General features: G+C 37.2%; 7 protein-coding genes and 1 long non-coding RNA gene across 15 annotated transcripts; 3 read left to right on the top strand and 5 right to left on the bottom strand.

The window, feature by feature from the left end:
* Positions 1–45,363: 45,363 nt before the first annotated feature.
* Positions 45,364–52,357, bottom strand: LOC110775948 (uncharacterized; the record flags this gene model as incomplete). Its single annotated transcript, XM_056832046.1, has 5 exons — positions 45,364–45,583; positions 48,126–48,302; positions 49,908–49,993; positions 50,680–51,166; positions 52,177–52,357. Coding segments are annotated over 3 exons (687 nt in total), but the record flags the coding sequence as incomplete, so codon positions are not given.
* Positions 52,358–63,322: 10,965 nt separating this feature from the next.
* On the top strand, positions 63,323–65,219 carry LOC130463026 (uncharacterized). The gene is made up of 3 exons (XM_056832041.1): positions 63,323–63,478; positions 64,442–64,666; positions 64,748–65,219. The coding sequence occupies exons 1-3, from the start codon at positions 63,323–63,325 to the stop codon at positions 65,021–65,023; spliced, it is 657 nt and encodes a 218-aa protein (XP_056688019.1). The 3' UTR covers positions 65,024–65,219.
* Positions 65,220–67,728: 2,509 nt separating this feature from the next.
* On the bottom strand, positions 67,729–78,565 carry LOC110775949 (uncharacterized). Of its 5 annotated transcripts, none has more exons than XR_008926352.1 (8): positions 78,265–78,565; positions 76,600–76,728; positions 76,250–76,360; positions 76,070–76,171; positions 75,237–75,431; positions 69,443–74,093; positions 69,272–69,339; positions 67,729–69,122 (listed from the first exon to the last, which is right to left on the bottom strand). It is a non-coding gene; the product is annotated as an uncharacterized lncRNA (long non-coding RNA). The 5 variants fall into 5 exon arrangements; XR_008926353.1 differs by having other exon boundaries at positions 71,859–74,093; XR_008926351.1 differs by having other exon boundaries at positions 69,272–74,093.
* A 19,183-nt stretch (positions 78,566–97,748) lies between these two features.
* On the bottom strand, positions 97,749–98,465 carry LOC110775950 (spermidine hydroxycinnamoyl transferase-like). The gene has a single exon (XM_021980544.2). The coding sequence runs from the start codon at positions 98,463–98,465 to the stop codon at positions 97,749–97,751; it is 717 nt and encodes a 238-aa protein (XP_021836236.2).
* A 2,037-nt stretch (positions 98,466–100,502) lies between these two features.
* Positions 100,503–102,520, top strand: LOC110775946 (metacaspase-9). The gene is made up of 2 exons (XM_021980541.2): positions 100,503–100,964; positions 101,680–102,520. The coding sequence occupies exons 1-2, from the start codon at positions 100,613–100,615 to the stop codon at positions 102,303–102,305; spliced, it is 978 nt and encodes a 325-aa protein (XP_021836233.1). The 5' UTR covers positions 100,503–100,612; the 3' UTR covers positions 102,306–102,520.
* Positions 102,521–106,671: 4,151 nt separating this feature from the next.
* LOC110775945 (protein kinase STUNTED) lies at positions 106,672–111,844 on the bottom strand. Of its 2 annotated transcripts, XM_056835120.1 has the most exons (9): positions 111,569–111,844; positions 110,341–110,584; positions 110,094–110,249; positions 109,614–109,935; positions 108,990–109,243; positions 108,745–108,895; positions 107,810–107,943; positions 107,292–107,421; positions 106,672–107,176 (listed from the first exon to the last, which is right to left on the bottom strand). In XM_056835120.1, exons 2-9 carry the CDS (start codon positions 110,344–110,346, stop codon positions 106,794–106,796), a joined length of 1,536 nt encoding a protein of 511 aa, XP_056691098.1. In that variant the 5' UTR covers positions 110,347–110,584; positions 111,569–111,844; the 3' UTR covers positions 106,672–106,793. The 2 variants fall into 2 exon arrangements, with proteins under 2 accessions (XP_056691098.1, XP_021836232.1); XM_021980540.2 differs by having other exon boundaries at positions 110,341–111,844.
* A 213-nt stretch (positions 111,845–112,057) lies between these two features.
* Positions 112,058–116,917, top strand: LOC110798742 (uncharacterized). Of its 3 annotated transcripts, none has more exons than XM_056835117.1 (14): positions 112,058–112,264; positions 112,876–112,975; positions 113,082–113,246; positions 113,374–114,120; positions 114,209–114,346; positions 114,451–114,528; positions 114,656–115,162; positions 115,258–115,373; positions 115,493–115,685; positions 115,785–115,874; positions 115,982–116,134; positions 116,211–116,314; positions 116,400–116,478; positions 116,574–116,917. In XM_056835117.1, the coding sequence occupies exons 2-14, from the start codon at positions 112,880–112,882 to the stop codon at positions 116,685–116,687; spliced, it is 2,580 nt and encodes an 859-aa protein (XP_056691095.1). In that variant the 5' UTR covers positions 112,058–112,264; positions 112,876–112,879; the 3' UTR covers positions 116,688–116,917. The 3 variants fall into 3 exon arrangements, with proteins under 3 accessions (XP_056691095.1, XP_056691096.1, XP_056691097.1); XM_056835118.1 differs by having other exon boundaries at positions 112,060–112,264; positions 113,082–113,207; XM_056835119.1 differs by lacking the exon at positions 113,374–114,120 and having other exon boundaries at positions 112,108–112,264; positions 113,082–113,207.
* A 7,378-nt stretch (positions 116,918–124,295) lies between these two features.
* On the bottom strand, positions 124,296–127,159 carry LOC130463015 (protein FAR1-RELATED SEQUENCE 5-like). The gene is made up of 4 exons (XM_056832030.1): positions 126,990–127,159; positions 125,892–126,859; positions 124,591–125,732; positions 124,296–124,505 (listed from the first exon to the last, which is right to left on the bottom strand). The coding sequence occupies exons 1-4, from the start codon at positions 127,157–127,159 to the stop codon at positions 124,296–124,298; spliced, it is 2,490 nt and encodes an 829-aa protein (XP_056688008.1).
* Between the last annotated feature and the right edge of the window lie 9,654 nt (positions 127,160–136,813).

The following is a 136,813-nucleotide window of genomic DNA, read 5'->3' as shown; positions in this document are numbered from 1 at the left end:
AAATCAACTCAGATTAGTTTAATAGTTAACGCATGTCCCTTCAATTATTTATGCTGAGCTAGTAAGGATATCCTGCCTCTGGAGTTATCGACGAGCGAAGTACTCCTCTCGGTAGTTACAGTCCCCCGAACCCTCAATCTCTACCTTGCGGGTGTATGTTGAGAGATCCCCACACCAGGGATCACAAGGGAACCTACGGCCGTCGTGGTCAAACATAATTGCACTCCCTTTATGTCATGATAACCGGGTTTTGTCAGTTTTTCTCATTGTCGTTAAAAACTGAATGGCGACTCCTATATTACTAGTCAATTGGGTGTAAACTCACAGGAAATCCAATTACACTTGATTGAATAAAAAGAATCGTCACACCCACGAGGGACGAGGTCACGCATTAGCCTCGTGCTTTTTCGACCCCCTCACAGTGGCGACTCCACTGGGGATAGTGAAGGAAATACTCGTGCTTGTAGGTAATCAAAATAGCCGAAGGGTGAAACGATCCTACCCCGCGTTCATTTCCCCATCAAGTTGGGACGACCTGAAAATCAGCATATTTATGTGAACGGGCAGAACATCATAACGAATCTCGGCTCCCTCGGGAGTTGGGACTAAGGATACCTTTTATCGCCAATAGGGGGGTGCATACGCCGCGCATGTTGCCCACTCGGTACTTGGCAGGTAGTACACCTATCCCGAACCCAATCGCTCGCTCATTAGGTCCCTCTCGCCTGCATGCCCCCTTGGCTTGCACTTGCGGGTTGGCCTCTTGGGCGAAATTCGTCTGTTGAAGACACTACCTCGACCGGGGCATGTGTTGGATCTACGATAGAAGCGGTACCAAGCCAGGCGCAAATACTACCCATAAAAGCCTATCATAAACTACGTGACATATTTAATTTTCATATCCATGTTTGTAATGTAGTTATGTGTAGCGAACTATGTGACTATGTTATGATTGTGCGTACGAATAATGCTAGACAAACAATGTTAGAAAACCAACGACTTTAAAAAAAATTACCCAAACATTCATAAACCAATTGGCCAAAGAGTTATACCAAAATACGTGTTCCACAAACCCGAACGATCGCCACAAAAATAAGCGACGCTCGGGATGGCCTGTAACGAATCCCACAAACGCTGCACAACGCGTAAAGGACGTTATAAGGCAAGCACGCAAAATTAAAGTCGAAAAAACAAAGTATACGCAAACAGAAAACGAGAACCAGCCAGGGACGCATTTTCAACGCCCCTGGCTGGGCGCCGAAATTTCTCACGCCCACTGCTGGGCGATGAAGTTGTTGCCTGGCCTTTTGGTCAGGCACAGCAGCCTCGGTGCCCGCGAATGAAAAAATATACGTAGCAAAAAAAAAAATTTCGAAAAAAAATTTGCTGCGAGGGCGTATGAAAAGGCACTCCATTCTAAAAGCGACTTATAAAAAATTAAATAACTCTTTGTGTCGTTGTTAGGCCTCCTACGACGACGATGTGCGGCACCCAAAAACCGAACATGCCAATCAAAATAACTTTGAATGTTACATGGGAAAAGTATTCAAAAAAAATGATGTTCGAATAAAGTTTTCAAAAAATAATGTTCAAATAAAAAATAAATAAATCCGAGTCTAGACTAGGCTATGCCACAGTACAATCCAAATCCTAAGTCTTAGTTGTCTTATCCATAGAATCGGTCCCAATGCTTGGTGTCGTTCTGAAAGTTAAAAGGTTAAACCATGTTGAGTCTCCCTTCCTAACATTTAAATCAATAAAGCACCCATATGTAATTTTCATCCCTTACTAAGAATTTACGGCCTCAATACTCTCCCTCACCAATAAAAAGAATATATTATAGTATTTGCAAAATGGAAACGGTCACATTCTGGAAATCATTCCCCCATAGTCGCACAACCCCCAAAGTGAACCTAAGGTGCTAATACCATTGGCAAAGAAAAAATTAATGCCCCCAAGGCTCATAATCACATTGGGTCACGACTATCATAGTCCTCTCGAGTCACTCGCTCCTTGAAGTACCCCTAAGTACGGACTAAAAGATTTTCCATGAATGCAACATGACGAACCATGAAAATACCCAAATCGGCATGCCATAAGGCTACCATGGGGGTAAAAGCAATACACACTAAGAGGGAAGCCGCACTAATGATTCTAGTCTTGCAAAAATAAAAATTCGATCTCCCCAACTAACTACCTTGCCAACATTAAACAAAATGGCGCATGACAAATGAACACCCAAGGGTTAAAATCTAAAGTGTCAACCAACGAAAGTTATGGTCCAATTAAGCCTAAGTCTGAGAGTCGCTTGGTCAAGTATTATAGGCTTACGCCATGTCATTATTTTGAGTCTAGGCCACCTCCTTATATTCATACACGGGTTATAATCATAAAGATTAATGAAAGTTTGAGTCTAAATCACAACTTCCAATTAAATCCCGAAAACTGTAAAAATTATTTTCGATGTAATTCTTTCGTTAAACTTCAATAAGGTAAAAACAACATTTTAAATCTACGCTATTTGCACATTTTAAGAAACGACTAAATACGCTTGCAAAGTAAGACAATTAAAAGGTCCACCCTAGGCCTACTGAAATTAAAGGTCCACCCTAGGCCTACTAAAATTAGAGGTCCACTATAGGCCTACCAAACGAGGCTCACTCAGTCTCACCTCGTGACTCAAAGACCACAACCATTTACCTTTTAGCCCAAATTGATTGAAGGATTTATGTTGGGGAGAAATCCCGAGCGAAAAGAAAAAAATAGAAAGAGAAAAGGGAGAGCGAAAAGAGCGAGCCATGAAATACTTAGCCCGTACCTCCCAAAGTGCGAAATTTACCTAAGTAAAAGAAGGAAAAGAATTGAGTCAACCAATCCAAATCACAAAGTTCTACGATGTCTACCCTTTCCAATCCTTATGTTCTTAGACGCCTTCGCTCTGAGGTCCCTTTTCAGCTCATTTAACCCATCCATGTTCTCATTGCCATGACCCAAGAAACCATTACCTCAACTCTTGTTTTTGAACTTGTTATCAACCGCAAAGCACGCACGGCTATTGACACGTGCGTCATGCCCATCATTTACAAAGTCCAAACCTGCTCTTACACCACCATTAGCATAATGACCATATAACTGGTTTGGATACGTCCTGTTGATATACCCTTGAGTCGTCCCTATGCTACTCGTTGGCCTTGATTGATGTAAACTCGTGACACTAGCCTGAGGCCGTAAAATGTGAATCCTAGCAGATGTAATCCTCATGCTTGACCAATACCTACACAAATTATCCCATCTCATTCAACCCATCTTTCAAACCTTCTTAAGTCACGAGTAAAAAAGAAGACAAATGAAAAGTACAAAAAATAATAAATAATAAAAAAGTAAACTTTGCAAAGCGCCTTTAAAAGTTCTTCTAAAAAGAAAAAGAAGCATTTAGCGCACCAAAAAAGATCCGCCCAGAAGTCATTTTCAGCGCCCAGAGCTGGGCGCCGAAATCTTTTAGTACCCCTGCCTGGGCGCCGAATCTTTCTGCCTGCTAAATTTTGTCCAGAAGTGCTCGTCATTTTATCCGCACATGCACGGAAAAATAACGAACACTTGGAGGGGTACAGCACGTATACGTACCACCAAAAAATACATGTACTCAAAAAAAATATATAAAATAAATTTTGGCAGCAGATTTAAATAATAATAAACTTCACTTATTCTACCATTTCAAATAATATGTTTCCACCTCGGAACGTACTTGTTTAAAATCGGCATTCTAAGAAACCATTTTCTAGGCTAAGAACTACGCAAGACCTGATTCCAAATTAAATCTATTTAAGGCGGATACGTAGGCAATCCATGATTCGGTCCAACCAATATTAAAGCCTATAGAAAAACAAGAATAAAAATAGAAGTCCCTTATTGAAATTTAATTACTTGCAATCCAAGTCGAAAGAAAAATTGAAAGCACGAAGAAGAATCCAAGTCATCAAGATGCCAAAATGAGCACACATCGAAAAATAATAAAGGGCACGTACCCTTGCCAGAAGGAGCACTCTCACTCCTAGGCACTTAGCCAAGACTCAAAAGATCGCTTTGCCTCAATTAAGTGGGGGGTAGCGCAAGCGTCCATGACCTCTAAAGTACTCGACTTGACCCTCCCTAAAGCGAACTAACTCACTTAAAGACTTTCTTTCACCACTAGACACAGTCATGATCGCCAACAAGTAGTAAAGGCAGTAGGCTTGCAATAAAGAGAATTGTTCTACGGCATTGCCCCATCGTTCCTTCCAACTCAGGGCACCCGTTCATGGTAATTCAAATACTTGCGAATCCCCTTTGAAAAAAAATCAGACATTGTCAATAGGACTTGGCACTTAACCAAGGCTCACCCTACTCAGACATATGACACAGACATCTAAAATCGAAATTTAAAAAGCATCGTTAATGGGAAGACATAATAGCAACTGGGGGCTAAAAGATTGAAATGAAAGAGATAGGGAAGGAACTAAGTATACCTTGACCTTTTATACAGACATACACCAAGTAAATCTAAGTCAATTTGAAAACGGTTTATATTCCCGCAATTTTGGAAAAGATGGCCCTAAAAGCCTAAAACATATGCCAAACGGGCACAAGTATATATATCTTGACACCTGCACCCTGGCTTCCAGCAAATCCTTAGACAGCATTCCAAAAATCGTAACAGTATTCTGATTCACTCATGTAATCCTGTACGAACCCTTCTATAAGTCAACCTACTTAGGACACCTCGGATTGTACACAGTAGGACTTGGATTTTAAATAATTTTCAAATGATTTTTAAAAGACTTTTTTGAACATAATAAAGTGTCGTTGGTTTAAGCTAAGTATGTGTTTATCTCAATGTTTCAAGTAAGTCAAAGGCTTTCCAAATATTATTATGGGTAAAGAAAGGCACCTAGATTTTGGACAAGGCACACTTCAACATGTGACTATCTTGACCATGGCAATGTCGCACAATACGACATTTACAAGAGAAGCAGCAAAATCACTACTCGAACATACCTCGCACTAAACGAGTCTGGTTCAAACTATTCATGATCCGTGTCACCATGAATGCATAAAAACGTATGCAAAGCATTATAGCACCAAGCCAATCCCGTAGCTACAATTGGAGGCTTGAGAAAAACACTCTAAAAATGCTCGAAATGACGATTTTATCGCAAATTCTCGATGCTAATGCTATACATCATAGGGGCACAATCCTAAGCTTTGATCGTGTAAAACAAACCTTAGAATGGCTACAACCCCTCCCAAATTCTAAGCGCTACTAGAATATATAAAGTCACCCCACTAACAAGGGTAACTGAAAATCGCGAGTCACCAAAACTCCGATCAAACTACTGCACATAACGCTCGCCCTACAAGCGTCCGTTACACAGTCTAAGTCGTTCCAAAGCAAAAGCGAAAGAAAAAAATCAAGAAAGAAAAAACTGTCGAAATTCTGCCCAGAAATCAATTTCAACGCCCAGAGCTGGGCGCCGATATCTTTAACGCCCCAGCCTGGGCGCTGAATCTTTCTGCTAGCCAAGTTTTGCCCAGATATAAAAATAAGAAAGAAACACCTATGAATCCTCGCATCGAACGAAGTAATAAGCCGTGCAAACCCACGCAGAAGGTGCTACACTTGTTCGAGCATCTGAACGAGGCGTGATGAAGTACTCCAATGCAAAAAATAATAATGATATCCCAACACCTGGAGGAATGTTCTAAGATACGCTGTTAGGCCACACAAGCCTACGTCGCACCATAAGTTCAACCATCCCACGGTACAAGTCTAAAAAAGAGAGAGTAAGGCATATTGCACTAACACGGGCACGACCAAGAGCATGTGTAAAAGAGGCAAAGACTACTTATCGCCCAAATTCAAAATGCAAGCCACACGACTTCTACATTAAGGATTAAAGGTAGCAAAACATTACCTACCACGGAAGGGATAGCTCGCACCTACACGAGCGGAACCCCAAGGCATCTTTCTCGAAAGAACCTACAAAAATTGTACGCCAAAGGGAAGCATCCCAACATGCATATTTGGGGGCTCCAAGCTACGAAACGACCATAATAAAAAAAAAGTCTCAAAACAAATGTTTGAACGATCGAAAGGGCACGATGCTTGAGCCCACTTCATGAATGGGCCTGAACCCTATCAAGCTTCTAAGCAAACTATTCAAAATCAGTCATTGCTCAAAAAAAAAATATGATTCAAGCAAACTGATTAATGGACCGCACACAACGGCCATTCTATGAACGCTCGTTCGCACATACATATCATCATTCCAAGTATCGAACATTCACGAACGCGTTCAAAAGGAAAAATATACAACAACAAGAGCGGTCAAAGTCTTACGCCTCAAGGTATGTTCCTCGGGCCATATAGACTCGCCTGACTATTGCAATAACTGTACACCTTAAGAGCAACAGCTCCTTTAAATAATCGCCCAAAAGCGATAAACACCGTAGTCCACAAATCGGCTACGGCTTCTCGAGAAATCATCATGATCACTCAGCTCATTGTGATCTCTAATAAAATTCTACGTTCCAAAAATAAAGAAAAACAAAAGAGAAGAGAATACGTAGAATCTCTAAGTAAAATAAGCGAACGGAAAAGAGGCAGATCTGCCCCATAATCAACTCCGACGCCAAAACCCACGCCTGACTTTGGGCGTTGAAGATTAATCCCACAATCGTTCTAAGCTAAGAAATGGCGAACGAATAAGGAAATAATAAACACCTTTGGTCCACTATTAGGCTACGGTTTCTCGAGAAATAATTATTCAACAATAAGTGGTGATCTCAAATGAACGGTTCATTCCAAAAAAGAATCTCTAGACGAAAAGAAAAAAAGAAAGCGAACGAACAAGAGGCCAACTGTGTCACCAAGAAACCTCGCCAGAAATCATTTTCAGCGCCCAGCGCTGGGCGGCGAAATCTTTAACGCCCAGGCGTGGGCGCCGAAAATAACCCCAGGCTCAAAAAAGGCCCTAACTTCTATTAGGCCCTGCCGCATCCATTCGACTCAAAAATTGCCGATTTTCTTACTGAAAGTCGCACCTCACGACTTTGTCAAGAGTAGCACACCACTACGAAGATCGCTCGCACTTACGAGCACGATCCCAAACACAATTAAGGACATTACAAAATGCGTATCCCCAAAGAACCTCTTTGACAAGAACTGACCGCCAAGCACGAGTGCTTGGTGGCTCGAAAGAAAATATATATTTCAAAAGAAAGTGTGCAAAGTTAAAACAATATTCCCAGACTACACTGTACGAAGTCCCGTGTTTGGATAACCTCAAAAGATAAAACCGGATTACGACCTCAAGACAAAGGTCGCCATTGATACTTATACATAATCCCCTAATCAAGGACCCAGGTAGTGGCAAAATTGAGCCGAAAAGACTAGCTCAAAACCATGAAAAGGTGATGACCACGAGACTATGGTCCATCTAAACACATTGTCAACCCACATTCAGGTTGCAACTAAATCTGAGCATCCCTCAGAAGAATTCGCTCCTACAAGAATGAATAAAAAGAAATTCTCAATAGAAATCACAAGAAAAAAAATGAAATAGGGACTTGCCCACCTCAATCAGGCAAGATCGAACCACGCGAGTTCCAAATTAAAAAACGAATTCAGGGACGTCCACCCCCAGCGGACAGGGCTCGCCCACCTTTAGCGGGCGGGGTCTGCGTCACTAGCCGCGCAGGTCCTCAGTTTTCGAAAATGAAAAGAAAATAAAATCTTCAAAATAAAACAGGCTCGCCATCTTCAGCCGGCGGGGTCTGCGTCACTAACCGCGTAGGTCCTCAGTTTTCAAAATATGAGATCTTCAAAACACAAACAGGCTCGCCATCTTCAGCTGGCGGGGTCTACGTCACAAACCGCGTAGGTCCTTATTTTCAAAAAGCACAAACAAATTTCAAAATATATTCGTCCACTTCTATCGGACGGGGTGTCCACCCTTAGCGGACAGGTTCGCCATCTTCAGCCGGCGGGGTCTACGTCACAAACCGCGTAGGTCCTTATTTTCAAATTTCAAAAACAGATTCGTCCACTTCTATCGGACGGGGTGTCCACCCTTAGCGGACAGGCTCGCCATCTTTAGCCGGCGGGGTCTGCACCACTAACCGCGCAGGTCCTTAGTCGCTGCAGCGATAACTTTTTCTGGTTTTCCCTTTTCCAAAAATTAAAAGGATTGGTTTTCCGTTTTTCCAAAAAAGAACGATGTGCTGGATTTCCTTCGTTTTACGTCCCATAAAAACAAGGGGGTTTTCTCGTTTAGCTAGCCCTGAAAATGAGAATCTTTAAAAACATTTTTACCTCGTGATTGGGCTTGGCCAGGCCCAATTACACTTTATAGCTTTGATTTCGAAAACACCTGTAGCTACTCCCAATGACAAAGTGAGGGAGTTTCTACGCCTCTTTAGATACTTCCAATGACAAAGTGAGGGAGTATTCTATACTATCCGTTGACAAATCCCAATGACACGTGAGGGATATGTCGACACTTCAAGTGATGACCCTTAAATCAAATGTTATCACTCGGGGGCTCGTGAGACCCTACCCAAAATAGGTCACTATGGCTTGTGCGACGCACTCCGTCTAATGCTTTGACCATCGTCTTACTCCAAGAATCAGTCAAAGTGGGGGCTAACTGTATACAGCTACTTTTGTCCCCATTCCCGAAAGGGAAAGGTTCGATGATGAAAGCATAAATCTCCACTTGACAACGCATCTCCTAAAAAATAACGAATCTCAATTCCCCTTTTCATTTCACCCGAAACCTGCTATTTATAGAAACCTGCTAAAAATAGTAACTGCCGTAAAGGGTAGCTTCTAAAAGTGGCAAGTCATAAAAGATAGAAACCTGTCAGAATTAGGTGTTGCACTCCAACGTAAATCCTAGATGAGATAGAAAACTGCGAGAATCCTATTCCTAATATGATTCGGAAATAAGAGTTATGTATTAATTAAAATCCTAACGAGCCTAGAGTTCGTAACGGGCCCAGACGCATTCCGTCATGAAATTGATACGCACTAAAAGACTTGATTAAGTCTCAAACACTACGGATTTCAGGAATCCGAATCTGATTAAGAAAACAGCCCAGACCCTATTTTCAACGCTTGGCTCTGGGCGCCGAAATCTTTGGCGCCCAGGCCTGGGCGCTGAAAATACCTGGGTACGTGTTTTTTCCTAATTCTTCGTGGATTAGAGTTCTGCAATTCTATCTTTCCACAAACTCTTCCCTATAAATACAGCCCCAAATTCAATGTGAAACACACAACACACAATTATATTCTGAGTATTGACTCCAACCCTTAGCCTAAGCCTCACGCTGCGAAACTGTTCACGCGTTCTGTCGCAATCGATCCATAAATCGAACAGAACGTATCCTGTCCCATAATTGAGATTCGTTAAATAAAAAGGAGAAATAGCAAAGTCAAAGTGGTTATTTTCTGAGAACCGTGACGGACCTCTCAAGGGTGCGTCGTAATGTGCCCCTTCTCGATGATTTAATTGCTTTCCTCGCCCTTTTTATGAACTGTTAAACTAACTAAATCTGATTGTTCTATCACGCCTAACAAATATAATATTTTTGGGAAATTGGATTATCATGCTAGGTCCCTTAATGCTATTTAAATCAGATAATCGCGATCGATCTAGTATTATATGTTGCATATTGCTAAAATCAACTCATATTAGTTTAATAGTTAACGCATGTCCCTTCAATTATTTATGCTGAGCTAGTAAGGATATCCTGCCTTTGGAGTTATCGACGAGCGAAGTACTCCTCTCGGTAGTTACAGTCCCTCGAGCCCTCAATCTCTACCTTGCGGGTGTATGTTGACAGATCCCCACACCAGGGATCACAAGGGAACCTACGGCCGTCGTGGTTAAACATAATTGCACTCCCTTTATGTCACGATAACCAGGTTTTGTCAGTTTTTCTCATTGTCGTTAAAAACTGAATGGCGACTCCTATATTACTAGTCAATTGGGTGTAAACTCACAGGAAATCCAATTACACTTGATTGAATAAAAAGAATCGTCACACCCACGAGGGACGAGGTCACGCATTAGCCTCGTGCTTTTTCGACCCCCTCACAGCGAGCTATCCCTTCCATGGCAGGTAATGTTTTGCTACCTTTAATCCTTAATGCAGAAGTCGTGTGGCTTGCATTTTGAATTTGGGCGATAAGTAGTCTTTGCCTCTTTTACGCATGCTCTTGGTCGTGCCTACATTAGTGCAGTATGCCTTATTTTTTTAGACTTGTACTGTGGGATGGTTGAACTTATGGTGCAACGTAGGCTTGTGTGGCCTAACGGCGTGTCTTAGAACATTCCTTCAGGTGTTGGAATATCATTTGCATTAGAGTATTTCATCATGCCTTGTTCAGGTGCTTGAATAAGTGTGGCACCTTCTGCGTGGGTTTGCACGGCTTATTACTTCGTTTGATGCGAGGATTCGTAGGTGTCTCTTTCTTATTTTTTTATCTGGGCAAAACTTGGCTAGCAGAAAGATTCAGCGCCCAGGCTGGGGCATTAAAGATATCGGCGCCCAGCTCTGGGCGTTGAAAATGATTTCTGAGTATATTTTGACAGTTCTTATCCTTGATTTCTTTCTTTCGCTTTTGCTTTGGAACGAGGTAGACTGTGTAATGGGCGCTTATAGGGCGAGCGTTAGGTACAGTAGTTTGATCGGAGTTTTGGTGACTCACGATTTTCAGTTAGTGGGGTGGCTTTATATATTCTAAGTAGTGCTTAGAATTTGGGAGGGGTTGTAGCCATTCTAAGGTTCGTTTTATATGATTAGACCTTAGGATCGTGCCCCTATGATGTATGTATAGCATTAGCGTCGAGAATTTGCGATAAAATTGTCATTTCGAGCACTTTTAGAGTGTTTTTCTCAAGCCCCAATTGTAGCTACGGGATTGGCTTGGTGCTATAATGCTTTACATACGTTTTTTATGCATTCATGGTGACACGGATCATGAATAGTTTGAACCAGACTCGTTTAGTGCGAGGTACGTTCGAGTAGTGATCTGCTACTTCTCTTGTAAATGTCGTATTGTGCGACATTGCCATGGTCAAGGTAGTCACATGTCGAAGTGTGCCTTGACCAAAGCGAGGTGCCTTTCTTTACCCATAATCATATTTAAAAATCTTTTTGACTCACTTGCAACGTTGAGATAGACGCATACTAACTTAAACCAACGGCACTTTATTATGTTCGAAGAAGTCTTTAAAAATCATTTGAAAATTATTTAAGATCCGAGTCCTACTGTGTACAATCCGAGGTGTCCTAAGTAGGTTGACTTATAGAAGGGTTCGTACAGGATTACATGAGTGAATCAAAATACTGTTACGATTTTTGGAATGCTGTCTAAGGATTTGCTGGAAGCCAGGGTGCAGGCGTCAAGATATACTTGTGCCCGTTTGGCATATGCTTTAGGCTTTTAGGGCCATCTTTTCCAGAATTGCGGGAATATAAACCGTTTTCAAATCGACTTAGATTTACTTGGTGTATGTCTGCACAAAAGGTCAAGGTATACTTAGTTCTTTCCTTAGCTCTTTCATTTCAATTTTTAGCCCCCAATTTCTATTATGTCTTCCCATTAATGATGCTTTTAGATTTCGATTTTAAATGCCCGTGTCATATGTCTGAGTAGGGTGAGCCTTGATTCAGTGCCAAGTTCTATTGACAATGTCTGATTCTTTTTCATAGGGGATTCGCAAGCATTTGAATTACCATGAACGGGTGCCCTGAGTTCGAAGGAACGATGGGGCGACGCCGTGGAACAATTCTCTTTTTTTTGCACGCTTACTGCCTTTACTACTTGTTGGCGATCATGACTGTGTCTAGTGGTGAAAGAAGGTCTTTAAGCGAACGACTTATGTCTAGTGGTGAAAGAAAGTCTTTAAGTGAGTTAGTTCGCTTTAGGGAGGGTCAAGTCGAGTATTTTAGAGGTCATGGACGTTTGCGCTAGCCCCCATTCAATTGAGGCAAAGGGATCTTTTGAGTCTTGGCTAAGTGCCTAGGAGTGTGAATGCTCCTTCTGGCAAGGGTACGTGCCCTTATTATTTTTCGATGTGTGCTCATTAATTTTGGTATTTTGATGACTTGGATTCTTCCTTTGACTTAAATTTTTCTTTCGACTTGGATTGCAAGTAATTAAATTTCAATAAGGGACTTCTATTTTTTATTCTTGTTTTTCTATAGGCTTTAACATTTTTGCAAATTGGTTGGACCGAATCATAGATTGCCTACGTATCCGCCTTAAATATATTTAATTTGGAATCAGGTCTTGCGTAGTTCTTAGCCTAGAAAATGGTTTCTTAGAATGTCGAATTCGATAAGTATGTTCTGAGGTGGAAACATATTATTTGAAACGGTAGAATAAGTGAAGTTTATTATTATTTTAATCTACTGCTTTGCCGTACGCCAAAAATTTGTTTTATATATTATTTTGAGTACATGTATTTTTTGGTGGTACGTATATCTGGATACGTGCTGTACCCCTCCAAGTGTTCGTTATTTTTCCGTGTATGTGCGGATAAAATGACGAACACTTCTGGAAAAAATTTGGCAAGCAGAGAGAATCAGCGCCCAGACTAGGGCGCTTAAAGATTCCGGCGCCCACCTTTTGGCGCTGAAAATGATATCTGGGCAGATTTTTTGGTTTTGTGCCAAATATTTGTGAATCTTTTTTGCGCGCCAAATGTTTTTTTTTCTTTTTAGACGAACTTTTAAAGGCGCTTTGCAAAGTTTGCTTCTTTTTTTTTTTTTTTTGTATTTTTCATTTGTTTTCTTTTTTATTCGTGACTCAAGACGGCTTAAAAGATGGGTTGAATGAGATAAGTTGTATAGGTATTGGTCAAGCATAAGGATTACATCTTCTGGGACTCACAATTTGCAGCCTCAAGCTAGTGTCATGAGTTTACATTAACCAAGGCCAATGAGTAGCATGGGGACGGCTCAAGGGTATATCAACAGGATGTATTCAGACAAGTTGTATGGTCATTATACTAATGGTGATGTAAGAGCAGGTTTTGGAAATAATGGGTATGACGCACGTGTCAATGGCCGTGCGTGGTTTGCGGTTGATAACAACTTCAAAAACAAGAGTTGAGGTAATGGTTTTTTGGGTTATAGCAATGAGAACATGGATGGGTTAAATGAGCTGAACAGGGACCCCAGAGCGAAGGCGTCTAAGAGCATAAGGATTGGAAAGGGTAGACATCGTAGAATTTTATGATTTGGATTGGTTGACTCAATTCTTTTCCTTCGTTTACTTGGGTAGATTTCGCACTTTGGGAGGCACGGGCTAAGTATTTCATGCCTCTTTTCGCTCTCCCTTTTCTCTTTCTCTTTTTTCTTTTTGCTTGGGATTTCTCCCCAACATAAATCCTTCAATCAATTTTTTGTTTGGGCTAAAAGGTAGATGGTTGTGGTCTTTGAGTCACGAGGCGAGACTGAGTGAGCCTCGTTTGGTAGGCCTATAGTGGACCTTTAACTTTAGTAGGCCTAGGGTGGACCTTTAGCTGTAGTGGGCCTAGGGTGGACCTTTTAAATTGTCTTACTTTGCAAGCGTATTTAGTCGTTTCTTAAAATGTGCAAATAGCGTTGATTCAAAATGTTGTTTTTACCTTATTGAAATTTAATGAAAGAATTACATCGAAAATAATTTTTTGCTTCTTTTTCAGATTCCAGTTTCTCTGATTTTAACTGGAAGTTGTGATTAATTTTTCTGATTATAGCCCGTGTATGGATACAAGGAGGTGGCCTAGACTCAAAATAATGACGTGGCGTAATCCTATAATACTTGACCAAGCGACTCTCAAACATAGGCTAATTGGACCATAACTTTCGTTGGTTGACACTTTAGATTTTAACCCTTGGGTGTTCATTTGTCATGCGCTATTTTTCTTAATGTTGGCAAGGTAGTTAATTGGGGAGATGGAATTTTTATTTTTGCGAGACTAGAATCATTAGTGCGGCTTCCCTCATAGCGTGTATTGCTTTACCCCAATGGTAGCCTTATGGTATGCCGATTTGGGTATTTTCATGGTTGGTCATGTTGCATTCATGGAAAATCTTTTAATCCGTACTTAGTAGTATTTAAAGGAGCGAGTGACTCGAGAGGACTATGATAGTCGTGAACCAATGTGATTATAAGCCTTGGGGCCATTAATTTCTCTTTGCCAATGGTATTAACACCTTAGGTTCACTTTGGGGGTTGTGCGACTATGGGGGAATGATTTCCAGAATGTGACCGTTTCCATTTCGCAAATACTATAATATATTCTTTTTATTGGTGAGAGAGAGTATTGAGGCCGTGGATTCCTAGCAAGGGATGACAATTACATATGGGTGCTCATTGATTTAAATGTTAGGAAGGGAGACTCAATATGGTTTAACCTTTTAGCTTGCAGAACAATACCAATTATTAGGACCGATTCTATGGATAAGACAACTAAGACTTAGGATTTGGATTGTACTTTGGCATAGCCTAGTCTAGACTCGGATTTACTTGAACATTTATTTTTTCTTGAAGACTTTATTCGAACATTTTTTTTGAATACTTTGCCCGTGTGACATTCAAGGTCGTTTAATTAGCATGCTCGGTTTTGGTGCCGAGCATTGTCGTCGTAGGAGGCCTAACAACGACACAAAGAGTTATTTATTTTTATTTTTTAGTCGCTTTTAGAATCGAGTGCCTTTTCATACGCCCTTGCAGCAATTTTTACGAAAAGTTTTTTTTGCTACGCGTGTTTTTTTTTTGCGCGGGCACCGAGGCTGCTGTGCCTGACCAAAAGGCCAGGCAGCAACTTCAGCGCCCAGCTGTGGGCGTGAGAAATTATGGCGCCCAGCCAGGGGCGTTGAAAATGCGTCCCTGGCTGGTTCTCGTTTTCTGTTTGCGTATACTTTTGTTTTTGCGACTTTAATTTTGCGTGCTTGCCTTATAATTAACGTCCTTTACGCATTGTGTAGCATTTGTGGGATTCGTTACGGCCATCCCGAGCGTCGCTTATTTTTATGGCGATCGTTTGGGCTTGCGGAACACGTATTTTGGTATAACTCTTTGGCCAATTGGTTCATGAATGTTTGGCCAATTTTTAAGGTCGTTGGTTTTCTAGCATTATTTGTCTAGCATTATTCGTACGCACAATCATAACATAGTCACATAGTTCGGTACACAAAACTACATTACAAACATGGATTAGATATGTCACGTAGTTTATGATAGGCTTATGGGTAGTATTTGCGCCTGGCTTGGTACCGCCTCTATCGTAGATCCAACACATGCCCCGGTCGAGGTAGTGTCTTCAACAGACGAATTTCGCTCAAGAGGCCAACCCAAAAGTGCAAGCCAAGGGGGCATGCAGGCGAGAGGGACCTAATGAGCGAGCGATTGGGTTCGGGAAAGGTGTACTACCTGCACAAGTACCGAGTGGGAAACATGCGCGGTGTATGCACCCCCCTATTGGCGAAAAAGGTGTCCTTAGTCCCAACTCCCGAGGGAGCCGAGATTCGTTATGCTGTTCTGCCCGTTCACATTAATATGCTGATTTTCAGGTCGTCCCAACTTGATGGGGAAATAAACGCGGGGTAGGATCGTTTCACCCTTCGGCTATTTTTATTACCTACAAGCACGAGTATGTCCTTAACTATCCCCAGTGGAGTCGCCACTGTGAGGGGGTCGAAAAAGCACGAGGCTAATGCATGACCTCGTCCCTCGTGGGTGTTGTGAGGGGGTCGAAAAAGCACGAGGCTAATGCGTGACCTCGTCCCTCGTGGGTGTGACGATTCTTTTTATTCAATCAAGTGTAATTGGATTTCCTGTGAGTTTACACCCAATTGACTAGTAATATAGGAGTCGTCATTCAGTTTTTAACGACAATGAGAAAAACCGACAAAACCCGGTTATCGTGACATAAAGGGAGTGCAATTATGTTTGACCACGACAGCCGTAGGTTCCCTTGTGATCCCTGGTGTGGGGATCTCTCAACATACAACCGCAAGGTAGAGATTGTGGGTTCGGGGGACTGTAACTACCGAGAGGAGTACTTCGCTCGTCGATAACTCCAGAGGCAGGATAGCCTTACTAGCTCAGCATAAATAATTGAAGGGACATGCGTTAACTATTAAACTAATCTGAGTTGATTTTAGCAATATGCAACATATAATACTAGATCGATCGTGATTATCTGATTTAAATAGTATTAAGGGACCTAGCATGATAATCCAATTTCCCAAAAATATTATATTTGTTAGGCGTGATAGAACAATCAGATTTAGTTAGTTTAACAGTTCATAAAAAGGGCGAGGAAAGCAATTAAATCATCGAAAATGGGCACATTACGACGCACCCTTGAGAGGTGCGTCACGGTTCTAAGAAAACTAACCACTTTGACTTTGCTATTTCTCCTTTTTATTTAACGAATCTAAATTATGGGACAGGATACGTTCTGTTCGATTTATGGATCGATTGCGACAGAACGCGCGAACAGTTTCGTAGCGTGAGGCTTAGGCTAAGGGTTGGAGTCAATACTCAGAATATAATTGTGTGTTGTGTGTTTCATGTCGAATTTGGGGCTGTATTTATAGGGAAGAGTTTGTGGAAAGATAGAATTGCAGAACTTTAATCCACGAAGAATTAGGAAAAAACACGTAACCAGGTATTTTCAGCGCCCAGGCCTGGGCGCCGAAGATTTCGCCGCCCAGAGCCAGGCGTTGAAAATAGGGTCTGGGCTGTTTTCTTAGTCAGATTCGGATTCCTGAAATCCGTAGTGTTTGAGACTTAATCGAGTCTTTTAGTGCGTATCAGTTTCATGACGGAATGCGTCTGGGCCCGTTTCGAACTCTAGGCTCGTTAGGATTTTTATTAATACGTAACTCTTATTTCCGAATCATATTAGGAATAGGATTCTCGCAGTTTTCTATCTCATTTAGGATTTATGTTGGAGTGCAACACCTAATTCTGACAAGTTTCTATCTTTTATGACTTGCCACTTTTAGAAGCTACCCTTTACGACAGTTACTATTTTTAGCAGGTTTCTATAAATAGCAGGTTTCGGGTGAAATGAAAAGGGGAATTGAGATTCGTTATTTTATAGGAGATGCGTTGTCAAGTGGAGATTTATGTTTTCATCATCGAACCTTTCCCTTTCGGGAATGGGGACAAAAGTAGGTGTCTACAGTTAGCCCCCACTTTGACTGAGTCTTGGAGTAAGACGATGGTCAAAGTACTAGACGGAGTGCGTCACACAAGACATGGTGTATGTGACATGTTTTGCTGATAACATTTGACTTAAGGGTCATCACTTGAAGTGTCGACATATCCCTCACGTGTCATTGGGATTTGTCAACGGATAGTATAGAAACTTCCTCACTTTGTCATTGGAAGGATCTAAAGAGGCGTAGAAACTCCCTCACTTTGTCATTGGGAGTAGCTACAGATGTTTTCGAAATCAAAGCTATAAAGTGTAATTGGGCCTGGCCAAGCCCAACCACGAGGTAAAAATGTTTTTAAAGATTCTCATTTTCAGGGCTAGCTAAACGAGAAAACCCCCTTGTTTTTATGGGACGTAAAACGAAGGAAAATCCAGCACATCGCTCTTTTTTGGAAAAAACGGAAAACCAATCCTTTTAATTTTTGGAAAAGGGAAAACCAGAAAAAGTTATCGCTGCAGCGACTAAGGACCTGCGCGGTTAGTGGCGCAGACCCCGCCGGCTAAAGATGGCGAGCCTGTCCGCTAAGGGTGGACACCCCGTCCGATAGAAGTGGACGAATCTGTTTTTGAAATTTGAAAATAAGGACCTACGCGGTTTGTGACGTAGACCCCGCCGGCTGAAGATGGCGAACCTGTCCGCTAAGGGTGGACACCCCGTCCGATAGAAGTGGACGAATCTGTTTTTGAAATTTGAAAATAAGGACCTACGCGGTTTGTGACGTAGACCCCGCCGGGTGAAGATGGCGAACCTGTCCGCTAAGGGTGGACACCCCGTCCGATAGAAGTGGACGAGTCTGTTTTAAAGTTCGTTTGTTTTTTTTGAAAATAAGGACCTACGCGGTTTGTGACGTAGACCCCGCCGGCTGAAGATGGCGAGCCTATTTTGAATTTGAAGACTTTATTTTTCGAAAACTGAGGACCTGCGCAGCTAGTGACGCAGACCCCGCCCGCTGAAGGTGGGCGAGCCCTGTCCGCTAAGGGTGGACGCCTCGCTCGCTGGAGGTGAGCGAACCTGAATTCGTCTTTTCGATTTGGGATTCGCGTGGTTCGATCTTGCCTGATTGAGGTGGGAAAGTCCCTATTTCATTTTTTCTTGTGATTTCTTTTGAGAATTTCTTTTTATTCATTCTTGTAGGAGCAAATTCTTCTGAGGGATGCTCGGACTTAGTTGCAACCTGAATGTGGGTTGACAATGTGTTTAGATGGACCATAGTCTCGTGGTCATCACCTTTTCATGGTTTTGAGCTAGTCTTTTCGGCTCAATGTTACCACTACCTGGGTCCTTGATTAGAGGACTATGTATAAGTATCAACGGCGACCTTTGTCTTGAGGTCGTAAACCCGTTTTATTTTTTGAGACATCCAAACACGGGACTTCGTACAGCGTTAGTCTGGGAATATTTTTTTAACTTTGCATAATATATATTTTCCTTCGAGCCCTCAAGCACTCGTGCTTGACGGTCAGCTCTTGTCAAAGAGGTTCCTTGCGGATAAGCATTTTGTAATTTCCTTGATTGTGTTTGGGATCATGCTCGTAAGTGCGAGCGATCTTCGTAGTGGTGTGCTACTCTGGACAAAGTCGTGAGGTGCAACTTTCAGTGAAGAAATCGACGATTTTCGAGTCGAATGGATGCGGCAGAGCCCACTAGAAGTTAGGGCCTTTTTTGAGCCTGGGTTCATTTTCGGCGCCCAGGCCTGGGCGTTGAAAGTGTTGTTTGGGCTGGTCTTTTGATGACACAGTTGGCCTCTTGTTCATTCGTTTATTTCACTTGGAAGTTCTATGTATTCTCTTCTCTTTTGTTTTTTCTTTATTTTTAGAACGTGATGATTTTTTTTGAGAAGCCGTAGCCGATTGGTGGACTACGGTGCTTGTCGCTTTGGGGCGATTATTTTAAGGAACTCTTGCTCTTAAGGCGTACAGTTATTGCGATAGTTGGGCGAGTCTATATGGCCCGAGGAACATACCTTGAGGCATAAGACTTTGATCGCTCTTATATTTTTTTGAACGTGTTCGTGAATGATGATATGTATATGCGAACGAGCGTTCATAGAATGGCCGTTGTGTGCGGTCCATTAATCATATTGCTTGAATTGTTTCATTTTGTTTTGAGCAACGACTGATTTTGAATAGTTTGCTTAGAAGCTTGATAGGGTTCAGGCCCATTCATGAAGTGGGCTCAAACATCGTGCCCTTTCGATTGTTCAAACATTTTCTTCGAGATTTTTTATTTTGCTATGGTTGTTTCGTAGCTTGGAGCCCCCAAGTATGCATGTTGGGATGCTTCCTTTTGGCGTACGATTTTTGTAGGTTCTTTCGAGAAAGATTCCTTGGGGTTCCGCTCGTGTAGGTGCGAGCTATCCCTTTCGTGGTAGGTAATACTTTGCTACCTTTAATCCTTAATGTAGAAGTCGCGTGGCTTGCATTTGGGCGATAAGTAGTCTTTGCCTCTTACTCTCGGTCGTGCTCGCATTAGTGCAATGTGCCTTACTCTCTTTTTTAGACTTGTACCGTGGGATGGTTGAACTTATGGTGCGACGTAGGCTTGTGTGGCCTAACGGCGTGTCATAGAACATTCCTTCAGGTGTTGGGATATCATTTGTATTGGAGTATTTCATCATGCCTTGTTCAGGTGCTTGAATAAGTGTGGCACCTTCTGCGTGGTTTTGCTCGGCTTATTACTTCGTTCGATGCGAGGATTCATAGGTGTTTCTTTCTTATTCTTATATCTGGGCAAAACTTGACTAGCAGAAAGATTCAGCGCCCAGGCTGGGTCGTTAAAGATATCGGCCCCCAGCTCTGGGCGTTAAAAATGATTTCTGGGTATAATTTGACAGTTTTTATCCTTGATTTTTTCTTTCGCTTTTGCTTTGAAACGATGTAGACTGTGTAACGGCCGCTTTATAGGGCGAGCGTTTATGTGCAGTGGTTTGATCGGAGTTTTGGTGACTCGCGATTTTCAGTTACCCTTGATAGTGGGGTGACTTTATATATTCTAAGTAGTGCTTTAGAATTTGGGAGGGGTTGTAGCCATTCTAAGGTTTGTTTTACACGATTAAAGCTTAGGATTGTGCCCCTATGATGTATGTATAGCATTAGCGTAGAGAATTTGCGATAAAATCGTCATTTCGAGCATTTTTAGAGTGTTTTTCTCAAGCCTCCAACTGTAGCTACGGGATTGGCTTGGTGCTATAATGCTTGGCATACGTTTTTATGCATTCATGGTGACACAGATCATGAATAGTTTGAACCAGACTCGTTTAGTGCGAGGTATGTTCGAGTAGTGATTTTGCTACTTCTCTTGTAGATGTTGTATTGTGCGACATTGCCTATGGTCAAGGTAGTCACATGTTGAAGTGTTCCTTGAATAAAAGCTGGGTGCCTTTCTTTACCCATAATCATATTTCGAAATCTTTTTGACTCATTTGCAATATCGAGATAAACACATACTTAGCTTTAAACCAACGACACTTTATTATGTTCGAAAAAGTCTTTGAAAATTATTTAAAAATTATTTAAAATCCGAGTCCTACTGTGTACAATCCGAGGTGTCCTAAGTAGGTTGACTTATAGAAGGGTTCGTACAGGATTACATGAGTGAATCAAAATACTGTTACGATTTTTGGCATGCTCTCTAAGGATTTGCTGGAAGCCAGGGTGCAGGCGTCAAGATATTACTTGTGCCCGTTTGGCATATGCTTTAGGCTTTTAGGGCCATCTTTTCCAGAATTGCGGGAATATAAACCGTTGTGAAATTAACTTAGATTTACTTGGTGTATGTCCGTACAAAAGGTCAAGGTATACTTAGTTCTTTCCCTAGCTCTTTCACTTCAATTTTTTAGCCCCCAGTTGCTATTATGTCTTCTCATTAATGATGCTTTCAGATTTCGATTTTAGATACCCGTGTCATATGTCCGAGTAGGGTGAGCCTTGGTTAAGTGCCAAGTCCTATTGACAATGTCTAATTTTTTCAAAGGGGATTAGCAAGCATTTGAATTAGTATGAACGGGTGCCCTGAGTTCGAAGGAACGATGGGGCGATGCCGTAGAGTAATCTTTTTCATTGCAAGCTTACTGCCTTTACTACTTGTTGGCGATCATGACTGTGTCTAGTGGTGAAAGAAGGTCTTTAAGCGAACGACTATGTCTAGTGGTGAAAGAAAGTCTTTAAGTGAGTTAGTTCGCTTTAGGGAGGGTCAAGTCGAGTACTTTAGAGGTCATGGACGCTTGCGCTAGCCCCCCATTCAATTGAGGCAAAGCGATCTTTTTGAGTCTTGGCTAAGTGCCTAGGAGTGTGAGTGCTCCTTCCGGCAAGGGTACGTGCCCTTATTATTTTTCGATGTGTGCTTATTATGGCATCTTGATGACTTGGATTCTTCTTCGTGCTTTCAATTTTTCTTTCGACTTGGATTGCAAGTAATTAAATTTCAATAAGGGACTTCTATTTTTATTCTTGTTTTTCTATAGGCTTTAATATTGGTTGGACCGAATCATGGATTGCCTACGTATCCGCCTTAAATAGATTTAATTTGGAATCAGGTTTTGCGTAGTTCTTAGCCTAGAAAATGGTTTCTTAGAATGCCGATTTTAATCAAGTACGTTCTGAGGTGGAAACATATTATTTGAAACGGTAGAATAAGGTAATTTTATTATTATTTTAATCTGTTGCTTTGCCGTAGGCCAAAATTTTGTTTATTTGTTTTATTTTTTGAGTACATGTATATTTTTTTTGGTGGTACGTATATCTGAATACGTGATGTACCCCTCCAAGTGTTCGTTATTTTTCCGTGCATGTGCGGATAAAATGACGAGCACTTCTGGACAAAATTTAGCAAGCAGGGAGATTCAGCGCCCAGGCTGGGGCGCTAAAGATTTCGGCGCCCAGCGGTGGGCGCTGAAAATGTTTTCTGGGCGGATCTTTTTTGGTGCGCTAAATGCTTCTTTTTCTTTTTAGAATAACTTTAGAGGCGCTTTGCAAAGTTTGCTTTTGTATTATTTATATTTTTTGTACTTTTCATTTGTCTTTTTTTTTTATATTCGTGACTCAAGACGGTTTGAAAGATGGGTTGAATGAGTTGATAAGTTGTATAGGTATTAGTCAAGCATGAGGATTATACCTGTTAGGACTCATAATTTGCAGCCTCAAGCTAGTGTCATGAGTTTACATCAACCGACGCCAATGAGTAGCATGGGGACGGCTCAAGGGTATATCAACAGGATGTATTCAAACAAGTTATATGGTCATTATGCTAACGGTGGTGTAATAATGGGTTTGGGCTTTGGAAATAACGGGTATGACGCACGTGTCAATGGCCGTGCGTGGTTTGCGGTTGATAACAAGTTCAAAAACAAGAGTTGAGGTAATGGTTTCTTGGGTTATGGCAATGAGAACATGGATGGGTTAAATGAGCTGAACAGGGACCCCAGAGCGAAGGCGTCTAAGAATATACGGACTGGGAAGGGTAGACATCGTAGAACTTTATGTAGTGTTTGTGGCATAATTTGGATTGGTTGACTCAATTCTTTCCTTCGGTAAATTTCGCACTTTGGGAGGTACGGGCTAAGTATTTCATGGCTCGCTCCTTTCGCTCTCCCCTTTTTTCTTTCTCTTTAAGTATTTCATGGCTCTTTTCGCTCAATTCTTTTTTCTTTAAGTATTTCATGGCTCTTTAAGATGGTTGTGGTCTTTGAGTCACGAGGCGAGACTGAGTGAGCCTCGTCTGGTAGGCCTATTGTGGACCTTTAATTTTAGTAGGGCCTAGGGTGGACCTTTAATTTTAATAGGCCTAGGGTGGACCTTTTAAATTGTCTTACTTTGCAAGCGTATTTAGTCGTTTCTTAAAATGTGCAAATAGCGTAGATTCAAAATGTTGTGTTTACCTTATTGAAATTTAACGAAAGAATTGCACCGAAAATAATTTTTTTTGCTTCTTTTCAGATTCCAGTTTCTAGGGTTTAATTGGAAGTTGTGATTTAGACTCAAACTTTCATTAATCTTTCTGATTATAACCCGGGTATGAATACAAGGAGGTGGCCTAGACTCAAAATAATAACGTGGCGTAAGCCTATAATACTTGACCAAGCGACTCTCAGACTTAGGCTAATTGGACCATAACTTTTGTTGGTTGACACTTTAGATTTTAACCCTTGGGTGTTCATTCGTCATGCGCCATTTTGCTTAATGTTGGCAAGGTAGTTAATTGGGGAGATCGAATTTTTATTTTTGCAAGACTAGAATCATTAGTGCGGCTTCTCTCTTAGTGTGTATTGCTTTACCCCAATGGTAGCCTTACGGTATGCCGATTTGGGTATTTTCATGGTTGGTCATGTTGCATTCATGGAGTGAGTGACTCGAGAGGACTATGATAGTCGTGACCCAATGTGATTATAAGCCTTGAGGCCATTAATTTTATTTTTTGCCAATGGTATTGACACCTTAGGTTCACTTTGGGGTTGTGCGACTATGGGGGAATGATTTCCAGAATGTGACCGTTTCTATTTTGCAAATACTATAATATATTCTTTTCATTGGTGAGAGAGAGTATTGAGGCCGTGGATTCCTAGCAAGGGATGACAATTACATATGGGTGCTCATTGATTTAAATGTTAGGAAGGGAGACTCAATATGGTTTAACCTTTTAGCTTGCAGAACAACACCAAGTATTAGGACCGATTCTATGGATAAGACAACTAAGACTTAGGATTTAGATTGTACTTTGGCATAGCCTATTCTAGACTCGGATTTACTTTTTATTCGAACATTATTTTTCTTTAAAAACTTCATTTGAACATTATTTTTGAATACTTTGCCCATGTGACATTCATAATTATTAGCATGTTCGGTTTTGATACCGAGCATTGTCGTCGTAGGAGGCCTAACAACGACACAAAGAGTTATTTATTTTTTTATAAGTCGCTTTTAGAATCGAGTGCTTTTTCACACGCCCTCGTAGCAAATTTTTCTCACGAAAAGGTTTTTTTTTTTGCTACGTGTTTTTTTTTTTGCGTGGGCACCGAGGCTGCTGTGCCTGACCAAAAGGCCAAGCAGCAACTTCAGCGCCCAACGTAGGGCGTGAGAAATTCTGGCGCCCAGCCATGGGCGTTGAAAATGCGTCCCTGGCTGGTTCTCGTTTTCTGTTTGCGTATACTTTTGTTTTTGCGACTTTAATTTTGCGTGCTTGCCTTATAACGTCCTTTACACGTTGTGCAGCGTTTGTGGGATTCGTTACAGGCCATCCCGAGCGTCGCTTATTTTTGTGGCGATCGTTCGGGCTTGCGGAACACGTATGTTGGTATAACTCTTTGGCCAATTGGTTCATGAATGTTTGGGCAACTTTTAAGGTCGTTGGTTTTCTAGCATTATTTGTCTAGCATTATTCGTACGCACAATCATAACATAGTCACATAGTTCGCTACACATAACTACATTACAAACATGGATCTGAAAATTAAATATGTCACGTAGTTTATGATAGGCTTCTATGGGTAGTATTTGCGCCTGGCTTGGTACCGCTTCTATCGTAGATCCAACACATGCCCCGGTCGAGGTAGTGTCTTCAACAGACGAATTTCGCTCAAGAGGCCAACCCGCAAGTGCAAGCCAAGGGGGCATGCAGGCGAGAGGGACCTAATGAGCGAGCGATTGGGTTCGGGATAGGTGTACTACCTGCACAAGTACCGAGTGGGCAACATGCGCGGCGTATGCACCCCCCTATTGGCGAAAAAAGGTATCCTTAGTCCCAACTCCCGAGGGAGCCGAGATTCGTTATGCGGTTCTGCCCGTTCACATTAATATGCTGATTTTCAGGTCGTCCCAACTTGATGGGGAAATAAACGCGGGGTAGGATCGTTTCACCCTTCGGCTATTTTGATTACCTACAAGCACGAGTATTTCCTTCACTATCCCAAGTGGAGTCGCCACTGTGAAGGGGTCGAAAAAGCACTAGGCTAAAGCGTGACCTCGTCCCTCGTGGGTGTGACGATTCTTTTTATTCAATCAAGTGTAATTGGATTTCCTGTGAGTTTACACCCAATTGACTAGTAATATAGGAGTCGCCATTCAGTTTTTAACGACAATGAGAAAAACTGACAAAACCCGGTTATCGTCACATAAAGGGAGTGCAATTATGTTTGACCACCACGGCCGTAGGTTCCCTTGTGATCCCTGGTGTGGGGATCTCTCAACATACACCCGCAAGGTAGAGATTGAGGGTTCGGGGGACTGTAACTACCGAGAGGAGTACTTCGCTCGTCGATAACTCCCGAGACAGGATACCCTTACTAGCTCAACATAAATAATTGAAGGGACATGCGTTAACTATTAAACTAATCTGAGTTGATTTTAGCAATATGCAACATATAATACTAGATCGATCGTGATTATCTGATTTAAATAGTATTAAGGGACCTAGCATGATAATCCAATTTCCCGAAAATATTATATTTGTTAGGCATGATAGAACAATCAGATTTAGTTAGTTTAACAGTTCATAAAAAGGGAGAGGAAAGCAGTTAAATCATCGAAAAGGGACACATTACGACGCACTCGTGAGAGGTGCGTCACGGTTCTCAGAAAACTAACCACTTTGACTTTGCTATTTCTCCTTTTTATTTAACGAATCTCAATTATGGGACAGGATACGTTCTGTTCGATTTATGGATCGATTGCGACAGAACGCGTGAACAGTTTCGCAGCGTGAGGCTTAGGCTAAGGGTTGGAGTCAATACTCAGAATATAATTGTGTATTGTGTGTTTCACGTCGAATTTGGGGCTGTATTTATAGGGAAGAGTTTATGGAAAGATAGAATTGCAGAACTCTAATCCACGAAGAATTAGGAAAAAACACGTACCCAGGTATTTTCAGCGCCCAGAGCCAGGCGTTGAAAATAGGGTCTGGGCTGTTTTCTTAGTCAGATTCGGATTCCTGAAATCCGTAGTGTTTGAGACTTAATCGAGTCTTTTAGTGCGTATCAATTTCATGACGGAATGCGTCTGGGCCCGTTACGAACTCTAGGCTCGTTAGGATTTTTATTAATACGTAACTCTTATTTCCGAATCATATTAGGAATAGGATTCTCGCAGTTTTCTATCTCATTTAGGATTTATGTTGGAGTGAAACACCTAATTCTGACAGGTTTCTATCTTTTATGACTTGCCACTTTTAGAAGCTACCCTTTATGGCAGTTACTATTTTTAGCAGGTTTCTATAAATAGCAGTTTTCTATAAATATCAGGTTTCGGGTGAAATGAAAAGGGGAATTAAGATTCGTTTATTTTATAGGAGATGCGTTGTCAAGTGGAGATTTATGATTTCATCATCGAACCTTTCCCTTTTGGGAATGGGGACAAAAGTAGGTGTCTACAAATAGATATTATGTTTATTTTATCATGATTAGTTACCATATGTTTATTTTCTTCAACAGTACTTGTATGTTTTATATAGTTACTATATGTTTGAAATAGTTACTATTTTAATTTATTATGTTCTGTGTATGTTTTTGATGTTATTCTATATTTTTAGTGATAGAGTTACTATATTATTATCACACCAACTATGTCTGCAACTATGTGACTAAATGACCATCAATAATATTTATAGGTATGATATCTTGTATAATAGTAAATATATGTTTGATATAGTTATTATGTATATTATAATGTTCTTTCTATGTTCTTTGTTGTCCTCTATGTTATTATTAATAAGTGTTACTATGTGATGATCATATTAACTATATGATCATAACAATAACTATATATGCAACTCTGCTAATATATGACTATCATTAATATTAAAATATACTATATCATGTATAATAGTAACTATATGTTTTTAATAGTTACTATGTTATCATTTTGTTTTTTTTATGTTCTTTTTTTTTTGTCTCTATGTTATTAGTAATAAGAGTGACTATATTATTTTGATAGTAACTATATGACTATAACAATAACTATATTTGCATTTCTGTGAATATCTTACCATCATTAATTCTACGAGTTATTGTATGATGCATAATAGAAACTATATGTTTTACATAGTTACTATGTCATTTTTTCACACTTAAAGGTTTAATTATTAACTTAGTTTATATATTATTAATTCAGAAATACAAAGATGATTCATCTAGAATTGAAGTCGTGCGAAAAATAACTTTTGCAAGGAAAACAAAAGCAGGAGAAGAAGAAGAAGAAAATTCTGACAAAAATGAAAACCAAGGACGTGGTAGAGGAAGGAGAGGACCCGGACGTGGAATGAGAGGACGTGCTACTATTTTTTGAAAGAGTTAATAGTAACTATAGAATAGAAAGAGTTACTATATGATATAGAAGAATAACTATTTCTATACAATAGAAATATTTACTATATAGCAGTCAATATCTTTGTGTATACATTATTAAGTAATTGAATTCTTATAAAAATGACATCAAAAAGTTGTTGTATGACTATTAGAGTAATTATATTACATACAAGTACAACTATATCAACTTAACAGTTACTATATGATATTCGCAGTAACTATGTCGCATATATTAATAATTATATTGTTAAAATTTACTATATGACTAGTAGAGTAACTATATTGCATATAAGTAAACTATATCAACGTAAGAGTTACTATATAGGCCGCAGATTTTTTGGATCACGTAAACATTGCTTGTCCATGTCATCTTTAAAAGCTGTAAAATACCTAAAATATCCTGGTCCACACTAATAATATCGTGGACCTGGTCCATGCAAGTGGGATTGACTGTTCTTGGGTATATTTTTAAATTATGGTAAAATTTTCGCCCATAAATGTTAAGTATAAACCCTAATTTTATTTTCCCCTAAATTAGTGATTTTTAGATCGTAAATTGATTTTAAAAATAATTTAGATCTGAAAATTTGTTTAATTGGGAAAGGGAATATAATTTTATGTTAAGTGGCAGTTTTTAAAAATTATTGGATTAAAATTTTGATTAGATTCGTTAATTTTAATCATCACTTAAACCAAATTTGATAATAATCTGAAATTTAAATATTTAGAACAATTTAAAATTTTGGATAGGATCATCAAACATATTCAAATTTTCGTTGATATTGATCGTTCGTTAAATTTTAATGTTGTTAGCCAAGATTTATAAATTTCTCAAAATTGGATTGTTAGAAAATTAATTAAATCACCCACTTTGTTATTTTTCGAAAAACAAAACGATTAATTTTGTTAATTTTAAGATAAATAACGTCATGCAAATAACGTTTCGTGAAATTAAAAATTATTTTTTTTGGTTAATTGGCTCGTATGGCATGAGCCAAAGGCGCATAACATGGGGTGTGCGGCGTGTGTGACTGGGCGTAGCCCATGCGCGCTGCACTCCGCATCATTGGGCAGCAACGCGAGGCAGCCAGCAAGCAAGCTGGGCGTGCCAGCGCGCGCTGGCCGAAGCAGCGAGCAAGGCAGAAGCGATGCCTTGGCTTAGTGACGAAACATCGAGCAAGCAAGGCAGCAGCGCTGGCCATGGCTTGCGAGCAGCGACGAGCAAAGCAGCAACAGCAGCAGCTAGTGTAGCTGCGGGCTGTGCGCTGTGCTATGCGAGGGAGGGGCGATGCTCCTCGAGGCCTCATGTGGCACGCAATGCACTAGGCGGCATAGGGCTGGGCGCAAGCCTAGCCCATGTTGCAAAAATTGCTATTTTGCTTCGTTTGGGCTTTGAATTTAATTTTTGCATGAAATGGGTAACAGTGGATTTTTTATTTATTTTATTTTATTGGACTTGGGTCGGGCCGTAAGTTTAAATATTTAAAATTAAATTATCCAAATTAAAATATTGGTTTTAGTGGGAGCCATTTAATGACATTAAATGAAATAATTAATTTTAATTATTATCGTAGGGCACAATTATTTTAATTAAATTATATTTTGATTAGAATAATTCTAAGGATTAATAATTCGGAATTGATTAATCTTTTAGGACGCGTTTTACGTGAACGTGATTTTTAAATAAATCATGTAAATACTTGCATATTTATTTGGGCCATTCGTTTTAGGACACGAATGGATGAATGCATAGAAAATATTTTACGTATTGCAGGTATTCAAGGTGACTGGTATGGCCAATCTAGGATAGTTAAATACAGTATGCATACAGTTTTATCTTTGAATGTAAAGTTTTAAATATGGTCTGCGTACCATTGAAATTGAAATTTTGATGTAATTATTTAATTATTTCAAGTATTTCTAGGAAATTTAGAACTTTAAGTTAGCTTTTGAATGAAGTTCAAGACGATGCCAAGCTAACAAGGTGAAGAAGATTGGATGATTCAAGACAAAGTTTTGGGCCATACTAGTTCACCAAAATTAAATTTATGCACTATATATATTGTGAATGAATGTATATTATGCATGAATGTTGTTTGTATGTTTGATTACATTTACTTCACTAAATAATCGAACCAACATAGAAACAACTAGGTCCAAAGTTATATTGAGTTTATAATTGCCTTCCAAATCAAGCACTTACAAAAATCTAAGGATCTATGGTAGTAGGTTTCCGCCAAAGCGAGGTGCTATTTTAGTTGACTTAGATGGTAAGGTATCCCAAAGGAACACGTTGATTGTGGTTGTAACTCAAACAACAATGGTGTGAGGGGGTCGAAAAAGCACGAGACTAATGCGTGACCTCGTCCCTCGTGGGTGTGACGTTTCTTTTTGTCAAATCAAGTGTAATTGGATTTCCTGTGAGTTTACACCCAATTGACTAGTAATATAGGAGTCGCCATTCAGTTTTTAGCGACAATGAGAAAAACTGACAAAACCCGGTTATCGTGACATAAAGGGAGTGCAATTATGTTTCACCACGACGCCCATAGGTTCCCTTGTGATCCCTGGTGTGGGGATCTCTCAATATACACCCGCAAGGTAGAGATTGAGGGTTCGGGGGATTGTAACTACCGAGAGGAGTACTCGCTCGCCGATAACTCCAGAGGCAGGATATCCTTACTAGCTAAGCATAAATAATTGAAGGGACATGTGTTAACTATTAAACTATTCTGAGTCGATTTTAACAATATGCAACATATAATACTAGATCGACCGCGATTATCTGATTTAGATTGTTTTAAGGGACCTAGCATGATAGTTCAATTTCCCAAAATATTATCTTTATTAGGCGTGATAGAACAATCAGATTTAATTAGTTTAACAGTTTATAAAAGGGCGAGGAAAGCAATTAAATCATGGAAAAGGGACACATTACGACGCACCCTTGAGAGGTGCGTCACGGTTCTCAGAAAACTAACCACTTTGACTTTGCTATTTCTCCTTTTATTTAACGAATCTCAAGTTACGGGACAGGATACGTTCTGTTCGATTTTTGGATCGATTGCGAAAGAACGCGGGATCAATTTCGCAGCGTGAGGCTTAGGCTTAGGGGTTGGAGTCAATACTCATGATATGAATTGTGTCCGTTTCACGTCGAATTTGGGGCTATATTTATAGAAAAGAGTCCGTGGAAAGATAGAATTTTAGAGCTCTAATCCACGAAGAATTAGGAAAGAACACGTCCCATGTAAGTTCAGTGCCCAGGGCTGGGCGCCGAAGTTCGGCGCCCAGAGCCAGGCGTTGAAAATAGGGTCTGGGCCGTTTTCTTTGTCAGATTTGGACTCTTAGAATCCGGAGTGTTTGAGACTTATTCGAGTCTTTTAGTGCGTATTAACTTTATGGCGGAATGCGTCTGGGCCCGTTACGAACTCTAGGCTCGTTAGGATTTTAATTAATACGTAACTCTTATTTTCGAATCATATTAGGAATAGGATTCCTCTCGCAATTTCTATCTCATTTAGGATTTATGTTGGAGTGCAACACCTAATTCTGACAGGTTTCTATATTTTATGAATTGCCACTTTTAACAACTACCCATTACGGCAGTTACTATTTTTACCAGGTTTCCATAAATAGCAGGTTTCTATAAATAGCAGGTTTCGGGTGAAATAAAAAGGGTATTGAGATTCGTTATTTTATAGGAGATGCGTTTCCAAGTGGAGATTTTATGTTCTCATCATCGAACCTTCCCTTTCGGGAATGGGGACAAAAGTAGGTGTCTACAGTTAGCCCCCACTTTGACTGGGTCTCGGGATGAGACGATGGTCAAAGTACTGGACGGAGTGCGTCACACAAGCCATAGTGTAGGTGACTTGTTTTGCGAGGGTCTTACGAGCCCCCGAGTGATAACATTTAACTTATGGGTAATCACTTGAAGTGTCGACATATCCCTCACGTGTCATTGGAATTTGTCAACGGATAGTATAGAAACTCCCTCACTTTGTCATTGGAAGTATCTAAAGATGCGTAGAAACTCCCTCACTTTGTCATTGGGAGTAGCTACAGATGTTTTCAAAATCAAAGCTATAAAGTGTAATTGGGCCTGACAAGGCCCAATCACGAGGTAAAAAATGTTTTTAAAGATTCTCATTTTCAGGGTTAGCTAAACGAGAAAACCCCCTACTTTTTATGGGACGTAAAACGAAGGAAAATCCAGCACATCGTTCTTTTTTGGAAAAAACGGAAAACCAATCCTTTAATTTTTGGAAAAAAGGAAAACTACTCACATCGTTCTTTTTTGGAAAAAACGGAAAACCAATCCTTTAATTTTTGGAAAAAAGGAAAACTACTCACATCGCTTTTTTTTTGGAAAAACGGAAAACCAATCCCTTAATTTTTGGAAAAGGGAAAACCAGAAAAAGTTATCGTTGCAGCGACTAAGGACCTGCGTGGTTAGTGGCGCATACCCCGCCGGCTAAAGATGGCGAGCCTGTCCGCTAAGGGTGGACGCCCCGTCCGATAGAAGTGGACGAATCTGTTTTGAAGTTTGTTTGTTTTTTTTTTTTTGAAGATAAGGACCTACGCGGTTTGTGACGTAGACCCCGCCGGCTAAAGATGGCGAGCCTGTTTTTTTGTTTTGAAGATTTTTTTTTTCGAAAACTGAGGACCTGCGCGGTTAGTGACGCAGACCCCGCCCGCTGAAGGTGGGCGAGCCTGTTTTTGTATTTTGAAGAATTTTGTTTTCTTTCAAGGGATGCTCGGATTTAGTTACAACCTGAATGTGGGTTGACAACGTGCTTAGACGGACCATTGTCTTGTGGTCATCATCTTTCATGGTTTTGAGCTAGTCTTTACGGCTCAATTTTGCCACTACCAGGGTCCTTGATTAGGGGACTATGTGTAAGTATCAACGGCGACCTTTGTCTTTGAGGTCGTAATCCGGTTTTATTTTTTTTTTGAGTTTATCCAAACACGGGACTTCGTACAGCGTAGTCTGGGAATATTGTTTTAACTTTGCATACTCTCTTTTGAAATATATATTTTCTTTGGAGCCCCCAAGCATTCGTGCTTGACGGTCATTTCTTGTTGAAGAGGTTCCTTGGGGATACGCATTTTGTAATGTCCTTGATCGTGTTTGGGATTGTGCTTATAAGTGCGAGCGATCTTTGTAGTGGTGTGCTACTCTTAACAAAGTCGTGAGGTGCGAACTTCAGTAAAGAACTCGGCAATTTTCGAGTCGAGTGGATACGGCAGGGCCCTATAGAAGTCAGAGCTTTTTCGGGCCTGGGTTCATTTTCGGCGCCCAGGCCTGGGCGCCAGAAATAATTCACGCCCAGGTGGGGCGTTGAAAATGTTGTTTGGGCTGGTCTTTGATGACACAGTTGGCCTCTTGTTCGTTCGCTTATTTCACTTGGAGATTCTACGTATTCTCTTCTCTTTTTTTTTCTTTTTTTCTCAGAACGTAGAATTTTGGAGATCGTAATGAGTTGAGCTGATTTTCAGCGCCCATGGCTGGGCGTCGGAATATCTGGCGCCTGGTCCTGGGCGTTGAAAGTTCGTCCCAGGCAGGACTCTCTCGTGATGATTTCTCGAGAAGCCGTAGGCGATTGGTGGACTACGGTGTTTGTCGCTTTGGGGCCTTTATTTAAAGGAACTGTTGCTCTTAAGATGTACAGTTATTGCAATGGTCGGGCGAGTCTATATGGCCCGAGGAACATACCTTGAGGTGTAAGACTTTGATCGCTCTTATATTTTTCCTTTTGAACGTGTTCGTGAATGTTCGATACTTAGAATGATGATATGTATGTGCGAACGAGCGTTCATAGAATGGACGTTGTGTGCGGTCCATTAATCAGTTTGCTTGAATCAAAATTTTTTTTTTTTGAGCAATGACTGATTTTGAATAGTTTGCTTAGAAGCTTGATAGGGTTCAGGCCCATTCATGAAGTGGGATCAAGCATCGTGCCCTTTTGATCGTTCAAACATTTGTTTTGAGATTTTTTTATTTTACTATGGTTGTTTCGTAGTTTGGAGCCCCCAAGTATGCATGTTGGGATGCTTCCTTTTGGCGTACGATTTTTGTAGGTTCTTTCGAGAAAGATGTCTTGGGGTTCCGCTCGTGTAGGTGCGAGCTATCCCTTTCGTGGTAGGTAATATTTTGCTACCTTTAATCCTTAATGTAGAAGTCGTGTGGCTTGCATTTTGAATTTGGGCGATAAGTAGTCTTTGCTTCATGCTCTTGGTCGTGCCCGCATTAGTGCAATATGCCTTACTCTTTTTTTTTAGACTTGTACCGTGGGATGGTTAAACTCATGGTGCGACGTAGGCCTGTGTGGCCTAACAACGTGTCTTAGATAATTCCTCCAGGTGTCGGGATATTTTTTTTTTTGTATTGGAGTACTTCATCACGCCTCGTTCAGGTGCTTGAACAAGTGTAGCACCTTCTGCGTGGGTTTTCACGGCTTATTACTTCGTTCGATGCGAGGATTCATAGATGTTTCTTTTTTTTGTTTTTATATCTGGGCAAAATTTGGCAAGCAAAGAGATTCAGCGCCCAGGCTGAGGCGTTAAAGATATCGGTGCCCAGCTCTGGGCGTTGAAAATGATTTCTGGGCAGACAGTTTTTATCCTTGATTTTTCTTTCGCTTTTGCTTTGGAACGACGTAGACTGTGTAACGGGTGCTTATAGGGCGAGCGTTATGTGCAGTAGTTTGATCGGAGTTTTGGTGACTCGCGATTTTCAGTTACCCTTGTTAGTGGGGTGACTTTATATATTCTAAGTAGCGCTTAGAATTTGGGAGGGGTTGTAGCCATTCTAAGGTTCATTTTACACGATTGACCTTAGCATTGTGCCCTTATGACGTGTGTATAGCATTAGCGTCGAGAATTTGCGATAAAATGATCATTTCGAGCATCTTTAGAGTGTTTTTCTCAAGCCCCCAATTGTAGCTACGGGATTGGCTTGGTGCTATAATGCTTGGCATACATTTTTATGCATTCATGGTGACATGGATCATGAATAGTTTGAACCAGACTCGTTTAGTGCGAGGTACATTCGAGTAGTGATTTGCTACTTCTCTTATAAATGTCGTATTGTGCGACATTGCCATGGTCAAGGTAGTCACATGTTGAAGTGTGCCTTGACCAAAAGTTAGGTGCCCTTCTTTACCCATAATAATATTTAGAAATCCCTTTGACTCACTTGCAACATCGAGATAATGGTTTCTTAGAATGCTGATTTTAAACAAGTACGTTCGAGTGGAATCATAATGTTTGAAATAGGGTGAAATAAGTCAAGTTTATTATTATTTTAATCTGCCGCTTTGCCGTAAGCCAAAAATTTGTTTTATATTTTTTTTCGAGTACATGTATTTTTTGGTGGCACGTATATCTGAATACGTGCTGTACCCCTCCAAGTGTTCGTTATTTTTCCGTGTGTGTGCGGATAAGATGACGAGCACGTCTGGACAAAATTTTGCGAGCAGAGAGATTCGGCGCCCAGGCTGGGGCGTTAAAGATTTCGGCGCCCGGCTGTGGGCGCTGAAAATTATTTCTGGGCGGATCTTTTTTGGTGCGCTAAATGCTTCTTTTTTTTAGACGAACTTTTAAGGGCGCTTTGCAAAGTTTGCTTTTTTATTATTTATTATTTTTTGTACTTTTCATTTGTCTTCTTTTTTATCCGTGACTCAAGACGGTTTGGAAGATGGGTTGAATGAGATGGGATAATTTGTATAGGTATTGGTCGAGCATGAGGATTACATCTACTAGGACTCACAATTTGCAGCCTCAAGCTAGTGTCATGAGTTTACATCAACCAAGGCCAATGAGTAGCATGGGGACGGCTCAATGGTATATCAACAGGATGTATCCAAACAAGTTATATGGTCATTATGCTAATGGTGGTGTAAGAGCAGGTTTGGGCTTTGGAAATAATGGGTATGACGCACGTGTCAATGGCCGTACGTGGTTTGCAGTTGACAACAAGTTCAAGAACAAGAGTCGAGGTAATGGTTTCTTGGTTTATGGCAATGAGAACATGGATGGGTTAAATGAGCTGAACAGGGGCCCCGGAGCGAAGGTGTCTAAGAATATAAGGATTGGAAAGGGTAGACATCGTAGAATTTTATGATTTGGATTGGTTGACTCAATTCTTTTCCTTCGTTTACTTGGGTAAATTTCTCACTTTGGGAGGTACGGGCTAAGTATTTCATGGCTCGCTCTTTTCGCTCTCCCTTTCCTCTTTCTCTTTAAGTATTTCATGGCTCTTTTCGCTCTCCCTTTAATCTTTCTCTTTTTTTCTTTTTTGCTTGGGATTGCTCCCCCTTTTTACTTGGGCTAAAAGGTAGATGGTTGTGGTCTTTGAGTCACGAGGCGAGACTGAGTGAGCCTCGTCTGGTAGGCCTATAGTGGACCTTTAATTTTAGTAGGCCTAGGGTGGACCTTTAAATTGTCTTACTTTGCAAGCGTATTTAGTCGTTTCTTAAGATGTGCAAATAGCGTAGATTCAAAATATTGTTTTTACTTTATTGAAATTTATTCCAATTTTCGGGATTTAATTGGAAGTTGTGATTTAGACTCGAACTTTTCATTAATTTTTCTGATTGTAACCCGTGTATGAATACAAGGAGGTGGCCTAGACTCAAAATAATGACGTGGCGTAGGCCTATAATACTTGACCAAGCAACTCTCATACATAGGCTAATTGGACCATAACTTTCGTTGGTTGACACTTTAGATTTTAACCCTTGGGTATTCATTTGTCATGCGCCATTTTGCTTAATGCTGGCAAGGTAGTTAGTTGGGGAGATCGAATTTTTATTTTTGCAAGACTAGAATCATTAGTGCGGCTTCCCTCTTAGTGTGTATTGCTTTACCCCAATGGTAGCCTTATGGCATGCCGATTCGGGTATTTTCATGGTTCGTCACGTTGCGTTGATGGAAAATCTTTTAGTCCATACTTAGGAGTATTTCAAGGAGCGAGTGGCTCGAGAGGACTATGATAGTCGTGACCCAATGTGATCATAAGCCTTAAGGCCATTAATTTTTTTCTTTGCCAATGGTACTGACACCTTAGGCTCACTTTGGGGGTTGTGCGACTATGGAGAAATGATTTCCAGAATGTGACTGTTTCCATTTTGCAATACATAATATATTCTTTTTATTGGTGAGAGAGAGTATTGAGGCCGTAGATTCTTAGCAAGGGATGACAATTACATATGGGTGCTTATTGATTTAAATGTTAGAAAGGGAGACTCAATATGTTTTAACCTTTTTATTTGCAGAACGACACCAAGCATTAGGACCGATTCTATGGATAAGACAACTAAGACTTAGGATTTAGATTGTACTTTGGCATAGCATAGTCTAGACTCGGATTTATTTATTTTTTATTCGAACATTATTTTTCCTTGAAGACTCTATTTGAACATTATTTTTTGAATACTTTGCCCATGTGACATTCAAGGTCGTTTAATTAGCATGCTCAGTTTTGGTGCCGAACATTGTCGTCATAGGGAGCCTAATGACGACACAAGGAGTTGTGTGTATTCTCTTTTTTTTTAAGTTGCCTTTAGAATCGAGTGCCTTTTCATACGCCCTCGCAGCAATTTTCACGAAAAGTTTTTTTTTGCTACGTATATTTTTTTTTACGCGGGCACCGAGGCTGATGCGCCTGACCAAAAGGCCAGGCAGCAACTTCAGCGCCCAGCGAAGGGCGTGAGAAATATTGGCGCCCAGCCAGGGGCGTTGAAAATGCGTCCCTGACTGGTACTCGTATTCTGTTCGCGTATATTTTTGTTTGTGCGACTTAATTTTGCGTGTTTTCCTAATTACGTCCTTTACGCGTTGTGCGGCGTTTGTGGGATTCGTTACGGGCCATCCCGAGCGTCGCTTATTTTTGTGGCGATCGTTCGGGTTTGCGGAACACGTATTTTGGTATAACTCTTTGGCCAATTGTTATATGAATGTTTGGGCAGTTTTTTTTAAGGTCGTTGGTTTTCTAACGTTGTTTGTCACACACAATCACATATTTCGCTACACATAACTAACATTACATCATGAGGCAATAATAACATGTCATGTAGTTTATGATAGGCTTCTATAGGTAGTATTTGCGCCTGGCTTGGTACCGCTTCTATCGCAGATCCAACACATGCCCCGGTCGAGGTAGTGCCTTCAACAAACGAATTTCGCCCAATAGGCCAATCACGATGTAAGCCAAAGTGGCATGCACCAATGAGAGGGACCTAATGGGCGAGCGATTGGGTTTGGGACGGGTGTACTACTAGCGAAAGTGCCGAGTGGACAACATTCGAAGCGTATGCACCCCCCGGTTGGCGATGGGTATCCTTAGTCCTAACTCCCTAAGGGAGCCAAGATTCGTTATGCGGTTCTGCCCGTTCACATTAATATGCTGATTTTCAGGTCGAACCCAACTTGATGGGGAAATAAACGCGGGATAGGATTGTTTCACCCTTCGGCTATTTTGATTACCTACAAGCACGAGTATTTCCTTCACTATCCCCAGTGGAGTCGCCACTGTGAGGGGGTCGAAAAAGCACGAGACTAATGCGTGACCTCGTCCCTCGTGGGTGTGACGTTTCTTTTTGTCAAATCAAGTGTAATTGGATTTCCTGTGAGTTTACACCCAATTGACTAGTAATATAGGAGTCGCCATTCAGTTTTTAACGACAATGAGAAAAACTGACAAAACCCGGTTATCGTGACATAAAGGGAGTGCAATTATGTTTGACCACGACGGCCATAGGTTCCCTTGTGATCCCTGGTGTGGGGATCTCTCAATATACACCCGTAAGGTAGAGATTGAGGGTTCGGGGGACTGTAACTACCGAGAGGAGTACTCGCTCGTCGATAACTCCAGAGGCAGGATATCCTTACTAGCTCAGCATAAATAATTGAAGGGACATGTGTTAACTATTAAACTAATCTTAGTCGATTTTAACAATATGCAACATATAATACTATATCGACCGCGATTATCTGATTAAGATTGTTTTAAGGGACCTAGCAGGATAGTTCAATTTCCCAAAATATTATCTTTATTAGGCGTGATAGAACAATCAGATTTAATTAGTTTAACAGTTTATAAAAGGGCGAGGAAAGCAATTAAATCATGGAAAAGGGACACATTACAACGCACCCTTGAGAGGTGCGTCACGGTTCTCAGAAAACTAACCACTTTGACTTTTCTATTTCTCCTTTTATTTAACGAATCTCAAGTTACGGGACAGGATACGTTCTGTTCGATTTTTGGATCGATTGCGACAGAACGCGGGATCAATTTCGCAGCGTGAGGCTTAGGCTTAGGGGTTGGAGTCAATACTCATGATATGAATTGTGTCCGTTTCACGTCGAATTTGGGGTTATATTTATAGAAAAGAGTCCGTGGAAAGATAGAATTTTAGAGCTCTAATCCACGAAGAATTAGGAAAGAACACGTCCCAGGTAATTTCAGCGCCCAGAGCTAGGCGTTGAAAATAGGGTCTGGGCCGTTTTCTTTGTCAGATTTGGACTCTTAGAATCCGGAGTGTTTGAGACTTATTCGAGTCTTTTAGTGCGTATTAACTTTATGACGGAATGCGTCTGGGCCCGTTACGAACTCTAGGCTCGTTAGGATTTTAATTAATACGTAACTCTTATTTTCGAATCATATTAGGAATAGGATTCCTCTCCCAATTTCTATCTCATTTAGGATTTATGTTGGAGTGCAACACCGAATTCTGACAGGTTTCTATCTTTTATGACTTGCCACTTTTAACAACTACCCATTACGGCAGTTACTATTTTTAGCAGGTTTCCATAAATAGCAGGTTTCTATAAATAGCAGGTTTCGGGTGAAATAAAAAGGGGATTGAGATTCGTTATTTTATAGGAGATGCGTTGCCAAGTGGAGATTTTATGTTCTCATCATCGAACCTTCCCTTTCGGGAATGGGGACAAAAGTAGGTGTCAACAAATGGCATATGTTGTGGCAATGGGATAAATTATGGTATTAATTTATTAACCAAGAGTAATTTGGAGATTACTATCAATTGGTTTTGCTTACCTAAAATCTTAAAAGTCTTAAGACATGCCAAAGCTGCTTAAGGATTTAGGACTTTTAGGGTCTTGGAATCGTTTCATTCATTATGGACCATGTTTTTATTGCATGAATGAAATATTTAATATCTTTAATGATTGCGTGAATGGTTTTATAAAGTTATTAAAGTATGATAAATGTTTTCTTTGCTAGTTCATTTTGTAAAATTGTAAATCTTCAACTTAATTTATTGCGTTCGGACAATATAACTGCGATATTTCCTCGATCAATTGGTAACTAATTTTGAGAGAAAATCTCAAAGAAAAGGAGAATGAGAGCGTATCTTGAATGCTATTTTCTTATAGTGATCTTCATTGTTGTTTTCAAACTAAAATTTGAATGGTAGACCAATTGGACCTCATATATTCAGAATACACTAGTAGAAAAACCCTTTTTGCAGCGGGCTTTTAGACCCCTGTTGCAGCGTACATCGTATGCTGCAACTGGGGGGCCTGCAACAAGTCTGAACTTGTTGCAGCGTACAATGTTCGCTGCAAAAAGTGGTTTTTTGCAGCGTACATATATATGTACGCTGCAACAAGTGTCAAAAAATTGGCAAAATTTTTGACTTGTTGCAGCGTACATAGTCGTGTACGCTGCAAAAAAACTCCACTTTTTGCAGGGTACATTTATTTGTACGCTGCAACAAGTCTAAAATTTTGCCAAATTTTACACCCTTGTTGCAGCGTACACATATATATGTACGCTGCAACAAAGCACTTTTGGCGGGAAAATTTTAATTTTGTTTAGGGATACCTAGAGTGTCTTGCACCAAATATAGAAACCTGTCACAACAATAATAGAATATCGCAACCTGTATAACAAATATAAAAACAATAATTGTTGTTTTGTATACATGAAACCAAAGTGCACGTACATTTAAATATATGTTCCAATTTCAACGTACGCATACATTTTAATATAAAAGATTGTTCTATAACATCTAAACCAACTCGATCAAGCGCGCTCAGGCCAATAATAAATATTTGCTGGTAAAAAAGTAGCTCATTGATCACGAACCAATAACAACCTGATCTTGAGATCCAATAACAACCTGGCCACAGTATAAATGAAATGAATCAAATAATCACTATCACATATATCTGGTAGCTTAAATAAATGAGTTTTTTTCAACAGAAAGGGACAAGGTGAAAAGCAGACCTTATAAGCATCGCGTAGGAATTGCCTTGCCAAGGTTTCTACCTCACGTGGCCATGTAGCACTCCAGTATAAAGTTTGTCTATCAAGTCGAATCTATATATTGTAAAAGCATACATTATTATTAAGCACCTTACAGCATAAATCAATAATTATACAACCAAAAACCACTTTCAGAAAATTATTAAAAACCAAGAAACTTCAACCAAAAAACACTTCAGAAACTTGAAGGGTTACCTAGTCTGGTTGCAGCATAAACAGCTGCATTACAGGTTAAATAGCTAAGGTGATTATAAAGTTGTAATGGACTATTTTTGTGGACAAAAGTCAAGATAAAAAGATGTAAATTCTCATTAAAAGTCAGGAAAATAGAGTTGAGTGTAGGCTAGTGCAATTTAATCATCAATCATGATATTACAATCCCAGACTTTGGACTGGCTTGGACACTCCCAAGTCCAAACTATAAGCAAAGTAAATTGAACTTGCACAGTCCATAATTTCTCTTTCTTATCTCCTTTATTTAATGAATAACTTATTCCCTCTAACTGATTTCCCTCTCGTTGTTGCTCAAGCTACCTCTAACTGAATGACAATGACAATTCCTATTGTGTCCTTCCCCTATAACCCACGCATTACACAAATCTGATGCTAGACATGCTACTCTGTAAAAAAAAAATGTTATCTTACTAAAAATCATAACAAATAATTCGTATTAGAATTTTCACATAGGGGGTTATTATAGTTCTTGACTTTTGAGGCTATCTTAAAAACAGCCTAATCTACTTATAAGGTAGTAATTGTAGATTTGTAGCAGGCTAATGGGTATCGCACTCAGCATACCCATGATCAGAACATTCATCCAAAATCAAAGACACCGACTTCAAGTAGGTCACGAGGAAGTTCTCACCATTTGCAGGGTCTAAAAGATGGAACAAACTAGCCTTGCTGCCAGCCAATACCAGGTGTTGCGAGAGAATCAGGGGTACAGGAGTTAGTAACCCCTCTAACCTTTCATTCAAGGAGCAGGAATTTGATTCTCGTGGGGAGCTGGTGTGAGGGGTTTAAGCAAGGGCTTTGTGTGCAAGTCTGATAAGTGTTATCCTGAAATACCAATCCCGACCCATGATGTACGAAGACATAACAGATCAAGTTAATCAAGGATCTGTGGGAACAGTCAAGAGTCGAGCATTTTTCCCGTACAAAAGTCAACTCTCTTAGCAATAATAGATCCTTGTTTGGTTAATGATTGCAAGACATTTTAGCCTTGAAAAGGTCTGTAATCTAACAAGCTGTCTTGATTACTAAAACCATTCTTCATAACCGAATATCGCCCCTCCCCCCCCCCCCCCAAAAAAAAAGTCAACAAAAACAGAAAACAACCCACATCCTAACGGCCTCACCCCACATAATGTGTGAGCTTCTTTAGAAAAACCGGGTAACCAATATCCTCTCCCACCCCCCCCCCCCCCTCCCCGGCCACCATCACCCAAATCCTTGCAAGTATTAACTATCAAATCTAAGAGATTTTCAAATGCAGTGAACAGGAACAGTAACTCTTTTCTATATTAAGTTATCCATAGTTCAGAGTCGGCCACAAGTCTCGAGCAAATATACGTGTCAAAATTCAGCCGTCTTATGAAAAATTTGCATCTATTTTGTACAAAATGAAGTGAAATGTGCTGATTATCTGACAGGTACTTGATTTAAAATGAAGGGACGAGCCACATAGCCAACATAGGCTGTACCAAAAAAGCAGAGAAGGTATAACAGAAAATCTAGAGTATTTATAGAACCTTCATTGCATAGTTTTTGCCAATCAAACATGTTTTTCCTTTTGCTTTCAAAACTTGCACGACACAGCTACTGAAGTAAACAAATAGTGTGACACTAAAAGTATTATTACAACAATTTCCCTTTTATATCATTTGGTAACCAGTTATCTGTTATCCTGTAGAACCAATGTAAGCAAAACTTCCACTGTTTCTAAAGTTATAAACATACGGAGATAGATATAGACAAATTGAATCAGCTCACACCATACAGCTACAATCAGTTGCAATGGGGACAATTGCTCGTTATTGAAGCTGGTCACAACTCTTAATAAAGTACGAACTACAAAGTGACTTTAACTCAGCCCCACTAATGAGTTTATTTTTCAAATCAACTAAATGTCTAGAAACACATAAAACTAAAAAGATGCAAAGTATAGCCGGCTAGAAACACATTCAACTTCTTCCCCTCCCCCCAAATTGAGGTAGTAGAATTAGAAGGTACTCCGTACTTTATTAATCACGACACTGAAAAATAGAATAAAATTTTCTTGACTACGCAAGAAGAAAGCTCACGAAATTTCAAATTTCAAGAGTTGCACTTTAATTAGGACTCTGGGAGACCAAACAATGAGAATGGTATCCTTGCTGAACTTTTTGTCACTGGTAAGGTTCAAAGACTCAAAACCTTTTGGCTAATTAAGGGTATAGAACACCAGGATTTAACTGCTCCAAGCCTAAATACTTCATCAATTCTTCTATAATTAAATCACTTCAAAATTCTCCATACAACAACTACCCTTTGATAGGGTTCGTTAAAGGAACAATTCATCTAGGTTCAAAAGGGAGTCCAGAACAGAAAAAAGGGGGTTTGTAATCAGGAATTTGCATATGTAATTGGGTTGATCACTTGAGCTATGAGAACTAAGTTGACAATGCAACAAACTAAATACAAAAATCTCACAACTTTGCATTCAAATTCTTCCAAAAACAACAATCAACAAGCATACTAAACCTGAATACAAAATTAATAAGAATAAATTAAAAATAGCTGAAACAATAAACTAAAACCCTTCAATTAATCAACCCAAATCATCATTCTCAATGTAAATCAAAAACCCAATTGGCAAACTATCAATTTTTCACTAAAAACAAATTTCTGAATTCCCAAATTGATGAAATTTGACCTAAAAATCCAACATTTTACTCCAAAAAGAAAGAAACGAGATAAACAAACTCACACTGTGGATGCCAGAGGCGTTAAGGGCGGCAAAGAAGGCGGTAGCGGCGGCTCAAACGAAGAGAGAGGCGACCCCGAGTTCCCTGGCGGGCATAAAATTGGAATCTCCGACGAAGCCTTTCTTGCAAGATCTAATCCCCCACCCTAATTGGGCGGCGCTAGCTAGTAGTCACCCAACAACCAGAACGGGCGGCGCAAGCAAGGGGGAAAAGAACATTGAATCGATTAGTTAGGGTTTTGGGATTTTAAATCAAGAACTTATTAAAACAATTGAGGGAAAAATTGAAATCAATTTACCAATTAGTTACAAATGATATTGTGTTGGTAGGCCACCATTATTGGCGGCGACAAGCAGAGGAAAGCCGAGCACGGAGGCAGGACAACACCATCAACCACAACAACGCAATAACCATCGCAACCACCGCACCAGCAGCGTCGGCATGAAGGAGGTGGTGGCCGGCGATGCAGAGGAACGAAGAGAAAGAGTGTTCGAAATTTTGAGGGACGCGGCTTAGGTTTTGTCTTTAGGGGACGACGCAGGGAAAGGTAAGGGAAGAAGAAAGGACCGCGAGAAATGAAAATTTGAGATGCGGCTTAATTAGTTTTGAAATTTTTTTATCCGGTTATTGCAGGGGGCTTTTAAATTGTACGCTGCAACAAAAAGGGTTATTGCAGGGGGCTTTTAAAATGTACGCTGCAACAAACTTTTTTGCAGGGAACAATTAAATTGTACGCTGCAACAACCCTTTAAATGGTTTGACCCGCGTTGACCGACTGGTTGTTGAAGCGTATTAATACATGTACGCTGCAACAAGGGGGGTGCAACAGGGGTTTTTTCTACTAGTGATACCGGGTAGTTTTGGAATAATGAAGTATTGAGTTAAAGGCTCATGTATAACCAATGGTCAACAACCAATTTTCTTTTGATTCAATCAATGAACTATACTCATTGGATGTTGTCATTCAAAGTGAATAATAGAAAGGGACTTTGTAAGCATAACAAAGTAAAGAGATCAAGAAAAGAGTAAAATCTTTTGGACTATAAGAAAAGTGTTAGAAAGGATAGGAACCACGGGAACAAAAGAAATGAATTCAAAATTCAATTTCTACCTAAAAGTTTGTGTTCACTAGAGGAAAAAACATCATAAGTTGCCCTTAAAATAGGCTTATAAGTTGCCAATTGCAAGGGCAACATATGGGGGGGTCACTTTTGTGAAATTATCGAAGGTTGCCCTTAACAAGGGCAACTTATAATCTTATAAGTTGCCCTTGTTTGCAACAAGGGCAACTTATGTGAAACTTATAAGTTTCCCTTATCGCATACAAGGGCAACTTATAAGCTTCACATAAGTTGCTCTTGTTCGAAACAAGGGCAACTTATAAGCTTCACATAAGTTGCTCTTGTTGCAAACAAGGGCAACTTTTGAGTTTTTTTTATTTTTTTTTTTTAAAAAAAATCTGAAATATAATTCCTGATATTTTGCAATATAAAATTCTGCATTATAATTTATAGAATACTGTTGCACCAAACATCATCTTGACACTCTTCAAAAATAATATAAATTTCAAATTTCCAATAATATTTCCGAATTCATTCAAATGTAATTAATTAAATCGCTAAATAACAAAATAATGTAAGAGTCACGGATAACTACAAGCCTGCTCTAATTATTACACTGAGGGTAATTCACAATCGTTGAAGTAAGTAGCCCACTTGTCTCGAACTTCCCAACTCCTCTTTGGTGAAGGGCCCCTCCCTTGAAGTTGTGAAAACCATTAAAAGAACAACGTACATGCAAACCAATAAATTAAATTAAGTTTCATATGCGAAAACAAAAATTATATTGGTCGCGAAAACAACTTTCTGAGTGTACTAAGATTCATTTCAAGTTCTTTATGCACATCTAAGGCTCACTTAGCTCGATATAGATCATATTTGGCCAAAAATGGCATTTTCGATCCTAAATATCAACAAATGAACCTAAGTACACTTTCTAAATCTTTTTCATGATTTATATGATTAGTTATATGTTTATAAGACTCATTTTAAGTTCGTTATGCACGCTTATGAGCCATTTGGGTCGATATAGGTCATTTATGGCCAACAATGGCATTTTCGATCCCAACTACCAACAAACGAACCTATTTCCACATTCTAACCCCGTTTCATGATTCATATGTTTAGTTATATGTTTATGAAACTCATTTCAAGTTCGTTATGCAAGCTTAAGGGTCATTTGGGTCGATATAGGCTATTTATGGCCAAAAATGGCATTTTCGATCCCATCTACCAACAAACGAACCTATTTCCACATTCTAAACCTTATTTCATGATTCATATGATTAGTTATATGTTTATAAAACTCATTTCAAGTTCGTTATGCAAGCCTAAGGGTCATTTGGGTCGATATAGGCCATTTATGGCCAAAAATGGCATTTTCAATTCCAAATATCAACAAATGAACCTAAGGACACTTTTTGAATCCTTTTTATGTTTGATATGATTAGTTAGAGGTTATTAAGATTCATTTTAAGTTCTTTATGCACATCTAAGGCTCATTTGGCCCGATATAGGTCATATTTAGCCAAAAATGGCATTTTCGATCCCAAATATCAACAAATGAACCTAAGGAGTAAGGACACTTTCTAAACCTTTTTTATGTTTCATATGTTTAGTTAGAGGTTACTAAGATTCATTTAAAGTTCTTTATGTACATCTAAAGGCTCATTTGGCTCGATAAAGGTCATATTTTGCCAAAATGGCATTTTCGATCCCAAATATCAACAAAAGAACCAAAGTAGATGAGAATATATATTGGAAACCAAAGAAGATGAGAATAAATATTGGAAACCTAATACTAAGTATTTTAAACATGTAAAGGGTAAAGAATTCCTATTTTGGTTCATTAGTTGAGAGTTGGGAGCGAAAACGGCAATTTTAGTCAAAATATGACATGTAAGGATCGGACGAGCCTTAAATGTGCATAAATTGACCAAAGTAGGTGAGAATGAGGAGTGTCAACATAATAATAAGTATTTCAAACATATAAAGGGTTAAGAATTCCTATTTTGGTTCATTAGTTGAGAGTTGGGAGCGAAAGCGGCTATTTTAGTCAAAATATGACACATAACGATCATACGAGCCTCAAATGTGCATAAATTGACCAAAGTATATGAGAATGAGGATCGGAAACCTAATACTAAGTGTATTAAACATTCAAAAGGTTCAGTATTCCTATTTTGGTTCATTATTGGAGAGTTGGAGCGAAAACGGCTATTTTAGTCAAAATATGACATATAACGATCAAACGAGCCTTATATGTGCATAAATTGACCAAAGTGGATGAGAATGAGGATTGGAAACCTAATACTAAGTATTTTAAACACTATCTACACAATGAAGGTGTATCATTTAGTTCAAAGTTGGGAGCGGAAATGTCATTTTAGCCTAAATATGGCCTATAACGACCCAATGAGCCTTAAATGTGCACAAATAGATTGGAACGAGTCTTAGAAAGCTAAAACTATACATATTAAACATGTAATAAGTATAAAACGATTCCTTAGGTTCTTTAGTTCAAAGTTGGGAAAGAAAATATCATTTTAGCCTAAATATGACCTATAACGACCCAATGAGCCTTAAAAGTGCATACATAGATTGGAATGAGTCTTGAAAACTTAAAACTAGACATATTAATCATGTAAAAGGTTTAAAATGAGTCTCTAGGTTCTTTAGTTCAAAGTTGGGAGCAAAAATGTAATTTTAGCCTAAATATGACTTATGACGATCCAATGAGCCTTAAATGTGCGTAAATAGATTGAAATTAGTATTGGAAACTTAAAACTAAGCACATTAATCATGTAATAAGTTTGAAATGAGTCCTTAGGTTCTTTAGTTCAAAGTTGGCAACGAATATGTCATTTTAGCCTACATATGGCATATAACAGCCCAATGAGTTAAATGTGCATAGACAGATTGGAATTAGTCTTATAAAGTTAAAACTATGCATATTAAACATGTAATAAATATAAAATGAATCCTTAGGTTCTTAAGTTCAAAGTTGGGAGAGAAAATGTCATTTTAGCTTAAATAGATTGAAAATGTCATATAGTTATTTGGTCTAAAACAAAATTATATATATATATATATATATATATACAATCCATAAATTTGGTTTGTTTTGAAAGCATCAGAACAGTGACAGTTAAATGCCACCGTCAATTTAAAAAGATTAGAACAAGCACTTACAAATTTACAATCTCCCATGAAAAAGACTCTCGGGTCGAGCAGAAACTTACCAGCTTCTATGGCATTCCTAGCAGCTAGTCTAAAATCATTCACAATTGAAGGTATCTCTTATGTTGTTAGCCGCCTTGGAGTCGAGAACTCTACATTAATTGTACCGTTGGCCTGATCTTGTGGTGGTACAGGCTTATTTGTGCAAGAGATTGGAGCATTGCCATTAGGCTGCAAACCTGTTGCAACAAAGAAGTTTTGGGTTATCAAATTCCAGAAGGAAAAAAAAAAAGTGAACAGTTCAAAAATCACCCAGCAAGTTGAGTAAATAGAAACACAAATACAATTTCCCAATCCACTCAAAAAATAAAAATTTCATTATCAACTTAAAGCAAGTAAAATCGAAATAAAAGGTAAAGAACACAATATTGACAAGTCTCCTTTCTACAGCAAAGAAATAGAAGGAAATTGACACATAACCACCCTTAAATGACAGAGTTATTCCAGAAATCAGGTATTAACTTTTGGGTTGGCATACGGACACATTAATGCAAGTATTAATAAACTAGTCAGGAGAATCCTTCACAAGCTGAGCTCAAGTTTGCAAGTTATATCCACATATCATCAAATCATTACGTCAGACCAATTATGTGTGGCTGATAAAATCCTAATATATGTGCATATCAACTTAAATTCGCAAGGGATACAAACTAGACAACCAATTTCGACAAGCCTGTCCACCCTCCTCTCATCTCAAACAAAACCCATAAAGGCAAGAGTCTGCAAGACAAATTCTGGGTTTGGCTTGTAACTGAGTCCCTGGCCATCACTCTGGTTCTTCTCCAACTTACACTGAACACCAGTTATACTCTTTCCAAAAAAGACTTGCTCCAGCATCTGCATCTCTTACATAGTCAAGCGCATTTTTCAATCTCAAAACTGGACTCATTTCAGCTTTTAGTTACAGGGGATGAGGGTCTAAAACTCAAGTCTCTCAAAGGAAACAACCCGTCAATTTATCAGAGAATAAAGGAGACAGCAGCACAAGTATCTAAACCCAAGAGAAAGTGATTGCTAGATAACAGGAAACGTTGTATTCTTCTGGGTCTCTACGGTACGCACAATACCAAGCTGCTCAACGTAGTTTCCTAGGACTATCAATGCTCTGGTGGAAGCAATTATAATTTTATAATTCCAGTCACCAATACACCATTGTAACAGTCTGTTGAGGCTCTCAGCAAAAAATGGACAGGGAGAAAGCCTCAGTTGAACTGCAACCTTCGAGTACTGTCAATGAAGGTAGACATGAAATTAAAGTTAGGAATGAAGCGTTTAACCCATTAGCTATCTCAAGAGAGCTTAGAGAGTTGAATTTTGAGGCTGATCAGTTTATGCAGACAGCTGAAGCAGCTAGATCAGAAGTTCTGAAGGCAATGTCAGATGTAGAGCAGACAAAAACAATCCTTAAAGTGATAGAAATGAGATGGGTTGTTGCCAAGAAGCTTGAGGATAATGCTAAGGCTGCTGAATCTCTTGCTTTGGCTGAGATCAGGGCTTTATCATCGAGCAATGAAGGTGTATCATTCGAGGGTTATTATCAGCAAAACCCAGGAAGAATTAGTCTGTAAATTGAAGAATATTCTAGTTTGAGTAATAAAGATCAAAAAGCTGAAAACCCGTGGAAAAGGAGGGAGATTGATGCTTTGAGGAAGATAGAAGAAGAAACAGAGGAGAAACTGATGAGTAAGATGGGATTTAGGAACAAAAAGATATTGATTCTAGATTTCAAATGAAATGATATAGATATTAAACAAAAAAAAATCTCAAACATGTGAGAATGTTACCTTAATAAATGTTTAGTAACAAGTCTAGTTATTCTCTTGCGTCACTACGGTCTACGGGTCTGCCAATTCAGAAATGAACAATCCATCTGGATAATTGAAAGACAGAATCATAATTCATCAAAGTATAAAAGTATAGCATGATATGCTTTGATAATAAGATATACTGTAAATTAAATCAACAGATAACATCATTTTAAGAAATGAATAAAATTACAACAAAGTTTAATTACATCAACAACATCAACGTTTATCTAGCTCGTACAACTCCAATGTAAAAGAAAAAATCCACTATATACTAGAACAACCACAACCGTTAAACAAGGAAGCAAGACCTAACAACTAACTAGCCTTAAATCATATACCAAGAACCAAAAACAAAATCTTCTTATACCAAAAATAAAAAACAACAGCTTATTTCATCTACGTTTATGATTTAAATTGAGATGATTTTCAACCTTAGTAAATCCCAAAGTTATAACAAGGACACGGCAGATACGTTTACATCTAAGATTTCAGGATATTGCATACAAATAAAAAGATTTTCATAATTGAATATGTCAGTTGATGCTAAATTCAAGCAATCAGAGGAACGCGCAACAGTCACAAATTTTAATTTCAATCAACCATGATCAATATATAATCTGATACTCATCCATGATGACAGCAACAAATGATAACGAAGGAGGCAAGAAACTTAACATCTCTATGAAGCTAAACGGGGAAAAGAGGATCAAATTTTGCACTTAACGTAAAGAATTGAACAAATACTAACCTTTCAAAGAGCTTTTCAATAGTTTGGAATTGTTTCTCAGACGAAATGAGTGTTTCTCTTACACTGATGAGACTGCTGACATATGATTTCAGAGACTCAAAATCACGCTTTACACGAGAAAGTTCCTGCTCGTTTTCCGTAGCTCTCTGTCTCTGCCTAGATGTCTCGTCAACCAAGTCTTCAACCCGCTGTCGCAGCTCACTTAATATACAGTTAGTTCCAAATGCAAATCTTTCCATTTCCTCAAGCTTCAAAGACATGTTTTCAAGTTGACTTTCCTTCTTCTTAATTTCTTCTTTACCAAAGTTGACTTTCTCCTTCTCAATAGCAGTTTCAGACTCTGCAATTAAAACCCTTTTAACCAGAGTTTCCATCACGTTTGTAACCATATGCACGGAGTTTAGTGGATCGCATACATAGGCTCCATGTTTATCACGATCAAGACCACTTTGGTCACTAGTTCCTGTAGATGTTACATCACTAGGACCTAAGATGTGAAAATGGGAAAATCGTAACACTCTACCAAACAGAACTTTAGTTGGGTAATTGGTACAATGTTGTCAAGCAATCACATCATGAGCAAAACACTAGTCACAAAGTTGCATTCGAAGACAATGTTTAAACAAGTTGCAAGCTCTATAAGTAGACAATGCCCATTATAAGTTTATAACAAGCCTAAATAAGCACACTTTTGAATCATTCTACAGGACATCTACACACATACACACAACATGGAATTGTATAAAGCACCATCTTACATTTTGCTATCACACGGAGGAAAGGCCATTTCGAACATTTACAAATACCCGAAGGTATGTTCGTAACTCGTAAGGGCAATGAAGTTCAAGCACAATAACTTAAAACTTAATTTGGCACCATCTTATATCTTTCTACTAAACAAAATAAAGGCTATTTCAAACTATAACCCAAAAGTATGTAAGTATAGGCATTCGGGCAATGAAGCTCGAGCACGATAACTTAAAACCCCATTAATTTATACTTCAGGTATTCGACAACGAAAGGTTGATCAGTGTACTATACAACAATTACATGAAAAAATTATAAACCTAATTCAAATTGTTCAATCAATAGTAAAACTCTACTATCAGCCTAGCTTATGAATTAACATTGCCTATCTACAGCTATGAACTAAAAACCTTGATTTCGACAAATTTGAGAACTTCAAGAATCCAATACACCAACCGCCAACGCCATCACCTTAGAACACCCAAATTAAAACAGATAAATCAACCACAAAGAAATTCTCTGATTATTAAAAGATAAATACAAAATTGAAATTAAAAACAAATAAATTAGGAACCCAGATCAAATTGAGAATGAGAAAGTAAAACCCTAAAATGCAACACATGATTAAAAAATCAAAAATGAAAAATCTACCCCCATAAACAGTATTGAAAAAAGCAGAAAGATCCAAGCTGCGAAAAATAACAAAAGAAAACAAACAGAAATTACAAATTTCAGGGTTTTTGAAATTACCTAGAGGAGAGAGAAACGGAAATGAAGAAGAGCCCTTTTGATGCCGGCAGACGGCTGGTGCGTGGGGGATGAAGGAGTTTCGGTGGTGGTTTCGCTTGAGAAGGAGGAGAGAGGGTGCGAGTGTGTGAGTGTGGTTTCGCCGGTCACCTGAGAAGGATGAGAGCGTCGGTGGCTTCACTGGTCAGCAGGGAGATGGTATCGTCTGGTTGCAGGGAGCTAGTGTGTGAGCAGGGAACGAGGAGAGCAGTGTTGTTTTTTTTTTTTTTTTAAGCCTACGTTAAAGGTTGCGTTTGTTTTGAGAGAAAGTTGAGATTTTAATATTTTTTAATTTTTTTAATTTTTTTGTTTTTAAAGGTTGCACTTGTTTAATAAGGGCAACTTTTGATGAGCAACTTATAAGCATTTTTCCTCTAGTGGTTAAAGAGAAACAACTTAGCAAATAAACTCCTATGGTATTAGATTACTTCTTGAGGTTCTAACTCTTGTTAAGAACTCAAATTCCGGGAACTAAGTCTGGTTATTGACCTACAAGTGGGAAATGAAGCAAAGTTGTTCTACATTAATTGTAGGGTTATCATGTTTGTTTTAAAGTCCTTCTAAAGGCTGGAACTTAATGGTATTATGTTCCATTAATCATCATAAACAATTTTTGTTTGGACAACAGAAAGACTTACATTCAAAGTAAACAAAAACATTCGTTGAGTGTTTATTTGAATGAAATGGTCATTTACGGGTTGAGTCATATGATTGATTCATAAACAAACAAATCTCTTGACACTCAAATTTCAGAAGGTTCAAATCAAATATTTTGATTTGTGTTCCACATATCTTTGGCAATGTCATACGACCATATCAACAAGACCACATTCTAAGATTCCATGGCATGGATTTCTGAAAGTTTGTTAATTTAAGACACGTGGGTCTTGCTTGTTGAACATGACATCGTAATGGACTATTGTTAGAAGAGTCTAGACAATTATGTTCATGGGCCAAAGATGGATTTTATGACTTATCTATTTCACAAGGACTTGAGAAAATATGGCTATATTTACTCAAAGTGAAATATGTGAAATGCTTCAATGCGATTCACAAAAGGGTATAAAATGAACTTGGCAAGAATTTTGGAACATCTAGGCTGGGTCAAGGTGATGTTTGCATGAGCCAAGAAAGATTGTCTAGATTGTTCATATGTCATTATGACAATCGAAGCTCCATAAGAATATGGTATGTCCAAATGGAGAAATCGGAATCTATTCGATTAACGATAATCACGACTATTTTCCTATACAGTTTCTAAATGATACTCTCAAGTGACTATCACACTAAAAAAAGTTGTCAAAGCTAAGGATAAGATGTCATAAGGATTGAACTTCGGTTCAGTACATCTTTTCAGTACATATATATCTAAGGTTGTCAAACCCAGTGGGAGTTAGTGTTTACATCAAACAAACTCAAGAATAGATATATGTTTCTTTATGAGCGACTCATAGAAACAAAAGGTATTGATTCTACCACAAATTTGTGAACATATGGTTGTTGCTCTAGATAATGTCTTTTAGGAAACCATTATATTTCCAAAAAGGCAAATGGGAGAAAAATGACCTCGAAGTGACCTCAAAAGAACTTCAAGTCAAGAAACAAACAAATGTAGGATACTTAGGAGTCTTTGGAAAAGCTCCGTACTTAGAAGCCTTTGGAAAAGCTTCGGGAAGACTTTGGAAGTGTTTCAAGAGAATCCTAATACTCAAAGAACTTGATTAATTTCTTTAAAGACAGTAAAGTTTGATGTTCAATACCTAGGTAAATCGTATAAGGAATAGAATTCAACCAAGATAGATACATATATATCTTGAGGAATGAAAACTATGAAGAATTTGGAAGTGCTTCAAAAACATACGACTTACAGGTTAGCTACGTAAAATTAAAATTCCCAAGTATGGTTTGAGGCCATCAGAAACATAAGTATGGTTCAAGGCCATATAAAATTGTTTGAGGCCATTTTATCCGAAGTATCTTCATCTTAAAGAATCAAATATATAATTTGGTTGATTTGCATAAAGGGTTCACTCGCATTAGTTGCAAATATGTTTTCTAAACATACAACGTTGATTTGCATAAAGGGTTCATCCTATTGGTTGCAGATATGTTTTCAAAACATACAAAGATGATATTGTATACACATACAATAGAGAAGATAGATTGGTGGTTAAAGATTATAAACAACTTCACGGCGTTGATAATGTTGAAATCCTTTTCACCAAGTCGGAATGCTTGAACTATTTTGGATAAATCTAGAAATCATTGCAAATGGCAATTGGAAAACGAAACACCTTCCTCAATTGGACTTGTAGAAAGGAATTTTTTACATCACACAATGTAAAAGTTTTAGATGCTAGATAAAAGAGCAAGCTTAAGAAATCTATTTGTAGATTAAAGCACACAAGTGGGAATCGGACCATGTTTTTCAACAAGGATATTGAGCAATCATATCTTTATGAAAATATGGATCATCTTGTAGATGAGGAGTTTAGTGGGAGCTACGTCAAGTTTATTGGTTCTATATATATGAGATACATATCTCTCTATTGAAAATGACATTCAAATTCTAAATGGTTAGATTTGAAAGTATTTATCAATATTAGAACCATGGCAAAACTTAGAACATATTGGGTTAAAGATCTATTAGATAGGATCTAAAGTGTTGTTTGGATTATGTAAAAGTAATTACTAAATCAAACACAATTGAGAGACTCAAAAGAGACTCTCAACCCATATGAGTAAGTCTAAGTAATGAATGTTTTAACTAAGTATAAAGCTAGGTTGTTATTACTAAAGTTAAACATGGAGGACCTTGAAGAGGTGCCTTCACCTTATATCACGTGGCAATGCCAAGATTTTAACAAGATTCGGTATCTCTTGAAACAGAATAAAGCTAAAAGTTACATGGATAGATTTTAAAGTGCGAATGGTTTTTGCATTACAATCAATCATGTATTATGTGATATATAACTCGTGAACATTGGATCATGACGAGTTTATTCCAATCTCTATTGATCTAGATCAAATATCATTAGAATAATATCAAGAACATCCAATACATTTGGATATGTAGGATGGGCACTTGATAAGAGGAAGTGAAGATGAACTAAAGTTTTGATGCTACATGCATTTGCCTAAGTAAAAGTTGAATCTTGTTGTAAGGAAAACCACAAACATACACGGGCAATTAGGCTTCGTGATTAAAAGGTGGTAACATATGTTCTAAACCACATGTGATGCATGGGAAACTGAATCAATAATTAGTTTCCAAGTTTTCGGTTGAAAGATGTGTCTGCCACATCTCTGTGAACTGGTTTGAGTATTCCAAAAGAATAGCATCATTTGCAATTCTACATAATTGAAATGGATTCATTATTGCCTAAAAAGAAATGAAAGGGAATTGTTTCTAGTGGGAGTTCTTCAATGAACTCAGGTAGATCACAAGTCTGCTATTTGGATGATTTTCTATTTTGAATGTGAGACTCATTCTAACAGCGATGAAAGAATAGATCATTCTATAAACACATTCAAAGATCTTTTCATCTTACATCGAAAGGCTTTCGATAGAAAAGATCACTAGTAGAAAAAACCCTTATTGCAGCGGGCATTTAGACCCCTGTTGCAGCGTACATCGTATGCTGCAACTGGGGGTCCTGCAACAAGTCTGAACTTGTTGCAGCGTACAATGTTCGCTGCAAAAAGTACTTTTTTGCAGCGTACATATGCATGTACGCTACAACAAGTGTCAAAATTTTAGCAAAATATTGACTTGCTGTAGCGTACAAAGTCGTGTACGCTGCAAAAGACTCCACTTGTTGCAGGGTACCTCTACTTGTACGCTGCAACAAGTCTGGAATTTTGCCAAATTTTACACCCTTGTAGCAGCGTACACATAGCGTACACATATATGTACGCTGCCACAAAGCATTTTTGGCGGGAAAATTCTAATTTTGTTTAGGGATACCTAGAGTGCATTGCACCAAATATAGAAACATGTCACAACAATAATAGAATATCGCAACCAGTATAACAAAATATAAAAACAATAACTGCAGTTTTGTATATATCCCAAAACCAAAGTGCACGTACTACATTTAAATATATGTTCCGATTTCAACGTACGCATACATTTTAATATAAAATATTGTTCTATAACATCTAAACCAACTCGATTAAGCGCGTTCAGACCAATAATGAATACTTGCTGGTAAAAAACTTAGCCCATTGCTCACGAACCACATCAATTTCCTCACTAGCATAAGGCGCATTGCTCGGAGTATAGACCTTTACAAAAAAAAAAATTCAATTAAGAATTAGATTAAATGGAAATGTCACATTATAACATTCAAGCAACTAATGATAATGTTCTAATAGTCTAGAATACGAGTCAAGAGTAAGTAAATGTCACTTTAGCCTAAATATGACCTATAACGATCCAATGAGCCTTAAATGTGCATAAATAGATTGGAATCACTAGTAGAAAAAACCCCTATTGCACCCCCCTTGTTGCAGCGTAGATGTCTTCATTCGCTTCAACAAGTAGTCAGTCAACGCGGGTCAAACCCTATAAAGGGTTGTTGTAGCGTACATTTTAAATGTTCCCTGCAATAAGTGTTTTTGCAAGGGGCTTTTACTGTTCGCTGCAATAAGTTATAACCTGTTGCAGGGTACATCTCTTTGTACGCTGCAACAGGTCAGCTCTCAAAACCCTTCTCGCTTCTAATTAACAATATTGGCTCGCGTTTTAATTTGCAACAGTTGGGTACTTGGAATTTTTTCCCTTTCAAAATTTCTCATCCCGCGCATCACCTTCTTCTTCGATCTTCCTGGCCTCAGATCTACCGGAAACACCGCAGCACCTGGCCCCTTCTTCTTCTTCTTCTTCTTCAATCTTCCTCGTTGCCCCCCTTCTTCTTCCCTATGCGTTTTTTCTCTCTCCTCTGCTTCTCAGGCACATCCGAAAATTAGGGTTTGTGAATTGAAATTGTGGATTTGGGTGTTAGGGCTATTCGTAAGCAATGGTGGTCGACACATCTGAAGCTTCTTTCGACACATCAGCGGCAGAGCAGCGGTGGTCGACACATCCAAACCGCAGTGGTGGTCGACACATCCAAACCGCAGTGGTGGTCGACACATCCGAACCTTCTTCGTCTATTGAGGATAGCAATCTTCGATTCACGCGTTTCCGCCGCTGGTAATTTAATTTTCTTCTTGAATTTTTGTTATTTTACTTTAATTCTTATTCAATTTGTTGATTAATCAACTTTATTGGTTTAATTTGATTTGATTGATGATTTTATGCGATTCCTTACAAGTCTTTGATTTTGCTTATTGAAGGATTGAATTATTCGTTACTTCTGTGTGCACATGTTCTTTGTTTAATGTTATGTGAGTACTATACTGGGTATGTTTGAGGGGGTTGGTGTTCTGCTTCTGATACATACCAATTTTTTTTGTATCTAATCTTGTTTTATGGTTGATTGGCCTTATGGAAACATCTGATAGGACGTTTGAGGTCGCCTAGTCCCTATATTGGAATTGCACGTGCTTCAATGGGATGTTACCACGTCCTATCATATGTTTCCACGTGCTTCAATTGTGCTTGAGCAAAATATAAGAGCAAATGATAGATGTTGTTTAAATATAAAGAGCTTGTGATAACTTGTATTGATGAAGCTTTGGGGTGATCCATTATTTTTGATGGGTGAGAGAGGAGATTTCCATATATTTATTGATGACATCTAGACTATTCTAGTTGAGCTTTCCATATATGCAGACATCTAAACTATATTATCTGCATACAAAACGTTAACGAGTAATTTTCAATGTTAATAGCAATGGTGAAATTGGTTTATTGAGATTTTTTTGGATGAATTAAAATATCAAGGTTGTTTCGAGAAAGATTTTGTACTCGAGGAGTGGAGGGTGTCTAAAAGAAATCCCTAATTTTATTCACATTTTTACTTTCTTTTTTGTTTCACTTTGTATCTGCCGTCTAATGTTCTAGTTGAGCGTAAAATTTATGAATGCAGCATATGTTATCTCATTCATCCTTCGTCTTTTTGAAAAGATTAGAGATCATCAAATAAAATCTAATAGTATTAACTTTTTCAGTATCAGGTGTAATTGTGATTTTTGAAATTGTGTTTGCCAAGCCATCTTCAGTTTCTAGTTTCAGGGTGTCTGATATATGGCATGTTAGCAAAGTAGGGTGAATCATTTTTTGATTTGGAGAAAAATAATGGAAAGATTAGTTGTGAGGTTGACGTGCTTTGAAAATTTTGGCATGCCCTTACCAGACTTCTTTCACTATCAGCAAAGTTGGACATATGAGCTTAAGCCAAAAGGCCTGTCAAGAGACATGATCTTGAAATGCAGGGAACTCAGCTTATGATTTTCTATCTACGTATCTATTGCATCTCGTGCACCGCTTTATGGTCGATCTTGATTACACAAGTATTTCCATTGCAATATGCTTACTTTCTGTCTTGTGAATTTATGTAATTTTGGTTACTTTTGATTGGTTGTTGATCTTACTACTGCATGACTTAGTCTGAAACATTCTTTAAGTTTGAAGTGGAGATCCTTCTAATTTATAATTATGGGAAACTTGGAATATATGATCAACCCTCAATATAGTGAACAACCATGGAACGGTCTAGGAATGGAACGATCAACAATGGAGCTTTTATTCTGATATTTCACCAAGAGTGTTGAAATTAGGTTGCTGACTAATTGAGATTGACTGTTACTTCAGTGTGACTACAGTGAAATACTTGAGCGCCATTGTTGAGTCACAATGCCAGCTAGGGATTGTATACTCTCGGTCTTGAATATATAGTATCATTGTGTTACGGTATTTTAAAAACTACCTTCATAAATTTATCATTGTATAGGTTTGACAATGAAGTCTTGTGAAATGGGCAGAGTTCATATTTTTCTGCTTCCATGGCAAGCAATTGGATACCTTATGTCATTACCTTTAGACTTCTAGAGGTAGCTATTATTCTGGTATTCATGTCAATTTGTTTCTTGCAGATAGGCAAAAGGGTCTGATCCTGCCATACAACTCAGCAGACTAGAAATTGCAAAGGTAAGTGGTGCTAGTTGTACGATTGTTGAAGCTACTGATTTGAGATTGCTGATTGTGGATGTTCCATTTCTGTAGGAGATAGCTACAGAAGTCCAGAGTGAGTCAAAGTGGAAGCAGTTGGGAGAATTGGCTGTGTCTTCAGGAAAGGTGATTGATTGCTGTATATAGTATCCCATCATTCATCATTCATGTAACTTCTTGTTTCAGTTTTGCTGGATCATTAAAAATGTCACGAGAAGCAAAGAGAACATTCCACCTTCTCACATCTTTTGAAGCTGTGTAGTGTCTACATCTGGGCCTCTCTGTAGTTAGTTTTAGATTGTTGTTGCTCAATCCATCTCTAACATAGAATTGAAAGTATAGGCCTTTTTCTATGTATTTTCAGTTCTTCGGGGTTTGTTTGGCATGTGGGAATCAATTAAAATATGGGAGTGGAAATGAAATTTATAGTTCGCACTCCCTGTTTGGTAGACCTGGAAAGAGATACCCAACTCGAAATGACCTGATCAAGACCTGAATGGTACCAAAAGTGGTCCAAACTAAAATTTACCTAGACCGAAAACATTATATGGCTGATATTATCAATTTCGCTAGAATTTAAAGATTTATGTCTTGGATTCTCATTGTTTTTTACTGCATTGCAGTTTGAACTGACATATTTATTTCATCAGTAACAAAATACCAGGCTGCTTTGATGGCACGTTCTTATCTTCCCAGCAATGTTTCAGAAATTGTTGAATTATGGAGAAAGGATCTCAACAAGGTCAGTTGATTGTTACTGCATGCTCATCTGTATATGTAGTTTTCAAATTATTAAATTAATGAGGCCTGGCATTCATTCATCCACAAGAGAATCATGGTGATTTGCTTCAATGCCTTACCAAAATTAGACTAATAATTTTATTTACAGTTGTAGTAGATTCAGTTTTAAATCGTTTCATTTTAATCTCATACAATGTTTGGTATTGCTACAGGTAAATCCAAAGGCTGCTTAATTGTTGGCAGATCCACATGAGTATCCAAATTTGTTTGAGGACTGGCAAATTGCTCTAGCTGGTAACTGTTCTTTTTTGAATGGTTTTAGGTGAGCAAAATATGTCAAAGTAGATAGAATATATGTGATGGACTTAAACTCATTTCTCTGTCTCGTGCTTTAGTGACGGTTACCTCATCCAATGATCCTAACTGCTAATTTGGAAACCATAATATGTGGATGTAACAGTGACGAGCTTATACTGAAGTTTTCAAGGAAAGAGACGAGTGTCAAATGGCTCTGGTATTGATCAAGTTAATGTGCATATAATAGGTGATTCAATAGAACCAATATAAAAAAAAATAGCTCCTGTTTGAGAGTGCATTCTATATTTCATTGTTCACCAACTTCTTTTGATGGTGTAAGTTTACTGGAGCTAAATGATGAATTTCCAAGTGCTTTGTCTATTCCAGTAATCATTCCCTGGAGGATGTACTATTGAATGATATTTTAGGTTTAGGTCTTGGTGTGGTGAAAATTACTTAGTTCAATCTTTGAAATGAGTGTTGTTTGAGGTCGGGGGAAAAACTTCTGACAACAGATATCAGGGAACGAAAAGCACCATAAAAAGTCTTGGAGATTGGCAAAGAGGTCATTTAGCTCTTTTTTCTAAAATATCTTGAGTCAAATATGGTCAATTCTAGTATGATCATTGGATACTTATTTCATTCTTGGTATGTTGATCATTGTAATCTTGAATGCTCCATGATGGAACTTAGTGTTGCATATCTATATCAAATCTCTTAATAGTCAAGTTCCCGCTATCACTTCTATTGTGTTTTAGTTTTACTTTCACAGTTTCACGGTCTAGGTCGTATTCTTCGTGCTTGATTCATCATGTTTAATTCTTCATATCCATTATTGTTTTTTTTCTTGTCCCATTTTATTCCTTGCTTCTGGGTAAATTGCAGCAAAAGTTTCTGCTCTGCTCCGTATTACTTTTGATGTGTTCTGCTGATTATTGCTTTTATGTAAATTTTTGTCTAGAATTTTGCGGTGCCTGAGGATCTTTCTGCTTATGATGGTTTTGAGCTGCGACTTAAAGGTGACGGTCGTCGATATAAACTCATTGTCCGCACTAGCAGCGATTGGGATACAGTAGGTTATACGGCAAGTTTTGACACAACGGAGGGACAATGGCAATCAGTACGTGGCATCATTTGTTACAGAATTGGTAATTGAATGTGTTTGTACTTTTGATGCTCACCCTATCCTGGTGCATCCAGATAAAATTACCGTTTTCCTCATTGAGGCCTGTACTTTGAGCCCGGACTATCTTAGACGCTCCGCCCTTCGATGCACACAATATTAGTTCTCTGTAGGTGCTCTGCACATCCTCCTACTTTCTTTGGTTGACCATACATTAATAAAAAATTCTTTAAATTTCTGGGAACTTAATGAAAGAACCCTTTTGACTTATAATTATCTTATTCCAAGTAATGTTCAGTAAGTTTGAATATGATGGTAAACTGAATCCAACTTTTGTAGAGCACTAGTAGAAAAACATTCATTTGCTGCCATGATTTTGCTGCGTTAATTACTTAACGCCTCTAACTAAACGACAAATTCGAAGAATCAGTTAAAAATTAACACTTTGCGGCGTTATTTACTATTATGACGCAGCAAATTAATAAAAAAATAAACGTTTTGCGGCGTGGCTCCTTTTAACGCCGCAAAGTTGTCACCTGTCCCCCACACAGAGACACGCGTATTAACCCCATATTTTTGGAGCCAGCTGCTTCTCTCTTTCGTCTCTTTCGTTTGGCTTGTCTCACTTCACAGAAACACCAACACCTTCTTCTTCCTTCATACGACTGACCCTGACCTACTCTCTTCACCACCGAATTTCGCCGGAAAACTTAAGCTCCACCGCCGCCGTGGTCATTCGAACTCATCTCCGCCGCCGCCGTTCTCAATTGAGGTAAATTATGCTTCCACTGCTCCTCCTCATCCTTGCCGTTTTTTCGTTTAATTGCTCTATTCCCCCTCATATCAGTCTCGCAATTAACATGAATTGTGTTTGAATTATCTAATTAGTACTCTCTTGCTCTGTCCTCTCCTCTCCTCTCTCCCCTGAAACTGTAAATTAATTAACCCTAATTTTCAATGTCAAATTTTGGCTTAATAGAACATTAAAAATGCCTAAACTTTATCTCTGATTGTATCCTACAAATTTGGTATTGGTTCAGGCTCAAGACTAAGAAACTTGAAAATTTACCTAGTGACTGCAGCTTCTCTTGTAGCCCCTGAGCTGGACCGACTTCCTCGCTGTCTTTGAATATGTAAACCCGTAAAGGTTGTTTCTAGACTCTGTACTCAGATTTTAATTTCCTTTAACTCTTTCAGGTTAGCATTTTCTCTTATATATATGGCTTTTTGCATATTTTCAGTTGTGCTTGGAATTGGGGAACTTGCTGATTCATCTTTCTAGAGATAATATTTCTCACTGAAGAGGTAATTGACTGTTGAGGATTGCATCGTTATTTTGATTAAATAATGTAAAGCACTTATATACCGTTGTATTCACGCATATCTCTGCTTGTCAAGTTGAATACTCTAGCAGAAAATTGATTTCAATTTGTACTTCAAAAGTAAAACTTAGATTGACTGAATGCTACACTGAAATTGCATATTCTGTTTTGTATTATCCTTTTTAGTTTCGCTATTGTACTAAAGTTAAAAGATTCAAATTTTGCAGAGCTATGGCTAGAAATGGGGATGAATCTGATGAAGAAACGCCAGAAAAAGATAAGGACTATGATGCCTTGAACGAGAAAGACCAAGGTGAACCAGAAGATATAGCTAATGACGAGTATTTGCGTCGACTTGATGAGTTTGAGGAGCTGGCTGATGCTGCTGCCCTTCTCGGAGTTGATAATAATCATCCTACAGAGGAGTCAGGTAGCAAGAAAGGCAAGGGTAGGGGAAGGGGGTCAGGAAAAGCTAGGGGTCCGACAAAAGGGCTAGGAAAGACCGGGCCCATGTTCCTGCAGTTTGACAGCCTTTTGCGTCCATCCGGCAAATGGAGATTGAAGTATGGTCAACAGATCGGTTTGTGTAGTCGCAAGTTGAATATTAATTGGGATTGGCCAAGTGTTAGTCAAGGTTTAAGGAGTAAATTATGGGAGGACACAATGGTAAGTGCTAAAATTATTCTTTTTTTTCATTTTTCTATACCTACTGCCTTTATTTTTTGAAATTTTAAACAGCCCGGTCGTTGGTTTCTACTTGATTTAGTGTGATTTTGTAGAAGTTGGGAAGGTTTGGGGTTATTTTTTATTCATTTTGCCTTTGGTTTCTGTTGAGCTGCTTAGAATATGTTAGCTGGTTTTTCTGTTTCAGCTGGCATGATCATTGTCCAGCGATTCTTTTGATGTTTGGGCTACATGTTGAGTGAGCATACTTGCTTCTACTTGACATGCTCTTGGCAATTAATGCTGTCGGTGTAGTTTAAGGCTTGAGATATAGGGGCAGCAGGTTCATCTAGTTCAGTAGTTTAGTTATTTGTTTTGTTCACTCACATCTGTATTACTGGTTCATCTGTCAGTGTTGTTTAAGGCTTGAGATATAGGGCAGCAGTGTCACATTAGCTTTGGATTACTGGTTGATTATTTAGGACAAATCAGGATTTGTAGTTTAGTTTTAGTACAGCTGATGGTTGCTGTTAATTCATTATCTGAGTGTTTTAGTTTTTGTCTCGTGTTCTAGGTCTGTTTAGAAACTACAGTTGTATATCGTGTATTCCAGCCTCATTCTTCAGCAGGGCCTCATTCTAGCATGCAGGTCGCGGTCCTTAACAGTCCTTGTCCATGCCTAGCCCGGCCACTCTGTTTTGTGTCAGGCCCTGCTGGGTTGAGTAGTTCAGCTAGTTGAGTAGTTCAGTAGTTCAGCTAGTTCAGTAGTTCGGCTTTAGTAGGGCAGCAGGTTCAGCAGTGAACCTGGTTCAGTAGTTCAGCTAGTTCAGTAGGTCAGCTAGTTCAGTAGTTCAGCCTGTATTTCAGCTAGTTCATTAGTTCAGTAGTTCGGTAGTTCAGCCTGTATTTCAGCTATTTCAGACTGTATTCCTGCCATGTCTTGATTGTTTTGTTTTAAACGTGCAGGCAAGATTCCACCTTGAAGATGATCCAGTAATCAAAAAGAATTTCCTCTCTAGTGTAGCTAAGAGATTCAGGGACTTCAAGGGAAAGCTAGTGAGTGGCCATATTATTTTTACAAGAAAGTTGAGCAAAAATGAGGTCAATCGTCAACCATATGAGATTTGGAAAAACATCCAACGAGAAGATTGGGAGACATTTAAAAAGTCAAAAACATCTGACATAGCAGTGGTAAGTTTATATTTCACTATTTTGTATGATGTGTATAATTGGCTATGGTATGAAACTAACGTAAAAATTTATGTTTGTTAGCTTAAGCGTCAAAAGGCCCAAAAGAGTGCAAAATCGAATGATAATCCTCATCACTTGGGACAATATAACTATGAGGATGCTCGGAAAATATGGATCCACGAGGGCTTTTACCCAAATTCTGAACAAAATCGAGGTGATGATTGGTATTGTTCAATGCATAAGAAAGACAAAAAAACAGGAAAAAGATATATCCCAAAGCCCAAAACGAAGGCAATTGCTGACAAATATATAAGTAATTCAATTCTTGTGATTTTCTATATGCGGCCCACGAGATAAAGTCTAGTTCATAATGTGATACACTGAATGATAATGGAGTTAAAATCTTGCCACTTATTATATGAACTAGAGCCTGTGATCGATACTTTTTTTAAATCAATGGTGCTTATAGTGCTTTCTTTGTTGGTTTGCTTGTGTATAAGTTTTGATGCCTATTCTTTTATATAACAACTATGAACAGCTGGAGATTAAAGAAAAGCAAGCAAAAGGGGAATTTACTCCACATCGGAACCAAGATGCCTTATCCGAGGCTCTTGGGAAGTCAGATCATTTGGGCCGGGCACGTGGATTTGGAGGGGTGAATGTCGGGGTCAAAAGGGCGTTTGGAAAGGCAACATCAAAGCCTAAGTCTGATCATGAGACAATAAAAGCACAACTTCGGGAGGAACTTCGGGAGGCAATGAGAGAAGAGTTAAAGGCTAGCATGAAGGCCAATCTCCCTTCCATTTTAGAATCTATGGGTTTAAGTACCACATTGCCTTCAACAACTCCTTCGAACCACTCTCAACGTTCACCACCCAGGCAAATTGAGCTACCCCATTAGAAGGCTCTGCCATCTGAGTTGGAGGAGGTTCTGCCGCCCTTCGAGGTAACTTATCACTCACTGAATGTCTATTATGAGCTTATGCATACAGATTCTAGCTTTTTCTAGACTCAAGATTTTCATAGCTAGAGTAATGCCCGGTTTTTTGAGCTATACGAGAACCACTACACTGCAGCACTGATCCACTTGTCTACTGCACAGCAGCACTGCACCACTGCATCACAGCATCATTGCACTGCTGTCCTGCTGTGCATTGCACTGCTTGCAGTAGGACAGCAGTGCAGTGCACAGTAGGACAGCAGTGCAGTGCTGCTACAGGACAGCAGTGCAGTGCTGCTACAGGACAGCAGTGTAGTGATGCACATGTCCGGAAAACTGACCAAGTTGTTCAGCAGCCAATGCACTGAGAGTGGAACTTTAATCCAATTCACAAAGTTCTGTTAAAAATTGAGCATTAGGCGCCGTATCATACAAGTTAAAGTTATAGAATCCCAATACACAAACATATCCCAAAATTCCGACTTAATTAGAAAAAAAATCTAATATATGTGTCTAGGAATCAAATTCACATTGCAAATCTGATGCCATTCTGTTGTTAGTTCTGGTCAACAGGGTTGACTTTTTTGAGGTTCAGGTCAAAGTTGACCAGAGTTGACTTTTTCAAGAATCTAGTCAAAGTTGACCAGTGTTGAAGTGCAAATGTTTTGCCTTATTTTGTGTAAACTTATTTGAAGTTTACTTATCTCTAATATATATGTCTAATGTGATAAAAATCCTTACCCAGGTAGAAACTACATGCCAACTTCTACTTAAAGACCCGGAATCTGGAGCAATGTATGATGTGGCGAGTGCTACCGCATATCCACCTCGTGAGAATGAAGTTTGTCACACTGTACCGTTACTTCCCGGTCATTTGAAGGTGAAAATTCAGAAAGTGCCAGATGAATTCTTGGGCTTGCCACTTCCTGTTCCTTTTCCGGCGTTCGAAATTGAGGCAATGGAGAATGCTATTGGTACATATGTGCAATGGCCTACTACATTAATTAGGTTTTCAGTTGAGGTAATAAGATTCTAATTGTATTTATTCAATTATATGTATTTCATATTCACCAATCATGTTATCGATTATAGTTTATATTCTTTGATTTTAATCTAAGTTCACTGGTTAGAGTTGGGAGCAAAAACGACTATAACGGTCAAAATATGACCTATAATGATCATTAAAGCCTTAAACGTGCATAACTTGACCAAAGTAGATGGGAATGAGTCTAAGTAACCTAATACTAAGTATATTAAACATTTAAAGGGTTTAGAATACCAATCTAAGTTCACGGGTTAGAGTTGGGAGCAAAAACGACTATAACGGTCAAAATATGACCTATAATGATCATTAAAGCCTTAAACGTGCATAACTTGACCAAAGTAGATGGGAATGAGTCTAAGTAACCTAATAATAAGTATATTAAACATTTAAAGGGTTTAGAATACCAATCTAAGTTCACGGGTTAGAGTTGGGAGCAAAAACGACTATAACGGTCAAAATATGACCTTTATTGATCAATAAAGCCTTAAACGCGCATAACTTGACCAAAGTAGATGGGAATGAGTCTAAGTAACCTAATACTAAGTATATTAAACATTTAAAGGGTTTAGAATACCAATCTAAGTTCACGGGTTAGAGTTGGGAGCAAAAACGACTATAACGGTCAAAAAATGACCTTTATTGTTCAATAAAGCCTTAAACGCGCATAACTATACCAAAGTAGATGGGAATGAGTCTAAGTAACCTAATACTAAGCATATTAAACATTTAAAGGGTTTAGAATACCAATCTAAGTTCATGGGTTAGAGTTGGGAGCAAAAACGACTATAACGGTCAAAATATGACCTTTATTGATCAATAAAGCCTTAAACGCGCATAACTTGACCAAAGTAGATGGGAATGAGTCTAAGTAACCTAATACTAAGTATATTAAACATTTAAAGGGTTTAGAATACCAATCTAAGTTCACTGGTTAGAGTTGGGAGCAAAAACGACTATAACGGTCAAAATATGACCTATAATGATCATTAAAGCCTTAAACGTGCATAACTTGACCAAAGTAGATGGGAATGAGTCTAAGTAACCTAATACTAAGTATATTAAACATTTAAAGGGTTTAGAATACCAATCTAAGTTCACGGGTTAGAGTTGGGAGCAAAAACGACTATAACGGTCAAAATATGACCTATAATGATCATTAAAGCCTTAAACGTGCATAACTTGACCAAAGTAGATGGGAATGAGTCTAAGTAACCTAATACTAAGTATATTAAACATTTAAAGGGTTTATAACCGTAAGGCACACAGAACACCTAACTATAAACAGGCTGGAAAACTACAGAAACTATAACAGCAAATATGAATCTTTGCTAAATCCTCTGACAAATGGTAAAATCATATGTCAAGCATTTCATTCTTGCATGAAACTAGAGCTTTTCAGCATAACATCGTCGCACATTCTGCTTTATCCCGTTACTAGAGACACTGGATAAGTTGACAACTTGACATGGGCATCAGTATTGAATCTAACCGAAGATAACTAATTTTATGATGTATATATTATTTTGTTAGGTTTGCACATCAATGAGTGGAGATCCTTTCACCGATGAGCAAATTGATGAAATACGAGACAAATGGGCATCATACTTCACCGAACATTGTGTGTAATTAACGCTTCATCGATCTCTTTTTGTGGATGTTTCATGCTATTAAAATCATATATAATTGCCTTATTATATTTTTGGTGCAATTTTGTAACGTGTGAAGTGTAAAAGATATATTTATTATAGACTTGAAACTATTTAGGTGGTTTATTTTGTAAACATATGATGGTTAACTTATATGTAAAAATCAAAGTTTCTTGGAAGTTATTGATAGTTGATGACACTTTTGAACGTTGTATAAATGTGGCGTGAGTACAGGTTTTATATTTTTGGGATTGTTTAGTTCACAAAAAATATATTATTTATTAAAAAAAAATTACAAATTATTTGCGGCGTATAAACTCCCGCAATTTTACCAAAGTTTGAGGCGTTCAGGTAGAAACGCCGCTATAGAATTCATATAATTTGAGGCGTTTTTTTTTAATAGCGCCGCAAATGAATGATTGATTTGAGGCGTTAAAAAACGCCGCAAATCAATACCATTCATTTGCTGCCACTCTATTTGCTGCTACGCCTAAAACGCCGCAAATCAATATAAAAGTGACGCCTCAAATCAATATTTTTCTACTAGTGGAGGGCCCTTTCCAGCTTCCTCTGTCAGCTGTACGGGCATACATGCAGGAACCAATTACACCAAGGTCTATAACTTTAAACTTTTGATTTTTATAGCTTATATCTAATAAGCCTGTTTTCTTTCAAATCTTTAATTTTCTTTTTTGCATTATGTGTAGATTCGTCCATGTGAGCTCTGCAGGAGTTACGCGCCCAGATAGGCCTGGACTTGATCTGAGTAAGCAGCCTCCTGCTGTCCGTTTGAACAAGGAACTGGACTTCATTCTCACATACAAACTGAAGGTTGGTTAGTACCCTTCTTTGGTTTTTTTCATAACATCAATGGCCCAATTAATTAGTAGGCGGTAATATTTGTATTACCATCCATACCACTTTAGAGGTGTTATTGAATGGTAATGAAAATTTAGAAAGAAGGTCAGACTTACAGGTGAACAAACATTAATGTGGACATTGGCATCAGACTTTCCTTGAAAACTTCAGTATAAGCTCGTCACTGTTACATCCACATATTATGGTTTCCAAATTAGCAGTTAGGATCATTGGATGAGGTTACCATCAATTTATCAGATAGAATATATGTCAGATTAAATTATTACCTGTTGGTGATGGTGCAGTTTGTGGTTTTGTGCATGCTTAATTGCTTATCTATTATCTGTATTGTTGTATGGGCTATGTGTCATTTTGTACTTCAAATCTTTTAGTTGCAGAAGGTGTACTTTGTAATCGGTTTCTGATGCTCCAATGCATCTTATAGAAATGTGCTACCGGAGATTTGAGAAGGCTTCTACAATTGGTGAACCTGTTTTATCATTTAAATCTGGACGGCCGCAAATTGACAGCAAATTTAAATGGTATTCCATCCACCCTGTAGATGCTTGTTGGGTTGATTTGCTTGTATGCTTCTATCTAGTCAGCTTTATTCTTTATTTTGACTTAAAAAATTGACATAGAATTGGCTGAATCAAGTTCCTTTTAGCCAAAATTTCTTCCCTAAGAACTCATTTCAAACTGACTACATGATTCATATGATTAGTTTTAACTTTCCAACACATTTGAGACTTGTTTGTCCGTTATAGGTCATATTTAGGCTAAAATGAGGCATTTTCGCTCCCAACTTTGAACTAAAGAACCTAAGGACTCATTTTAAACCATTTACATGATTAATATGCTTAGTTTTAAGTTTCCAAGACTCATTCCAATCTATTTACGCACATTTAAGGCTCATTGGGTTGTTATAGGTCATATTTAGGCTAAAATGACATTTTAGCTCCCAACTTTGAACTAACGAACCTAAGGACCCATTTACAACTTATTACATGATTAATATGATAAATTTTAAGTTTTCAAGACTCAATCAAATCTATTTATGTACATTTGAGACTTGTTTGGTCGTTATAGGTCATATTTAGGCTAAAATGAGGCATTTTTGCTCCCAACTTTGAACTAAAGAACTAAGGACTCATTTTAAACCTATTACATGATTAATATGCTTAGTTTTAACTTTTCAAGACTCATTCCAATCTATTTATGCACATTTAAGGCTCATTGGGCCGTTATAGGTCATATTTATGCTAAAATGATATTCTTGCTCCCAACTTTGAACTAACGAACCTAAGAACTCATTTAAAATTCATTACAAGATTCATATGCTTAGTTTTAAGTTTTTAAAACGCATTCCAATCTATTTATGCACATTTAAGGCTCATTGGGTCGTTATTGGTCATTGTTTAATTTGCATTTAATTTAATCTTTTGTTTAATTGAAATTTCTGTTTTTGTGAAGGTCTATACTCCGAGGAATGCGCCTTATGCTAGTGAGGAAATTGATGTGTTCGTGAGCAATGGGCTAAGTTTTTTACCAGCTAGGAAGTATTTATTATTTGTCTAAGCGCGCTTGATCGAGTTGGTTTAGATGTTATAGAACAATCTTTTATATTAAAATGTATCTGTATGTTGAAATTGGAAAGTACATATATTTAAATGTAGGTGGTACGTGCACTTTGGTTTTGGGATGTATACAAAACAACAGTTATTGTTTTATATTTGTTATACAGGTTGCGATATTCTATTATTGTTGTGACAGGTTTCTATATTTAGTGCAAGGCACTCTAGGTATCCCTAAACAAAACTAAAATTTTCCCGCCAAAAGTGCTTTGTTGCAGCGTACATATATATGTTTACGCTGCAACAAGGGTGTAAAATTTGGCAAAATTTCAAACTTGTTGCAGCGTACAAATAGATGTACCCTGCAACAGGTGGGGTCTTTTACAGCGTACATGAATTTGTACGCTGCAACAAGTCAAGATTTTGGCCAAATTTTTGACACTTGTTGCAGCGTACATGCATATGTACGCTGCGAAAAAGTACTTTTCAGCGAACATTGTACGCTGCAACAAGTCTAGACTTGTTACAGGCCCCCCAGTTGCAGCATACGATGTACGCTGCAACAGGGGTCTAAAAGCCCGCTGCAATAAGGGTTTTTTCTACTAGTGAATGAGTTTTATAAAGTTAAAAACTATTCATATTAATCACGTAATAAGAACAAAATGAGTCCTTAGGTTCTTTAGTTCAAAGTTGGGAGCGTAAATGTCATGTTAGCTCTAAATATGACCTATAACGATCTAATCAGCCTTAAATGTGCATGAATAGATTGGAATGAGTTTTAGAAAGTTAAAACTATGCATATTAATCATGTAATAAGAATCAAATAGTCCTACGTTCTTTAGTTCAAAGTTGGGAGCGGAAATGTCGTTTTAGCTCTAAATATGACCTATAAAGACCCAATGAGCCTTAAATGTGTATACATATATTGTAATGAGTTTTAGAAAGTTAAAACTATGCATATTAATCATGTAATAAGAATAAAACGAGTCCTTAGGTTCTTTAGTTTAAAGTTGGGAGCGGAAATTGTTAGGTTATGATACATATGACAAAACATAAATCATGCGGAAAACCTTAATGCCAGGAAACATATTATTTACACATAATCATTTAGCATAATTCAGATGCATACACTTTGTAGCGTGCCCTCCCTAGCTGCGCCCGAACCGAACAAGAATAAGCCTTTAGGACTCCAAGTGTCGTCTCTCCGTAGATAGTCCACAGCACGTCCGGATCCGCCTTAAGCTTGACCAACTAGAATCGCCCTTAAGGTTCCTAGGATTTTCGGCTAAATGGTTGCAAGTGTTTGGCTGATCTTGTTCCAAAATCTTACCTTTGAATACTTCAATTGTGTGTGTAAATATGTGACCCTAGGCACCTATTTATAGAGTTTATGGAAAGGAATTATAATCCTATTAGAATACAAATTTATTTAATTATAATCCTGCTAGGACTCTAATTAAATAGTCTTTATCTATTAGGATTAGATTTAATCATATGAAGAATCCCGGTAGCCTTAGGATTCGAGTAACACATACGTTTGGCGCACAAGCACAGCACGCAGGCCTTACGGCCCACGCACAGCGCAAGGCCCAGCTCGCCGCTGCCTTTGATCCGCTCGCGCCCAAGTCCTTAGCTGGGCATGGGCCTTCGCACTGGGCCTGGTCGAGGCTTTGGCGTGTGTTTGCGCTTTGGCTTGCTGGGCGATGGCCCGGCTTCGTGCTGGGCCTTCGTCTGGCAGGCCTCGTCTGATGCTAATTCGTACGATACGCTTTCCGATTAAATTCTCGATTCCGGAATTCATTTCCGATACGAACAATATTTAATATTTCCGATTCCGGAATTAATTTCCGTTTCGAACAAATATTTATTATTTCCGTTTCCGGAATTATTTTCCGATTTCGATAATATTTCCGATTCTGACAATATTTCCATTTCCGGCAATATTTCCGATTCCGGCAATATTTCCATTTCCAATAATATTTTTCGATACGTACCATGTTTCCGTTTCCGGCAACATCTACGACTTGGATAATATTTATATTTCCGATACGATCCATATTTCCGTTTCCGGCAATATCATCGTTTCCGGAGTATTCACTTGCTTGCCTTTGACGATCTCAGCTCCCACTGAAACCAAGATCCGTCGATTCCGAATATCCATAGATGGAGTATTTAATGCCATTAAATACTTGATCCGTTTACGTACTATTTGTGTGACCCTACGGGTTCAGTCAAGAGTAAGCTGTGGATTAATATCATTAATTCCACTTGAACTGAAGCGGCCTCTAGTTAGGCATTCAGCTCACTTGATCTCACTGAATTATTAACTTGTTAATTAATACTGAACCGCATTTATTAGACTTAACATTAAATGCATACTTGGACCAAGGGCATTATTTCCTTCAGAAATGTCATTTTAGCTCTAAATATGATCTATAACGACCCAATTATCCTTAAATGTCCTTACATAGATTGGAATGAGTTTTATAAAGTTAAAACTATGCATATTAATCATGGAATAAGAATAAAATGACTCCTTAGGATCTTTAGTTCAAAGTTGGGAGCGAAAATGTTGTTTTAGCTCTAAATATGACCTATAACGACCCAATGAGCCTTAAATGTGTATACATAGATTGGAATGAGTTTTAGAAAGTTAAAACTATGCATATTAATCATGTAATAAAAATAAAATGAGTCCTTAGGTTATTTAGTTCAATTTTGGGAGCGTAAATGTCATTTTAACTCTAAATATGACTTATAACGACCCAATGAGCCTTAAATGTGCATACATAGATTGAAATATATTTTAAAAAGTCAAAAATATGCATAATAATCATGTAATAAGAATAAAATGAGTCCTTAGGTTTTTAAGTTCAAAGTTGGGACGTAAATGTCATTTTAGCTCTAAATATGACCTATAACTATCCAATGAGCTTTAAATATGCATAAATAGATTGATGATCTCTATCTTTATAAAAAGGCTTTTTATTTTGTGACTCAAATCGAAGCTTGAAATGAGAGGATTCGAAGAGGAAAGATAGTACCTGAGCTGACGGCCAAAGTAGCCTTAATTAACTCTGCGCTCCAAAGCATCAAAAGCAACTTCATCCAAGAGATCATCAATATCATAAACAATACTCTTGAGATCTCGTAGCCAAATTTTGTTAGCCTTACTGGTAAACTCCTCCTCTTCATCTTCCAGAACAGCGCAAATGGCCTCCATCTTGTCGGCTATGATCTTGAGGTCTTTCTTAACTGACTTTGCACCTTTTATCTCTTCAGTAACATATAGATCACTTGGGCCGGAAGCAATCTTTCCAAGAACAAGTTTTGCAGTAGGCAAAATGATTGCTTCGGCCATTTTCTGTGTAATAAATAAGAGATGAATCAAGGAAGCAACTTAATTTGTTTATAGACACAGTCACACAGCAACCTCCTAATCATTCCATTAACATATTCATGTATTCTTATTTCTTGGTTGTTTTCCAGAAGAGCTATTACATGATTGCTTGTGGCTAATATGGTGATTTAATTAAACTCGGCCAATATAAGTTTAACAATAATCCAGTCAGTTGACTCTTGGTTTAACTCACATGTGACTATGTCACAACTTACTAAATAGATAATAAAATTAATGGCTGGTCCACACATGTTTCGTCAGCAAATACTATAACGCATAAACAAAACTTAGATCAGAATCAATGAACCAAAGACAAATAAGTCACTTAATTAGTATAAATTCAAACTAAAATATCAATTTTATACTATACATACTCCTTCTGTTCCTAAATGGATAATAAAGATTAATGGTGTGTACACACATGCTTGATCAACAGTTTATGTCATGCACTCTTGCGTAAACAAAGCTAATACAGATCAGGTTCAATAAATCAGAAAATTTGTTTAGCTTTTTATTTATTCAAGTACGTTGGTGATGCTGCTGCAATTTTTTTTTATATCAGCTTGCACTTGTTTTTATATTAGCCTGCTAAAGTACTTACGATGAAGGCATCATTGATTAATGATTGCCATGCCCAAGTGATAAAGTCTTTTTGCTACAACTCAAAATCTATCAGTCCACAGTCCTAGGGAAACAAATATATTGTACACTAGCTTAAACTGTACGCATACAATCTCTATGCATTCGATTATATAAGAGGTGAACTCTACATGTATACAATTCTCTTGAAGGCCATCCATCCATCAAAGTTCTGCTAGTTTAGAAATACCATTTGAACCCTTTAATTGGTCTAAGAGTGAACAAATTCCTACCTATTCTACCATATTTCCAATATATGTTCATACTCAGGGGACAAATTGCTAGCTAATACACAACGGGAATGCACCAATATCTCATACAGAACAGAACAAAAAAGCAACCAACCAAATATGAAAGTTGTTTAGTTTATATTTATAAACTTTTGATTAATGCAAACAATGTCAACTTAGGACAAGTTGACCAAGCAAACTGCAGATATCATCTTCAGAGAGAGAGTAGCAACAGTACCTTCTTTTGGAGATTTCTGCATATATGCTCTCTGGCAGAAAGTCTTAGCTGCAAAGAGTGTACATTGTCCTGCAGTTTCTTTGCTTCTTTTTCATCATGCTTTGATTTCTTGGCTATCTTGCTCGTAAAATCTTATCAGATACTACCATACTGCTAATCAACTTGAATTTTCCAGGCGCACAAGTTATCTAGACCCTATTCAAACCAAAAGTAAATAGTGTATTTTCTACAGAATACAACAGCTGCAATTACAAAAAGTGCATAGGAAAGACTACTAAAGCAAAAATATATTCGAAAATGAAGAGTGAACTAAAACACAGTCTAGTAAACAATCAGCTGAAACTGTTGGGAGATGGAATTTTAACTCACAGCTGCAATTACAAAAAGTGCATCGAAGCACCAACTATGGTCTAGGATCACTCCAGAATTGGGTTTTAAGGAAATTATATCATTATTATTTATTACCATAAATCCATATAAGATAGCCAGTTAGTCACTGGTTGTGTTCAAGTTAGTTACCAAGATACCTCAACATAATACAGCAATATGATTCTGTCATGAACAGACCAGGCTTTTGAATTATTCAATTTGCTTATTTGACTACATAGATTACAGTATAAAGCATGAAAGATTTTGAATTATTGTGATTGGCAAGCCTACATCAGAAACCGTAATACAATGTAAAGCATGAAAGGTGTGAGTAAGAACATCAAACCACAAAAAAATGCAAAACGTGAAGGTTTGAAAGTTTTTAGGAAGATATCAAAGTCACACAAACTTAAACTATAGTAAAAATGTTACGAGTTTTCACTAGTACACTTCAAAGTTCAAACCTCACTGATCTTTACGGATGTATCTGCATCGACAGTTGACATATCAATATAGCCTTTCCCATTGCAGATTTCCTCAAGGACCCGAGCTTTATCAAAAGCAACCTAAGGAATCATGAAGCTGTGGATAAATAAGAATACCAAAACAAGATTTAACAAAGCATTCAGAACTAATTTACGAACCAAAATGGCGGCTGAGGGATCAGACAACATTGCAGTCGTATACTTGCACTTCCTGACCACAGCTGCAGGTGTTTCTCCAACAGAAGCTCCATGTTCCACAAGTTCATCACACTGGAAAATTAACAATATTCTAATTAAGACTAAATGTATAAATAATTATATATACACTGTCCAGGATGCAAAAGTAAAGTACAATAAAAATAAACGTGATAACTTAAGACAAGTAAGAATCAAATATCCCAGCTTTCATGGCCCGAACTAACACAACTATTAATATTCCACTTGTAAAGGTTCATAATATAATCCCCATATCCTGTCGTGATTAGAGAAACTTTTCCGAAACTACTTACACTCGGAAAAAAGCCACTACATAAATGTTGCATTACTCCCAGTTTAGTTCAAACAGTATTTGAGTCTGGTTCAATAGACGACCGTAGACCCCCACGGATAATCATTTGAGAGTAAAATTCGGCATGCTCCTGCCAACCAAAACAAGTATTATAACGATTTAGTTAGAATGCGACACTGGAAGTCAGAAGAGTCAGAACCCATTACGGGATACTTTAAACTTCATTAGAGTATTCATGACTATTCTGCAACCCAAAAAGTTTAAAACACCACAGATAGTTCAAGGAATAAGGGAATAGCTGGCTAACACACAACCACCCACCAGTCCACTACCCTCCCACCATCGGGGAAATAAAAAAGGAAGCGAGAAAACTATAAGCAGAATCTTATCGATATTGAGTTGGTACTTAGATCATGGATTGGTGATTAAATGCTTTGAGTAGGTGTCTAACATCTCCCATCTCATTGAAATTGTACAGGGTGCACCTTTTCAGCTCACCAACTAAATCAATTGTTAACATTCTTGATGTGTAAACAAATATTTAAATATTCCATCAGGATCAAGAGCTCAATTTCCTTTGACACCTCAACACTACTCCCTGGTGCTCTGCACATCAAATGTCTTTTATACAACTATACGTCAATAGTCAAGCATGACTGAAAATCTCATAATTAAGAACCTTAATGAACACAATAGTATTTGGTTTTCACTTGCTTTGGCATACACTAGATGTCATCTATAATAGTTGTATTTACAACTCAACACATACTATGGAAAACTTCAGAATTCAGATCACAGTTTACAAGTTTTTGACAGACAATAGAGTTAGATAAGGCAAAAGCAACCTCCGAACAGCATGATCCTGAAATATTTATAAGCTAGGGTTTTCATTACTTTTAAGTAGTTCCAAAAAAATGAACAAAATCCTAAACCAATTTGTCAGAATATTGAGCAATTGAAACACAGGAACAGCCCCATGACTTCTAGGTTTTTTCATGAAATTAACAACGATTTCTCTGATATTATAAATAACTAAGTCCAACAAAAACTAACAGCACAGAACCACTGCAAAGTGCAGAGACAGCACATACTTGAAGATGTACCATACAAACAAAGCCAATACAGAACAACATCATGGCAGCGTAGTAAGTGGTCTATACTGATTACTGAGTACTAAGGTACTACGAGATGAAAGCAGGTCAATAATGACATTAACAGCAGAACATTATAAATGAAAAAATGGTTTGTAATTCACCTTAAATCAAAATTCTACAGATGCCACCAGCAAACGTTAACTATAAGTACAAATTTCAAGCTATTAATGATCAAAGTAATACCTGCGCAACAGCTAGTTTCACTTCGCATCAAGGGCAAGCTCGAAATAAAGATTTGCACTCAATGCCACAGATAAAAAAACATCAAAATTTAAAGAACTAACCCCAAAAAAGCACCGCATCACCATCCCAACAGAAATTCAGCAGCATATGCAAGCAGAATCACATTTCAATATCCCCCAACTCATAAATTGACCTAGTAGGTCGAAAATCAAAACAAAACGAACACAATTTCATTCCCCCTAACCCTAATTTCCCAAACTTGATGACATTCAAGGGTTTGCGAAAATAAAAATAAAAATTAGGTCAAAATTAAAGGTCGAGAAGATCACCTGAGAAAAACACACCACCCCTGCAACACGAAACCCTTAGATTACAAAACCTATGTCGCAAAACAGCAAGGAAATTTGAAACCATTTGCCCTAATTTCCAAAACTATGGTTTTTTTAGGGCTTGTAAAATGAAACTAAAAAAAATAGATTTTCCTTTTTCCTCCTCTTCAACAAACGAATTCGGCCCTAATTTCATGAAATTAACAACGATTTCTCTCTCCAAAATCCAAATAGAAGAATGCTCGGGTAGAAGAAGGAGTGAAGGCGGGATTTTGGATTTCTATTTTGGTCGAGGGTTGAAACGAAATGTTGGTCTCAATAGAATTACCTACCTTTGCAGCAAAAAAAAATTAAAAAAAAAACTATTGCAGGGGGCTTTTACCATGTACGCTGCAAAATGGAAGGTCTATTGCAGGGGGCTTTTACTATGTACGCTGCAATAAACTCTTTTGCAGGGGGCAATTAATTTGTACGATGCAACAACCATTTAAATGGTTTGACCTGCGTTGACCGACTGGTTGTTGAAGCGTATTAATACATGTACGCTGCAACAAGGGGGCTGCAACGGGGGTTTTTTCTACTAGTGGATGCTAAGAATAGCAAATTATGATAAAACTAAACCTCTGCATGGAATAAGGTACAACACTCATATGCAGAAATGGAATCAAGTTTGAGTTCCATGAATGTTTTAAGTATTGGGTGAAAGGCCTATATCTGTAAAACATTAAATGCTTGATTTTGGGTTAGAGGCCCACAAATTGGTAAGCATTTGGTTTAAACATTTATCATTTATGAAATTGTATTTCATATTCATTTAATCTTGGTTTAGTATTAAATGAGAAAGTCCAAGTGATTCCAACCATTCAAATGGGATGTCAAGATGGATTCTTTGACAAAGAAACACCCATAAGTGAACTTGAATACTGAATCACAAAAGGATCCCTAATCAAGGTAATTGAAAGGTTGGATGACCAATGAATAATGAAGATTAGATTGCAAGTTGATTTATAGTTCTGTTCTTGAACTAGATGAACTGGATGTTAGAAATCATTTGCATAGATACTTATTGGATCTTGTGTCGGATTGACCATGAGAAAACTTTAAGAGATTAAAGTCATGTCATAAGTAGTTCTCATTGATGGTGATTGGAACCTATTCCTCAGAACCTGAGTAGTTATGGCTGCTTGTTTGAGAATTAGTTCACTTTGATGCTCGCTAAATGTCGCACCGTAAAAGGAGACTATAAAAGTAGTTATTCGGCGTACTATGAATCAAAGTAAGTTGTTCATAAGTTACAAGAAGGGATTGTCCTCCTATCTTTGATAGGATATGGTGTTGTTGTTGTACAAGGCCTCTCGAAGAGTTAGATACTTTGAAAATGCATGGTCGTGCTCAGAATGGTTAAGGCTTAACCTTCTATAAACGTTTAACAGTTGAACTCAGTAATTTGAGAAACACTTCTGGACCTAATAAGGATAGCTTGGATCTTACCTTATGTTCAGTAAGTAACACCAAGAGACAAAGGAATCGGAATGCACACTTGTCGGAATGACAAGTGGGAGACTGAAGGAAATATATCCTTCACCCAAGGTGCATTAGTCTAATACCAAGGTTCGGATTAATTACGAATAATTAATTCAGTAAGATCAAGTGATCGGAACAGCTAGCTGGAGCAATGCTTTCGATCAGTGAGTTCTAATCTATATTAGACTCACAACTTACTCTTGACTAAACCTATAAGGTCACACCATTGGCATGTAACAGATCATCGGATTAAATGAATCGGAAATTCATTTAATTGCTTTTCGGGAATTAGTTCGGAAAAACATAAATATACGATATGACGTTGGATCGGAATCGTATATCGTATCGTGAATATTCGTAAGCTAAACAAAACGAATAATCATATCGTACGACGGTGATTCGTCAAGTAATATACGAAAAACAATAGCCGTAAGGCATTGGTCGCGGATACGAGCAAGACAAGGATGTCGGCCCATTGAGCCAAGCACGCAAGGCCCAAAGAGCCAGCAGCTCGCTAGCGCGAGAGAAAGGCCCGCAAGGGTGCGGTTAGGCGCGCACGGACAGCAGCACTAGCAGCAAGCAGCAACGAGGCCCAAGGCTCATAGCTGCGTTGCCTTGTGTGCGATGCTTCGTGGGCTTGTGCATGAAGCTGGCCGGTTTAGGCCTTGTGCCTTGGCCGGTCATGTTATAACCTTTAGGGTTATAACACTTCACCTTTCCTTATGTTTTTCCACACAACTAATTTACGTACATCAGTTTTAACCTAAAAGATAAACCCTATTCTCTTTTTGCCTCCGTTCAAATTGTTATTCCTTGAAAGCTAAAATATCTTGAGTGACGTCTAAGCTACGAATCTTAAGAAGGATCTGAACGTGTCGGTGAACCAAGTAGAGGAACGAAATTTGGAGTTCTTGTTCGTGTTCGTGATTCGTTGAACTAGGGAAAACACGCTACAAACATAAGTATGCTTGATCTGTACTTTATACATGGCTCCTGGCTTTGGGGATTATTCCGCTGCGTTAATATGTTTTTAACTGTATTCCCCTACAGTAGTGCCTCAATGTGAGTGTTGTATCTCACTTGTTACATAGGTTTTTCTTTCATGATTTGCCAATCTTAATATCCTTTTCATCGAATGCCTTTCGAGATAGGATGATAAGATCTTTTAAGTATGTTATTACGTGATATAGTATTTCTTGCTTCAATACTGATTCTACACATTTTTAAATGAAGATCCATCAAGTCAGCAGACTTGTGATTCACACAAGTTCAGTGATGAACTCATAAACAACTCTGTTTTATTGCTTGTTAGGAAATAAGTACTTTACTTCAACTATGTAGGTTGCTAGTGATGTTTTGTTTGGATTTTACTTATCCAAGCAGTTTACATATATGTGGAAGACTTTCCATCTGTATCTTAGAATATAGAAATTAACATTTAATTTCCCATGCGACAATACATACTCTTCCATCCGTGTTTCCATTTTAAACCACGATGCATATAACTCGCCTTTGCCAATGGTTAACTCCGAAAATATCTTGTTTGATCCTTTGCCAGTGTTTATGCGTGTAGCATCAATATTTAGCCTATCTTTATTCCCTTGAATTAGGAATTACTCCTATGACCTTTTCAAGTACCATAAGATCTTCTTGATCTCAATCTAGTTGATCTTTACTTAGATCAATAGAAATCGGTATATGTTCGTCATTCCTAAAGAAATATGATACATTTTTGGGGTTCCTCATATTATATCATACATGATAAATTCTTTTGCAGAATAATTCTCAATTGAATTATATCCATGTAACTTTAGCTCATCCAGTTTCAATAGATATTGTATCTAGCTAAAATTCCTTGACATTTAATGTGAAGAATCTTATTTGTATCCTTTAATGTTTTAACTTAGTAAATGCTTATACATAGTTCAAACTTTCATTACCTAGATTTATTCATATGGGTCGAATATCTCCAATGGAGTCTTTCATGTTTGATTTAATAAATTCCATTACTTAATCCAAAATAATAAACTAAGATATTCGTAATAGATCTTAATACCCAGTATGTACTAAGTTTCGCCTTGGTCCAATATTGATAAATAATTTCAAATCTAAGTCATTACCATTTGAATGTCACTTTACAATAGAGAGATATGTGTGATACACATAGGACCAATTTAATTTTAGGTAGTCCCACTAAACTTCTTATATATCTATAAGAATTATGTATATTTTATGAAACTAAAATACTTATTAGTTTCACTAAAATACAGTTACAATTCCCAATTGCTTACCTAAATCCATACTTGGATTTCATAAGCTAGCATTAATTTCAAGCATTATTTAGATCCAAAAATCTTATGACATGTCATATACATAGTTTATTCCAACATTTGATTGAGGAATATGTTTTGTCATCCAATTTCTATATGTACCAATATGCAATAATTGCTTGATTTATAGACTTAAGTATTTTGATTATGCATAAGGTTTCAACATAATCAACGTTGTGACGCTTGTAACCTTTAGGAACTAATCTAGCTTTGTGTGACAACATAATTCTATGTTTGACGTTTTTTATCCTTAAAATCAATTTGCAACCAACACGTGTAAATCCATTCTTGCAAATCTACAAAATTTCAATTTTGTCATCAAAACATTGAGTCTGTTTATGGCCTCTAACCATTTTAGGGAATCCTAGTTTCGTCATAGCTTGCCTACAAGTCACAAACTCATTACTCTTAATAGTTTGACTTCAAGTTATAGGTTCCTTCACTATCTAATAGAAGAATCTCATAGTTTTAGTGACTTAGTCGAACTCTAGGCCTTCATGGGTATAGAACATCAAACAATATAATATCAATAGCCACTTTGAAAGTCCTTTGAATATTCTATTCTCCTTGAAGCACTTATAAAGTCTTCTAAGATATTTATTATTTAAAGCCATTTCCAAAATCCTTTAGAGAATAAGTGTTCAGATTTTCTGAAGAACTTCTAAAAGCTTCCACAATATCCGTTTTTGTTTGTTATTCGCCTGGAAGACTTTCGAGGTCTATTTTCTCCCACTTATCAATTTGGAAACGAATCTCCAAAAGGGCACTATTTCGAGTAAACAAACATTATGTTCTCAATATTCGTGGTAGAAAAAATACTCTTGTGTCTCATTGAAATAAATCACAATGAAACATATATCTATACTCGGGCCTTAGTTTGTTGAATAAGAAACATTAAGCTCCCATGTAAACATTTTTTTTACTTTCTAATTCTAATTGAGTATAGAATTTTAACGTTTTTTACAATTTAAATTCAGAATTTTGGTTTTACATTAGCCTCCTTCATCTGACCTCAATTTTCGTCTTACTTGATGTTTGAATGTTCAATGTATTTGTTATACTAGACTTGTGTATTGTATTAAATTTAAAATTATATTGAAACACTTGAAAACTACTGCAATCATGCTTGTAATATTATTAGTAATATTTCTCTATTTGCAAATCAAGAATTTATATATTTAAATTTTTAAATTAAGAATAATTTATTATTTGAAATAAACTTGTTTTATTTATTCAATGCTTATTCAAGAAATAAAAAGGAAATAATCAACACAATAAACCATTTGTCTAATATTAATAAGAAATAAAGTATCAAACAACAAATTATGCCAATGTCCTAAATGGTCATTTTACATATTAAACAGCTAACAACTAAACTAATTTACCAAACACTTTTACACAAACAACTAATTCAACCAGCTAGTCAAACCAGCTAATACAAACAGCTAACAACTAATAGCTAGTCAGACTAGCGAACAGCTAAAAGCTCCTAACCAAACAGGGCCATTATGAAAAGATATTCTGAAATTACTTTTAAATAGCTTTGTCGAATTTGGTTTAGTGTGATGGTAGTTGAGCATCTTATATATAAATTATAGGAAAAATCTTTATAATTCATCATTGATCGAATTAAGTACCAATTGACTTCAATCATTCCAAATTAGATATATACCATGTATTATGGAGCTCGATTGTGAAATTACAACACACAATTTATTGATGATCATTCTTGGTCTAAGTAACCATCAACAAGATCTAATCTAGATCTTTTTTTACTTCTTGGCAAGTGGATTTTATACTTCTCTATGAATCTTTGAACTAGCCAACATATTCAAATTTATATCACATTGAGTAAATGAATCCATATTAACTCAAACCAAGTTGAAATAATAAAGTAATAAAATCTTTCTTTAGCTTTGAACTCTATTGTTTAGGAGTTCTTACAATAATTTATTTCTTTTGTTACTTTCAACAAGTAATACTAGCTTGCCTTGAATGGTTTAGAAATCAATCAACTTTCAAAAGTCCATCAAAATAGAGCTTTAGAATGTTACTTGTTGATATGGTATAAGCAACAATGCAAAAGATTAGTGGAACTCAAATCAAGAGATTGATTTGAACCTAGTAAGTTCTTATTGTTAAAGAGTTGTTTGTTTTAATAATGCATACATGACTCAACCCTTAAATAACCATTTCATTCAAACAAACAAAAAAACATTGTTTTTGTTTTATTTGAATGTGAGTATTTATGTGTTTGAAACAGAAATTTAGGTATGCTAATTATGGAACAAAATAGCCATTAAGTTCCAACCTGGAAAGGACTTAAAACACACTAAATGACCCTACATCTAATGTAGCATTGTCATGCTTCATTTCCAACTTGTAAGTAATTAGTGTAGCCTAGCTAGCTTCCATTGTTTGACTTATTACCGAAGCAATAACCTAAAGCGGTATATGATACCTAGGAAGTTTGATTTCTAGGTCACTTCTCTTTAAACATAAACTTATAGGTGGAAACAAAATTGTAAATTCCTTTCACTTGTTCCTTGTTTTCCTATTTCTTGTGCGTACTCTTTCTTATAGTCTTAAGAATTGACTTCTCAAGTGTTGAATTTTATACTTTGTTAGACAAGTCCAATGGCATTTCAACAAAGTTCTTACCATTTCATTCATGTTTAACATTTGCTTAATCTAGATGATCTCACCAAAAGCTTCTAAAGTTCTATGAGAATCAATCCATTCGAATGTTTAGTAACTAGACTCATTCGAGAAATAAATGGACAAAGATATTTGGTTGTTAACCATTAGTAAAATTTGAGTGGTAAACTCAATGCTTCATGATTCCAAAACTACATCGTATTTTGGATTCATAAGTACGTATTGGTTTACTATTCAACTTTGATAGTTGAAAAAACCAGAAAAGTCTCTATAAGAAACATACATTTTAAATTTCTCATTTTCTCTCAATCTGTGAATCGTTTCTGGAATCACTACCAATCGAGGGAATTTATTGTTACCTTTCTAAAAGGATTTGTTGCAGTGGAAGATATTTAATTATAAACAATAATTAAAACATACATTGAAGCATGCAAAGTCTAAACATTTATCATGATTTCATGAATAATAACTTGAAAAAGTAAACATGCAATTTAAACAAGTCAATATGTATTTTATTCGAAATATTTAGTTCCGAAAGGTGTGAATAAAATATGTCCAATATCCTTAAAATCATTAAAGAATTAAGCATGTTTTGGCTTTTCTTAATCCTAAAACATTTCAGGTTAGCAAATCTTTTGCTAATAGTCTAGAATTTACTCTTGGTTGATAGGTACGTCTAAGAACTTATTAGGGAAACCTATCCCATTTGCCACGACATAAAAGGACTCCTTACTTATACAATAACCAAAATCAACATGTACTCACAACTAATGGTGTACCTTGCCCCTTTAAGATCAAGAAGTGACACCTCACTTTGGCGGAAAACTATCACTAACTTGATATAAAGGTTAGAAAGTAAGTGTTGTTTTGGAATGACACTTGTTAACTCAATTTTTAAGTTTGGAACTTAAGGCTTTACTATGTTGGTTAGATTTGAAGTGAACTAAAATCTTTAATCATGCAAAATAATCAAGCCACATTCTCATGCATAATTTCAAGACATATTTAAAGCAATAAATATCTTAAAGCATGCATAAGAATTAATTATGATCTAGCATGGCCTTACTTCATCTTGAATCTTCAACTTCAAACTCCGTCTTGAAAATGGTAATGAATCTTCGATCTCGAACTTCACCATGGGAGGCGCCACTTTCACCAAATAAGAATTCCAAACTTGAATAACTAATCTAGTTATTACAACATTCTAATGGTACGTATAGCATATTTAAATAAAACTTATGGTACTCTAGATCATAATTTACATTCAAAATTAATGGTACGCAGACCATATTTTCTATCCTATTTGGACCATACTAGTCACTTTCCGCAACCTGCAGAACAATATATATATATATATATATGATATATATATATATATATATATATATATATATATATATATATATATATATATATATATATATATATATATATATATATATATATATATATACACACACACACACACAATTTATATCATTCACCCATTCATTTATCAATGAATGACCCACTTACCAAGTTAGAAGAAAATTGCATCACATAATATTCGCAACAACTAATTAAGGATCAAGAATCTACCAATTATTTGACCTTATTTGTTCTAATCATGTTTTATTGCTAAGGAAATAAGGACCTAATCAAGGTTTAACCAAATATGAATAAAAGCTCCCACTCAAACCAAGAATTATATGCTTCAATAGTTTTTAAACATAAAAATATTTTTCCAAGTCCAATCGAAAACCAAAATTTTAATTAAAATTTTAAACCTCATATAATAATTATTTTAAATCCAATTATTTGATTTTTTAGTTGATAAAAATTAAATAAATTTATTATAATTTATTCAAGGTTTTAATTTTATTAAATAATTAGTGTAAAGTTATTTATAATAATTAAACTAATAAAATTAAATTACGAGAAAAAATTATAAGCACGAAAATAAAATTAAATAAATTTGTCGCTCAACGGAAAATCAAAACCGCACAAACGGGCACAATGGCACAAGCCATAGCACGAGTATGTGAGCTACCAAGGCAAGGCCCATAAGCGTGAAGCTCATGCCTCGTCAAGGCAGCAGCAGCACTGCCACGATGGTCGAAGACGCGAAGCCCAACCAACATAGCAGCACACTGCCGCGCTTGCACAAAGCCCCAGCCAACGCAGCAGCGCTTGCAACGCGCATGGCCTCATGTTGCGCCTGCCTGCTGCTTGCCTTGCCTACCCACTCGCACACGACACCGCACCACGCACATGCCATAGCCCGCACACCGCACACTCCCACGCACCCTTGCACACTGCAGCAGTGGCACGCACGAGCCACGAGCTCCCTTGCTCGTCCTGCACACACACACCACCGCAACACCCCTTAAGGCCACACTAAGTTATCCATTTATTCGTGCGTGCAAGTTCGTGAGCAAGTTTATAAAAATAAAAAAATTCATAATATTCAAATTTCATGACAAATGAATAAAACGTATTAATTTCATGAATTTAGGAGAAAATCGGAAATTTATTAATTAAAAAGATTTCCGATTTCATCAATTTTAGGGATAAAAATTAGGGCTTATAAAATTTTAAAAGTTTCAACCTTTAACAATTGTAGATGGTCTTTTAAACATGAGATCCCAATCAAAGCCAATTTATCCAAAAATTCAATAAATTAATTATAATTACAAATTAGGTAGCATAGATAATGAATTTAAATCTTGAAATTTTTAATCATATGTAGTAGGTCAATTATTAATTCAAGAATAACAAACAAGATTGGCAAATATTAGTTTGAACATCATAAAAAATTATAATTATGCATCCGAAAAAGTAAAACCTCCGAAATTCATAGTTAAGCTTTGAATTTGAGAATTTTAAAATGTTATTTACATGTGGAATCATAAGATTCCGATGAGTATTGACAAAACTGTCGAAAATTCCTGCGAACATATAATTAAATAATCGCATAGAATTTTCAATTAATTACCACGAAAGCAATTCACCCCTTTAATTCCTTGCATATTTATAAAATTTAATCTATGTTAATTATAATTGATTATGCAATTAAACAACGGGCTCTGATGCCATTGTTAGGTTATGAACAATACAATGAACATGCGTAAAACCTTAATTGCTAGAATTCATGTTAAAGGCACATAATCAGTTAGCATAATCTAGGTGACATACAATAAATAATGCGTGCCCTCCCTAGTTTCTCCCATGCCGAACAAGAACAAGTCTAGGACTTCAAATGTCGTCCCTCCGTAGAAAGTCCACAGTACGTTCAGATCCGCCTTCAATTCAACCAACTAGGATTTAATATAAGGTGTTAGGGATTCGGGATTTCACTTTATGTGATAGGAAAAGTATGTTGTGTATTGTATTATTTTCACGATCATACAACTAGTATTTATAGGAAATAGGAAAACCCTAGAAGCATTTTAGGCCGTTTTAGGAAAAATCCAAAAACCCTAAACACCCTAAGGATACCGGCCATCACACTTGCTTGTGGCTCAAGTTTCTTGCAAAGAAAGAAACCTTGGCTCCCAAGCATGCACGCACAACCCATGCATAATCCATGCACAACAAGCACTCACATGCGTTGGCCACTAGGTCTTCTGCCTGGCGTGCTTGCGTTGCCGTTGGGCCTTGTGCTTGGCAGTGCGATGTTGCCTTGTGCTTGGCAGTGCGATGTTGCCTTGCGGGTTGGCTCGTCGAGCAATGGGTCAGCGCTTGCGCGTTGGCCTGTTGCTCGTCGTGCTTCCAATTTGTTTTCCGATTCCGAAATTATTTTCGACTCGAACAATATTTCCTTTTCCAATAATATTTTCGATTCCGGTAAGATTTCCGTTTCCGGCAATATTTCTATTTCCGTTAATATTTTCCAATTCGAACTTTATTTCCGTTTCCGGTAATATCTTCGACTCCGGTAATATTTATGTCTCCGATATGGACCATATTTCCGTTTCCGGCAATATCTTCATTCCCGGTAACATTTATAACTTAGATAATATTTTCGATACGAACCATATTTCCGCTTCCGGTTATATCTTCGTATCGGACAAAAATTCTCGTATTTGTCTTTTGATGATTTGTTAATCTCCCACTGAAACCAACATCCATCATTTTCGAATATACATTGTTAGAGTTTTTATTGAATATAATATTCACCTAAATACTTGATTTGTTCACGCACTATTTGTGTGACCCTACGGGTTCAGTCAAGAGTAAGTTGTGGCATTACTAATATTGATTCCACTTGAACTGAAGCGGCCTCTAGCTAGGCATTCAGATCACTTGATGTAATTGAATAATTAACTTTCTTAATTAATATTGAACCGCATTTATTAGACTTAGCATTAAATACAAACTTGGACCAAGGGAATATATTTCCTTCACACTACAATACATAACTTTCACAAAGCCCGATATTACTTATGTTGTGCAACAAGTGTGTTTATTCATGCATCATCAAAGGGAGGAACACATGCATGCGCTCAAATGCATTGTCGTTACCTGAAGGGTACTATTGATCATGGCTTACATTTGTATCCATCCTCTATAACCGCTCTTATATCTTATACAGATGCCAATTGGGGTGAATATCCTGATACTAGGCATTCGACGTCTGGTTATTGTGTGTTTATGGGTGATAACATGGTATCTTGGTTCGCTAAACGGCAAGCTACTTTGTCACGTTCGAGTGCAGAGGCCGAATACTGGGGTATGGCTAATGTGATTTCTGAGTCATGTTGGCTACGAAATCTCCTCCTAGAACTTCATTGTCCTATTCAGAAGGCTACTTTAGTCTATTGCGGTAACGTTAGTGCGATGTATCTCTCCGGAAATCTAGTTCAACATCAGCGTACTTAACATATTGAAATGGATATCCATTTTGTTCGTGACAAGTTTCATGTGGACACGTACGTGTATTACATGTTCCATCTCGATATCAGATTGCAGATATATTTACTAAGGGTCTTCCTTTGGTATTTTTTGAAGATTTCTAGAACAATCTCAACGTACGACAACCTCCAGATTCGACTAAGGGAGTATGTTAGAATATATGAAATGATTGCATTTCGTATATTCCGTAAATATCTTGTGTAATCTCTATTATATAAGTGAAGAGGTGATGTTATTTCAGTAAATCCACTTTTGGTGTCCCCCTTGGATTACTAAATTACCCTCCACACTTATTGAATAGAGGTATAATGACAACCTATCCAATAGGAAAAGCCAAAAGAAGCATTTTAATGAATCTAGCCCCTTAAATAAATTCTTACCATTTTAATCAATCTGTTTATATGCATTCGGTTCTATCTAAATTATATGTTTCTTATATTCGCACGCATCGCTTTTATATTATATTTTTTACCTGTTATTTCAGGTTTAAATGTAATAACACAAATTTATTTCTTATATCCGCACGCATCGCGTGCATATAAAACTAATATTAAATAATTAGGCATTACCTTAACAAATCTTGTATTATTAGCAAGAATAGTAGTCTCTCACGTGTAGCTAAAGAATAATATCTCATTGTAATAGTAGCCTTGATTGATGTATTAACGGCTACAAGTGTTATTGTAATATCTTGTATATAAGCCTTACTATGCTAAGGAAATAATCAAGGGATTAAACACTTTCACTAACTCCAATAATATCCACTACGAGGAAACAAAAAACATTACCAAAACTAACTCAACAATATGAAGACGAACAAACATAGACTTCTCTTCCTATATTGTGAAAATTTATTAAATTTAAAAGATAATAGCTAAATCAAATTAAGAGAAGGGGTCGAAAATAGTCTCTTTTTTCCCGGAATATTTCAAACCTAAATTGACCAAGAAAACAGTACCCTAGTAGAGGAAAGGGAGAAAAAAACAGAGGAGTTGTAGGTGTTCAGTAAGTCTCATGGTATATTCTCATTAAAGTATTTCTTAAATGCATCAATATGGGCGCGCTACAAAAAAAATAGAAAATGTTTTCTCTCTCTAGAATTTTCTCCCTAGCTTCCTTTTCAACCTAAGTTTGATAACTGGGGAACCACCTTCTCGCTTCTAGCGAGGGAGCCTCTGGGAGTCTCCTTAGGAAGATTAGGTTTTCTTTCTTCTTCAATTTCATTTGTTTCTTTTGCTTGTTTGTTTTTTGCAGGTTTTCTTCTAAGCGTTCATTTCGTTCCAACTTACTACTATGGATATTAGTCACAATAATCTTCAAGATGTTATGATCACGAATGATGTAGCCATTCAACAAATTGAAATGCCAGATGAAATCATGGATGATCAGGAAATCAAGGAGCAAGAAAAAGAAAATAGAAATCAAACGGCAAACAACACCAACCTTCCACTCTCCTTCAAAGATGCAGTGGCACGCTCCACTCAGTGGTTTGATGAAGCCAAAAGATTACAAATAAGTTCTTTGGAATAGGAAGACAAGGATTTTGATCCACCAGATGAATCCAGGGAAGTTCAATTCTCAAAGAAAACCTTGGAAAGATTGAGACAACCATGGAAGCTCACCTTAATGGGAAAATGCTTGGGAATATCCATTAGGCCATCTTTTATGACACAAAGAGTAAGGATAATGTTGAAGCCTAAGGGTACCCTAGAAGTGATTGATCTAGGTCAAAATGTCTATCTATTCAGATTCTCCATGATTGATGATTATGAAAGAGCTCTTCTTGGTGGACCTTGGTTCATTTTAGATCACTATCTGATGATCTCAAAATGGAAACCCAATTTCCGACCATCTACGAACCCCTTTGATTCAATGACAATATGGATCAGATTTCCTGAGCTTCCAGTTGAATATTATGAGAAGGAAGCATTGTCTGAAATTGCAAAAATAGCTGGAAATCCTCTGCGTGTTGATTACGCTACAGACCATCTTACTCGTGCTCGGTACGCTAGGGTTTGCTTGGTCATAAACCTAAATGATCCCTTGGTAACTTCAGTATGGGTTGGGAATCAATGGAAATTGATTGAATATGAAAATATTCACTCTCTTTGCTTAACTTGTGGGAAAATAGGCCACCTTAAGGATAAATGTTCTTCCAACCTTGTTCATCCCTCTCCTCGAACCAACTTTCAATCCATTCAATCCAACCATGCCAATCACTCAACTTCCATTGCTTCCACCTCAGCTACCACTAACCCCACTAATTCATTACCTAATTAACTTCACTAACTCCACTACCTCCGAATTAGTGGACTCTGAATTGTTGTCCACTCACAACTTGTCCACTAACAACAGTATCAATAACAACCAAAGCCCATCCTTTATCTCTCCATCTGAGGTTTTTGAAGCTGACCCAATCTCGTATGGGCCTTGGACAATTGTGGTGAAAAAAAGAAACTCCAAGCCCAATATCTCAGCCCAACAGAAAAATAACCAAATGAAAAAAAATATTAGTAACAACCCCACCCAACCAATAAACCGAAACAAACAACCCAACAAAACGAAACTTCCATGGAAAGGAAATAATTGGCAAATTTTGAAAAAAGACAATGATGAAAATGCAGTTAAGTTTTCTACAATTGGAGAAAAGTGCATTGGGAATGATAGAGGTATCTCCAAAAATCTTTCGGATACCTCCGAGAAAGAAATCCTTTCAGCTTCCATACCCATGGACAATACCTCAACCAAGCATTGCCACGTGTCTCAAATACCACTGGTCATTGCCGGAGGTGCCCCTTCTTCTTCCTCCGTTACTCTTCAATGCCAGAATTTAAAAACAACCATGACTAACCAAACCAGTGCATCTTCCTCACCCACTGAAAACAACTACCATGGAAAGGAAACCACAGTATACTCGTCTCCGACCGAATTGAAGAGAGTTGTCCGTCGCTCAGCAAGAATCCGAAACATGGAGAGAAATCTCCAGCAAATCAACCAACCACCACCCCCTATCTCCTCCATCATCTCCTCCACTGTCACCATAACCCTTGAACGCTGCAACCCCTCCTCCACTCTCTCCACCTCCATCAACCCTCAAAAGGAATCAAGCGTTGCACCATCAAGTGCGGTCATCCCTGTCCTTTCGCCTTGCTTTCACTCCATACCCCACACAGAAACCACTGCTGATTCGCTCACCACCTTTGGACCCATCAATCAATCCATTCATCCACACAATGCCAGCGAGATCGATGGGGAATCCTCTCCTATGGGCATCTACAGAGAACCAGCTGACCAACGGGAAGATTGCGCTAATGCACAACTCTCTCATCCATCTCAAAGCATTCCAACCAGACAGTCTGAACCTTTACCAATCGAACTCCAACCTCCCACTCCCATCTCCACCTTTCAATCCGTAAATTCCTCTCACCCCTCTTCTTCCACCACCAAAAAGTCCTACAAGCTATGCTTTGGGGTCAAAAACAGTAGAGCTCGACTTAGAGCTGCTATCAAACCATACGACAACCTACACGGTGCTAAAAGGAATTGTGGGGTTGCAAATGGAGTTCAGATACTGGGGAGCGAACATCGGAGCAGGGAAGGAAGTTCAGGCTTCGATCAAACCTCTAATGATGACAGACATTGCCTTGTTGAACCAAATGGACAAGTGGAAGGATTGGGAGAAATTCTTTCCATGGATTCCAGTTGAATATCTCAAATTTTCAGGTTTTCATCCAACTTCTTTACCAGATCTTAATATGAAATTAGTCATCTGGAATGTGAGAGGTGCTAGCAAGAATGAATTTATTCTTTACGCTTGGGATATGATTAGTAACCATAGACCTTCCATTTTTATCATCTTAGAAACTAAAAATGATGAGGATAGAGCTAAGCCAGTAGGGAAATGCTTGGGATTCGATAAATGTTTGGTGGTGCCAGCTAAAGGTAGGAGGGGGGGTATCTGGATGTTTTACAATCCTAATGTTGTTTCCCTCATTGATCATTCCGAGAAAACGCCACACTATTTGCATGCCCTTTTCAAACTTAACCCCAACCAACCTGAAGTGCTAATTACGGGCATTTATGCTCCTAGTACTAGCAAAAAAATACATGAGCTTTAGGGTGAACTTCGATCGACTTTACCCCCTCCATCTACCCCCTGGTTGGTGTTAGGAGACCTTAATGAAGTGACTAATCAATCGGAAAAGTCTGGTGGGAGATCTTTCAATACTACTCAGTGTACTGATCTCAATTTACTGGTTGATGCTGCTTCCCTAGTGGACTTGGGTTTTCATGGAAACCCTTTCACTTGGACTAATGCTAGAGAAGGGTTGGAACTGATATGTGAACGCTTGGACAGAGCACTGGAAAATCCAAGCTGGCTGAACACATACCCTAATACTGAGGTACTTCACCTTCCTAGAACTTATAGTGATCATTGTCCTTTACTTGTTAAAATTTTTCCTAATAAACTCAATGGTCCCTTCCCCTTTCGTTGCAAGGAAGTTTGTTTAATGCATCCTGATTTTAATGAATTCTTTGTGGGAAACTGGAAGCTGAATGATATGAATTATCTTAATGGAATTAATTCTTTTATTTCTACTGTCAAGGATTGGAATAAAAATGTTTTGGTAATATTGCTATGCAAAAGAAAAAATCTTGTTAAAACGCATAGATGGCATCCAGATAAGTTTAAGCAAGAATTTTTATCACTTTTTGTTTAACCTAGAGAAGGAATTACTTGTTGAACTTAAAAATATCTACCACAAAGAGAGAGTGATTTGGGCTCAAAAGGCTAGTCTAAATTGGAGAAAATTTGCAGAATGGAATACTAAGTACTTCCATACTATTGCAAAAATTAAGAAATCAAGAAGTAAAATTTTGTGCCTTCAAGATGATAATAGAACTTGGATTCATGACCAAGAAATCCTTAAGAGCATGGCTAGACAATACTTCATTAAGACTTTAACAACTAGCCAGTGTTGTAGTAATAAAATCTCTTCCATTTCAAGCCTTAATTTTATCAAGGATAGGGATAGCAACTCTTTGTCCTCATCCTGAAGAGATTAAATAGACTCTCTTTCAGATGAATCCTACTAAAAGTCCAGGCCCTTATGAGGTCCAACCCATCTTTTTTCAAAAATTCTGGAACCAGATTGGGGAAGCTATTTGTCCTTTCATCTAAAACTGTTTTAATTTAGGGGAAATCCCAAATAGTATAAACTTTTCCTATTTATGCTTGATCCCTAAGACAAATATTCCTACCTGCATGAAGGAGTTCAGACTCATTGGTCTTTGTAACTCTATCTACAAGCTAATCACTAAGATCATTTCTAACCGCATCAAACATTTTTCGCCTGACCTTATAAGTCCATTACAATCTAGTTTCATTATGAATCGTACCATTGATGAAAATGTTATCATCACAAAGGAAATTGCTCGTATTTTTAACAAGGCCAGCAAAAAAAGCAAATGTATGGCTCTTAAGATTGATCTTAGCAAAGCATTTAACAGTCTTGAGTGGAGTTTTATTAAGGATACTCTAACTTGGTTCAATTTCCCAGATAAAATTATCAACCTTATCATGAGCTGTATTACTACCGCCTCTATTTCTATCTTATGGAATGGTCAAATAACTGATCATTTCCTCCTTTCTAGGGGAATTCGCCAAGGCGGCCCTTTATCTCCCTACATTTTCGTTTTATGTCTTGAAAGACTTTCTCAAATGATTGAAGCTAGAGTTCAACAAAAACTTTGGAAACCCCTCAGAATCTCTAAGGATGTCTCTATCTCCCATCTCTTTTATGCTGATGATGTTTTCCTTGTTGGTGCAGCAACCATTTCAAATATTGAAATTATGCTTCAAACCCTAGAAGATTTCAAAATCATTTCAGGTCTTAGTGTTAACTTTGGGAAATCTTCCATTATTTTCCCAAGAAAAATGGATTACAATGTGAGAACTCTATTAAGAACTCTTGCACTTTTCAAGACACCACTACTTTTGGGAAATGTTTAGGTTGCACTATTTCTCCTATAAGGTTAAAGAAATCTGACTTTTTTTCTCTTCTAGACAAAACCACTGAGAAAATTAGAGGGTGGCAAGCCAAACTCCTTAATATGGCAGGAAGAAACACTCTTATTAAAGCAGTCCTCAATGCTTATCCCCTTTATGCCATGCATACTTCAGTTCTTCCTTCTTCTGTGCTCCAGGAACTAGAAAGTAAATGCAAAAGATTTCTTTGGAATAGAGTAGATAGATCCAAGTACATCCCTAGAACCAGTTGGAGTAGAGTTTGTGAGCCTATTGGTCTTGGTGGGTTGGGGATTAGAAATCTAAAGAGATGGAACTTGGCTTTCATGGCTAAATTGGGTTGGAATATCTTAACTCAACTAAATAAATTATGGGTTAGAATCCTGTCCTCTAGATATCTTAAACAAAGTAACTTCCTTGACTGTTTTCCTAAACCTTCATGCTCCTCTACGTGGAAAAATATTCTTAAAGGAAGAGATATTGTGAAAAGGGGTATCGTTATTAATATTGGAGATGGTAAGGACACCTCCCTATGGTATCACCACTGGGTAGGTGAGGTACCCCTATACCAACTTCCAGATCTCTACATTCCTGACTCCATTGCTCACCTAAGGGTCTCCTCTATTATTAAAAATAATCAATGGGATCTTTCTAGGGTTGGGCATTTATTACCTCCTCAGATTTGCAGTCTCATTAAAGCCACTCCTTTGCCAACTCTTTCTGAAAAAAATGATTCATTGAGGTGGATCCCGATAATAAAGGATCCTTTACTATCAAATCAGCTTACAACCTTACTGCTCCTCACCCTTGTAGCCCTTGTATGATTAGGGTTATTTGGAAAAAACTTTGGAAGATACAGGTGCCATATAAATATAAGATGCTTCTATGGAACATTTGCCCTTCTATTCTCCCTGTGGCTCAAACTCTTTCTCTTCAATTTCCTAACTTTGACCCTATCTGTATTCGATGCAAGTTTAATATTGAAGATAACCTTCACCTGTTTAGGGATTTCCCTAGCACCGCAGCTTCCTGGACTATGGTTTCCAATTCCATGCTTCTTCCTTTGATCTTGATCTCTCTTATTTCTATTCTCTCAATTGGCATGATTGGATCACTTTTAATTTGAAAGGATCTCATTCCTGGCAGATCATTTTTTCCATTTGTTTATGGCATATTTGGTCTTATAGAAACACTGCGGCTTTTTACTTAAAAATGGGAAGCATTGCCAGTTTCTACAATAAGTTTTGGGCAGACTTCTCCTTCTCTAACAATATGCTGCAGTGTGGAGACTCTGATACAGGTTCTGGTCCTCGATCCCTGCTCGTGTTTGGGCTTCTCCTCAAATAACTTTTTACAAACTGAACACTGATGGCTCGTGGCTGGATATTGATAATGCTGGTGGGGGAGGGGTTCTAAGGTGCAAAAAAGGACTTTGGCACATTGGCTTCTCTATCCACTTCAAGTGTTTTGGTCCTTTATTTGCTGAGCTAACTGCTATCAAGGAGGGGATTCTTATAGCTTGGGAAAGGAAGATTACTCGATTGGAGTTAGAGATTGATGCCAGCACACTGAAATATATGCTTGAAAATCCGAGCGGCTATCAGGATCACCAATTGGCACCGCTGATCAATGATGTGGTTACCTTACTCAACAGGAACTGGTCTGTCAACATCTTCCATGTGAAAAAGAGATGTGAACAAGGTCGCTCATGGTCTGGCTGATATTGGGCGTAGGATGTCTATTGTCAAGACTTATCACTTCCAACCACCTCCGAATGTTCTTGATGATTATATGAAGGAGTCGATTCCAAGAGATGCTGCTTAGTTTTCAGTTGCTGCTCGTTTTGAAGGATGAAGTACAGTGAACAATTTGCTAACATGTCTAACTTCTCCTATTTTGCTTATATTATAAACTCCAGGCTAATCTTATTGTATTGTCATGGCCTTATTGGTTTTTGGTTGATGCCATTGATAGCTCTAGCTGATCTAGTTGTATGAAAACTTTTATAGAGGCCTTAATCGCCTCCTACTAATATAATTCCTATCTTTGCGTTAAAAAAATGCATCCGTATGGGCCAATTGCAAGCATATAGCAACTTTGGCTGACCCATCAGGCCTAGGAAGCAATAAGCAATCACCATCTGAATCATGAGTACCTGGGCCCACGTAGATCTCTTTTCCCCAACCAAAGTCAGGCTCATAAATTGGAAGTTTCAACCAACTAATCACCCCAATATTTGGGTTACCATAAAATGGGTCATCCTTACTCGTACGTGCATGGAGGTCTTGAAAAGGGGTCAAATCATACATATTTTTCCAAAAGTTAACGTTTGACCAAATATATCGATCGTCGATTTTCTCAATTTCTTCCCTTATTCTAGCACAAGTACAACCTAAGGGAAGTGTTACGATATTCCCTGACCTAGACGAGGCCACCACGTCTAAGATTGCATTCCCGAGGTACTTTGGTGGTAGTGGTGGGTGCAAACGGTTACGTACATCGACAGAGAAGCCTAAACACGTAGGCTGCTCAAGGTATTGTTCACGTTCCTTGCATGCACTACGCCAAATATGAGCCGCTACCACTTCATAGCGGGTGTAAGGGTTGTACATGTTTGGACCATTGACTCCCTCATTAGCAACCTTCTTTAGGCTCGCTATGTGGTCTTTTGATAGGGGCAATATAGCTATGGTTGTGACTTTTTTACGCTCGTCCAAGTTATTTTCCTTCCCTGTTAGTAAGGGTGGTGTACCGAACTCTATGTGCATATCGCAAGGAGTTAGAGTCTTATATGGGAGTTGTTGAGATCTAAAGACGTTCGGGTTGAAGAGCCATTTGAAGGGGTTCACCACGAGAAAGCCTAGCCCACTCGGACATGAAAGGGAGTGCACTTTGCCCATCAACAAATATATGTGATATGGTAACCCCTAAACAAACACCACCACATCTGAACTTGGTAAGTTGCCCTAACACCAAAGGCAACTCATCAATAGGTTTATCATAATTAACAAAAGGAGTGAGGTTCTCAAATAGATTAGTTTGAGACGCAAAATCACCAAAATCACTTAGTTCAATACTAGATTCGGCTTCAATGAGCTCGACACCCATTGCATCGCACATGAGCTCAAGCCGCCCTTGCCCCATCCATCTAACACGACCCGCTAGGGGATATAAATGGACCAACACCCCACTCAATGACTCCTTAAGGGTGTCTATTATAGACTTATTGGAAGATGCACACCACTCTTGAGAAGATCGACTTGTAGAAGTAGACCGTGGGTACATGGGTGATCACACCGGTTTGATCCCATTCGGATAATCCAAAAACACCCGTACATGTTGGTTCATTTGGCTTTACCATGTAGGAACATTTTATACTAACTTCCATTATGTCTATGATCAAGGAAGAAAAATTGATGCGTATGCATGTGTTTAAGTTTGACAGATTTTCAATAAATAATCCGAACCTAACTTTTTCCCACAAAAAAAATAAAAATCTAACAATTATTGCCGTTTTTTTTATTTTTTTATTTTAGGAATTGAATATGGTACAATCCTAGTTTAGGGACCAAATGCATGAGTAACAACTAATCCTATTATCCTAAACCTATAAAAGCTAATTTATTAACCATTGTTAACCTTGCGTTAAGATATAATTAAGTTGCAATTAGTTATTACGAAGAAGTATGTTGCACAAATTGAAGTCACAAAACTAATTAATTGAAGTCACTAAACTAATTTTGCATCCACTATTATATATAAGAACTGGGTCAGATCTCATCTACAACGATCGTGGTTTTGCCGGATTATAATTTTGTTTGATCCAAATTATTTTGTATTTGTTAGTTTTGATTTCTATTGTAGATGTCGTATGACTATTTTATCAATGAACTAATTTTTTCCTTTTAAAAAAAAAAGTTGGGTCGTTGCACTATAAAATAATCGTTTTATAGAGACGAGAAATTTCGTCTCTATATAGTCCAAATCCGTCTCAAAATGATGCTTAGAGACGGATTTGAGACGAAAGTAGGGCGTCTCTATAGAGGGCGTCTCAAAAAAAATTGAGACGGAATTCTTGCAAATCCATTACAAATTTGAGACGGAACTTTTAAAACTCCATACACAATTCCATCTCAATTTAAATTTAGAGATGAAATTTTAGTAATCCGTCTCAATTTTGAGACATTTATTGTATCCGTCTCAAAATCCATCTCCAATTGATGCATAATTTTGTAGTGTTGTTTCCAATCCAGAAACATGATCGAATCGGGACAAGTTTATAGTGTACCATAGCTTATTAGATACCACGTGACATCTTCTTTCATCAATCAATTTAGTTTTTTCAATTTCCCTTTTGTTGTTATTTGAAGTTTCGCGTTTACTAGTGCACATCTTTTACCTTGAATACCTTTAATTTTGTTTTAGTTCAAATTATTAAAAAGTCGATATTTTGAAAATAAACATTAAAACGAATCAAACAAGATTCCATATAAAAAATTAATTCCTTCTGTATAAATCACAAGAAAATGTCAAGTGCAATTGTGTAAAAAAAAAAGGGGAGAAAGTATACACTAAAAGCAATTGACGTTAATCTCCAGCAGTCCAACACCCAAAATCAAACTTAAAAGCAAGAGAATAACATAAAGTTAAGTAGTGGAGTAGTAATAACTCATCAAAGTAACGAAAAACTTGAAACTTATGCCATGAGTTTATAAAACATTAAACTTTAAGTAAAGTCTTTTCATTAATTAATTACCAAAACTCCTACATATTCAAGTCATATAAATGAAACAATCTACTGGTGTATATAAAGCACAATACATCTAAGAAAAACAAATAAACGAATTCATTACAAACACGTAAAAACTATATACGTACAAATTGTAACGTTGTAAGTGTTGTCCGATCCTAAGAAATGGAGAATGGAAAGAAGAGAATGGCTGTGCTAGTAGGATGCAACTATCCAAACACCAAATATGAGTTGCATGGTTGTATCAACGACGTCGTTTCGATGCAAAAGGATCTCGTTGATCGATTTGGGTTCGATCCAAAATCTATTGAGCTTCTAGTCGACGATGGTTCGGGTTCTAAAGCACTTCCTACGGGTGTTAACATTAAGATGGCACTTAAGAAGATAATTGATGGAGCTAAAGCAGGGGATGTCCTGTTTTTTCATTATAGTGGGCATGGTACATTACTCCCTTCCAAGCATCATCTTAAACAACAGGAGGAAGCAATTGTTCCTTGTGATTTCAACCTCATCACTGGTGCGTTATCTATCAGTTGAAATATTAATATTTAAAAATTGGAGATTTTGTTTGTCACGTGTTATACTTTTGCTTTCTTCTTTTTAATTGTATTTTACCCTTGAAATCCTATTACGTTTTTTAAAAAAAAATAGGAAATTATGTGAAATACTACCTTTATGTTTGGTCAAATGGTAGTGTTAGTTACCAATTGAGGTTGGCATGAGTGGTTAAGGGTCTCTTGCTCCTTAACCAAGGTCTCGGGTTCGAGCCTTGGGAATGGAAAAAATCTCAACTGGGAGGGATGCTGCCCATCGAGGTACCCATGCAAACTCCCGCGGGAAATTAGTCCACTCGCCTAAGGCGGTGGGAACTCCTCGTAGTAGAACCAAAAAAAAAAAAAAAATGGTAGTGTTAGTTAAACAAACCAAACTTATAAGGTAGTAAAATATACTTTTCTTTTTAAAAGGTAGCAGTTCACAAAACCACCAAACTTAAAGGTAGTGTTTCACAAAATTTCAAAAAAAATAAAATACATCATAACATCTTAAATTCTAAGTTCATCGATGGTTGAATATAACTAATTAGCTCATTGCCTATTTAACTTTTATATCAACATATATCATTACGTAAATTTGATATATAAAGTATATAACATGTGCATCCTATTAGCTAAAAGCTAGTTATAACTATTAATTATCACAATTTGTGACCTTTATTATTTCGCTTTTTATAGATGTAGATTTCAGACAATTAGTGAACGGACTACCAAAAGGAGCAAGTTTTACGATTCTATCGGACTCTTGCCACAGTGGAGGCCTCATTGACAAAGAGAAAGAGCAAATTGGGCCCAATTCTTTGACTCCTACAACAAAACACGCCCATAACTTGGATCTTAATATTAGTCAGCCCAAGCCCAAAAAAATCCAAGTTGAGTCCATAACTGACCACTTAGCCTCTCTTACAAACATGGTTGGGTCTGAAATTGGGACCCACTTAACCACCCTCTTCGGTGATGGTGCGAGTCTAATGTTTCGCCTTCCTGAACTAGACCTGGATGAGCAGTTTGGACCTCATAGGCCAGACTCCGGTATCTTGTTAAGCGGGTGCCAAACTAATGAGACCTCTGCCGACATGCCTCCTGTTGGGTCCAATGGGAAGGCCCATGGGGCCTTTAGCTATGCGGTACAATCTGTGTTCAAAGCCCAACAAGATCCAATAAGTAATAAAGATGTGGTGATGTTGGCTAGGGAGGTACTTGAGAAAGAAGGAGTTGAGGGACAACACCCTTGCTTGTATTGTAGTGATGAGAATGCTAATGCACACTTCTTAATGTGGGATGCTGCACAAAGCAACAAGTGAAGTACTATCTTCAGTCTTGAGTCTTTATAATCAATAAGTGTCAAAACAAAATTTATTTTCTTTGACATAGGATGTGTTTACGTGAAAATAAGCTTTAAGCAACGTTCTAGTCAGATTATCTCTAGCAAATTTAACAATTTATGTGGAAATTATTTGATTCACTAGTATGTTTAATCTATCTATCTATCTATTACTATATATTAAAAGAGACATCATGAATGACACGTGTCAGTTCCTGGTGCGATGTTTTTCCGCCAAAAACCACTTTTCCAAAAAGAGTATTTGTTTTATTTTATATTCTCTACTTTTTTATAAAGTATTTATGTATGGAAACAGAATTTAGTTTATAAATTTATGACAATAACAGATACGACGTAATAATGATTATTCTAAATTTGTACTCCCTCTGAATTTATTTTAGAGATACACTTGTCATTTTTAGTAACTTATCAACCCCACCATCTAATTAAATAATCTATCTACACCCCACCCCCATCTCTCACCCCCTAAAATGACATGGTCCCAACTTGTTTTACTTATTAAAATATCAACCCAACCCCACTTGTTTTATTACTTTATTTCATTTAGTTCTTTTTCTTAATACCCGTGTCCGGCCAAGTGTATCTCTTAAATAAATACAGATGGAGTAATATTTTAGTCAAATCACTATATTAATAATGGAAAATATATCACTCAATATTTTGGTCAAATTATCATAATAGCATTTTAATATGCATATTAGATGAATAAATTTAAATGAGTATGTTAAAAATGTTATAAATATGCAGTAGTTTGGGGATGTTCAGTTAAATATTTTGAGAAAAAAATGATCAAAATCCGTGCGTGCACAGGATCTAATATATTACTATATACTAAAAGAGACATTAGGAATGACGCCTCTTAATTCCTGGTGTGAAACCACTTCCCAAAAAGAGTATTTGTTTTATTTTATTTTTATTCTCTATATAAACTATTTATGTATGGAAACAAATTTAGTTTACAAATTATGGCAATAACAGATACGAAGTAATAATAATTATTCTAAATTGGTAATATTTTAGTCAAATGTTATATTAATAATGGAACCACCGTCTGTCTCCAGCGCCTGCCACCATTATCACCACCTCAACCACCCCAACTCCACTCTACCACCACTCGACCACCCCCGCACCCCCACCATACTTTTCCCCCTCCCCTGCTCTCTCCTTTGTCGCACTCCCCTGTCTCCTTTTTCTTCTCCTCCGGCGCACCACCAGTGGTGCGACCACCACCCACAGCCATCTCACTCGACGGTCGAGTTAGTGTTCGTTTCCACCATCGCCGGCAAACCACCACTTCCACCACCACAACACCGCACAAAATCTCATGTTTCTTTTCCTTGTTTTTGCCCCTGTTCGTGATGTCTCCCCTTCCTTTTCTCGTGTTCTGCCACCGCAAACAACCACTGTCGCCTCCTGGCGCGATTCTGTGCTGCGTCGCCGCCCAGACCTCCGGTCACCACCTTCCCCTCCGTCGTCTTCGTTCTCCCCTGTTCCTTGTTTTCCCCTGCTCCGTGCTCCCCTTTCGTGTAAAACAGGTTCCAAATTGGAACCTCGTTTACTTTTATTTCACATACCAAGCCCATAACAAGCTGGCCCAATTCTGGATCTTTGGGCTTTGGTTAAAACAAATATGAATTTTCAGATTTAATTAATCAATATTTATGTTTTAATGAATTTTGTTTTCGATATAATTATTCACTAATAAATCGTTATTACTTTTTGGGTTTAATTATTGATTTTACTAAAATAAATTACTAGATCTATTTAACAAAAACGAATTAAAATAATATTTATAAAAATCGATTTATGATATATATATATATATATATATATATATATATATATATATATATATATATATATATATATATATATATATATATATATCCAAAAGAAATTTTGATTAAAATTTTGATTAATAATATTTTCAGTAAAATATGGAATTATATTTTTTATTAAAATTCGTTATTTATAAATTCTTTACTTATAAAATTTATTATTTATAAAATATCGATTTTAATTTATTATCGTTTTAATAATTAATTCAATGATTTAAATATTCAAAAGAAATCGGACTTGGAGCTCAGGATGAACGATCCATCGAACGGGACGTATAAACTACGGTTGAGGTAACATCTATTGCTAACACCCACAATCTCCTTATGAAATGTGTTTTATGAGATTATGAAATATGTTTATAATGATATGTTTTTATTTTATTGTGGGATATGAAATATGTTTATAAGTGTGTTTTATGAATGATGATATTTAAATGTGTTTATGAATGATTTTATAAGAATGATGTTTATGAGTTACGAATAAGATACGAAACATGATAAATAAAAGTGTTACAGGTTCTGGCAGTTAGTGGGGTTACTATTTCTAGGTCGTGCACGTACCGCCGTACCGCGGGACACCCAACAAGGGAGAGTGCTCCTTGAGGGTTACCGCAAGCTAAAAGAGAAACTATTTAGGTACGGGCGTATGTCCAACAAGGGAGAGTGCTCTTTGAGGACTATCGCAAGGTGGGAGACGTCCCGCAAGGCTAACTTGTCAGTTACCAAGTAAAATGAAGGTTTTATGAAAGATAATGGGAACTATTAAAGTTTCAAGTTATAAATGATGTTTTATTATAATGCATTTATGAAAGTATTTTACTATATTCTATTCTCCCTGATTGCAAAGTAAATAAAATGAATTGAAATGAGTTTACGCTGTTAGGGTAGTATGTTACTTGGCCTCGGCTCACGATGTTGCTTTTGTTTTAGGTACGAAGAAGACCATGGGATGCCTTAGACTGAGGATGCAACCATCAAATTCACGATCGATGTTTAGTAAAGATAACTATGTCATTAGTAATAAAGGGATGTTATTATTAAACTCTAAGTTTGATTTCATGATTTGATTTAGATTTTAATATTAATGTTTAATCAAATGCTAGAAGTATTTATTATTAAAGTTTATTTAGTAATTTAAAAAGGTTATGTCGCCTTGTATTTCACACAAGGGAGATACGGCATGTGACGCTCCGACTAAATTAGGGTTTTCGCTGCTAATTAAAGATTATTAACCTAATTAATGGTGTTTAGGAGTCGGGGTGTTACACATCAACAAGGGTATCTCGAACCACATTATGCCGATATTTAATACCCACAATCCAGCACATGACACCGTATGATCACCGAAGATATCTCCAGCAAAGACCCTGGAGCAAGCAGAGCATGGCGCTGTAGAGAACAAAGGAACCCGCAACCGGTAACACAACACACATCGGTAAGCCTTAGCATTCATCGTCTGTCCCAAACCTGATATAGGGACCGCACGAAGCCAAGCAGAGGTGTGATCTCCCTGCTGCGATTTCCACAATGCCGACTGTCGAGGAGATAAAGAGAAGGTGAATTTTGCAGACGTAGTAACCTTTGTGAAATATATATATTTGCCAATTTCTTCAAGAGTTTAGGGGCAGCGACCTCACTAGGGTTACTCAGAATGTCATACTCCACCATTCTATCAAATAGACTCAACGCATCTTCAAATGCTCGACCAGGACCAACAATGCCAACATGCCGTAGACTGCAATCGAGAAGCAAGAAAAGCATAATGACGCACATCACCTGCAGAATAAACAACAAGTCCGCCAAAAGAAAAAGGTAAGGTGGCAAGTCGTCTCTGCCAATCGCCAAAGACAGGCTCCGAAGCAGTAACAATACGCTCCAAGGAAGATCGAAGAGCCTCATCGAATGTGCGCTGAGGCGCCTCAAAAATAACACATGAAATATGAATACACTTACGTTTTTTTTAAAGGTATCTATTACTTTATACTAAAACAGACACCAGAAATTACACATGTCATTTCTTGGTGAAAAAATTTTCCGCCAAATTTTTTTTTCCTGTTTTATTCATTTATTTATTTCTATTTTTTTTATGAAAAAGATTCAATATATTTGATTAAAACTTTATCATTCCCTATTTATTTTATTTTCAATATAAATTTTTCAGCTATAATCTTATTTCTCTAAAAATAATATTAGTAAAACATAGATTATCTTCTGAAAATCTATCAAGATCTTTTATACTTCGTAGTACTTTATTTTTTAACAATCTTTTTATTATTTAAATATTTTATAAAAATGGTCAAATAATAAATTTAAAATATCCGTACGTGCACGGAATTACGTAACCAAATCACACATCTCAAAAGTTATGCTACAACTGTAATAAAGGGAACCAAAAGAGATCACTACTTATTATAATAGTATTCTCTCTTCGAATCACTTTACAAAAATCAATTCATAAATAGGTTCTACAAAAATCCTTATGGCATATTTGGTAATACGAATTTCATTTTCAAATTACATAATTGGCCCAAAATTGAAGAATTTAATTTGGACTTGATTTAGTCCAATTCCAAACCATTTTGAGAAATAAGCGGGATTTGAACAGGCCATTAAGGAACTTGTACATCAAGATAACTACTTATAATATTGTCATGATCTATTACATCCCAATTCTCCTTAACAACACGTAACTTGCACAAATATTTGACGATTGCATACATACTTGGCAGGTACACAGATCTATCAAGACAGTGCATTGCAAGCCGTGTTATTTTCAAACCATCAACAAAATCATAGGTTGGATCATCCATCAAATCTTTATGCACTAATGAAACCTGGGATTTACATAAAGGGGGATTAATATGCAAATCCTTTTTCTGCATTTTTGCCCATTGATCCAAAGTAACGCGTTCACATACGTGCCTCTTTTTAATTGGGCAGTGACCAACTCTTTTGGATATTAAAGCCAAAACAGTCAATCCATATTGTTCAACTGCACATTTTCAAAATGATTGAGTCAATACTTCAGCAAAACAATGGAAATAAGTAAATAACAATGCTGGAAATGTTATACTCCGTAAAGTATGTAAAACATTTTATTGGCTTACCATCATAATCATTCCTAGAAAATAAATCCGCATATTCAATACTATTATAGTTGTAGTTGTCTTCTTCTCTATAGTTGTTTTCCATCCGTATCTCTCTCCGATTAAAGTCAGATAATACTGGCATATAATCCTGAAATTTTTTTATATATAAAAAAATAATTAAAAACTCATAGGAGTGTAGAAATAGATTCATCTCCATTTTGCACGAGTTTTGAAAATAGATTCACCGTCTTACAATACACATCTAAATTCATAGAAGTATACAAATATCATATCAAACAAGATGAGATAAAATCATATTAACAAAGCATAAGTCTAACTTGTACTCCCAATCATACGTGGACAATAACATGATACATAATTTTGAGGCCGATGTAAAATGACAATTTATTCTGTAATGGTTGTAAGATTGAGAATACATACACGAAACAAGAATAGCAAAACAAATTAGAGCGAAAGTACCAAAAAAGCATAATAAATAAGAGGAAATATAAAGATAGATGCACGAAAAAGAGAACCTCATTAACAATTATGTTAGCAGGATTGATACTAGGAGGTACGGACGGGAGATCTCCATGCTTCTTATGCATATATTCCAAAATGCACGCCAGAACCAGCGCCACCTTGATTCTTTGCACCCACTTTAAGCTATCTATTAATCCAAGGCACCATTGTTAGCCAGGTATCGATCCAAGAAACAAGCTAAGAGACAGTTCATTACAATTTACAACACCAAATCCTTGGGCCCAAAATGATTTGGGATAAGAGACAGTTCATTAAGTGGAATAAAACATTTTCAACTTATGACTGTACAAAAGTATTTGTTATCATAGATGGTAACTCACTCACTAACTCACTAGTTGCAACCCCTAAATATAGGCTGGACATGTTAAGCCAAATCCTGGAATAAAATACTTACAACCAAATGTAACTTACTCTAGGGATGAAGTAACAACTAAAAAGTATCAATACCAACTCCAAGTACTGTGTCAATGTTGGTTTTTTTCCGTACAGAACGAAAATAAAAAACTATGACTATGATAGTGGCACGCCGAGAGACACAAGTAGAAAATTACAGTGTGTTTGGGAACTCTGATTTAGTGGGAAAAATGTGTAAAATTGTGGAAATAGGAGAATATCATAATTTTAGCTTATTTGGTTATTTAAATGGAGAAGTGAGGAAAATGAAATGTGTGGACATCTGTGGAAACCAACTAGTTATATTTTGTCTGTTTTATTTTCCACACTTTTCCACTCAAAAGTGATGGAAAAACTATGGAAATCTGTGGAAAACAAAATCAAAGAAGTGAAATCAAAATTTAGAGATTTCTACATATCTCTTCAGATTTACTTTTCTATAGATTTCCATAGTTTTACTTTCCCTCGCATTTTCCAAGTTAACTTGGTTCCCAAACACAGTGTTAACCAAGAATTAGTTGATTCTCAAAATTACCTTTAGGTATGAGGTTTTCTAAGCCATCCAAGACTTTGAAGTCATAGACAACACCAAGACGCTCACCATTGTCTTCTGCGCAGTAACCAAGCAGGTTCATAAAGTAAGAATGGCAACAAAAGTTTTGATGTTTTAGTAGCTTCAGTTCTTCCTGAAAGATATGAAATTCAAATTATGGTCAGAAACACTAGGATAAACAGATTTAGAAACATTCAGAAACAAACTATAAAATATGGTCTACGTACATGGAAATCACATAGCGAGTCCTCCTTGTGTTTATTGTAAGGACTCTTTGCTGGTATTACCCATTTCTTCACAACAACATCCTTCACTAGTGAACCAGATTGATACAGTTTTCCCCGATAAATTTTGAACTCCTTGGTTCTTGCTATTAAGTTTTCACCACTAAAGTAATTAGTACAGAGTCTTAAATCTTCATAGCTCAACCTTTGAGGGGTAATCCATCGTTGCAGGTCCTTCAAATTATTTTCTTCTTTATCTGAGAAGCTCACGAAAAAATAAGCATGAGGTAGGAATTTCACGTAACAATTTATCCACTTAAAAGTAAGGAGATCTAATACATAACACATTACCAACTGCTCTCCTTGTTGCACCTAAGAAAAAATATTTAAAAATGTTTTGAAGTACCTGTAAGCCGTAACAACATATATGCATGCAAATATGGAACCAAACATCGGTTCGAGGATATGAACTTATTCTAAGTGTCAAACTAAAGCAAGTACAGTAAGTATTGCGTCAGAAAACCACACCAACAAACTAGTTAGTGTTGTTCTTGTGAGTTGTGAGCTACTCCGTACATCATTGATCAGTAGAACAAAAAATATTTTAAGAAATATAAAAAAAATAACCTGAGGAAAAACCATTCTGTTGAGAGCAACGAGCGTATGCAGAGATTTTTAGTTGGCAAGTTGACGAAACCCTTGGAATCACCATCAGTTTATCTCTGAATCTTAGGTCCTTCCTTGAATTAGCTGGTAGTAGCTCAACTAGGAATGTACTCAGAACCTCCCCATGCTTAAGCAAATAACTTATGAGATCAAATTCTACTTGATCAGACCCACAATCCAACACTTCAACCTGACCAAGGCATGACAGCAAACAGGCTGGCACACTAATTGGCTGAATCCAGATTGAATCCCTCCTGAATTTAGCATCCTTACCCTTGAAATCCTGAATAAAAAAGAAATCAGAGATAACATTCAGTACAAGTTTTGAATAAAAAACAAATCAGAGATAACATTCAGTACAAGTTTTGAATAAAAAAGAAATCAGAGATAACATACAGTACAAGTTATGAAAGTAGAGGCTTAAGATGAAACAATGCCAACCTTGCTTAAGACTAGAACTTCAAGATTTGGTGAACATTCCAACAGTTTTGTTAGAACATCCCATGAAGAGTAGTTGAGAAAGGACAGCTTCAAGCGACGTAAAGAAAGAAATTGAGGCAGGTTGGCATTCTTACGACCACAGATAATGCTAAGGGCCTGCAACAAACGACAGATGATAGTATTAGGTGTTTACTTTAGTCTTGTGAAACCTCCTGGAAAACATAACATAATTAATTATCAGACTTACATCCATGGTATGAGCCGACAAATCCAGGAACTTAACATGGGATATTCTACAAAAGAGCTTGTAAAACCGGTTAATATGAACATGTAGCTGTTCTAGTTCTCTGAAGTAGGGTACCCCAATGTCAAGTTTCGCATTGACAAGGCAATTGCTTTTTATTACATGTTTTTGGAACGATTCATCAACTACCACAAGCTCCTCCAAGACTGGTGCATTGATGTAGAATTTGTTTGACAAATTTATACGTCTAAATTTCATTCGCAGTGTTTTCAAGCAAGGCGCATAAATGTTAAAAAAAATCTTCCTGTGATTACATAAATATCCTCCAACATATGCTACTTCCAGCTTGGGAGAAGCTCGGAAAAGATATATCAATAACAACGCTCTATTATCTAACTCAGTCATCCAGAAATGCAAGATCTTCAGGTTGGGTATACAAAGTGTTTTAGCACTATTTACTACAGATACCCTCAACGGACTGCTATCAGATAAATGTAATTTCAGAACTCTCAATGTGCTACTGTTGAAAGTCTTAAGAGGCAACAAAAACATCTTTGATTCGCGCCTAGAAAAACAACAACCAAGGAAGATTTCAATCTCTTTAGCTTTCCTTTTGTTAACAATCTCATCTATCCATGATGGAACCGCATTCGAGTTCCATATACAAGAAGTCATCTTAAGGACAAATTTCTCAACATGGGACACCTTGTTAAGTTTAACAACTCTATCAATAAAGTTATGAAAATGCAAAACACGATCAGGAACATCAGGTCCAATATTAAAATAGTTGATATAATTGGATGACTCAAGATCATCAAACACCAAAGAATTGTTGGCGAAACACCATAAGAATTCCCATCTTTTAGACAAAACACTTGTTAAGACCGCGAATTTAGTAGGAAGAAAAGAGAGAATGTGAATGATCAAATCATCTTGCAATTTATCAAACAAGTCCATAGCTTGATGATATGATGATGCGTGAGTTTGAAATCAATTGGCTCTTATTTATAATTTCTTTTACCAAAACCTAACATAAATTTGACACTTCCTTTCACAGATAGGAACAGGAAACGAATTGGTGAATTAAATCCTTTTAAAAAAGGGAAATAATGAAGACCAACAAGTATTTCCTAAATTAACTTTTTAATAACATGAGATTTTAAAATTGATTCATAAATAAATTCTAGAATGTAAATAATAAATTAAATAAAGTAAGAGTTTTGGAGGATACGCTGCAAATTAGCTCCGACCATCTCCGTCGCCTATGGAGGATAAACACTACGCGTGGCGGAAGGCCTCGATTCAGCACTCAACACCGGGTGGTGGTGTGGTGGCAAACCTCGATTGGTGGTGTGGGAGTCCTCATAGACAAGGGTGGCCATTACGCTTTAGGGTTTTCTCCGATGATTAATTGGCCTGAATTGTTGGTCCGGAGCCCCTGAATTGTTGTTCTTCGACTGCCGCCGTACAACCTCGAATAATGTCGAGCAGCGAGAGAAGATCAAGAGAGGAAGTCTTGCTCCATAATGGCTTGTGTCCAATCTGGACACAAGTGGGGGCATTATGGTATTTTCACCGTAAAAAGAGAGAGGCCCACTTGGAAATAACGGACTCCGTTCATTGCTGACAAAAATTTCAGATTTCAAAATTTTTGAATTTGAGGTATTTAATACTCACATTGTCTCTCTCCTCCTTGTTATTCTCTCTCCTCCTTCAAAGCAGTCCTTCTTCCTCGTGCTCCTCCTGCAGTGAAGACGAGCAAGAAATTCAGATTTCGGGAATTTTGGGCAAAAAATTCACACCTCCATTTTCAAGACGAGCTAAAAAATTCACACCTCCATTTTCAAGACGAGCTAGGATTGTTCGTTAATTTGGTGAATTCGTGAAAAGCAATTGCGCTGGAGGAAGAATTATTTGTCATCAAGAGGTAAAACCCTAAAACCCAAATCGAAAATTTAAAAAGTTAATGTATTTAGGCTTATTGGAGGGTTTAGGGTTGTAATCCTAATTGTTAAAGTCGTCTAATTTTAAGAATTTCTGGGTTTCAGTTAGTTAGGGTTTCTGGTTTAATTGCTGCATGTTTTAGTTCGTTTATTAATAATCGTTTTTTAATATTTGTTTAGGGTTTTGTAGGCTGTTGGTGGAATTAGGAGTATGAATAATGGTTGTTTTGTAACTGGGTTTTGATATTTGAACAAATTTGGTATATTTGATGTCGCCTAAATTTTGGAAATTTGTTAAAAATAGTGTTGATAATATGGAGAATAGTACTTAAAATATAGAATTATTTTTAAAAAGGATCATAATTTTATATTGATCCTAAAATGGTACTGAAAGTGTTTGACAGTTTGGTATCGCAAATGAGATTTGGATTGGTAGATTTGTACCAAACTGGGTCTAATTACTGGTCTAATTATGTGTGGATGTTTATATGTGTGCATTTTAAAAGTAATTGCAGTGTGAAGTTTTGGAATGTTGTGAATTTCTTGTGTTTAGTTTACGTTGTTATTGTAGTCATTAAGTTTTATAATTTTTTAGGAAAATGGGTAAACGTAATGCTCCACTTCCAAAGGAGAAAAAAACAGAGGAAGACGTTGTTAAGGGAAAGGGCGTGTCTACAAGGGCAGGAGCACGAACGGTAATTAGTACAAGAATGCTATTGTATTAAATAGAAGAATCCAATTCTAATCCAATTCTATTTTTAATATTCAGACATAAGTAAACTTGTTGTGTTGTGTGTGTAGAGAACAACTGCATGTGGACTAAAGGCAGTGGAAGGTTCTTCCAGTGGAAAGAAGAGAAAAGTCTATGATGCGGAGACTAGTGGAGAGGAGGAGCCACGTACAGAGAGCAACGATGACGAGGACGTCGTTAGTATTCATAACTTAACCACTACTATTAGACCGATGGTTTGTTGAATTGTTAACTACCTATTTCATGGATATCTATTTTGTGATTGAAAATTAATCAGAACAAATGTTTATGATCAATTCTTACATGGTTTTGATTTAGTGGGCATTGTTGTATGCATCTTAGTTGAGTGTAGGTGCTCAGGTGAAGAAATCGGAGACTGTTGTGTCCACCAGGCTGAGGAAAGGCATGCATGAGAATGATAGGATTGAGGTGTTTTCAAAGTTGGTGTCACTGTTGGATGACAGTCGAAGGGATTTAGTTAGAAAAATGGGGTTTGGAGCCCTCCTCACCGTGAAACTGCGCAACCTGTCCCCAGAATTTGCCTACTGGTTAGTGACCAGGGTAGATGGTGCTAATGGGGTGTTTTATGGTGGGGGCGATATGGAATTCAGCCTGGATCCCATCCAATTTAACTGCGTTTTGGGGCTGCCTATGGGTACTCAGCCTGTACCATCTCTTAATGGAAACCTAGACACACGCAATAGGAATATAGCAGACCATATTGTTAAGATGTATGGGGATAGTGGTGGGGTTTCTGTTCAGAAAGCTTGGGAATTTGCAGTTGGGATGAGGGATGGACAGGGTAAGGCGGTGGCTACTATTGTCCCAATTGTAACAAGAGAGGAGGAATTTGAATTTAGAATAGCCTTTATGATTGTTATACTAGAGCTGGTGTTGTGCCCAAGCACAGACGGGTTTACCTTGGCGGGAAGGTTGTTACCTGCCGCATCGGTAGCACCGGAGTCAAATTCATATGATTGGTGCACATTCTGTTTAGAGTGGCTAAAGATATGGTGCAAAATGTTTGCACATCAGTTTGATCAGCATGGAGTTGTTTCTGGATTGGGGGGCTGCAGCCTATTTTTAACGGTTGGTATAACTGAAAATATTTTTATTTATTGTGTATAATTTTGCAAAGGTCTTATTTGATTCTGAAGCAAGTTGGTTAATGTTGTAGGTGTTCTACCTGGACCACCTGAATGTTGTTCCTAGGCAATGGTGTGTTATGCCGAGGGTGGCTGTGTGGTCCCAATCTGATGTGGATGCCCTGATAGAGGCAGACAAGAAAGCTGGAGGTGACTATGGAAGAACTCAGGTGAGATGGAATACCAAAAATTTCTGTTGTGTTAGTAGTGATTCAGCAGTATAATGATTCATTCATATATGGACTGATGTTTTATTTTGATGTTCCACAACCAGTCTGTTGATGTTGCTTACGGCGAGAGACACCATCCTCGATTGCCAAGAGATATGCGGGGTTCCTACATTGCAAAAGAGGTTTAATCTATTGTTTCTAATCCAATTTGGTTTAATTAGATTATTAGTTGATTAGTTTATAAGTTTCTGGCTTCTGTCCCGCGAGCGCACTAGATATTCTGATTGTGTGATTGAAATTTGTATACAGGTTCTGAATGTTTTAACAAGCCGATTTGAGAGAATCGAGGAGCAAATGCACAACCAAGGAGAGGTTTTAAGAAGTATGAAACTTGATTTGTCAAGAATAGTAGGGGTGAGGGAACAAGATAGTGGGTTGAAGGACACTCAAAGTGGAGGTACAAGTGGTGGTAGTGTGGGTGGTGTGGCTGTTTGCCCTGCTCTCGGAGGTACGCAGACAATGAGGCCGACCACAATTCCTACGGCCACTGCGCAGCAGTTTGGAGTTCCGTCGCCGGTGGGTTTTGCACCGGCCTTTGGTTCAGCTCGGGGTTTTGGCACCCGAGGCTTTGGGTTCCCTCCTCCTTCCACTTCAGTCTCTCCAGTTTTGGTGAGTGATCCTATAACCCCTGGTCCTTCTTCTGCGGTTACCTCAGATGTTCTTGGATTTATGGCTCCCTCTTCCTCTGATTGTTCTGTCCCTACGAAATCTATGACCACGCTACAGACTGAAGTACAATCTCCTGCTCAGAAGCCGGTACATTTTCTTACACTACTGTGAATGAACAATCCAAGATATACTTATCTTAGATAATTTTAATGTTGGGTTATATACATATCCAAATTGCACAGGTAATCACCACTGAAATTTTAAAGGGAGTTTCACCTCTTAGGAGCTCCCGGAAGAGTCGTACTGATATGGAGAAGGAATTGGTTGCTTTCATCAAGGAGTGCCAGGGAAATAGCAAGTAAATGTCAAACTTTTTAGTAAATTATGATTATTAATGTATTTGTATTTTGTTAATGTTTACAAGTTTTAACTTGGAATACGACAGTTAATTATCCTTCAATTGATCAATATATGCAGGGATGAAGGACCAGAGTTGATTGAGTTCGATGGTTTATGTCTAAGCAAATATCAGATGTATCGAATGGTAGCAATGGATGAGTATGCGGGGATAGAATACGTCAAAGTGGCTAGTAAGATGTATACTAGCAGGTGGAAGGCAGAATTGGGTGCCGGTAGAGGACGAAGTGTAATGCTTGAACCTGGTTTCGGGGTTAGTTTTCAGACGTATTTCTCATCTATGTTATCATGATCTGATAATTTTTTTGTAAACGTATCTTGAGGTAATTAGTACACCTTCTAATTGTGGCAGGTTAAGGTACAAACAAACGAACCTCCCCAGTCTCTTGTAGCCCCATTCGGTGCCCCCTTTGAAAACCTCGTCATTCGGGAAATGTTTGTGGTATGTGAGATAACATCACATTCTAAATTAAATACATTTGTGATAATTATTGGTAAATTTTTAATTTACCATTTAACTTATCGTATCTATTTTGCAATTCATGCCAGGTTGTAGTACCCGTGTTGCACATGTACTTCACACTTCCACCGCACACACGTTGGTATTGTGTTGCATTATCCATGAAGGATAAGCGGATTTGGGTCCTTGATCCTACATCAGACGAGCCTTTGTCTGAGCACGGTCGTCTGTTTAGCCACATGGTAATGATTGTATCTAAAAACATTTAATAATTATCGCATACATTTCATACATATGATTGACTTGTTATTCTTGTAGTTCAAGTACTTGGACACCCTGTTTTACTCTAAAGACGAGTCATGGGTAAAGGATGGACTGAGTGGATGGGGGGTTGACCTTGTTTCTGTCCCACCAAGCGATGAGTAAGTAACCCAACGCAATCGCTTCGCGTAAATATAAGTTGGTTTGTTTATATAAGGATTATATGGTTTGATCACTGTAATGCAGTGTGTCAAGTTGTGTTGTAATGCTAGCATGGATAAAGGACATAGTCCAACGCAACAAAATTTCTCCCACATTCCAACCGGTACGTTCATTTAGTTCCATGTGTTTAGTTGTGTGTGTTCTTGAAAACAATAGTCCTGTAGTAATGCTATCATATTTATTTGCTATCATCATCAGGGTGCAATAGAGGATGCAAGGGTATCACTTGCTGTTGATGACATCTTGTGCGAGTTGAATGTGAGGAGACCTGAGGTGTACGACCTTATTTCTGGGAGGCAAGTCCGTGTGTAGACCGTGTTTACGTGCTTGAACTTAAGTTTTTGGATGTAATTTGGATGTATTTTGGATGTATTTCGGCAACTCTGTTGCATTTGAATTCTGGTACTTAGTTTGGAAGTTTGTGTGGAAGTTAGTTTATGACCAAACATTTGATGTTGTATGTTTATATTTCTACTGTGAACTAAGGGGTCTTTTGTTTTAAAGGAATCAAGGTAGAAATAAGATATTTATGCGCCAATTAAGATCCCTGATTTGTAGTTATGTATGAAATCAATCAGATAAATGAACACAAGTAGTGAAATGCACACAGGTAGTGAAATGCAGGTCAACTTTGGTATACGACATTTGTCAACTTTGGTATATGTCATTTGTCAACTTTGGTATGAGTATGACATTTGCCAACTTGGCTTTGGTACAGTTCATGTAGTCCTAAATTCAAGTTTGGTACAATGCATTTAACCAGAACTTTGACTTTGGTACGTTTTCAAGTCGTAACAGAACTTCGATTTGGTACATTAAATGTAGCCAGAACATCGAATTTGGTACATTAGATGTACCAAGAACTTCGACTTCAAGTAAACCCATTATATTTGCTACACTTTTGGTGGTGATAATAAGATTTTAAAGTTGCCAAACTTCGTACACTTCTTATTTGGTACCACCACTTAGGCAAATAATAAAACACTTGACTTTCATTTGACCCACTTTTGGTGGTGATAATAAGATTTTAAAGTTGCCAAACTTCGTACACATAATAGGCAAATAATAAAACACTTACAAAGAAAAGAGTTAAGTAAACGATAATAAAACCCTTAGATATAAATTATCCGCATAGCAGTAAAGTGAATTTTCCAAAAGCAGCAGTAAACATTTCCACCAAAAAATCCGACACAAATCTTAAACATTAGATAATCCGGCTAATAAAAAGTTTCCAAGAGTTACATAATATTACTACGAGAATCATCAGATGCCTTTCAAGTACAGGTGATTGCTGACAATGCTTCATCCTTTGCTTCATTAAATTCCGAGAGAAAGTCTTCCATTAGTAGCGCTTTTCGAGCCACAACAATATTTTCCTACAACGATGAATGAATGGTAATAAGGAGCAATATATATGAGGGCTAAATACAAAGCCACTTACCATTCCATATCTTGATACGATACGAGCGACCGATGACTTTATCCATCCCAACATTAGTAGGCCGCAGCTATGACTGCAAGAAAACTAGTTGTGATTAAACGGGGGAATAAATTTTAAATGACACACAGAATGATTTAAATCCTCTGGTTCACATACTTGTCGGTGTTGTTCATAAGCTCGACTAGTTGTCTTCCCCAACTACCCATTGTGCCTAGTTCCCACTGGGGGTCATGGACATTTAACATCGTGTCGATGGCCGGGATCTGTGATGTAAAGCATTCACATCAACCCCAGAAATTGTAGTTTGTAAATGACAATCATGCCATATTTTTCTCGGCGTAAAAACTTTGGAAGCAAAACATACCATATTTTTCAGAATAGACTTATGCTTCTCTTCGGGGTTGGGGTACATAGTATCCATGAACCATATGGTCTTCTCCTTCAACTCAAATGCAGCACACCACCAATGGTCATCGTCCAATACAAGAACAAAAATCTGATTCCATCATATTACCACAGGAATTATTAGTTATTTGTTTATTCAGAGAACATGTGAAAGGAGAATGTTAAAACTAGGAAAAATACCACACAAATCTGGGATGCAGTTATGTCACGAAGAGGTTGGCCGTGCTTCTTTGCCAGATGTTCAAAAGGATCCTTATTCGTAATTACCCTCATCTGTAATATAAAATGATGTTCAATAAATATATTCTGGTGTAAACCCTAAACACCTAAAACTTAAAAATGTGATTTTAATAATTAAAAATGTGATTTACGAATTCAAACTTAAAAGTGTGATTTAAATAATCAAAAATGTGATTTAAGGCGTAATAATTCAATTCAAGGCGTAATTACCGCAAATGTTGGGTCAAGCATAATTCTCCGACTCTTGCCTTCGTAATCCATTGCCCACTTTTTCATATACATCTCCGAAGCCATCCTTACATAGTCAGCACTGACCCTCGCTCTTGTATGCAAGACCCCATAGCAGTCTCTTTGGGTTGCACTCCTGCCATCGCAGGTAATCATGACTTGTCCTGGACTGCAAAACAGAACTGCTTTAGTTAAGGTATTAAATGAAATGGGATCATATTCTTATAAGTTGATTAACTTACTTAGCCTCGTCTCTCAAATCTTTCCATCTCTTAACGAACGCAGTGATGTCATTAACCGGACCTGTGACCCTTTGGTTTGTACCAGACACGAAATCTCCCGAAAATACTGCTGCAGATGGAATATGAGTTCGGTGTCCTAAACTCCTCCTCCTCCTTGGTCCTCCTCCTCCAGCAGCGACCTCTTCATTGTCACGCGCATCCTCATTCAACTCCTCATCATTGTCACGCGCATCCTCATTCAACTCCTTACTAGTCAATGGGTCGTCTTGATTCAACTCCTTATTGTTCCCAGGATCATTCTCGTTATTGGCATGATACTCTTCATGACGTTGTGCTAATACGGATTGAAGAGATTCATTTGCAACTTTGCCAATGACATCAGTAACTGATACTTGATGGTGATTGTCAATGTGCAACATATCGTCGACAGCGGCCATCTTCTTGTTGATCTCTTGTTGCTCTGTTTGGGTTCTTTGTGAGGTTGGATTGATTATCCTTGGACTTCCCAGTTGCTCAAGAGACGTGAATGGTTGATTCAAACCAAGATCAAGATCTTGTATATCGTCAGCAAAATGATGAGCCGGAGAATGGATATGGAACTGGTCATGTATGGGAAAGCCAAAGGGTCTTGTGTTGTCCCGTGCCGTTTGCAACTTATCAATCTTCTCCTCCAGCCTCTCTAGGTAAGGTGTGATCAACTTCATAATCTGTACCATATATGGAAGAAGACCAAATTTTAGTGTGTATACTCGAACGATTTATACAATGTAAAAATATAAATGCGTAGATGAATTACATACATTATTTACTAGCCTTGTATCCTCGCAATCCTCATCTTCATCTTCCTGCGAGATGGGTGTAATTTTGTCTCTGGCGAGTCGGGGATGTGGTTCCCCATATGCAATGTCCAGTGACTGCCACAATAAACATTAAACATTTCCATAAATAATAACCAATAACCACAATAAGTTTGCTACACATGATTTTAATGTTGTGTTGTGATTCATTGTAAAAGGATCAACTTACTGATAGCTTTCCGTAGTCGTCAGTTTCCTTCTTGTCCAAATCCCTAGCCAGGAAGACATGCTCAGTTGTCCAAACTCCTATCCTTGGAAACTCGTTCCACGACAGAGGAGGCCTGTTCAAATGATCTAGGTAGAATATCTGTTCACCAAAATGTTTAATCAAAAATTATTTAAATAATACGAAAAGTAACATTCACTATGGGGAAAAAAGGTTTGGAAAAGTACCAAGAGGAACAGGGTACAACCACCACATCCCGCCACGAACCCAGCTTTGTCAAACTTCTCAGCAAACTCAGAAGACTTAGTCATAAGCCACTCATGGGCAAACGTACACCAATCATATTCAATTGACATGTCTGCCACAGTACACGCTTGCATCAAGGGCTTAGACATATATGATCCATCAGTCGAAGGACATATGACCAGACCCAAGAGCGCCATCAAGAAAGCAGTACGGAATTCGCTACGGGCCGATTCGGTTTCTAGCTGGGTGACGTTGCCATCTTCATCCTCTTCGACTAACGCATCGATGACTGAACGTAAAGAAACCATTTCCTTTCCCTCCCCATTCACCATTGTGAATTTCCGAGCCACCTTCGCAGCCTTAACAACCAACGCCGGACTATCAACCACGTCGAAGGGAACCTTCTTACCTCCCATTGGGAGATCAAATATGCATTTCCATTGTGTTGGAGACAACGGTAAGACTCTGCCATCACCTGCAACCAAGGTCTGGGCAACTCCATCCACCCTAGTCATTAACCAATAGCAGAACTGTCGCGAGAGTTGGGTCAACTTCAACATTAGCATCCCACCAAAACCCATTTGTTTAACAACTTCAATTCTAGAAGCATCAAACCTTTTGATCAACTTCGAAAATGCATCAACACGGCAAATGACCGCTGGTTGCTGTAAACATGAAAATCGTATGGTCATATAAAAAACATTCCTGTACAACTAGAAATGAATAATGGGACACTTAATTTTAATGAATACAGTTTCATCATTTAGATAAAGTTCACTGACTAACCTTGTTGCGACATTTTTGTAGTTGCGTCGCAACACATAACTCTTCCCTCTTAACTTGTTCCCCGTTTGACAGACCTGACAGACCTTTGGTTCTTCTCACAACGTATTGCTGCTCCTGAATACCAATAACAGATATATTTAGAATTCACCAATCAACAGGGGAACCAATTACAATGACTCACTCCTGCTGCATTGCTTTACCTGTGGCCGTGGATTTGGGGTAGGAAGTCGTCTCCTTTTCAGACCTTGCTTGGGTAATACTTTCCGAGACACTTGTTGTTTGTATCCCCTCTTAATTGGATGTGTCTCTCGCTCTGGCACTTCATCGTACTCCTCATCAGAATTCTCAACTTCATCATAGTTAGTCTCCTCAGCTTCATAGTCTTCATCACCCTCATCTTGACTTTCGTCTTCGTACGAATCTTCATCTACGACCGCCCTACTCTTTTTCGTTGGCGGTTTATGAATAGGAAGTACACTCAAGTCACTGGTGAAGTACTTACACAGTTCATCATCCCCAAAGTCCTCGAAGGATTTATGTTTTTTGTATTTGGACTTTGAAGTTCCCTCATATTCAATGACATTATTCCCCATTTTTCTCTTCATATGACTATGAACTAGTCCCTTCCTCATGACACTGTGAAAATAATAAATAGGGACACAAAATCAAATACTTATACTCATCTCAAATTACCAACAACAAACACACAAAAACACCAAACATTACGCAAAATGGGTAACTACAAGTACTTTATATGCATCTCAAATCACCAACAACGGACACAAAAAGTACCATACAGTAATCAATTTGACTACAGCACTTCAGTTTTACCAAACCCAATTTAGAAACGAGAAATGTACAACTGGGCCTTTAGAAATAGTTGAGTACAACTACTCAATACTGATGTCAATTCCCCAACAAAGAACGCAAAAACTAACCATACATTACTCAATTTGTAAGAACCCTAATTTAGGAACCCTAATTTATAAACAACATCTTTTGAATTGGGTCTTCTCATAAACTTTACTACAATTACTATGTACTACTGTCAAATCACCATACAACCAACGACAAAAACTCATACAAAATTCAATATGGATTTGTTAATTCTATTTAGGGAACCCTAAATGGAAATTGGGAACAATTGAATTGGGAACAAGTAGTGATTCAAATTGAAATACTGAAATTGTAAAGAAAATTTCGACTTTGATACCTGGGTGGTGGATTTGGTGAACGCCGTCGACAAGGCAAGTCGGAGTGGGGAAGTCGAAGAACTGCGACACTTCAGGAGAGAGAAAATACACAAGTAGAAATGACAGGAGAGAGAAAGGATTTTCCTATAATAATTTTATTTTTAAATTAAAATATGGGTTTAATATTAAGTTATTTGTACTGTCGAATCGACAAGTGTCTTTGTTTTGAATAATAACTTTTTTGAAATTTAAGTGTTAGTCAAATATCCCGCCCATAAAAAAAAACACTATAAGGACAATTTTAAGCCCCAATGGTTGGATCATTTTTTAAGGGCAAAGTACGAACTTGACATATTTGTAAAATTTAACGTACCAAATTCACCAGTATCTATCATATTTATAAAAGTATAAGTACCAAATGACGATAGTATCTAACAAAACTATACAAACGCTAGGTACCATTACAATAAAGGACATAGAGAACAGTACATAGATGTTCACTAAGGGTACCTTATAAAAATAAGTTTCAAGTCCAATAAGTTCGTTCGACATAGAGAACAGTACATAGATAAATTCACTAAGGGTACCTTATAAAAATAAGTTTCAAGTCCAATAAGTTCGTTCAGATAAATTCAGATAAGTTTCAATATGTTTCAATAAGTTCCAATAACTTTAGATAAATTCCAATTAGTTCCAATTAATTATTAATTATTAATAAATAAGTATTAATTATTTATTAGTAATTATTAATTACTTAATAATTACTGATTAAGTACTAATTAATACTTAATAATTAATAATTAATAACAATTATTCACTACATAATTATTTATTATGTATTAATAATTATTTATTACTACCTACATTCCTTAATGTTCTTTACGCTTACTATTTGCACGACTTATTTATTCAATATTCAACGACTTATTTATTATTTTTTAATTATTAATTATTAAATATTATTAATTTATTATTACTTATTATTTACTATTTGAACCTTAATTAATGATTTATAGAAAAGTGCGAAAATGGTGTGGAAACGTGTAAGTTCAGATAAGTTCAGATAAATTCATGTCAAATAAGTTGAACATAACGCACCCTAATGCTTCGAAACTACTAAGGGTTAAGGGTCAATGTGAAGGAAATAATGCCCAAGTATCCATTTAAGGTTAAGTAGTCTAATAAGTGGTGGTGAACCGTATGCCTAGCTAGAGGCCGGTTGTATTCCAGAAAACGGAAATATGGATCGTATCCTATCAAAGACGTAGATGTTGCCGGAAACGGAAACATGGTACGTATCAGATAATATTTTTGAAAATTGAAATATTGCCGGAGTCCTCGGAAATATTTCCGGAAATTGAAATTTATTCAGAAATAGAAATATATTGTCAAAATCGGATACATTACAAATTTGTTCGAAAACGGAAATGAATTGGGAATTATTAAATATTCTCCCAATCAATCGGAAATGAATTCCCGCATCACCAACCGAATTGCTTACAAAAGAAAATCGATATAGATCCGTTGTCATTTGTACATATCGGTTATAGGTAATTACTTTAGGGTTTGAGGGTTTAGGGTTAGGGTTAGGTATTTCATTTGTACATGTCGGTTCTACACATTAAACGTATTTTTTCAAAAACAGGTTCAAAAAAATGGAAGGGCATAGATTTAATACAACAAAATTAAGTATGGATTACTGCACACTAATTAGGGACTTTTAAAAATTAAGTATGGATTAGGGACTTTTAAAAATTGGTACCCTAGTTATTCAAATACAGCCCACGCATGTTGAATTTGTTACATTTGTTGTACCAAATTAGGGTATCTTTGTTAAAGATTTTGGAATTTTTGTACCAAATTGGGTTATGTGTGCTGTATTTGGTACAGTATTTGTACCAAATTAGGTTTATTAGTACTTTTTAAGTCTTGAAGAATGACAGTAAGGATCGCAAAGTTGTGGTAATAACAACACATAAATATAGATTCTATCCCATTCAAACACATACACAGAAACACATACATATAGATCATTCAAATATCTGAAATGAACAACAACACATAAACAATTTCATTGTTAAACCTATTTTCCTCTTCATAGTTTTGACTTCGAAAATCACTTATCCCACCCAAGAGAATTTCGGCATAAAAGATCATCAACATTGTCAAGTCCAAGTCCATCATCACCAACATCACCAACATCACCAACAATGTCAAGTCCATCATCTCCTCCAACTATGCTGGTGAAATACCCAACTGACCCATCTTGAGATAACATCTCAATACCCCCAGCAGAAGTGTGTGTCAACTCAACATCATCAGCGCCCTGAATAAGAATAAGTCAAATCAAAGTTAATGGTTTGGACATATGAACTGCAACGAAACAAGTACTGTAAATACATTTGTAATACCTGCGTGGGAGGTTCCTGTGAGCAACCAGCAACATCATTTGTTTTGCTTCTCCTTCTCCTTATGGGTGTTTTCTTTTTTGGCTCAACACAAGAACGGTGCCTACAACTTGGTGTCCTATGTGGTTTATTTCTTGCCACAGGATCATTCACCTTGACGTTATCAGGAGGTGTTGCACATTTGTTTCGTTTGTTCACAGACTTAGGGGTACTTTTGGTGGTCCTCTTGTTTTTGGTTTGACTGCACCCATTGGTAACAGATTTTGGAGTAGCCCTCTTCTTGTTGGTTTGAGACAAACCAGGAGTACCAACATCATCCTGTGTCTCATCAGCATCCATATCTTCCACACCAATCAACTGTTGATCCAACCGCTTCTCCAACACCTTCAATGTATCCATCACAATTTTAATGCACTCGGGATTCGTTGACGCCTTCAAACTGATTGGCTCGTATGCTAGCATTAATTTATCATGCTTCATGACATCTTCGGTCTTACTTGGATCATGGTACACCACCTTCACGCGCGAGTGCTTCCTTGACACATCTTTCCTCCATCTACGAAGAATATAAACATCTGGGACATCTTGAGTGTCATGCATGTCATACACTTTTATAATGTGCCTGCAAAGTATACCGTCACTTTCAAACAGCTTGCATTCGCACTCCGCCAATTTAGTCTCCAAATTGAACTGCACAATATAATTCCGCCTGTACTTTGTTGAAAATTCCTTGCGGGTTTCCTTACACAACACCCACACTCTGTCCTCCAGCTTATGATGTGCAACTTCAGCTGACACCATAGTAGTCTCAAGAGAAGTAAGGTACAGTACACGATTGCACTGCTCTTGAACCTCGAGGAATTTTGCATCTGTGTACACCTTTCTAAAGGCTCTCTCAACACTAAATTGGGTGGCCAACGGGCGAACTGCCCTTTGGTCAGCTGCATCAGCCTGTTGCTCATCGTTAGCTCTAGATTCCACTGCTTTAATATAAAATGGAGCAAACTCAAACAATCGTGTGTGCTTATCAACGAACCCATCAAAGAACCTGTTTATGCTTTCGGATCTTTGAGTGCTCTTCATTCCAGCCCAAAACATCCCGTTCATAAATGCAGGCACCCACATTTCCCTTCCATGGTATAATCCTGAAATAGTAGCAAAAGGAAATCAACATAAACAAGTCTTGAACATCTTAAGGTCTGTTTTTTCTGCAGGAAAATGTGTGTCTACATGAAAATGTACCATATGGTTTTTTAATTAATGTACCATATATCAAATAATGAAATGTATAATTATGGAATTACCTGCAAGCCAAATCTCACCCTCCAGTTTATACTTCTTGATTACATCAGTCCATTGCACTTCAAATTCATTCTTGGTAAGGCTGTTGTAAATCACATTATGAAGCTCAACTTTGAACAGCTCATAGTCATTGTATTTTCCAAGTTTGTGACTGAACTTGGTAAGTATGTGCCACAAGCACCATCGATGTCGGACATCAGGCATTACTTCTCGTAGGGCCTTCCTCATGGCAGCGTCTTGGTCAGTAAGAAAACCAATGGGTTTTTTGTTAGACATACATGACAACCACTCGGTAAATAACCATTCAAAGGTCTCTGAATCTTCATGGGATAACAATGCACACCCAAGCAGAATGGTTTGACCATGGTGATTAACCCCAACAAAGTTAGAAAATGGCAAGTCATACTCGTTTGTTAAGTAGGTGGAGTCAAACACTACAACATCTCCAAACTCTTCGTAAGCAGCTCTACTCCTAGCATCTACCCACATCACATCCTTTAAGATGTTATCCTCACCCACCCTATGCTTGTGAAAGAAATTTTCATTGTCAGTAGACATCGCTTTAAAGTACTTCCACATTGCATTCCAATCTCCCTCCTTCATCTTTTCTGCCTTATCCCTAGCAATGATGTTTTGAAGATCTTTTTTGGTGAATGTCACGTTCTCAACTCCATTCCTCTCGCTAGCTAGACAGTTAAATATCTGAGGAACGTTAGCACCCGAGTTGTAGTCATTAAACAACTTCCTCTTTACAAGAGAGGTGATGTCTTCCTGTCGATACCTAGGAACATACCTAGATTTCCTCGGAGTTGGACAATGGTTCTTATGCTCATTAACTGCCCTTTTAACCACCCATTCCCCATCCTTGGTCCTGTTGCAATACATTAGAACAGGGCAATCGCATTTCTTTGACCTTTTGGTGCCAAGCTCATCCCTAGTTGAGTAAACCCTTTTCCCCTCAACCCGACGCCTATACACTGCACGACCATAACATTCACACTTCCACAAGTATCCCCTCAGTTCCTTAGATTTTGCCCCCCCCCTTTTGCACATACGACCCTGCAGCACGGAGTATGCCAAATCCTTGTTGTCTCCCATACCTTTTGTAGTACGTATCCACTTCTTCCCAACTCTGGAATACCATCCCAACAAATGGAGGACTCACTACATCATCATCGGCTCCATTTTCTTCTTCATCATCCGTAATGTGTACTTCCTCAATTACATCCTCAATTACATCCTCATTATCATTCCCAACAAATTCAACCATATTTCTGCAACATTTTACATTTCAATTAAGTAAAAACCCCTTTCAAAACCCTAACCCTAACAAATATTATTTCAGTACCTAAAAATCATTATCCATTCTCAAGGCTTATACATTCCCACTTATTTAATTATCAATACAGATTATTATAATTCACACTTAATTAATAATCATGCCTCAATTCTTACAAATTACCAATAATTTGTTTTGCTCATAATTTGTTTTGCTCAATTACAAAACTTAATTGCAATTTATCAATAACTGATTACCCTAATTCATTAATTGAATATGCAAAATTCATATATTGATTTACATAATTAAGACAAGCACATACCTTAAACTTGCTCAATGATGTGCGACCAACTGTTGATTTTTGTAGGAATACCAAATTCAACTCTGCTTTCTTTATCTCTCCTAAAACAATAAACCCCTAAAATTCTTTTTACACTGTACTTTCTATTTTCCCGCCCTTCTATTTCCATAATTTCCCCCCTTTTTTTGGGATATTTTGGCAGGCCAATAACGTGTCGGAATAAGGGGAACCAATCTCCTCTGACAAATAGGACCTTGAAAAGGTAAAAAATATTCTCAAGATTTCGTATTATCTTATTGACTTTCTTCGTAAAATTATTATGGTACATAATACGTACCAAATATAAATATTTTTGAATATAGTATTATTTTAATACCAAATATAGTTCATTTCACATTTGGTATAAATAAAATACCTGAATTTATGCCGGGTCGTAAATTTGGTACATATATCATACCGTTCCCTAAAATCTGGTATGGAATGGTACAACTGAAGTACCAACCTAAGTTTTTAGTATCATATGTTAACTTCTTTGTTACATATCTAAAGTATGGTACATATATAGTACCAATATCTATATTGGTACACATACAGTATATTCTTTTTTTTACCAGTTAATCAATGGTACTTGTTACGTCCAAATGTAGTATATTTTGTCTTTCATAAATCGATACATTTCCATTTATGAATACATTTTCATCTTCAAGTTAATACTCTTTGAATTTCGACTTTAATTTCAATGAAGAACCAAACTTCAAATACATTTTCAATCAGTTGAAAATTGGGAGTATTGGGGTTCTCTATAAGTTGGCACCATCCCTTATCTCCATCTCCCCTTATCTTTCTCTCTGATTTTGTTCTGGTTTCTTTCTCTCTCCTGTTGAAGCAGCAGAGGAACGCTTGCCTTCGAAGGAATTTCGTGGAAATATTTCCCTCCAATTTTTCGCGAAAATCTTTCCTGCAATTTGGCGAAATTTTCCCACCATGTTTTCCCCCCTCAAATTTCAGCACATCCCGTTCCCCGTTACGGTGCAAAAGTACCATTCCAGCTCATTTTGGACACTTCTCCTTTAAATTTTAAGCAGTTTATATTTTTATAATGGTACTTGTGTCCATTTTGGACGCAAGCCATTATGGGCTGAGAAACCCTCAAGATCAAGAAGCCATAATTGATTGAAGAGGAGGGCGAAAGAAATCATACAGGCACGATGATGATGGTCGTTGATGGTTAATCATGGAGATGATGATGATGATGATGTGCGGAGACGAGAGCTGCGGGAACAAAAAGTAAAAGACCGCCTGACGGCCACGCGCCTGTCAGACGGCCCATTCGCCCACGCACAATAAAACCCTTCTAATTTCTCTCTCTTGCTCGTTTCTGCTCTCTCCCCTCTCGTCGCTCATCTCCTCCCCTCGTCTCTCCCCTCTCTCCTGTTGATGCGATCCTCTCTCTCCTCTCTTCGCTCTTCTCTCTCGCCGGAGACGACCATTACCATGCCGACAATTTCCGAGGAGCTCCTCCTTACAGTTCTTCGTTGTCCCTCCTAGCGCCTTGAGGTTTTTAGGTTTTTAGGTTTTCGAATTTGTTTTTAGATTTCAGTTGATGTGGATTTGATTTTGTTTTTAGGTTTTCGGTTTTGTTTTTAGATTTCAGTCGGTGATCTCGACGGAATAATCAAGGCGGTGGAGGCTGAGTGGCGAAGGACGGAGGAGAGACGTGGGGAGCAGAGGCGGCGGTTCGCATCCTCGCAAAGTTGCGCTGGTGGTCGATGCTGTTGTTAATGGCCTCCTCGCGAAGTTGCGCGGTTGTGGCTGGTTCACGACACCGGTTATGGTAGCAGCGCTGGTGTTTCTTCAGTATGGGGTGGTGTTAGCTTGTCGAGGCCGCGCTATGGTGTTAGCTGGCTGTGATTTTGTTTTTAGCTTTGTATTTTTTTATTTTACCTGCTTTTTTTGTTGATAAAGAGGACAAAGCCCCAATTTCTTTTATCTGGTTGGTGTTTTAATTTCGATTTAGTTATCAATTCAATTAGTTAAAAATTATATTGTTTTAGTTATGGTTTTGTTATATTTAGTTATGAAATGAAACGCTTTATTTATATTTTTTTACACTTAAGTTATTTGATTCAGTTATACTAAATCAAATTTATTGCTTAACTAATTAGTTCAATTGCCTAACTAATTAATTCAAATGCTTAACTAATTGGTTCAAATGCTTAACTAATTGAATGTCAACGCTTAACTAATTAGTTATAGTGTTTAACTAATTAGTTCAATTGGCTAACTAATTAATTCAAATGCTTAACTAATTGGTTTCATTGCTTAACTAATTGGTTCAAATGCTTAACTAATTGAATTTCAACGCTTAACTAATTAGTTACAGTGCATAACTAATTGATTTCATTGCTTAACTAATTGGTTCCAATGCTTTACTAATTAGTTCCAAGACTTAACTAATTGAATTTTAGGCTTAATTATTTGGTTTCATTGCTTTAACTAATTCATTCTATTGCTTGACCAATTGGTTCTGTTGCTTAACTAATTGGATTTCCGACTTAACTAATTGGTTCAAATGGTTAACTAATTAGTTGGATTGCTTAACTTTAATTCCAGTGCTTAACTAATTGGTTTAATTGCTTAACTAATTGGTTCAAATAGTTAACTAATTAATTCTAATGCTTAACTAATTGATTTCATTGCATAACTAATTGAATTTCAACACTTAACTAATTAGTTATATTGCTTAACTAATTGATTTCATTGCTTAACCTATCCATATGCCCTGTCGATAACGACCTCGACAAGTTACTCATTTCATCATTGTCGTCTTCAGTGTCGTCGTTCGCTTTCCACAAGTCAGAATTTGTGAGGTTGAACCTGCAAACAGGGCAAGTGGCGTGACTTACTAGCCATCCATCAACGCAATCAGAATGGAAAAATTGGTTCAAATGCTTAACTAATTGGTTGAAATACTTAACTAATTAGTTCGATTGCTTAACTAATTGGTTTCATTGCTTAACTAATTAGTTCGATTGCTTAACTAATTGGTTTCATTGCTTAACTAATTAGTTCGATTGCTTAACTAATTAATTCAAGTGCTTAACTAATTGGTTTCATTGCTTAACTAATTGGTTCAAATGCTTAACTAATTAGTTCCATTGATTAACTAATTAATTCGATTGATTAACTAATTAATTCCAGTGCTTAACTAATTGGTGTCATCGCTTAACTAATTGGTTCAAATGCTTAACTAATTAGTTCGATTGATTAACTAATTAATTCCAGTGCTTAACTAATTGGTTTCATTGCTTAACTAATTGGTTCAAATGCTTAACTAATTAGTTCGATTGATTAACTAATTAATTCAAGTGCTTAACTAATTGGTTCAAATGCTTAACTAATTAGTTCGATTGCTTAACTAATTGGTTCAAATGTTTAACTAATTGATTTTCAACGTTTCACTAATTAATTACAATGCTTAACTAATTGATTTCATTGCTTAACTAATTGGTTCCAAAACTTAACTAATTGAATTTTGGGATTAACTAATTGAATTTTAGGCTTAACTAATTAGTTCCATTGCTTTAACTAATTAGTTCGATTGCTTAACTAATTAATTCAAGTACTTAACTAATTGGTTCAAATGATTAACTAATTGGTTCAAATGATTAACTAATTAGTTCGATTGATTAACTAATTAATTCATGTGCTTAACTAATTGGTTTCATTGCTTAACTAATTAGTTCGATTGCTTAACTAATTAATTCCAGTGCTTAACTAATTGGTTTCATTGCTTAACTAATTGGTTCAAATGCTTAACTAATTGGTTTCATTGCTTAACTAATTGGTTCAAATGGTTAACTAATTCATTCGATTGCTTAACTAATTAATTCCAGTGCTTAACTAATTGGTTCAAATGCTTAACTAATTAGTTCGATTGATTAACTAATTAATTCCAGTGCTTAACTAATTGGTTTCATTGCTTAACTAATTGGTTCAAATGCTTAACTAATTAGTTCGATTGCTTAACTAATTGGTTCAAATGCTTAACTAATTGGTTTCATTGCTTAACTAATTGGTTTCATTGCTTAACTAATTGGTTCAAATGCTTAACTAATTAGTCCGATAGATTAACTAATTGGTTTCATTGCTTAACTAATTGGTTCAAATGCTTAACCAATTAGTTAATCACTTAAATTAATAAGTTAATCAATCGAACTAATTAGTTAAGCATTTGAACCAATTAGTTAAGCAAAAATATTTTTAACTAAAACAAAATAACTTTTAACTAAAACATCATTATTCTAAACTAAAACGAATTAACCTTAACTAAAACATAATAATGTGTAAGTTAAACATCATTATTCTCAACTAAAGCTAAAAAATGTAACTAAAACAGGATTATTCTGAACTAAAATAAAGTAATTTTTAACTAAAATGAAATTATCAAAACTAAAACAACCATATAAACTAAAATGACGAATAACTAAAATGATTTATAACTAAAGTGACGAATAACTAAAATGATTTATTTCTTAACTAAAGACAATAAATATATAACTAAAACAATAATCCAGAAAAAATATAACTAAACCATTTAATTTATTAACTAAATATAAGTAAAATATAACTAAAACAATAAAAATCTTAACTAAAACAATGAATAACTAAAATGAAATACTACTAAACTAAAACAATGAATAACTAAAACAATTTTTTTCTTAACTAATTACAACAAATATGTAACTAAATCAATAATCTCCTTGAACCAGAGGTGATGCAATGTTTCTGCACCAACAGCACCACACAACCACCATACTCAGCACCACCATACTCGGCGCCACCTAAAACTAATTAAAATAACAACAACGACTGTGGTGGTGCGAGGCTTATGCAGCTTCCGTTCGTTCGCGTCGCAGCCACCAGCAGGGACTAGCATCAAACTCGTGGCTCGCCTCTACTACCACCACAATCGACTTTTGTTATTTGACCCACTCGCACCACCACAGTCGCCCTATCATTCCGTTGAAACTTCGCCACAACCGCCCTATCATTTCACAGAAACTCATCGCCTTCCCTAGCCGCACCTCCACTACCGCCACCTCCTGTCAGGAAATCGAAAATAAACAAAATTAATCAAAGATCTAAATTGTAAAATAAAAAATAAAAACAAAAAAAACAAAAAATCTGAAAAATGAATAACCTAAAAATCGACGGATCTGATGATGTTGTTGTCGGTCTTCTTCGCCGCTCGACGGATCCTTCAATGGCGCCTTTCAATCTCCTCTCTCCCCTCCCCCCGAGATCTCCACCACCGCCATTGACGTGATGATACGAAACAATAACATGAGAAGCAATGACGGAGGAGGACGACACTCGGCGCCGACAACCAAAACCTCGATATCTGCCTCTCTTGCCTCCACCTCGAGCAGCGCAACACCACCACCGCGATATTAGGGTTTGATGAGAGAGAAAGAAGCAGGGAATTTAGGAGAGAGAGGGAGGCCGAGAGTTTGAGGGAGAGGGAAATGAATTAGGGCTTTGAAATAGGGCAAAAAATAAATATTTATATGACCCGTAAGTTAAAACCCACGAGTTCTTTTGACCCGCGTCATGACCCGCGTTATGACCCGCACCCTGACACGTAGGCACGTCTGACGCGTCAGACGGTCTTATTGAAAAATTTGTAAAAAAAAGGGTCTGATGTTCTTTTGGGGGTGTTTACCTCTGTATTTTCCTTCTCCCCTTTTTCTTTTCTCCTTTTAATCTCTTTTCATGTGCTCTTTTATTTAATTTATTTAATTATTTTAATTAGCTTGTACTCCGTAGTACGGTAGTATTTATATTCTATCTTTAGTCATGAGTTCATGACCAACTTAACTACTCCCTCGATTCTTTTTTGATCTTCCTGTTTCTATAAATGTCGTTCCTAGATGATCTTTTTGTTTCTATTTTTGGACATGACTTTTACCATAAATTTCCGCATCATCCCTTATTTAATTCATTCACATTTCCCCATTCATCCACCCAACCCCATTTTTATGATTTTTTATTACTTTAAACAAAATATCTTCTTTCTCCTTCATTTCTTTATTACTTTCCTTCAATTATTTATTACTTTCTCTTACACCCAATTATTTCTCTTACACCCAATCATTACAAGATTTCATTTTCTTATTTTCCACCCCAAACTCCAAATAGGAATATCATTTAGGAATGGAGGGAGTACATAATTAGACTATTTTTAGGCTTCTTTATTGGTTTAGTTTAGACGGAGAACGTTTGTGGTCCTCACAAGCTTATTCACATACTATTATTTTATGTAACTAAAAAGTAAAAATTTACCTACCCATTTGCTTTTTATTATAACCAATTTTTAATAAGTTTTTTCCATTGTATAGGTATAACAATCTCACCTCTCACTTTTGTGAATTTTCTTCATGATGCGACGTAAAATAATGTACATAATATTAAGATTCGTATATAAAAGTTATAATTAAGTATAAACATTAACTTATCATCCTTAATAACCGACAAGCTAAAGTGACTTTTTGTCTAAAAATGGGAAATCTGTTATTGACTTCTACGTTAACTTGAAAAATGAAATAACTAGAGTATATGTGACTCCCTTCGTATTTAAAAGATTGCCTTACTGCCAATTGATCTTTCTTAAGTTTTGGTTGTTTGTAATTGATAAGAGAAAAAAGCGGGGGTAACAAATGTATTTTATATAAGAGTAAAGTTGTAATTTTCATCATCATTTACATTTTGTAATGTTGGAAAATTCTTTTATTAATGGCCCAAAACATACGGAAAACTTAAAATTAGCTAAACCAAAATGGACGAAGGGAATATTCAAGTACGGTCTTATGGATATGTTTTCCTAAATATATTTTACAAAACAAAAATACAATAAGTTGAGAAATAAATATTCATAAGTTCAAATGTAAAAATTTTATTAAGACCGACTAATGAATATGTGACTTCAGTTACACTTTATAATTAGAAATCTACACTTTTTAAACTATAGTTATACTTTATGATAAAATTGTTCTACTTTATATATAAGTAAAAAATTATATCCTTTTTGTATGGGATCTTGTTCAAATCGATTCACTTTCATGAAAATACTACTTTTTCAACAACAAAATATATTTTTTATTTGTCGAACATTATAAAAGTTGATAACCCCTCAATCTTAATATAATTAACTTTGAATTAGACACTTTCTTTTTTATTTTTAATTGACATATTTCTTTAGTTATGCTTTTTAATGCATAACTTTAACTATTAATATCTTAAATTATCAATAGTCAAAATTTATGAAACTATCTTCTTATTTAAAAATAAAATCGAGTTTTATAACCAAGTTAATTATAGCTTGCGTGATACTCGAAATAAAATTCCCAATACGTTAAATATTTTTGCAACCCCAAAAAGAAAATGGCACCAATTGCAAGAGGCACACCACTAATTTTGTACATGGGTGTTTTTATATACAAATTTATGCACATTCCAACATTATAATGAAAATGCAGCAATAAATATTCAAATAAAGGTATATATTGTATTGCCATTTTTGTCAACCAACTCTTAAGGTGAATGATTGACGAAGTGTACGTAGTTATTCACAAACTTATACCACCTCCGTTTCAAACTGATCTTTACACGTTCAGTTTTAGTCTGTTTCATAATGTTCTTTACATTTTGCTTTATTCTATTTTGGACATGAAAATTAATTAACTTACCCTTCTTACCCCACAATGTTTAAATTTTTCCACTCACTTTTTCTTCCACTCACCCAGATTTTTACACCTTTCTCTTACTTTATCCATATTTTATTATATTCGACCAATTTTTGTACTTTTGTCTTAATATTTGTGTAAACAGTAATCGTAAAGATCTTTATGAAACGGAGGTAGTATATTTATTCAATATACCGTCCATGTATATTCCAACGAAGTTTGTTCTTTTGACATCAGTTTCAGTTGTCAATACCATGTTAATTTATAATGTTGCAAAAATTAACTTACTACTCTTAACCAAATAAAATACCAAGTGCTTTACCGTTAATTAAACTTCCTACTCTTTGAAAAAATAACTCCAAAGTTAAAATCCTTTATGATTTATGAACTTCGTAATTCACAAGAGCGTAAATACAAATATTCATAACTCTTGGCGTACGTGTTGAAATAAAACTATCAATATCGTCTACCTATAAAGCATGAATGATATGTCATGGTACTTTATTTGACTTACGATCAAAATTCATTAATATCCACCTTAAAAAATGTAAATAGTATTTCCTTTGTTCTTTATTTACCACATAATTGATTTTTTACTTTTTTCAATGCACAAATTTGATCTTTAATATCTTTAATTATAATTTTATTAATATATAAAAACAATTATTATTTTAAAGTTAGACATTAAAGAGAATCTAATAAAATCATGTAGAAAATACTTTATGCAAAATTAATAATATATGGTCAAAGGATAATGTGAAAATAGTATAAACTCGAATAGTTGTAATAAATTAAGAACAGTAATAGAAGTATCTTTGAATGGGGATAATAAGTGTAATAATTTAGCTCATAGAAATGTCTTATTACATATGTAACACTTGAGTTTACACGTGGTTATATGAATGTTTATGGATAGTACATAAAAATGAATAAACTAATAAACGAATTGAGTTATAAAATATCAAGTTGATTGGCGCGTGCGTAGCACGCGACGGTTCAACTAGTTTAAAAAAAGAGATATACTTTCCTTAAACGGCTGTATTTTAAAAAGAGATACACTTTCATTTTTTAACATCTTTTGGTCCTCAATTCCAATCTAATATATATAGATGAAAGGGAGTTTTTTTAGCAATCCCACTTGCATGGACCTGGTCCACGCTATAATTAGCGTGGACCAGGGTGTTTTTGTAAATTAATGTGAACCAGGTAATCGGTGTCTTATATTATAGAAACTATAAGTTATGTAAAATAACTATATCGTCAGAATAGTAACTATGAAAAAATAATAATAATACAGTCATTTCGATAAGAATAATTATTTTATCTAAAGAGTAACTATATCATACTTCCTCCGTTTTTCATACTCGCAATGTTTGGACTTTTGCCACTATTCCTATAATCTACTTTGACTATTCTTAGTGTTTTTTATATAGGATAAAACATCGTCATGTGGGATCTTGTTAGATTCGTCTCAATGTGTACTTTCAAAATATCAACATTTTATAATTTTTGTATAAAGAGAATTTAAGATATAAATGATCAAAGTTGGGCATTGTCATGCGTGAAACTAACAAACGTTGCGAGTATTAAAAAACAGAG

Source organism: Spinacia oleracea, chromosome 1 (genome assembly GCF_020520425.1).
Source record: "Spinacia oleracea cultivar Varoflay chromosome 1, BTI_SOV_V1, whole genome shotgun sequence".
In the NCBI taxonomy this organism is placed as follows: Eukaryota; Viridiplantae; Streptophyta; class Magnoliopsida; order Caryophyllales; family Amaranthaceae; genus Spinacia; species Spinacia oleracea.
This window is presented reverse-complemented; position numbering and strand designations above follow the sequence as displayed.

Excerpts from the sequence above, each read along its gene's own strand:
- LOC130463026 (XM_056832041.1), top strand. The coding sequence starts at position 63,323 with ATGTTCCTGCAGTTTGACAGCCTTTTGCGTCCATCCGGCAAATGGAGA. Across the intron at positions 63,479-64,441 it reads AATTATGGGAGGACACAATG|GCAAGATTCCACCTTGAAGA; the intron begins GTAAGTGCTAAA and ends TTAAACGTGCAG. Across the intron at positions 64,667-64,747 it reads AAACATCTGACATAGCAGTG|CTTAAGCGTCAAAAGGCCCA; the intron begins GTAAGTTTATAT and ends TATGTTTGTTAG.
- LOC110775950 (XM_021980544.2), bottom strand. The coding sequence starts at position 98,465 with ATGCACATAGAGTTCGGTACACCACCCTTACTAACAGGGAAGGAAAAT.
- LOC110775946 (XM_021980541.2), top strand. The coding sequence starts at position 100,613 with ATGGAGAATGGAAAGAAGAGAATGGCTGTGCTAGTAGGATGCAACTAT. Across the intron at positions 100,965-101,679 it reads TGATTTCAACCTCATCACTG|ATGTAGATTTCAGACAATTA; the intron begins GTGCGTTATCTA and ends CGCTTTTTATAG.
- LOC110775945 (XM_021980540.2), bottom strand. The coding sequence starts at position 111,294 with ATGGACTTGTTTGATAAATTGCAAGATGATTTGATCATTCACATTCTC. Across the intron at positions 109,936-110,093 it reads AAGTTCTAGTCTTAAGCAAG|GATTTCAAGGGTAAGGATGC; the intron begins GTTGGCATTGTT and ends TTTTTTATTCAG. Across the intron at positions 107,944-108,744 it reads AGAAAACCTCATACCTAAAG|ATAGCTTAAAGTGGGTGCAA; the intron begins GTAATTTTGAGA and ends TTGGATTAATAG.
- LOC110798742 (XM_056835117.1), top strand. The coding sequence starts at position 112,880 with ATGGGTAAACGTAATGCTCCACTTCCAAAGGAGAAAAAAACAGAGGAA. Across the intron at positions 112,976-113,081 it reads CAAGGGCAGGAGCACGAACG|AGAACAACTGCATGTGGACT; the intron begins GTAATTAGTACA and ends TTGTGTGTGTAG. Across the intron at positions 116,135-116,210 it reads GTCGTCTGTTTAGCCACATG|TTCAAGTACTTGGACACCCT; the intron begins GTAATGATTGTA and ends TTATTCTTGTAG.
- LOC130463015 (XM_056832030.1), bottom strand. The coding sequence starts at position 127,159 with ATGGTTGAATTTGTTGGGAATGATAATGAGGATGTAATTGAGGATGTA. Across the intron at positions 126,860-126,989 it reads GTGGATACGTACTACAAAAG|GCGTCGGGTTGAGGGGAAAA; the intron begins GTATGGGAGACA and ends TGCAGTGTATAG. Across the intron at positions 124,506-124,590 it reads CACAGGAACCTCCCACGCAG|GGCGCTGATGATGTTGAGTT; the intron begins GTATTACAAATG and ends ATTCTTATTCAG.